The sequence below is a fragment of the Bos grunniens genome, chromosome 18 (assembly GCF_055505025.1).
Source record: "Bos grunniens cultivar Pamir isolate PY7600 chromosome 18, Bosgru_T2T1.0, whole genome shotgun sequence".
NCBI classification, from domain to species: domain Eukaryota; kingdom Metazoa; phylum Chordata; class Mammalia; order Artiodactyla; family Bovidae; genus Bos; species Bos grunniens.
Genome location: NC_141182.1, coordinates 19079390 through 19222445, shown reverse-complemented (window position 1 = coordinate 19222445; position 143056 = coordinate 19079390). Strand labels below are relative to the sequence as shown.

The 143056-nt window shown below is 50.7% G+C and overlaps 2 protein-coding genes across 3 annotated transcripts; one reads left to right on the top strand and one right to left on the bottom strand.

The window, feature by feature from the left end:
• The first annotated feature begins 7267 nt into the window (after positions 1 to 7267).
• Positions 7268 to 16071, top strand: SNX20 (sorting nexin 20). Its single transcript, XM_086349488.1, has 4 exons — positions 7268 to 7444; positions 10882 to 11020; positions 12489 to 12640; positions 14177 to 16071. The coding sequence occupies exons 2-4, from the start codon at positions 10891 to 10893 to the stop codon at positions 14843 to 14845; spliced, it is 951 nt and encodes a 316-aa protein (XP_086205614.1). The 5' UTR covers positions 7268 to 7444; positions 10882 to 10890; the 3' UTR covers positions 14846 to 16071.
• A 30732-nt stretch (positions 16072 to 46803) lies between these two features.
• NKD1 (NKD inhibitor of Wnt signaling pathway 1) lies at positions 46804 to 140885 on the bottom strand. 2 transcript variants are annotated; one of them, XM_086349486.1, is made up of 10 exons: positions 140617 to 140885; positions 140453 to 140485; positions 139663 to 139796; positions 78753 to 78819; positions 63322 to 63428; positions 59141 to 59236; positions 53363 to 53510; positions 52771 to 52855; positions 51338 to 51465; positions 46804 to 50537 (listed from the first exon to the last, which is right to left on the bottom strand). In XM_086349486.1, the coding sequence occupies exons 1-10, from the start codon at positions 140870 to 140872 to the stop codon at positions 49945 to 49947; spliced, it is 1647 nt and encodes a 548-aa protein (XP_086205612.1). In that variant the 5' UTR covers positions 140873 to 140885; the 3' UTR covers positions 46804 to 49944. The 2 variants fall into 2 exon arrangements, with proteins under 2 accessions (XP_086205612.1, XP_086205613.1); XM_086349487.1 differs by lacking the exons at positions 78753 to 78819; positions 139663 to 139796; positions 140453 to 140485; positions 140617 to 140885 and adding an exon at positions 75136 to 75261.
• Between the last annotated feature and the right edge of the window lie 2171 nt (positions 140886 to 143056).

Genomic DNA, 143056 nt, shown 5'->3' with positions numbered 1-143056 from the left:
GACATTAAAACTAGCCTCCTGTTTACGTTTCCTGAGGAAGGAGGCATGTGGGCTCTAGGCTAGATATTTACAACCAGTCTCCTATTTGTACTTCGAGATGGAAATAGCAACAGGAACACGGTAAATGGCTGGACTTTGTCTCCTACAGACACTTTAAGATAACAGTTATGGCAGGGAGAAAGAGGGGCTAAACCCTGTTTGATTAAAAGATCAAGGGGTCACATATTTCCCATCCCTGGGGCAAAGGAGACACTGCACATGTGCACAAAGGCTCTTTGGGAGTCAAACAGGAGAGGGCACCAGGCTGTAATAGGTGACGTTGCTGCTAAGTCACTAAATCCTGTCTCACTCTTTTGCAACCCCATGGATTGTAACTTGCCAGGCTCCTTTGTCCATGGAAAGTATTTCCCAGGCAAGCATACTGGAGTGGTTTTCCATTTCCTTCTCCAGGGGATCTTCCCAACTCAGGGGTCTAACCTGTGCCTCCTGTGTCTCCTGTATAGGCAGGCAGATTCATTACCACTGAGCCACCAGGGAAGCCCTTTTAATTGGTGATGCTGCTGCTGCTGCTAAGTCACTTCAGTCGTGTCCGACTCTGTGCGACCCCACAGACGGCAGCCCACCAGGCTCCCCCGTCCCTGGGATTCTCCAGGCAAGAACACTGGAGTGGGTTGCCATTTCCTTCTCCAATGCATGCATGCATGCTAAGTCATTTCAGTCATGTCCAACTCTGTGTGACCCCCATGGACAGCAGCCCACCAGGCTCCTCCATCCACGGGATTCTTCAGGCAGGAATACTAGAGTGGGTTGCCAGTTCCTTCTCCATTAATAGGTGATACTCCAACCCTAATCCCCGTAGGCCTCTGGGCTGGAATCCATTTTGGAAAAATGTTGCACACACATGTTGGAAAGGGTCCTAGGGCAGGGCAGGTGTGGAAAAAGAAACCAGATAATTGGCCAGAGATAAGCCAGGACCTGGAAGAACTGCCTTATATAAATGGCTTAACAGTCTGTTCGCTGCACTCTTCCTCATTTCGGGGAACGCCCACACCCTTTCTCTCTGGGGGTACGTATTTCTGCCTTGCTTGTATCTTAACAAATTGTTTCTCTGTGTGCTCTGTCACTTGTTGTGCTTGCCGCTAATAATAAACTTTGCACCTGTTTCTACAGTTTTTGCTTCCTTGAAATATTCTTGCTTTCAAATGGAGGCAACAGCCAGGGAAAATTTGCTTCCAGCCTCTAGCACTTGCTGGGCTGGTGGCTAGGATTCCTGGTTCTCATCCAGGCTCAGTTCAGTTCAGTCGCTCAGTTGTGTCCGACTCTTTTCGACCCCATGAACCGCAGCACGCCACGTCTCCCTGTCCATCACCAACTCCCTGAGTCCACCCAAACCCATGTCTATTGAGTCAGTGATGCCATCCAACCATCTCATCCTCTGTCGTCCCCTTCTCCTCCTGCCCTCAATCTTTCCCAGCATCACGGTCTTTTCAAATGAGTCAGCTCTTCGCATCAGGTGGCCAAAGTATTGGAGTGTCAGCTTCAACATAAGTCCTTCCAATGAACACCCAGGACTGATCTCCTTCAGGGTGGACTGGTTGGATCTCCTTGCAGTCCAAGGCACTCTCAAGAGTCTTCTCCAACACCACACTTCAAAACCATCAATTCTTTGGCACTCAGCTTTCTTTATAGTGCAACTCTCACATCCATACATGACCACTGGAAAAACCATAGCCTTGACTAGACGGACCTTTATTGACAAAGTAATGTCTCTGCTTTTTAATATGCTGTCTAGGTTGGTCATAACTTTTCTTCCAAGGAGTAAGTGTCTTTTAATTTCATGGCTGCAGTCACCATCTGCAGTGATTTTGGAGCCCAAAAAATAAAGTCAGCCACTGTTTCCACTGTTTCCCTATCTATTTGCCATGAAGTGAGGGGACCAGATGCCATGATCTTAGTTTTCTGAATGTTGAGCTTTAAGCCAACTTTTTCACTCTCCTCTTTCACTTTCATCAAGAGGCTCTTTAGTTCCTCTTCACTTTCTGCCATAAGGGTGGTGTCATCTGCATATCTGAGGTTATTGATATTTCTCCCGGCAATCTTGATTCCAGCTTGTGCTTCCTCCAGCCCAACGTTTCTCATGATGTACTCTGCATATAAGTTAAATAAGCAGGGTGACAATATACAGCCTTGACGTACTCCTTTTCCTATTTGGAACCAGTCTGTTGTTCCATGTCCAGTTCTAACTGTTGCTTCCTGACCTGCATACAGGTTTCTCAAGAGGCAGGTCGGGTGGTCTGGTATTACCATCTCTTTCAGAATTTTCCACAGTTTATTGTGAGCCACACAGTCAGAGGCTTTGGCATAGTCAATAAAGCAGAAATAGATGTTTTTCTGGAACTCTCTAGCTTTTTTGATGATCCAGCGGGTGTTGGCAATTTGATCTCTGGTTCCTCTGCCTTTTCTAAGACCAGCTTGAACATCTGGAAGTTCACAGTTCACATATTGCTGAAGCCTGGCTTGGAGAATTTTGAGCATTACTGTACTAATGTGTGAGATGAGTGCAATTGTGTTGTAGTTTGAGCATTCTTTGGCATTGCTGACAGAATGTGGTCCACTGGAGAAGGGAATGGCAAACCACTTCAGTATTCTTGCCTTGAGAACCCCATTAACAGTATGAAAAGGCAAAAAGATAGGATGCTGAAACATGAACTCCCCAGGTCGGTAGGTGCCCAATATGCTACTGGAGATCAGTGGAGCAATAACTCCAGAAAGAATGAAGGGTTGGAGCCAAAGCAAAAACAACACCCATTTGTGGATGGGACTGGTGACAGAAGCAAGGTTCAATGCTGTAAAGAGCAATATTGCATAGGAACCTGGAATGTTAAGTCCATGAATCAAGGCAAATTGGAAGTGGTCAAATAGGAGATGGTAAGAGTGAATGTCGACATTCTAGGAATCAGCGAACTAAGATGGACTGGAATGCGTGAATTTAACTCAGATGACCATTATATCTACTACTGTGGGCAGGAATCCCTTAGAAGAAATGGAGTAGCCACCATAGTCCACAAAAGAGTCCGAAATGCAGTACTCGGATGCGATCTCAAAAACGACAGAATGAACTCTGTTCGTTTCCAAGGCAAACCATTCAATATCACGGTAATCCAAGTCTATGCCCCGACCAGTAATGCTGAAGAAGCTGAAGTTGAACAGTTCTATGAATACCTACAAGACCTTCTAGAACTAACATGCAAAAAAGATGTCCTTTTCATTATAGGGGACTGGAATGCAAAAGTAGGAAGTCAAGAAACACCTGGAGTAACAGGCAAATTTGGCCTTGGAGTGCAGAAAGAAGCAGGGCAAAGGCTAATGGAGTTCTGCCAAGAGAGCACACTGGTCATAGCAAACACCCTCTTCCAACAACACAAGAGAAGACTCTACATATGGACATCACCAGATGGTCAACACCGAAATCAGATTGATTCTGTTCTTTGCAGCCAAAGATGGAGAAGCTCTATACAGTTAGCAAAAACAAGACCGAGAGCTGACTGTGGCTCAGATCATGAACTCCTTATTGCCAAATTCAGACTGAAATTGAAGAAAGTAGGGAAAACCACTAGACCATTCAGGTATGACCTAAATCAAATCCCTCATCCAGGCTCCTCGGGTTCAATTCCCGGTCAAGGAACTAAGATTTTGCTCAGGCCACAGCTCATTACTGCCTCTCTGAGATCAGTGTTTCAGTGTTGGAGTTCCAAGCTTGTCACACACCCAGAGCAGCAGTGAGTAGTAAGTTACAGTATTCAATTATTTGCCTAATGTGGAATGCTTTGGTGCTGAGAGACCGTTAATTTAATCTCACGTTGCAGTTACAGCAACTGACATTCAGAGAGGTCGGTGGCCTGCCCAGGTTTCACAATGAGTCAGGAGTCACAGGCCAATCTCTGCCCACTCATTAATTCATTCACACAATTACTGAGCACCCATTAAGCGACAGACGCTGCAGTGGATACTGGGGACAGAATGCTGACACAGACCAAGTCACTGCAATCAAAGCATTCAAGATGGGCACTAAACAAGTAAGCAAAGCAATGATGGGTCCAGACAGAGGAGTCAAGGAGGGCCGCACAAAGGAGAGACAATGGAGCTGCCCCTGGAGATGAAAAAGAGAAGAGCCCATCATGGAAGGGACCGAGAGCAGGGCATTGCTGGCTAAAGGAATTGCAAGGACAGAGGCTGTGCTGCACGCTTGAGGAACAGAAAGCAGGCCGGGTAGCTGTGTGGAAGTGATGCTGGGGGCGGGGTTGTGAATGAGGTCAAGAAGTGAGCAGCCAGCAGATCACAGAGGGTCCTGGTTTAGGGGGTATGTGGTGGGAGCCCAGTGAAAGGTCCAAGCAGTGTGAATTCTGGGAGAGACACCTAGACTCTGAGATACCAGTGCTTCCCTTCCTGAGTCCCCAGGGCCTCTTGGTGTTCCCTCTTCACTATCTGGTTGCAGAACTGCAGTGGGGGGGTGCCCATTCCTGTCACCACTCCCACCCCCATGACAGTGGGATCTTGTCCGTCTTTGTAGACACACAGATGTCCTCTACCTTGTGGAGCCCTGTCCTTCAGAGAAAAGCCAACCCCTGGCAGATGGCCAGGCATGGCCTTTCTTGGTCACTCTGGTCCAGTTAGGTCCTTCCTATGCAAGTCAGACACCCCTGCATGGCTGGTGGTTTCCAAAGAGCATCCCCCACCCCAGAAGAGGAAGCAGTGATGGCTTCTACACACTCATTCCCCACAATTGCTGGTTGCTGTGTGAGAGGCTCACAGTGCTGCAGAGAAGGGCTCAGAATCTACCCTGGCATTTCAAAGATCCCAGGCCTAGGACTGGACTCAGAGAGGAGAAGAGATGGAGTTCCAGCCTCGTTCTGTACAGAGCCTGCGTCACCATGACACACCAGGCATTCTCTGCAGCAGTGCGAGGTGCAGGTGAGGGGGATACGGCCCCGCACCCAAGGGGCTCGCCAGCTAGCAGGCCAGAGGCACACTACTGATGACCCAACTCCTGAGACCCTGCCACATGTGGATACTCTTTGTATAACAGCGATGGCCCTGCAGAGCAGTTTATTTCAATAAACAAGGCCCGTAGGTGAACATGAGGGGGAAAAAAACACAATGGACCTCCTACCTCACACCACACACACAAAATCTACTTGCTCTGAGGGTATTAAACAGCACTAAATGCGAAAGGCGAACTAGAAATGTTTGTAGAATAACAAAAATTGCTCGTGTTTGTATATTACTTGCTAGGTACCAGCAATGTCCTAAGTGCTTTGTGCATCTTAAGTCATCTTAAGCTTCATAGTTGTTGCAGAAATAACCATAAAGAACAATAAAGTAGCAATGTCCATGGTCTGTTCAAGTCCGTTGCTTGAACAATATCCAAGATATGGCATTGAAAGAAAAGATTGATATGGTTGAATGCTTTAAAGTTGACAACTTCTATTTCTCAAGGGACCTCATTATAGAGAGTACAAACGCAAACCATAGGATGGGAAAGGATACCGAGACGCACATGTACCTAATCATCACATAAAAAATATCAGGGACCATGAGGAAAATAATCCAATCAAAAAAATGAGCAACGGACTTGAACAGGCCTTTCACCAAAGACAATAGAAAGATGGCAAATTAGCCAATGAAAAGATGCTCACGCTCACCAGTCATTAAGGGAAATGCAACTTAAAACCATGATGAGATACCACTGCAAACCCACTGGAATGACTGGAAAAAAAAACCCAAAAAACTGACCATACTAAGTGTACGTGAGGATGTGAAACTTCTAGAACATTCCTACACTGCTGGTGTGACTGCAGAATGACACAACCACTCAGGAAAAAGGTTTGGTATAACTGAGTACAGTTGAAGCCATTTATACTCTGAGACCCAGTAACTTCAATTTAGATAAACCTGCACTTGGATGAATGTGCAAGGATATTCCCAGTGGCCCTGATCATGATGGCCCAAACCAGCAACCACCCAAATGTGCATCTATAGAAAAAAAAAAAAAAGGATAAATACTGAGGTATTCAAATAATGTAGCAATATAGCAGGGAAAATGAAAAAAAAAATCTTTAGCTAAACACACACAGACTGATGAATCTTATCCATAGAAATCCTGAATGAAAGAAACAAGGCCTATGAACAGTATAAACCAAAGCCTATAAACAGTATGTGTGGTTCAGTTTTTAACTCAAAAAATTAGTAAAAGTTGTCTGAGCTTCTCTGTTGGCTCGGTGATAAAGAATCCGCTGCCAATGCAGGGGATACAGGTTTGATCCTTAGCCTGGGAAGATCCCACACGCTGCAGAGCAACAAAGCCTGTGCGCCACAAATGTTGAGCCTGTGCTCTAGAGCCTGGAAACCACAGCTACTGAAGCCTGTGCACCCTAGAGCCGGTGCTCTGCAGCAGAGAAACCACGGCAGTGAGAAGCCCGAGCAGCAGTGAAAACCAAGCACAGTTAATAAATAAATAAAGTGAGTAAAATGAAACTTTATTATTTGGGGATCTGTTAGTAGGTGATAAATTACAAAGAAAGCAAGGAACTTACCCCCATCAGAATCAGGACTGGGGAGGGGGAGGAAGAGACACATGGTGGACTTAGAGGGTGCGGGAGGTGCTGGGAAGCCTTTATTTTTTTTGTCTGGCCCCAGCCCCCTGCCCTCTGGCCACAGCACTGTGGCTATAAATCACACCACTGCCCAGAGGTTTGGCCTCCCTGGTACTTTCCATCGGACATGTGGGATGCATCATCTGCCAGAGACAGGCACTCTGAATCTAACCCCCCACGCCCTTCATCTGGCCCTGCTCCGCATCCCACCAGCTCTCTGCTCCAAACCTCAGCTTCCCTATCTGTCCATGAAGCAGGATGGCCCCCACCATGCCTAGCTCACTAGGGTAGGATGTGCTGTGCTAAGTCGCTTCAGTTGTGTCCAACTCTGTGGGGCAACCCCATGGAGTGCAACCCGCCAGGTTCCTCTGTCCATGGGACTGTCCAGGCAAGAATACTGGAGTGGCTTGCCATTTCCTTCTCCACTAGGGTAGGATAATGAACATTAAAGAGCTTTTGTCCAAATGCTAGAGGTTGTTGAGGACCCTGAGGGTCTGCCAAGCTGCTGCAAGCCTGTGGGAACTGAGATGCAGGCCCACCGCTCCCTCCCAGATCCTGCCCACAGGGGCAGCTCAGTCTATCAGCCGAGTTCATTACCTACCGTCTCTTATCAGCCAATCAGCTAGGGCGACCGGGAGCGGGTCACACAGCCTATTTCCTGTTTTCATACGGGGAACTTAGCAGAGCGGCAGCCACTGACCTGCTCAGCCCGAGTTTGGAATGGAGAGCTGAAGGGGGCCGTGTGACACCTCTCCAGGACCCCTGGACACGCACAGGACCAGAAGCCTCAGGTCAGTGTCTGATCCCAAGCTCAGCGGGCCTCTGCCCACTTGTGACCTGAGCCCCTTCCCCCTGTGACCAGCCCTCGGTACCTCTTGGGGGAAGGGTGGGAGGGAGTAGGGCTGGTGACAGATACACAGGGCTCCCCTCAGATATGAGGGACTCCCCTTAGCATACTGGAGCAACTCCTCGACCCTCCATCGCCTCAATTCCTTTTGAAGTGCCAGGCGCCTCTGCACCCCTTCTTGAGCCTGGGGAATATGCCACCACACCTGTGTTTCTCAAAACAGTGGTGCCAGGGGAACTGGCTCTTTGTCTCAGTACAGCCCTCGGATCTGGATCAAAATTCAGAATCCAGGGCGCACCCCAGAACCTATAGATGGGACTCTCTGACGTTGGGAACAGGAAGTCTGCTTTTTTACAAGCGTTTGACACCTCCACCCCCATCCCCACCCCCGAGGAAGTTGTGATTGTGATGGACGCTCACATTCATGAGTGTGCCCGTCCAAGGTCCAGGATCTGCTGCTTCCTGGGTCAGACCACGGTGCTTTGCTCTGCTGGCCTCTCACCCCTGACGGAAGACCTGCAGGCCCTCAGAGAGGTAGCGTGGACTTTGAAGGGGGCCCTGTGTGCCCATCAGCATCAGAAGACCCGGCCTGGAGGGCAGTCCTTGGAGGGAGAAGCAGGCTCAGGGTACATGGGAGGGAAGGAGCAGGGAGACCGCTCCTGGAAGCTGCATGGTAGAGGGGCTGGGACTCTGCTGTCCGCTGGGCCACAGACAGGCCCCCAAGCCAAGAGCACCAACACTTGTCATATTTTATTGTAAAGTCTAGACATCTTTGCTCTGTGGGGTGGGGAGACGGGAGGGAAGGGCCCACAGAACCCCACGTACAGCTGTCCCCCAAAGAGCTTCTGGAGTGACAGGACTGCTTTCCCCACCTTGCAGATGAGGAGACTGAGGGCTAGAGCCTCCGTGGATGCAGCCCTTGCCACTTTCCGGTCTCAGCCCATCCCATAAAAGGAAACATCCAGGAGTTGGCTTTGGCTGCTGAATTTGATTTTTACTCTAAGCCCTGTGTTCATGCTCAGCTTTCCCAGGTCTTTTGTGGAATGCCCCACGAAGGTCATCATTCCTGGGGTCTCACAGGGTCTGTGGGCAAACAGAGCTTCTGACCTGGCACCAGCTGCCTGATCAAGACAACAGAGCTAGATCAGGGACCACTGAGGCCAGTTCTCTTCGCCATCACCCATTTTACAGATGAGCTAACTGAAGCAGGTGCATAGGAGTGCCCACAGGAATCACTGAGCCCCTCAGAGTCCTGGCTACCAAAAGTCCCTTAGACAAGAGAGCATGTGGACCATCTGCTATCTTGCCTGGGCACCTACCAGACTGTAGAGAACCTGTTCCTTGCCATCTATCATCTTGTCAGCAAGACAGGGTTGGTAGTCACAGCTCTCAGATGGGGAAACTGAGACTTGCAGTTAAATAACTTGCCTACGGATCCACAGTTGGTCAAGACTCCTTAAGGGGAAAAAACTATAAGGTACTTGAGCACGTGCAGCCCTGGGTCAACCATGTGCTGCTCTGTGCTCCAGTTTCCTGTCTGTTTAGGGTGAGGCTGGATGGAGGGTTCTAGAGAGCTACCCACTGGACACAAGCACAGACCTCCCTGGAGAACGCCCGAGGGTTAAGGGACATCGAGCACGTTAAGGGATCCAAGCGTGTTAAGAAGGAGATGAAGCCATCTGCACCCTTCTGTTTGGAATTTCTGTGCCTAAGTGGTACCCCAGCTACTCCATCTGAGCCGATGTTTTAACTGTCCCCTTTTCTAATTCGTCTCAAACATTTTAAATTCTATTCCAACTTACACGTTAAATCAGAGTCATTTATTTCTCAAATATTTCCCAGAGCATCTATCACATGTCAGACACTAAGAGAGCCCATTATATGGTGCCTGGGACCTGCACAGCCCTGAGCTAAAGCTTTGCATGGTATGCCCGACTTAGCCCTCACACCAGCCTCATGAAGATTATTATGCCCCTTTCATAGGTGGCTGAGGCCCAGAAAAGTTAAATAGCTTCCAGGCACCAGCTCATCTTGCTCACTTACCTGGGTCCCAGACAAGAGTCATGCATAAACTAAACCCAAGGTCTCCCGCTGCCCACCCTCCCCTGAGTACCAGGGAGAGGATTCTGACGGCAGACCCGCCTGCGTTGGTGTCCTGCCCACCATTTACCAGCTCTTGATCCTGGCAACTCTTAAGTCTCAGTTCCTTAATCATAGCATGGAGATGAGAAACTCCTGCTATGCACAGATTCAGATGAAGTGAGAGAGTGGGTACTGAATGCAGGGTGTGACGCCTGCATGTTACAAGCATGAGGCTTTGCTGGTTGGGCACACTTACTAACTACATGACCTCAGACCAAACCTCAGTTTCCTCATCTGTTACTGAAGTCATGACAAGATTATTTTGTGTTGCGTTAGTTGCTCAGTCGTGTCCGACTCTTTGCGACCCTATAGACTGTAGCCCACCAGGCTCCTCTGTCCATGGGATTCTCCAGGCAAGAATATTGGAGTAGGTAGTCATTCCCTTTGGAGAAGGCAATGGCACTCCACTCCAATACTCTTGCCTGGAAAATCCCATGGATGGAGGAGGCCTGGTAGGCTGCAGTCCATGGGGTCGCTAAGAGTCAGATATGACTGGGTGACTTCACTTTCATTTTCACTTTCATGCATTGGAAAAGGAAATGGCAACCCACTCCAGTGTTCTTGTCTGGAGAATCCCAGGGACGGCGGAGCCTGGTGGGCTGCCATCTATGGGGTCGCACAGAGTCGGACATGACTGAAGCAACTTAGCCGCAGTCGTTCCCTTCTCCAGGGGATCTTCCCAGGGATCGAACCTGGGTCTCCTGCATTACAGGCAGATTCTTTACCGTCAGAGCCACTAGGGAAGCCCTGTGACAGATTAGTGTGGGTATTAAACCACATAGTGGATGTGAAGAGCCTGCGTGTATATGAAGTAGGTATAACAAGTTGTTAGTAAATGTTTGCTTAAAGATAGAGAGAGAGAGAAGGGAAGGATATATGCCAGTCTCCCTGTTTTGGACACAGATTTCATTTGAACATGTAACATAATATGATATTGGCACATTTTTCTGGACAAGCCAGTGTCTTTCTCCTGATTTGTCATCAAAGCCATTACCTTTGCTTGAAATCACGTCATTTAAAATTCAGAGTAACTTGATAGTATAAGGACCCTAAAAATAAGAGAAGGTTCTGCTCAGCCTTGAACTGATCAGTCCAGGAAAGGGCCTGACCTAGGTTTAGCACCTGTCAGGTGGTCAGAGGGCTAGGTGGGCAGTGGAGGGCTCAGAAGTGGCACCCCAATACCCACAAGTATCCACAACAGGAGCAGGCACTCACTGTTCTCTCTTGTTTTCCTGGCAGCCTTGGAGCATGGCAAGTCACAGGCATCCTGGGAGCCCTGGGTGGACAGGACCCATATGCCAGGACATGGCAGGTACCACGCCGAAAGCATCAGCTCCCCGCCCAGACCTCCCACGTCCAGGACCTGAGGACCACTTAGGTGAGCTTGAAGCTTGGGGCTTGGTGGAGGGCATAGACATTTGAAGACATTTGAAATTCAAATGTGGGTACTTCAGTGGAGGCTACAAGAAACAGGGAAGCTCACATAACTTGGGTTATCACAAAGTACACACTGAGACAAGGATTTGGTGCAAGTGGTTTATCCAGGAGGTTGGCAGGGGAGTGGGGAGGTGAGGAAGGGAATAGGAAACCAGTACATGGTGTGGATGAAAAGATGACCACTGTGGGTGACTCCCAACGGGGGTCATCTGGGAGACCATATGGAGCACACCTCAGAGCTGTCCCACCCAGAGGCAAGGAGGCCAGGCTGCTGTCCACTGGCCCCATCCTTCATCCCCAAGGGATGCTCCACAACACACTGCAATGGCCGGAGGAAGCCCTCAGGGGGACGTCCTAAGTGCTTCCAATAGCCCATGCAGTGTTCCTGACTAGTGAGTACCAAGGGGGCGTGGCCGGGCACTGACAGTGTCTGCTATAGCGCCACCTCCTGGAGGAAACGTCTGCCATATTCATGCAACCCTTCAGGACATGCCCAGTGAACGCCCGCTCTATTCCTGGCCTTGTGCAGGCATGGGGAAATAGGATCAGTCAAAAACCTCGCTGGCCTTCAAGTTTAGTAAGGAAACAGATCTGTAGAAAACAATTTAAGATGCCCCGGAAAAGGCTACATGGACAAGGTGGGAGGCTCTTATTCTAACAGCAAAGGGCCACTGAAGACAGCAAAGGGCCACTGAAGCAATATGTGGGCTGGGTCTTGAAAGACAGAGTTTGGAAAAGGGCTCCTGGGACACATGCCCCTTAAAATAAAATGCACAGTGACCTGTGCTTTTAGTGGGGAGGAAGGATCCCGGTCTTTCCCAAGAGTCTCAGGATGGCTGAGATCTAAGTGAGATCTAAGACACACTGTTATTTCCCAGGCAGGGGAAGAGGATGGCATTTGCGGCAGAAGAATTGGCATGTGCAAGAAAAAGCAGGGAGTGTGGGAAATGAGATGAGAGAGGAGGGAGGGGTCAGCTAAGCAGAGCCTGGAGCCAGGCAGCCTCGCAGCTCCCCGCGCCATCTGCTGGGGTGCGTTCAGCAGGCTGGCGGGGACCACGGCGTCAGCCAGGGCTGTGGGGAGGACAGAAACCAACCAGTCACATCCCTGCTGGATTTGGAGCATGGGGTCTCGTGATGGCTAGAAGTGGACGATAGACCACAAACACACTGCATTTCCCAGCAAGAAGCCACCTGGGAGGATGGGCCATTTCAGGTTGTCCGTGGTAGGGTGAATTCAGGCGGATTGGGTGCAGGAGGCTGGCTGATGCCAGACTTGGGATGAGGGAGGGGGATATTCACAGCGCTTCTGGACTCCCTCTGCTCATCCCAGACAGACCCGGTCTCCTCCCCCAGTCCTTGCCCCTAAAGCGCATCAAGCTGTACTAGTCCTTAAGTGCTTGTGCTTCCAGAGGCCCAGGGCAGCCCGAGCTCCAACTCCAGCATGACCACGCGGGAGCTGCAGGAGTACTGGCGGGCCCAGAAATGTTGCTGGAAGCACGTCAAACTGCTCTTCGAGATCGCCTCCGCCCGCATCGAGGAGAGGAAAGTCTCCAAGTTTGTGGTAAGCAGAGATCAGAGAGCCATGGCTCACCTTCACGGCCTCCTTCCTGGCATTGGGCAAGGCTGGTGGGGCCTTAGTCTCCCAGTCCATGAAATGGATCCACACACTTTAACTCACAAAGCTCTTTGGGCAAAAACCAGTCCAACAGTGAGATTTCCCACTCAGCACTGTGAGGATAGGAGGAGTTATAGTCCCTTATTCTAACAAGCAAATGGCCCAGTTTAAATCCTGTGTTACCTGCTATTATTGTCTGTGTCCCTTCTTCATTGTTTTTGAGATCCTTGTATAATTTTTATTATTATGTACCTAATTTTTTTTTCTGTAAAGTGGATCACTTTCTAAAATGAACAGATTTATTTCCAAGGGAGATACCTTACATGGAAAACCAGCATAAGAAAAGGTCAATATTAAAGTAAATAGAAAGAAAGCTCAGGGCTGTCATTAAATTTTAGCTGGTTACCATGGTTAGTGGAAAGCTAGGCTTGAGGCTGATTTCTTTGTTAAAGGGCTTTCCTGGTGGCTCAGATGGTAAAGAATCCACTTGTAAGATGGGACACCTGGGTTTGATCCCTGGGTTGAGAAGATCCCCTGGAGGAGAGCATGGCAACCCACTCCAGTATTCCGGCCTGGAGAGTTCCATGGATAGAGGTGCCCTGTGGACTACACTCATGGGGTCACAAAGAATCAGACACGACTGAGTGACTAAATAACTTTTTACTTTCTCTGTTAAAATGGAATCTCAGCCTATGTCAGACAAGAAGTTAATGACAATGGGAGAGCCACACAAACCTTTCTTTGCCCCACCCTCCCCACTCCTTGCAAGGGGCTGGAGTAATAATAATAGCTGAAGCAGTGCTGACTGCACGCATGGCTTCAGTGCATCAACTCATTTAATCCTCGCCCAGTGAGGCAGGCCAGGTCACTATCCTATTTCATGGATGAGAAAACTGAGGCTCAGAGAGGTTCAAGTGCCCACCTGAAACCACACAGCTAGCCTGTGGTGGGCTGGAATCATTACCCAAACAGTCTGTGCCTTCATTGGCATCCTCTTGAAAGAGAAGAGAAAAGAATAGTTTCCTTACTATATAATATCACTGCCTACGATCACCCATTTCCAGGTTGATCCATATAATATCACTGCCAGTATATTACCTAAAACCATCTCCGAGGAGTTCCACACTTGGAAAACACCGATGGTATTCATCCAAGCTTCCCAGTTCAGTTTTGACCCTGTAACACCAAAGAGCCTCGCTGCGCCGGCAAGTTCTTTTGTGGACTTTCAACCCCGGGATGCCTTCCCCACCTCATCCCCCTCCGTCGCTTTGTTATTCTCCGGTTGACTTCTTGTCATTCATGATTCGCTTTTACTGGCTCAGCCAATTTAAAACAGAATCTCAGATAACGATCACCCATTTCCAGGGCAGGCTTTCAGGGCATCATCATTATTTCATTTCCTGGGCTCTGGGGCTCTCCTCGGCCATTGCAAACCCGCGGTGAGGCTGTTGTCAAAGGCGTGCTCCCTCCCTCTCTCCGCAGATGTACCAGATCGTGGTCATCCAGACCGGGAGCTTTGACAGCAATAAAGCCGTCCTGGAAAGGCGTTATTCCGACTTCGAGACGCTCCAGAAGAAACTCCTAAAGACTTTCCGGGAAGAGATCGAAGACGTGGTCTTCCCCAAGAAGCACCTGATAGGGAACTTCACCGAGGAGATGATCTCGGAACGAAAGCTGGCCCTCAAGGAGTACCTCAGCGTGCTCTACGCCATCCGCTGCGTGCGCCGCTCGCGCGAGTTCATCGATTTCCTCACGCGGCCCGAGCTCAAGGAGGCCTTCGGCTGTCTGCGCGCCGGCCAGTACACCAAGGCCCTGGACATCCTGATGCGCGTGGTGCCGCTGCAGGAGAAGCTCACAGCGCACTGCCCCGCGCTGCTGGTGCCCGCCCTGTGCGCCATGCTGGTGTGCCACCGCGACTTGGACAGGCCCGCCGAGGCCTTCGCGGTCGGGGAGCGGGCCCTGCAGTGCCTGCAGGCCCGCGAGGGCCACCGCTACTACGCCCCGCTGCTGGACGCCATGGCCCGCCTGGCCTACCTGCTGGGCAAGGACTTCGTGTCCCTGCAGAAGAGGCTGGAGGAGAGCCAGCTCCGGAAGCCCGCCCTCCGGGGCTTCACCCTGAAGGAACTGACGGTCCAGGAGTACCTGTCCTGAGCCGCCTGCTGGGGAAGCTGGAGAAGGGGGCTCGCCATTGCTCAGGGGCTCACTGGGGTTGGTTTTGAGCGGGTCGAGCCACTTGGGGCTCTAGCTTGTGGCCGTGACTTTAACAGGCCCCTCTTCTGCTCCTGTGTTGCCCCCCACCCCCAGTCTGCTGTGTTGAACCGAGATGCTCCCGGGTGTCCTTGAAAGCCTCTGCGTGTGTCCGTGTCCTCTTGATGCCAGGTCCATCTGGCCCATCTGGCCCCATCCAGATCCATCTCAAAACCACAAACCCAGCTGCAGAAACACTGGAGAGTCATATCTGCCTTGCTGGGGGGTTTCTGTAGGCCACTGGAGGACAGGTTTAGGCTGCCCATCACAGACAAAGCTTAATCCGTTTCCTCACAGACCTCTCTCCTTAGGTGTCCAGAGTATCTTCTCTTTGCTCCTCCCTCCTTGACCTGGCTTGCAAATATTCCCACTGACTATCCTAAGTGTTCTAGCTCTTCTGTCTTAGGTTTCAGCCCAATTCAGCAAAACAAAAGATCAGCTACTGCTCCTCAAGGCTTTGTCCCCAGGATGGGCTGTATGTCAACAATTGGAAGGCTGGAGGGTCCTGATCTAGAACCAGCAATCACCACCTTGGGGTGGGTTTTTCATTTGTAAGGCAGCTGTCCTTTGAATGGCCTTTCTGGATTATGTAGAAATAGCCCTGCAGGGAGGCAGGACTCTGGGTAGAAGAGATTGAATGCTCAACACCTCCCCATTTGAGGGACAATGGATTGGGGTCCCCAGATGAAGTGGATTCCAGACCAATAACTGGGTTCAGCACAGGTCCAGGAGTTAGTGATACAAGCTGGTTTGGATCTTGTATGTCCATCAGATTAGTAGTCCCTGAAGACCTAAACCATGTAACTGAGTTTATCAGGGTATACTAAAGAGGCTGTAATTTGGGAATCTTAGTGTGGGGCACCACTGGCCTGAGCCAGGATCTGGCTCAGCCAAGAACAACGGACAAGCATTCACTGAACTGCACTGAAGGTATTCAACAGCGACACCATGTGGCGGCAGCTGGAGTGGCCCCACCAGGCTCCTTCCTGGAGGTTAGATACAGACTGACACAGATAAAGCCTTCAAGTATCTCAATTTACTCCAGGAGAAAGATGTTTTAAGTGGAAGAGATTGGATGTCTTGGAAATCTTGACATGTGGAAAATTAAAGTATAAATGGAAAAATAAAAAGAGCTGCAATTCTTTTGTAATGGTAAAAAAGATTATACAGATTTTACAAGTTCTTCATCAAATATAAAAAGCTATCAACTGTTAGACGTAACAAATATTCACTAAGAAAGAAAAAAAATGCCCAATATGGGGAGTTTATTAGGAGTTTCCAACAAAAAGCTGGGAGAGCAAAGAGTTAGCTCTCAATGTAACGGTCCACGTGGAATAAACCTGCTTCCTAGAAAGGAACATTGAGGAAAGGCGTGAGTCAAATATTGCATTGAGAGACAGTGGGGCATCTAGGATTTGAACAGCAAGCTGGTACTCACCCAGTTGTGGAATCTAAATACACACAACGTGGTCCAAAATCCTCAAGCAAGGAAGTCATGGTAAAGAGCTTCTCAGCAGATTTTTCGGGTACCTTGCACCACAGATGTAAAGTCTCTCTGTAGGAAGTCAACTTAGATCCAGGCCAATAGAGAAGAAGACGCCACTGACTTCAGAGGTGCTAAAAAGTAAGGGGAGGGACTGTGCCTCTCAAAATCACATGTACATGGTGTTCATGTGTGTGATATGGAAACAGAGGAAAAAATCTTAGGCGAGGTAGAAGGGACCTAAGAAACGATATGGGAGATCCCATCAGTATCCTGAAAGAAGGGCTGGGTACCCTTCTTTCAGGTAAGGAAAAGACTCACTCTGGCTTCTGAAAATGGCCCACCCACATGTTACAGCTTCAGGGCTCCCACGTTGTCTCCTCCTGGTAAAGCTGGAAGCTTCCCGCCCAGTTCTTCTGATGACTTTGGCCTGTGGGTCCACTGATGTTTCTTCTTGCCACACGCACTGTGTCTTCATCGACTCCAGGTGTCTAATGGCCTGGGGTGACCCAAAATGGCCATCTCCTCCTGACATCTGTCTTAGCTGCAGAAGTCTGAGACCCACTCACTTCTTGAGTGCCTGGATCAAGTCTTTGAATTCCTCAAGCCGCCTCCTCCAGGGGCCTCTCTTTGTGGCCCACTGAGACCCCACCAGGTATGCCACGCTTCTGTTCACCTGGGCCCCCTCCCACCCCATGGTATGGTTTCGTTTTTCTTTCCAGGGGACTCTGGTGGCAGCTGACCCTCTTCTCCTGACTCTTCTCAAAAGTTGAGCCCACAGCACAGTACTGTGGGGGACATCTGCCCCCCAGTACTCAGGTGGGCCCCGGACCAGGTGCATGAGTGCCCCCTGGGCCTTATGAGACAGGCAGAATTTCAGGCTCCAGCCTAGGCCTTCTGAACCAGAATCTGCCTGTTAACAAGACTCCCTCGCCCCTTCCCCTTCCTGCCCCTCGAAGGTGATTCCTTTGGATGCAGGTTAAAGTTTGAGAAGGCCTCTGTTGAACTGACTTGAAGGTGCCTTGATGCGAATCATCCACAGAGCCTGGGCAGTCTGCTGTCCGGGTTCCTGGCTGCCCCATCTCCTCCCAGCCCAAGCCCTCATGGGTACACATGCTCCAGTCCAGGGCCCCAGGAGCTCTTGGTGGAAGTAGCATACCAGTCACTCCCCTATCCAGAACCTGTTCTGAGCATTTGTCCCCAGAGCCTGCAGGGGACCCATTCACAGCAGCCTCTCCCTCCTGCTGCCTGGTGACACAAGGGCCCCGTGGTCTCCCTTTGGACGGGATTCATCATCCTTATGAGACCCCATGCCTGGGGAGGCCGGCAGGTCCTTACCCGCAAGCCGGGATAGGGAAACCATGGCTCCCCAGCATGTTTAGAGCCCTACTGTGTGTCTAGGGCTTCCCTGCTTACTGCCAGTCCAATGATGCCCAGGAGATGTCCTTATCCCATACAACAGATGAGGACACAGATACCAAGAGCTTAAGTGACTTACCCAAGATGACACAGCCAACAACGGGGAAAGCAGGAAATTAAGCCGAGGCCTGTGTGACCTCCAGCCTGCGCTTTCCTCCCTGAGCCCCACATTGGAGGACTGGGAGGAGAGGGTTTGCCGATATGTCCCTGGGGAGAGGTCCCTTAAAGGTCATCATCACACTCTTCTCTGTTTATAGGTAGGGAAACTGAGGCCTGGAGAGGGGACTCACTCAAGGTCATGCAATGAGACAGGGCAGCTCCAGGACTGGGCCGGGGGTGTCCACATCAAAAGGATACGGTCAGACTAATCCGGGGCTGGGATTCCAAGAGGTTTTTGAGGGGTCACCCAGCTGGGCCCGGGGGCACAGGGTCAGTATTGAGGCCTGAGCTGGGGTGGCTATCCTATCAGGCAGAAAGCTCTGTTCAGGGTGGGCTCTGGACCTATTGCCTACATGCCCTTAGCTCGGTGACGGCCTCTTCCAGTTCCACCTGCTGGGGGCAGGAGTCTCCCACCATGTCCCCAGCCAGACTCTCCAGGCGCCTCCGGAGCATCCGGTCCTCCTGCGCTGCCTTTCCAGAACCCTCCTTGGGGGCCCAACAGCGCTGCCATCTGTTCTAGCATCCACTAGCCGTTTTCCTTCTGGCGATCTCCTTTTACTTATGTCCATTGGAAAAGAAACTTCCTCATATGACCCTCCATGGACAATCAGAATCACTTGCTATAATGAGGAGGTGGCTATAAAAATAAATACAATGAAACTGCTTGTGGTTTTTACACCTCCATGGCTTTTGTCTGAGATAGGCCTTGAGTCTGAGGCCGCCGATGTCCTCTGTTAACAAAGAGACAAGAGACAAGCCTTAGAGACCTGTAATCACCACATTGAGACTGCTCTTGGATTTACTCGGAAGAAATGAAAACTACTGCAAAGGGAAATAAGCTGCTGACCACATGACCTGGATCATCCAGTATTCTCTGTGCATTGTAAAGGCCTCAGTCCAGCTGGGGCCTTGCTCCCATGGCCCTGACCCCCATCCCTTTCCCATGCTCCGTATCAGCCCTGCTCTCTGTCCGGTTCCTTGATCGTGGGCCTGGTTTCATCTTTGACATCCTTGGCTTCTTCACCCCAGTTGGGAAGTGGTACCCGGGCTCCAATTTTGGGCTTCACAGACTGACATCAGCTAAGATCCCCTAAATGCAGGGAGAGTTCTGATTCATTCAAAGCCAGAAACTTCCCCTGGGAAGAGCCAATGCCCTTCCCTGCAAGAGGCCCTGCACAAGCCCCGCACAAGCCCCACCCACCCAGTCAGCAGAATAGAGCCCCTCACTAGCCTTACCTGTCTGCCTGCTTCTCATCTCTCAGTAAATAATGATGAATGATGCTCCTACTCTATGCCAGACTCTGGCAAGAGCTAGGGACATAGCAGTGAGCTGGAAGATCGGGTCCCTGCCCTCATGGAGCTGCTCATTATAAGGGAGGCACTCACAGAGCAAACTGAAGCTGGGACAGAATGGTCTCTCCCCAGATGGTCAGGGAGGGCTTCTTGGAGGAGGAGGTGTTTAAAGGAGCCGTAGGGGAGGCTGAGGAGGCAGCCTCGCAGAAGCATAACCCCGTGGCAGGAAACTCCTGTCTGCCCAGGGAGCCTCAGCCCAGGCCTGGGCCCAGGAAAGCAGCAGACAGGCCCAGGACATCCCTTCCCCAAGGTGCCTTCTGGCTGTTGCCCATTGAGAGGAAGGGTTCCAGGTACTGACAGAAAACCGCCTGGCAACGCCATCCGTGCTGTGGCCCTTCTCAGTCACTGGCCCGCTGCAATGTGAATGAGCTGGAAATTTGTGTTTAGGGCACACAGGCCCGTGGGTTTACAAGTGACAGAAAGCCAGGGTAATCTGACAAAGAGAAATGTATTCTCTGAAAAGCCCAGGAGTAGCTTAGCTTCAAGCCAAATTGGAGCCCAAAACTCAAACCCTGACATCCTCGTCTGGTTTCTTTCTCACTTTCGCTTTCTCTCTGTGTCTCTTTCCTCGGCTTTGCCTTCTCGCTCAACAAGCTCTGCTCCTGGTGCCAAGACGGCTGTAGCAGCACCAGGCTCAATGTTCCTTCTCGGCACCCCCCCCCCACAGGGCTCCCACAAAGCTCTAGCTTGAAGGATGTGTAGGAAACACCCAGCCACATGTCCTTTTACTGACCACAATGAACAGGCGGGACAGACTGCAATGGATTCCCCTGGCCTTCACCACAAATTGGTCTCCACATTGTAATCCACTTTCTAAACTTCTAAATAGACATTTTTTTTAAGAGCAGTTTTAGGTTCCGCAGTAAGATTGAGTGGAAAGTACAGATATTTCTCATATCCCCTGCCCACCCACATGCAACCACTCCCCACGATGAACATTCCCCACCAGAGGGGTAAGTGTGTTACAACTGATGAACTTACAGTGACACATCACTGTCACTCGGAGCCCATAGTTTACACTAGGGTTTACCTGGGGTGTTGTACATTCTATGCATTTACACAGAAGTATGCACCATTATGGCTTCCCTCGTGGCCCAGTGGTAAAGAATCCACCTGCCTATGCAGGAGACACAGGAGACTTGAGTTCGATCCTTGGGTCGAGAAGATCCCTTGGAGGAGGAAATGGTAACCCATTCCAGTATTCTTGCCTGGAAAATTCCATGGGCAGAGAAGCTTGGCAGGCTATAGTCCATGGGGTTGCAAAGAGCTGGATACAACTGAGCGAATGAGCATGCACACACGCATCCACCATTATAGTATACTTAATGTGATAAATTAAACGATGATTAGAGTGATTAAATTTTATCTATATATCATGAGCATTTCCCTAGAATATGTAATATTCTTCCATGCTATTTCTAACAACATAGATTTCTAATGTATGTGCCACCACTATTTTAAGTGTCTTGTAAGGTTCCGAATTTTTCTGAATGCAGCCAGCAGGGCAGCCAATGTCTTGATCCAATATCTTTTTTGTATTTGTGCTTTCTTAAGGCAGTTTCTGAGGAGGGCATGGCAACCCACTCCAGTATTCTTGCCTGGAGAATCCCCATGGACAGAGGAGCCTGGCGGGCTACAGTCAATGTGGTCCCAAAGAGCTGGACACGACCAAGCAGCTAAGCACAGCAGCCCAGCACAAGGCAATTTCTAGTAGAGGTATTTCTGAATCATAAACACGGTTACTGATTTTGATAACATTAATCCCCTCTCTGGAGAGGCTAAACTAACCTGCTCCTCTAGCAGCTGAGTGTGAATGAAGTGAAGTGAAATGAAGTGAAAGTCGCTCAGTCGTGTCTGACTCTTTGCTACCCCATGGACTACACAGTCCACGGAATTCTCCAGGCCAGAATACAGGAGTGGGTAGCCTTTCCCTTCTCCAGAGGATCCCCCCGACCCACGGATCGAAGCCAGGTCTCCCGCATTGCAGGCGGATTCTTTACCAGCTGAGCCACAAGGGTAGCCCCTAAGAGATGCCCATTTCCCTGAAACTGCCGTAACACCAGATGTTAGCATTTTAAAACTATTTTTAATGTGATAGTGAGAAATGGTATCCATGATTTAGTGTCTTTTCCTTGTTTCTAGTGAGTATGAACATGTCTCATAGGCTTCCTGATCATTTTTATGGTTGTAAAAATGTTTCTTTTCCCCTTTCCATCTGTGCTTTCTGGAAGAAGGCGGGACCTGGCGAGGATCTATTCCGCCGCAATTTTAAAAATAAGCAGCAGATGGCGCTGCTGCACCGGCGGATCCTAAAGCCTCGCGGGCTGCGCTGGAGAAAAAGCATTTAAGCAAGAAGGAAATTGAGTGTTTCTCTAGAAAGGAAAAAACAAGACTCTGAAAAACCGTCGGAAGGGGGTTAAAATAATGCTGAAAAGAAACAGCTTTTCTGGGAAAGCGCTGAGGCTTCGCTGCCTCTTCACCGCTACTTTCCACCTCCCGTGTTGTTTGAAGGGTACCCACTCGGGGTTCAGGGCCTCACTTCTCGGTTTCTGCTCCTTCGTCCTCTTCCCCTAGCTCACACACCCAACAGGGCAGAAGGAGGCCTGCTCGCTGCCTCCCCTCCACCTCCTCGGACCAATCAGCAGGAGGCAGTGACACCGCAACTCCGAACAAAACGGGCGGGTGAAAATAAGCAGTGGCGCGCAGGAGCCTCGGGCAACAGGACGGGTCCAGGCGCTGCGCTCCGCGGTCCGACAGCAGTTTGGCCGGCTGGTTTCTGTGGGAGGGCGAGGGGCCTTTCTCCAGTATCGGGGGGTGGGGGTGGGAGAGGGAGTGGGCACCCACAAAGCCCTGCCCGGTGGCTTTCCAGGACGGAGGCCTTGGGTGCCACGCCCCTCCCCAGATCCCACCTCGGACCTCTTGAGGACCCAGATGGTACCTGGGGCTTCCCATCCATCTGCAGGCGGAACTGGGGGAGAGAGAAGGGCCATATAACTTGAGTTCTTTTAGTCATTAGCTACCTGGGCTCCACTGGGGGAGAGAGAAGGGCCACATAACTTGACTTCTTTTCATCATTAGCTACCTGGGCTCCCTCTCGAGACTGTTGGTCAACTGTGAGTTGAACCAGTAAGTAAATGGGAGGGAGAAAGAGGGGGAAAGTGAGAGAACAAAGAGAAGAGAAATCTGCTTTGCTTGTTAGAGGGTGCATTTGCACATCCGGCACCATCTACTAAAGCTGAATGTGGACAACTCTGTGAGGACCCACAATCCGCTCTCAAGAATATACCCTATAGATAGACAAACACCACCATCAACAAAAGACATGAATTAGAATTTCAGACCAGGACTACCCCCCCACCCCAGAATATTCCCCATCTAGAAACAACCCACATCTTCATCAGCAGTCAAGCAGATAAGCAAATGGTGGTACCTTCATATGCTGGAATATTATACAGCCATGAAAACATTAGACATGTACACAATAACATGGATGGATCTCATAAATAGGACTGAGTGGCTGAAGTTAGACACAGAGGAATATAGCCTGTGTGATTCCACTGAATGATGCTCAAGAAGAGGAGGAACTAAATGATAGAGGTGAAGGCACCATGCTGAGATGGCAAAACTACCAAAAGGGGGAAAAAGCAGAGAGGGTTGAGATAGTGGCTATTACTTCTGGGGCACAAAGGGGCAGCTGATAGGAGGCGGCAGTGAGCATCTCTGTGGTACGGGTCGTGTTCTGTTCTTAGTCCTGGGTGATGGTTACAGGGTATTTGCGCTGTAATAATTTGTTGAGCTATACGATTGCATTTACGCACTTTCTGTTTATGGTGTATTTCACGGTAAAAACATTTTTATAGAAGAATGAATAAATGCAACAAACATGAGTTCAGTATTTATTGTGCACCAGGTAATGCAGCTCTCAGGCCTGGGATTTGAGCCCAAGGCTTCTGCCCCTAGCCTGTGCTGCCTTCCAGCGCTAAACCATTGGGGATGGGCTGGGGTTCGGGGTGTGATCACATGAACTTCAGCCCTCAGACTAGTGAGTGATGCAGGCCGAGAAACTTCGTACTTACGCAGCTAGTGTGGTGCTTGGACTCCAGTCCACACTTTCCTTAAACCCCAGGAATGAATTATGAAGGTAGACCCTCAGAAATAACACTCTGCTAGTGGGGCAGGGAGATCCTCACAGGTGCTTCATTTAAATCAAGTGGTGAATTGCAGGTATGACCACAGTTCTTTATCCCTCCCGATCACCATGTCATTTGCCCTGTGATCCTACTTCCTCTCTCTACAAAGGCAGGGTCAGTTTCCCTACTCCTTAAGTCCTTGCTTTGGCCAGTATGATGTGGCAGAGGGGACAGTGCACTTGTTCCAAGCTTTCACCTCAAGAGACCTTGTGTGTTTCGCTTGTACTCTTGAGTTTCTGCCGTTGACTTGAGAAGAACATGCCCAAGGTCTCCTATGGGAGGATGAGAGACCCATGGGGCAGGACCAAGGGCAGCTGAGACCCAGTGATAGCCAGCTGACTCCCAGATGCGAGGGCAGACTGAGTCCGGATCAGCCACCTCTCAACCATGTGATTTGTGAACCCGAAGTAATAAATTGTTTTAAGCCCCTGAATTTTGGGGCTGTTTGTTATGCATAAGTAGTTAACTGATACATTGTCTGTAGACAACTGTGGGGTCTGGGAACTTGTTGGAAGAGTTTCCAGAAAGGAGATGCCCAGGCTGGGGGGTGATCAATGCCAGTCTGCCCAACACCCCTGCCTTTGCTGGATTCCCTCTGAGGCCTGGAGGAGCCTCCATGTCAATATTACCAATGAGGCTACTAATGCTATCTACAAAGAATGTAAAGAAAGGAAAGTGAAGTCGCTTAGTCATGTCCGACTCTGCGACCCCATAGACTGTAGCCTACCAGGGTCCTCCATCCATGGGATTTTCCAGGCAAGAGTACTGGAGTGGGTTGCCATTTCCTTCTCCAGGGGATCTTCCCAACCCAGGGATCAAACCCGGGTCTCCCGCATTGCAGACAGACGCTTTACCAAACGTATCTGTTAGCTATTTCTACATAACAAATAGCCCCAAAGCTCAATGGCTTAAAACAAGAACTTATTATTTGAGTTCACAAATACGTGGTTGTGTGTAGAAGGAACTCATGCCAGGCTCTTGGTTCAACACCTTACACACCTTTCTCACTTAACCCTTGCACCAGCCCTATGAGGTAGGCACTATTACCATGCCCATTTGACACATGAGACTGTAGACAAGAGGTTGGAGAAGCAACTCAATCCCATGGCTTGTAAGAGCTAGAACCAGGATCTGACCTCGGAGCCTGTGCCATCCAGCCTGCCCAGCCCAGCCAGTTCCCCCAGGAGCATCTTCCCCAACTTAGGACATCAAGCCTCTGGACTCTCCAACGAAGGTCACCCCTTCCTCTGCTTGCCTTCTTCTCTCCCTCAGCGCCACCAAGTCCCCAGCATGAAGATCATGCTAAGCAGAAATCCTATCCTACAGAAGATGGTTCCTGTGGCTAAACAAGAGGCTGGTTTACAGGAAACAATCAGCAGAAAGGATGCTTTGCAACAGCTTCTAAACAGGATGAAGTGTGTTGGAACAGAGTTTGTCATTCTGATGGGGAATCTTGGAATATTTGGGTTAGAGGACTAATCCAGTCCAAGTCTCAGACATTTTTTAAGCCACGGAGTCTTCTTCAAGTGAAACTTGATATAGAAACTGAGTATGTAAGGAATACCAAAGCCAAGCTTTTCAGGCTGTGAGGTCAGGGAGGTCTACCTTGGGCTCATAGAGGGTACCCTTGGGGCTCCATGGAGCACTATTTGAGAACCACTGTGGTGGCCCCGTTGGGTCATTTAGGTGATGGGAAATAGTCTCAGGGTCACAGAGCACTAGAGTAGAAGAACCAAGACTTGAACTCAGATCTCCTGCCTCCCATCCCTAGGTGTTCTCTTCTGTGCCAAGTATTCAAGAATTAAAACACCCATTCCCAAAGGAAGGCATACACCTGATTTTTTTTTTTTTAGCATCCATTTTTCAAAATGGTGCACTTGGCTTCTCACCGTGGTCATTGGACAGAATCGCTCAGTCAGCAAATTTCAGGAAGCCATTCTTTTTTTTTTTTTTTTCATTGCTTTGTCATATTTAGCTTGGGGTCCACTGGGACCCTGGACCCTTTTTCTCATGATCACTTCTTTTGCTTATTACTCTCCCCTCACCTCACTGCACAGCTCTATGTAGCCAGTTCCCTAAGGAGCAGCTTTTCCCCAGTATCTTCACAACCTCCTCTACCTTCTGGGATGATAGTCAGACTGCAGGTGTCTGCAGACGTGAGAGGATGCTCCAGAGCATTCCTCAGGTCCTGGAGGAGCTAGGGAGGCCAGGGAAGAAGCTGGGCATCACACATTAGGTGTCTCTGGGTTTCGTCTGCCTGGCTCCTTCTGGAAACAGCACGTGGGTGTTCTCCATTGGGAGCCACCCCTCCGTGATTCCCATCCGTGTAGTTTCTGGGAGCACTGGCTGCCCATGGGCCATCTCGTCCCTTCCCTGGGCCTCCATTTCTCTGCTGGTAAGTCGTCGTCACTTCCTAGGGATTCTGTAAGAATGACCACAAGCTGGGTACTCAAAACAACAGAAATTGATTGTCTCACGGTTCTGGAGGCCAGAAACCTGAGATCAAGGCATCAGAGGGCCGTGCTCCCTCTGCAGTTCTGGCGAAGAACCTGCACCGTGCATCTCTCCAGGCTTCTGGCAGCTTCTGGCAATCCTTGCCATTCCTTGGTTTGTAGACACATCACTCTGATCTCCACCTCCATCTTCACATGGTCCCCTCCGTATGTATCTGCATCCAAATTCCCCTCTTCCCATAAGGACCCAGGGCCTTGGATTAGGGATTGTCCCAATCCAGTGTGGCCTCCTCTTACCTGGATCGCACCCACAAAGACCCTGTCTCCAAATGAGATCACATTTGCAGGAACCAGGGGTCGAGAGATCCAACCTCTCCCCTCCTTTACACACCTGGCCAGTTGGACCCCAAGCACCTTTCCTTGTCTCATTCCTGCCCTCCCCGCTCCACCGCATGGGTCCCTTGATCCTCTGAACCACCAGGGCTTTCCTGTACCCGGCCTTTGGTCCTGCTGGTCCATCAGTTTGGAGCGCTCTTTCTGCCACTCCAGACCCTCCCTGGTAACTCGCTGCTGTTCAACCTCCTCTTCCTTATCTCTTTAAGAGCTCACATCCCCAGGAAAAATCATCCTGGGGTCTGCTTGGGTCCTGTCCCTCTCCCTCTCCAAGTGTTAGTTGCTTTGGGGCACAGCTCACCAGGCACCTGCCCTTGGTACCTAGAAGAGTGTCTGGCAGGACGGGCATCATGGCCATGTGACCTCTGCAGCCACTCGGGGCCCTGTCTACAAGGACCATACACTTGATTTAATGTTCTACTGTCACTGACCTGAAAATCTTGATACTTTCTAAAAATGTTTATTTCTGTATTTGGCTGCGTCAGGTCTTCATTGTGGCGTGGAGGATCTTCGTTACATCATGGGGGATCTTTTGCTGCAGGGCACGGACTCTCTAGTTGTGGCACTCAGGCTCTGAGCGCTCAGGGCACTGAGGCTTCAGTAGTTACAGCACATGGGCTTAGTTGCTCTGCGGCATGTGGGATCTGAGTTCCCCAGCTGGGGACCAAACCTACGTCCCCTGCATTGCAAGGCAGATTCTTAACCACTGGACCACCAAGGAAGTCCCATCTTAATACTTTTTGAAAAGAGGACCCATATTTTCATTTTGCACTGGCCTCATAAATTATACAGCTCGTTCTGGTGCCTGGCAAACCGAAGACACTTAATCATTATCAAATGCCGCCACAGTGTCCCTTGGGGGAGGCAGACTCTGTACTCTGCCCCTGCCTGCAAATCTCCTTCTGGGATGCTGGGCCAGGATGCCACCCAAGCCTCAGCAGAGATGCAGAAAGAGGAAGATGACCAGGCCAGTGAGGTAGGAAGTTTAGAAGGAGGTGAATCCTCTACCTCCGTCCCAGGGCCTCTGAAAACACCCAGAAACATCAGCAGGAGGGCCCTGGGGCCAGAATGGACTGCAGAGCCAACTAGAGGGATGGGGAGACAGGCTGCAGGAAACTTCCTGCTGTCCCCCAACTCAGGAACAAGTACGATGAACTCACTCACTCTGTCACACCTGGATGGCCAGGTGTACCCCTGGAGACTAGCATTGGGAGGGGCCTCTGCTCATCCAGCCAGTCTCTCCCAGAGTGGAGGTATAGCCATGCCTTAAACCACCTGAACCCCAGAATCAGACATCAATCTCCTTTCTCTTCCTTCAATTGTGGCCAGGAGCAAGCCTCCCTGACACCTCCCCACTCTTGTCAAACTCTGCTTTTAGCAAAGAGGGGGGCACTCTCCTCTTGCTCTTTCCAGTGGACAAGAGCTCAAATTTAATGACCTTGTTTTCACTGTATTTATTTTTATGGTTATTTTTCTTATTATGGACCAGATGTGCACTGTGTCATCAGCTGTGTCCGACTCTTTGCGACCCCATGGACTGTAGCGCATCAGGCTCCTCTGTCCATGGGATTTTCCAGGCAAGAATATTGGAGTGGGTTGCCATTTCCTCCTCCAGGGGATCTTCCCAACCCAGGGATCTAACCTGCATTTCCTGTGTCTCCTGCATTGCAGGCAGATTCTTTACTGCTTGAGCCATCAGGGAAACCCTTTTATGTAACATGTCAAAACTTAATTCCACCTATTTATTTATATGTTAGAAAATGGGAATCCTATCCAAGTTTTATTACAAACCAAACTGGATTAAACAGAATGACACCCGGCACATAGTAAATGTTAGGTATTTCTCTTCCCTTTACAAAAGATTTTGTCTCCCTATTTTAAATTCTTCCCCCTTCATGTTGGTGACATAAATGTTCCTTATTAAATTAAATGCATTTACATTAGGAAAAGGGAATTTCATGAATTGTGGCCAGGTGATGGTGGATATGGCAAAAATTGCAGGAGTTCCTGAGAAAAAGAAGGGAATCCTGAATGCTGGTCCGGACCCTGATGCAGAATGGACACGGAGGCTCAGACGGGGGACAGGACATGTCTAGAGTCCCATGCAGGGCTGGTGGTAAGGCCAGTTCTCTGGACTCCCTGCCCCAGTGCTCTTCTCCTGCTGACCAGTCAGCCTCAACAGTCTGTGATTCATAATGCCTCAAAACTGGGCTGCCACTGTCTTCCCAGAAATTTCCCTCTGCCAAGTCCCGTGGAGACCCCCACCCCCACAAGCTCAGAGCTCCTGGCCCATTTAACAACCCAAGCTGCGGGTGAATCCTCCTTTACAATCCCCAGACAAGCAAAACTGGAAATCATGTTTTTGCTTTGAAAACTGCCACCGACTGCCTCTCCCACCTTCTGCTCAGCAAATCTTCACAGGCCGTGTTTTAAATACTTTTTTCTCCTCTCGCTGTGATCAAAGGACTTGGTTGTTCCCCTGATAGGTGACAAAAGATGTCAGGGAGACTAATGAGAGAATCTGGTGGCCTCCCTCTTCCTTTCTCCCTGGGGAAGAAGGCTCGCAGGGTGTTGTGGGCTGGGTGGACTTTAGGATTTGGGGATAAGCACAGAGAGAAGGGTAGAGGCTACAGGCAGGGATGGAGGAAGGGACTTCTGGCAGGCTGATAATTTGGTTCTAGTGGTTGACATCAGTTGGGTGGATACTCCCAGCATGCATTTCTCCTGGGCAGAGCATCTCAGTTTTGCTTTAGGATAACCACCCTTCTTCCACCCTCATCCGTTTCAGGACGTGTTGGCTCCAGCCTGAGCTATAGGCTGTGTGTCTGACTAAGACCTTGTATTCTCCAGGCCCTGGTGATTGTGTTGGGCATGTCAGCCCATCAGAACCATGGAGAAGCAACCTTTTGGAGTTCCAATTGGATTGACTATTGACAGAGAAGACAGCTCTTCCAGCTGGTGAGATAAGGATGCAGGCCTATAGCTGCCAGGAAGTTTGCACAAAAGGGACTAATGAAATGGAGCCCCCAAATGGAGAAAGAAATGGACAGACACTGAGTCTTGATCATCTTAAATGCCAATCGAACCACATCTGGATGCAAAAGCAGTAAACTCCCTTTTGCTTAATCTGTTGAGGTTTTATTTCATCATGACAAAGATGAACATTTCATGATCGTCTTTTATTATCTGAACATGTCTTCAGGCACCTCACTCCCTACAGCGACCTCACCCTATGCCCAAGGATATAAATACAATTTCTTCCATTCTCCACATTTTGGGGCACAATTTCAGCCCCTTCTAGTCTCAACACACATCAACACTGGACTACTCTCTGTTAGAGGACACAAGCCCGATTGTGGAAACTGAGGCTCACTCATATAGGGTACGACATGGAGAGTGCCAGGGTCACATCTCTGGGAGGGTCTCTGCCCAGGTATCTTCCCACCCAAGAGACAGCGCAGAAGAATGGGTCAAACATTCTCCCTAGTCCAGGGACTCCCGCAACTCACACTCCTGGAACATGACCATCCCATTTTCCAGGTTCAAGACTGAAGCACCTGGGACCAGTAACCCCTGACACTCCTGCTCTCATCTGTTCATCCTGACATGCACTTAGCACTTAACCCTCCACTTTGCAGCTAGGGGAGAGGGAGAATGAGAGCTGAAAACCTTGCCTGTGCTCCTGGATTCAGCCACGCCTGAAGACCCTAGACCTACCTGTTGGATCATTCAAAGACCCATAAGTCCTTTTTTTAGGCTAAGATAGGTTACGTTGGCATTCTGTCACTTGCAACCAAAAGAGTCTTGATTATATAGCTGCTTTCAAGTCTTCAAGGGTCTATGTGTCATGGGACAAAGAACAGCTCTATCCAGCCAGCCCCAGAGGTCAGGAAGTAGACCTGTCACAGGAAGCTCACATTTCATGGGCCTCCCTAGTTATCTAAGTGGGAAAGAGCCCCTGGAAGCAGTGGGAGGGAATGCTGACAGTGTGGGGACGTGATGACTTGGAGTCACAGGCAACCACAAGTGCCAGGACAAGGTGCCCCTGAGATAGGGGCTTGTCTTCGAAGAACTGGGGCCGTAGATGCCCCAGACCAATGGTTCTCAAAGTGTGGTCTCTGGATCAGCAGCATCAGCATCACTTGGGACCTTGATAGAAGTACACATTCTCAGGCTCCGCCTCAGACCTACTAAATCAGAAACTGGGTTTGACACCAGCAATCTGTGTTTTAATAAGACTTCCAGGGGGTTCTCATGCTGAACAAAGCTTATGCACTACTGATTTAGACATTTAAATAAATTCAATGTGCTTAGTGGAGAAAGCAAATTATTTATTATTGAGAAGAGATAGGGGAGCCCAGAGCCCAGCTATGGAGATTTCCTGTTCACAAGGAACTTGGGGACCCTCAGTAGATGTACAGGCCAGTACAGTAGCCCTATGCCTCTCCCACAAGCTCAAGCCAAGCAAGATGGCCAGGCAAGGGATGCCACTGCCTAAGAGCCCCTCCAAGCCCATTTGCCTCAGCCTCTTCTTGAGGACCCTCCTGTACTGAGGAAACTCCAGGAAGCAACTGCCAGGCCCACATACGGAGAGGAGAGCATAGCACTGAAGGTATAAGCACTGGGTTAGGGTTAACCAGATGACCTATAGCCTGATCAGTAGCAGAAGCAGATACTAGCCAGATTCCTGACTGCAGCCTTCTTCTGTCCCCAGATCCATTTCAGTAATTCCACCTCATAATAGTCAGGACAAGGCTGCATTGTCCTAGCAGTAACACACTATCCTGACCTCTCAGTGGCTTTGTACATCACATAATACTTTCTTGCTCTCAAAAAGTCCAGAGCAAGTGTATGACTCTTAAGGATAGCTTTCTTCCTGCAACATCATCTTAGCAAACCAGACTGCTTTCCTCTTGCAGTTCTGCCCTTTCAATACCAGTCTTTAGAGGCAGGGAGAACAGGGAGGGATGGGCACAAGTTCTTAAATCCTTCCACCTGGGTCACTTCCACTTGCAGTCCACCAGCCAGAACTGGCCTGTGGCCCTAGGTAGCTGCAAGGGGGCTGGGACACATGGGGAAACCTGTCAGACACCCCTGGCTGTGGTCCACTCTGCCACCTTCCTGGGATCACTCGTTCCTTCACCAAACACCTATGAGGGATGACTTGGAGCCTTCCCCATGGGAAGTATGGGATCCACTACCCTGAAGGGGATAGACTTGGTCCCAGCCTTAAGGAGTTTATGGGAGTGGGATGGGAAAATCAAGCAGACCCTTATCAGTTTCTCAGGCCGCCATTTCTGTGTCTTCCTTGGTTACAGCATCACCGTCCTTCCTGACATGCCAACTAAGATTAGTCAGCTTTCATTCCTTGGCTGAGCCTCAGTTTTTTCATCTGTGTAATGGGGATAATGAGAGCAACAGATGTCATCCTATTAAAATGAGATAAGCCAGTCACTTGGGCTCAGATGGTAAAGAATCCACCTACAATGAGGGAGACCTGGGTTCGATCCTGGGTTGGGAAGATCCCCTGGAGGAGGGCATGGCAACCCACTCCAATATTCTTGCCTGGAGAATACCCATGGACAGAGGAGCCTGGTGGGCTACAGTCCGTGGGACTGCAAAGAGTCGGACGTGACTGAGCGACTAAGCACAGCACAGCACAAGTCAGTCACAGACTGAGGAAGCCTCACAGCCCTGGGCAGTGGAGCCGGGATTCATCAGTCTGATTCCTTGGTTCGAGTCTCTTCAGTGGCTCTGGTCTTTTTAGATCTCCCTGGGTGAGTGGCCTCTGCAGAGTTCCCTGCAACCTTTCAAACTCTACAGTGGGAAGATCTGACAGCCTGGCCTCCTGGCTAAAACCAATGTTTGCTGTGCCTGGCCTTGAGCCAACTTGGTCCCTTGAAGACAATTTAGGGACCTGACCTCTAAGGCATCCCTGGACCCCACTGCTGGCTCAGGTCATTCCAGAAGGGTCTCCCACCCCACCCTACCCCCGAGGCCATGGACAGAGTCAGCTCTGAGCCCCGAGCCCCCCACCTCTCTTTCTCCAGACTTGGATGTGGTTGAAAAGCTTACCACGGGCCCAGCAAGGCCACCACCACCATTAGAAACCTGATCCCGAGTTGCTGATTAAAACCAGGAGGGGGTTTTAATCAGCTGGGGCCATATGCTATTTAACTGAAGATGAAAGGACAAATGATAAGCATCATCTCGGAAAGGATGTCGTTAAAGGAAGAGCAGAACAGCAAGTGGCATCTTTTATCATTACAGCAGCCCCTCGCAAAGCTCTCGTTAGGGGCTTTGAGGACCATCTGGGCCAGTCTTCATTATGCAGCACTGACGGTGTCATTGTGTTTGACGCCGGCTCCCGCGCCCATGCCACGCTAAACTTCTAAATATACAATTAATGCCTATTAATTATAGTTTTCAAACCAGCATAATGATCCTTCATTAACTTAATCGCCTCTTCTATTTTATCAGGAAATTGTATCCTCTCTTTTCATAATCCCCACATCTGAAGCCACCCGTTGGTGGTGGCATGTGCTGCTTGGCTGGCTGTTTATGGGACAGCCTTCCTGCCAGGGCTCCTGGCCATCTCGACCCTGCCCACCCCAGCCTCGCCCCCAGCCTATACATGGGGTGCTACCGCAGACTTCCAGAGAATTCCTACAGGTTGTCTGAGCAGGTGTGGGGTCCAGAGGATGGAGGTGAGGCTGGGGCAGCTGCCATCCCGGGAACCTGGTCAACCTGGACCCCGGGTTGGATCAAACTGGATTTAAACCAGCATGGAGGTGCAGGGTGAGGTGGAGGCTCAAGAGGGAAGGGATATATATATATATATATATATATACACATTCTTATGGCTGACTTGAATTGTTGTGTGGCAGAAACCAACACAACATTGTAAAGCAATTATCCTCTAGTTAAAAATTTTAAAAAATATACGAAATGTGAAAAATAAATAAATAAATCATTGTGTAGGGGGCAATATGGAGAGGAAACTGGGGTCATCACCTTCTGACTGTGTATAGTTCTCATCTTTACTGCTGGAGCCCACCCTCCCAGCCACAGTAGCCAGCCACTTACAGTATTATTAACCCTTGCATGGATGGGAAAATTAAGGCTCACAGAAGAGAAACGATTTCCTCGAACTTGCAGAGCAAGTCGGCCACCAGCCCAGAACTCAGACACAGGTTGTCTCATCCTGTTTGTTCATGTAGCACCAGCACTACTGGACTGAACGTTTCCCGTTCCCTCCGCCCACAATGTGGGGGCTGCTCTCCTGCCCCTTTGCCTCTGGGCTTGGCCACGTGACCTGCTTTGACCAATAGGATGGGAGCAGATGTGATGCCCGCCACAGCCCCTGCGTCTTGGATGGTCAGGAGATGCTCAGGGAAAGAAGGGAGGCAGGGGGGTGGGGAGAGGGAGGAAAGGGAGAAATGTTACAGAGCATGAGCTTTGCAGCCAGATTGGGCCAAACGCCTTAGAGAATTGTATAACCTACCAGCTTTACCTTCCCCATCTGTAAAATGGGTGGAATAGGAAATGGACCTCACAAAGTGAAGATTAAATGGGCAGTGCTTTGTCTAAAGGGTTGCTTTGCCGCCAGTGGGATTGGGGCAGCATGGCATCTCAGAGAGCCTAGAGGAAGTGGCTGCGTCCTCACCACCCCCACATGGTTTATGAGCCTGTCCCCATCTCAGTTCAGTTCAGTTCCGTTCAGTCGCTCAGTCGTGTCCAACTCTTTGCGACCCCGTGGACTGCAGCACACCAGGCCTCCCTGTCCATCACCAACTTCTGGAGTTTACACATACTCGTGTCCATTGAGTCAATGATGCCATCCAACCATCTCATCCTCTGTCATCCCCTTGTCCTCCCACCTTCAATCTTTTGTTAAAGCCCTATTACAGTTATCTATAAATTAAAAGGGTTTCTACAATGCCCTCAGCTCCAACTTCATTTTCATAGCCTTAAGATCTATTGTTTTATCTCATCTGTGCCTTAAAGTAGTTTACAGACCAACAGCTGTGATACGAGGAGGGGGAGTGCAGTGTGGAAGGCTCAGGAGGGACACATGTCCCAGCCTAGGGGTTCAGGGGCTTGCTAGAGGAGCCAGGTCTCAAAGGAGGAGTGGGGCAGATTCACACAGACCCAAGGCCACCTGTAACTTCAGCTGCGACCGCCAGGGACAGCCCAGCAAGCAGATTCACACTGCCCTGGCAGGAGTGCATCCGTGCAAAGTCCTGGGACCTTCTGCAGTCGCCCAGGAACCTGCATGCAAGACACAGCTTGCTAGTAAGGAGGCCTCACCCAAGACATGGGCTGGGACCAGAGAACACGTGCCCCAGCCTTTCGTCCTCCCAGAGGTCCACCGCCTCCAGGGGCAACCTTGGGGACACATCCTAAAGTCATCTTGTCATCTTCTATCTCACTCTGCTGCTCCCCTGATCCTCTTCCCGGCATCACTCTACCCAGATGTGATCTGTTCTTATGTCCTTGTCTCAGGCTCTGCCTTGGGAACCCAGGCTAAGACCAATGGCAAGAATAGGCTTTGCAGGGAGGAGCAGCAGCATCTTCTAGGGGAAGCAGAGGTCTCTCTTGTTCAAGGACCACCAGAAGTTCAGTGCAGCAGGATGGAGCAAAGCAGGAAGCAGGCAGGAATAGCTCACAGACGGCCTGGTCTGCTGGCCTTGTCCTGAGGGCAGCAGGTTGGGTTTGCAGTAGGGAAGTGTCACAGTCAGATTGGTGCTTGAAAAAGCGCTTTCTGTCTGCACTGTGAGGGCTGACAGAGGGAGCAAGACTGGAAGAGGAGGTGATCAGGCTGGGGACAGCTGACAGGCTCCTGGTGGGCCCAGTCCCCAGTGCCATGGCAGCTGGGATGGAGGAGTTGGGGAGAATCTCTGGAGGATGCAGAACCAAAAGTTTTAAGTGACTGGACTAGGGGAGAGGGAGAGGAAGTATGGGAGGACACCCAGACTTCTGGCTTGGGTTACCTGGTGGATTATCTTGCCATTTACTGAGCTTAGAACAAGTTTTGAGGTGGGATGACATGCCTCCTTTGGGGGCATGTAGTTGAAACTCCTTATCAACAGCCTTGAGGTGGTCATCAAGGCCATGAAAGTGGGTGAGGTCCCAGAAAGTGAGTCCATGGAGAAGACAGGGAAGCCAAAACTGAGACTGAAGCAATGCCACTATTTTTAAAACTTTTTATTTTGAAATACTTACAGATTCTGTAAAGATAGTACAGAGAGGTCCCATGTACCCAGTTTCAATGCTGCGATTTTTAAAGGAGGATTAGGCAAAGCTGACTGCTTAAAAGCAGCTCAGAGAGGCTGGAGAAAATCCAACAGGGCTTGATGTCAGGAAAGCAATTTCACTTAGGATTTAATTGGGCTACAAGGGAGAGTGGTTTAAACAAGTGAGAAGATGATTTCTTCCTCACCTAATAGTCTAAATGTTGGTGTCCAGTTCTGAAATAGAAGCCCTATTTCTCTAAACCCTCAGGGACACAGGCTTCTGCCAGTCACTGCGCCATCTCTGAGGTGTTGCTCTTGTCCTCATAGTCCAAAATGGTGACTAGAACACCAGCCATCACATCTGCTTTCCAGGTAGCAGAATGGAAGAAGGGATGGAGAATAAAAGGGAGAAGAGGAATAAGTAAGCAACCTCTTAAGGTGGATTTCCAGGAACTGTCACATAGCACATAATACTCACTACAGTTCAGTCACAAAACTTAGTTGCAAAATAGTCTGAGAACTGTAGTCTTTATTTTTGAACTCAAAAACCAGAGATTCTGTTACCAAGAAGAAAAGGTGAATCGATACAGGGGAGTAACTAGCAGCCTATGCACAGAATCCAATGGTGGTCTGAAAGGAAGGATATAGTCACCATCATGAAATATAGCCAAGAAGTCAAGAGATGTAGCTACTGAAATTCCCATTGGATTTTGGGACCAAAAAAGTGGCAACTTAATGGGGATAATGATCATTGTCGATCCCAAAGCCCTTCCTCCTAGTACTTTACTTTTCCAAAGTTGGCATTTGTCAGGTGGATGGGACAGAAGGACAGAAGTGATGGAGCTGAGAATGGTAGAAATCCAGATCACCTACTACAGTAGAAAAAGCAGGAAGTGAAGATGAGAGAGTGAAAGGGACCTAATGCATTGGGGAGAACCACAAGGGACTGTCAGGAGGACAGGAGTGAGGACAGAGGGAGGTAACAGTCCTCGTGGCTTCCAGGGTGGGGCGCTTCTGGGGCCAAAGTAGGATCAGGAGTGGGTGGCTGAAGCCAAGAGGAAAAGGAGGTTGTTTCTGGGAGGTGGTTGGTTTACAAAATTTAGAGATCAGATCCATATGAGTGCTGAAGTCCCCTAAGATGCTGGCTGGATGTCAGGTAAAGGTGGATGCCCAGCTTCCTGGAGAAGACCCGGGCCAACCTCCCCTCCAACTCTTTAAAATTATCATGGTCATCACGACACTGCCCAAACAGTTGTCCTTGAAGAGTTGTTCATGGATTCCTAGGAAAACGTTCAGACCTGTCACCTTTTCCTCTGAGGTTCTTCATGATCACCTGGCATAGATTAAGATGCTGTCAGCAACAGAAACCCCAAGGAACGGACGATGCCAGTGTGTGGCCCTGGCACACACACTTCATCCAGCGCATTCATCCTGGATGAAGCACTTCTGTGCCTGCACTTCCCAACTCCTAGCGCTTGTGACACATTATGGAAAGCTCTGCCTGGCCACTGGAGCTTGTCCTGCCTGTGGTGGGAGCAGCCCTCGACTAGTGACTGAAGGAATGGGTGATAAATGCCCAGGCTTCCTGGCTCTGTGGGTGAGTAACTCTGAGGGGCATTCAACTTGGGTTCCCAGCAGAATCAAGCTCTAGTTATCTCCCCTTCCCTGTCTCCCTCCTCACACCCCTCCAGCACTTTCCAGATTGCCTCAAAATAAACAGCTTGCCCTCAAATCTTCATCTCAAGATCTTCTCCTGAGAAAAGTCAAACAACCAGAGTACAGATGATAAGTAGCCACTGGGTACCCCACAAGTGGTAGTTCAGTGACTTCCTCCTCTAGGGCCCAGGTTCTCCCCCATGTCTGCTCTGTGATCCTCAAGCTGGTGGCAAGATGGCTACCACCCAGACATCTTACAGCCCCTCAACAGATTTCCCTTCAAGTCTTATTGGCCAGAATAGGGTCATGTGACCTATCCTGAACCAATCACTGGCAAAGGGGATAATGGCTTTACCAAGACTGGCTGAGACCAATACAGTTAATAGAGAAGACCTCCTACTTCTGTGAACTTCTTGAAAAGATGGAGGAGGGGGAAGAGGAAGAGGAGGAATGGGGATGGGATAGTAGAGGGAGAAGAAAAGAAGATGAAGCAAGAAAAGAAGAAGAGCCCAAAGGTATAATGCTTAAAGAACAACGTTACAAGCTCAAAAATTTTTTGGTTATGTTGTCCATATTAAAACCAAAGCGTATTTAAAAAAATAATAAAAAAAAAGACTGGCTTAGACTAATCACCAAGAGACAGAAAGGATATTGGGGTCAACTATAAGGACCAAAGCACATCCCCTTCTTCCCTTCCAGTCTGAATCTTCCACCATATATGTGAAATACTGAAACGAGGGAGCTGTTGGCTCTGAATGCCACTCATTCACTGATTGCGTTCACTCAACAAGCATTTATTGTTTTGCCCTTGCCTTCAAAGAGCCCACAGGCTAGCTGCTGGGGGTGGAGGCGAGGGAGACAAGAAAGGCGCCGAGGGCTGAGTGTGGTGGGGGCTGAGCAGCAGAAGCATCATTCAGGGATATCCTGATGCAGCTGTTTTGCCATCTAGAATCTCACTCCGCCTGCCCCCAGAAGGGTTAGGTTTAGGGCCCTACTGAGCCACTCTCTTCCAGGAAGCCTTCCCTGATTTTCAGGCCTCCAGTCTCTACTATGTCCTGAGCCCCCTTGGACTTTGGATGGATCAGGCAGGCCCTGGGCTGACACTGCCTTGGATGGCTCCGAAGTGCCCTTGTGTCTATTTGTCTTATCTTCCCCCTTAAGAATGAGGGCTCCTAGAGGGAGGGGTCGTGTCCCCAAGTCTGACCCAGAGCCTAGGCCAACTGGCCTGATCCCATCTCAGCCCCCGTACCTGCCCCCCGTACCTGCCTTGTGGCCTCCTCCCCCTCTCCCTATCTCTCCCATCAATTTCTTAGTTCATAAAAATCAATTTTTGTCCCGTTTTTGCCATATACATAAAAGACTGTGGCATCAATTAGCCTTCGTTCTCTCTCTCTCTGTCTCTTTTTTTCTCTTCCTCGTCTTTTTTGGAAACCTCTTTGTAGGGAAAATCTCATATTTCAGCAATTTGCATTATCCACACACCCAGCTTTGAAGTTCTAAGTTATGGTAAGAAAAGGACCCACTTATCTGCCCATAAAAAATGTTCAAAGCTTATAAATTCCCTGAAACAGATGTACATTATCATTGGATTTGCCTTTCTTTTTGCTAGAGCATGCCTAATAGAGTTTCGGCCGCCCCCTGGTCCCCTTCCCCCGCCCCTGTTAGCATCTAGTCTCCACAGAAGCCCGCTCCCCACTGGGCCAGACTGACTTCAAAGGTCCCAGGCTGTCTGTTAGCAGCAAAGCACAAAGTGGGAACATAGGGGCCTTTTAAATCCCCCACGTTTAAGTCAATATCATGCCTCCCTTCTTTCCCCTCTCCTGGCAGAGGGACATAAGTCAGCCATTCCTTTTCTGCCTTCATGAGCGCCAATTCAGCAATTACCAGAAAGAGGAAAGTGAGACCTCTGTCTCTCTCTGTCTTTGCCCTCTTGTTCTTTCCAACTTTACTTCTGTTCCTTCTCACATTTAAGATGTTGTTCCGCATCAGGGAAGGTGTTGCTGAGCCCGGGTGTAGACAAAGAAATGGATCCCTAGCACTTTCATGAGTGATAATGTCATAAGCCACGTGCATCCAACAGGCCCTTGTCTCCTCTGACAAGCGCTTCCTCTCTAGGCTACTGTTTCTGGTTCCTTCTCCACCAAGTGGACAGATGGTCACATTCTGCAGTCCCCTCCTGTTTGCTGTCTGTGCTCAGCTTCTCACACAGCTCCAATGGCCTGCCCTCTCCCTCACCTCAGGCCCTTTGCTCGAGCTATTTCATCTAGCTTTCACCCGGCTCATTCCTCCTCCTCCTTGAGGTCCCCACCTAATGTGGCTTCCTGCAGAGGTCTTCCTCTCCAAGCCCCATTCGCAATCAGATCCCCTCTGTTATTCCCTCACCTGCCTCCCCAGAAGTTATCACAGTTAATAACAATGTGATTGTTTGGTGTGACAGCTTTCTCCTTACCAGACTGAAAGCTCTCTGAAGGGAGGCAGGGAGGCCTGATTTATTTCCTGCTGAGCGTGGTTCCTGACATATAGCGGTTGACCAGTGAATATTTGAGAGTATTAAATGGATCAAGGAAACTGGAGATGAACTTGAGACAGGTGTGGTCCAGGGAAAAGCCAGCTGGACCTGAGAAGGACCTCTCTGAGCAGTGAGAACCAGGTTTGGGTCACCCTTTGCTGGGACCAGTTTCGATTTTGGGAGCTCCCTGTCACCAGGGGGTGGTCTGACCCCAGAGACTGACTTGCAGTAACTAAACTGCACAGCGAGACCCAGCGAGGTCCTCAAATGATAGATTCTTTCTCCACCATGAAAGAAGGAGAGAGGGAAGAGGAAGGGGAGAGAGGTCACGTGGACCACATTAGAATATTCTGGTATTCTGGCTAGGAATTTCTGAACAAATCACAATCAGATGCTGCTTTTTGAGAACAGAGCCAGAGGAAATGGAACCGGGTGACCTCTGTTAAGATGGCCAAGCACCTGCCCTATCAGAAGAGGATCTGGCCAGGGGACTGACCCACTCAGAGTCACCCAGGACTCCTGCCCCTGGTCTGTGCTGGGAGCCCATAGGCCAAGCTGCCAGTGGTGCTGCCTCTCTGCTCCCCAGCACCCAGAACATCCCCTGCACATCCCTGGGTTTCAGTCTGTCCAGAGGCTGCTACCCCTTCCTGGAGGCAGAATCAGCATGTCAAGGAGCCTGAGCAGGACCCTGTGAATGGGTGTCCCCCGCCTGGTTGTCTTTATGAATCCAAACTACAGAGATGTGTTGAGTGCCAAGAGCAGGCCTGCGAGGTCTGGCCTGGGGCCGGGTGGGCAGGCCAGGAACGTGCTATGGTTCAGGCGCTCGGCGGATATTTAACAAGCACCTATCTTTGCTGGGCCTTTGGGATTACAAAATAATCTTTGGTGAACAAGATAGTGCTTTAGTGGAAACAGATGTTAACCAAATAATCAGAGGCACAAACAAGCTTCTACAGTCGATCCTGATTATTCACAGATTCTTCCTGAATTCGCCTGCTCACTAAAATTTATTCAGAACCTCAAAATCAATACCCATGGCGCTTTCATGGTCATCCGTGCTCTTGCGCAGAGCAGTGAAAAATCTGAAAAATGAGCCATTAGATGTGCACGTTGTCAGCTGACATCAAACAAGGCAACACGGCCTTTCCGTTTCAGCTCTCATGTTATAAACATGTTCTTTCCATGGCCTGCTCAGCACTGCACTTTCTACATTTTTGTGCTTTGTGTTAGCGATGGCTGAAGGGCTGACTAGTGGTCCAATGAGCAAGAAGGTTGCGATGTGCCTTATGGAGAAAACATGTGTGCTACGGACTTTCCAGGTAGGCCAGTGGTTAAGACTTCACCTTCCAGTACAGGAGGTGCGGGTTCCATCTCTAGTCGGGGAGCTAAGATCTCACATGCCTTGCAGCCAAAAAACCAAAATGTAAACAATAGAAGCAGTGGTGTCACAAATTCAATCGAGGCTTTAAAAAAATCCACATCAAAAAAATCTTGAAAATACATGTGCTAGACAAGCTTCATTCAGGCACAGGTTATGGTGGCTCTGGGCCCTGAGTTCAGTGGTAACAAATCAACATGGTAGAATAAACCTGGTGTCTTTAAACAGAAACACATACAAAACAGAGTTGATGGAAATGTGATCAGAGGCTCGCAGGAACCTAACCCGATATTTCTCCAAGATCAGTGGTTCAGTATTGGCTAAATCAGTGTTTGCAATGACTTTACTGAGAGTAAAATGGCGCAAATAACGAGGCTCAGATGCAATTACAAATGTGATCAGTGCTATGAATGAAGGGATGGAAGGGCACCCGGAGAGCATGGGTACCACCCTGCTGCAGTGGAGAGCTCGGGCTAGGCCAGCAGCCCCACCTCCCAGACCTTCCCTTCACTCACATTTCCCTGGAATTGGCTGGGCTGAGGGCAGAGGAATGGGAGGACTGGTCTTTGCTAATTTTTGTTCATGCCCACAGGCTCCTGGCAAGGGAGGGTTGAATAACAAACAGCTTGTCCCCATGCACAGGTGTCACACTATGTTTAATCCTGCCACACACTACCTGTGACCCTGCCAAGTCACTTGGCTGAAATGTAACTTGGTCTCCTCCTTGGCTTCCACACAAGGCTATTCTAAGGACGTCAGCAAACGCAGGTTGAACATACAATGAGCGCTCCATAATTGACTGATATGGCCATTTAGCCTCCTTGTAATCCTAGGGTGCAGAGCCTGGTCCCAGGAGGCTAGACCAGATCCTGGAGGGATAAGGAGAGACCCAGATGCAGGGCAGCCAAGGACTGTTCTTGGGGCTCCCTCACTCCTCACCAGGGGCAAGAAGTTGCTGGGCATGACTTTCAGGCTGCCAGTCCCAACCACTGCCCCATCTTTTTGGGAGGGCAGAGCTGCTACCCCCAGGCCCAGTTTATCAGAGCCATATGGGCAATCTCATGCACATTTGGGATTGCTGGCCCACAGTGGGCTGGGCTTGCCCAAGTTCATACTGCAGGTTGGATCTGGAGGGAATGGAGTGAATTCACTGAAGGTAGAAGGGAAAATTAACTAGGCAGGTAGGAGGTGGCACGCTGCCACCACTGACCAGGGGCTCTGCAGCTGGGGTGGGAGTGGGGCTGTCAGCAGTCAGGACTGCACCTCCTTCCCCACAAGCCCTATGGGGTCAGATTCCCAGAACAGTAGCTGCCATTTCCCAAGGGCCTGCTCTGTGCCCAACTGTGAGCTGAATGCTTCAGGCCCATCAGATCGTTTAATCTGATACTCACCACAGCCCAGTGAGCTGGGTACTCTGATTAGCCCCGTGTTGCAGAGAACGAAGGGCTTCCCTAGTGGTTCAGTCAGTAAGGAATCTGCCTGCAATGCTGGAGACCTGGGTTCAATCTCCGGGTCAGGAAGATCCCCTGGAGGAGGGAATGGCTATTCACTCCAGTATTCTTTCCTGGAAAATCCCATCAACAGAAGAGCCTGGTGGGCTATACAGCCCATGGGTTTGCAGAGTTGGGCATGACTAAGCGACAAACACTCTCCCTTTCACAGAGAAGGAAACTGAGGCACAGAGAGGCTGCGCCCTTGTCCAAGGTGGCACAGCTGGGAAGTAGCAGGACCAGGACTCAATTCCGGTCTGCCTGACTCCAATATTCATACCCTCCACCCTGGGCTGTCCTGCCCATCTGAGCTGAGACCCCAAGCCTGCGTTCTGTGGTCTGGCTACTAAACCCAGTCACCTCCTCAACTCCACCCAGCAAGCCAAAGTAGGCCTGGTAGAGGTACGATAGGGCACCTGTATGCTTGGGAACCAAGCCCCGGTCTGCAGCATGGCAAAGCAGCACAGTAGATGGTCACATGGAGCCTCTGCCTCCCCAAGGCTGGCTTTGACCACCTGCACAAGTGCCTCTCCAGGGAGCCAGGGCCTCAAAGCACAGCAGGAAGACTGGGAAGGGCCAACAGGCATCTCCCTAAAGAGCCAAGGGAGGAAGGGGAACACGGGATCCCCACACCTGGGGTTACTGTGGATACACCCTAGTCGGAGCACATGCCTTGACTTCCGCCAAATCTGGTTCTTTGGTGCCTGAAGTTTTATGAGGGGGAGGGTGGTAGGTTATTGAAGGCCTGAATGGCAAAGCAGATAGGAAAGGAGCTCAACTCACACCTACGGGAGAGATATTAAATTCTCCATTTGTGTCCTCTGGCATGGTCATGGCCACATGCTCCAACATCATGAGGCTTTCTGGAGGTTCTGGGTGGGGCAGGAGTGTGGGGCGCTCTTTCTGTCTCCCTTACACCTCAGGGCACACACTCCTTAAGGCTGAGCCACCGGAGTTCCACCCTGCTTGTGCCAAGGCCCTGGGCTCCTCACACTAGTCTGCGGGCCCAGCTGCCACGTCTTGTCCTGAGGTGGGTGCTTGTTAAAAGCACCAATCCCTGCACCCAGCCCCAGGCCCACAGAATCACAGTCTCGGGGGGTGGGCCTGAGTCTCTGCATTAACACGCTCCCTGGGAGATTCTTATGGCCCCCGAAGTTAGGTACGGCTCTCAAAGGAGGTCATCTGGATTCTTAGCCTATCTGCCCAAGAACTCAGAACACCTTGGTACCCAGGCCAAGGAATCTACACCATCAGAGGTGGGGCCCAGGCACCAGAATTTCAAAATCTCCCCAGGTGATTCTGAAGGACTCATAGGATGAGAATTTCCTGTTGTGAGCATTCCATCCCTGCCTGTTCCCAGCCCCCTCCCCCACAGGCTGGTCTAGGCCAAAGTCAAGTCTGGAGGGTCTCCGTCGAGGTAGAGACCCTCTTGTCTCCACCAGGCACGTGAACTGGACGCACCACAATGCTCCTACTTTATGGAGAGAAAATGGAAGGGAGAGGAAAGCTCTGGGGCAGTCAGGGGGGAGATGGGGAGTCTAGGCAGGCCTCTACCATTTCCTCCACCTCTGAGGTCTCCTTCTGCTACAAGGAGATGGACCTCACACCCATTCCCTCTTCTCACACTAAAGCAAGGTAGGGGTGCACAAAACCCTTGGCAGGGACATACATTAATCAGAATCATTCAAGGGCATGAGCCCCACAGGACAGGGGTCAGGTTCAAAGGTCTGCTGCTTTGCAAGAAGGTGACAGGGCCAAGAATAAGATCAGAACCCCAAACAAGGGACATGACGGTAAGAAGTGATAAAGCTTCAGTGGTTGGAGAAGGGTGCCCTTATACAGCATTCGAGAGTCAATACGCAGCTTTTGAAATAATATAATGCAATGATGGAATACTTGCTTGTGTGTGTTAGTCGCTCAGTCGTGTCCGACTCTTTGTGACCCCAAGGACTGTAGCCTGCCAGGATCCTCTGTCCATGGAATTCTCCAGGCAAGAATACTGGAGTGGGTTGCCATTCCCTTCTCCAGGAGATCTTCCTGACCCAGAGATCAAACCTGGGTCTCCTGCACTGCAAGCAGATTCTTTACTGTCTGAGCCTACTGGGAAGCTAATACACAGCTCTTAGGAGTCAATAAAGCGTTTGTCTGAACCACCTGTATTGGTTCTGCAAAACACAGCCATGTACACGTGGGGAGAAGGGGTGATACTGGGGCTTGTCCCATGCCTGGGGGAGCAAAGGCAGGAGCTGGGAGGGTGGGTACTGGGGCTGGACTGGACAAAGGCAAGGGGCAAGGCTGCCTTGGGGTCCTTGGGGCCTGCAGTCCCTAGTATGTGCTGGTGAATTCCCGTCTTCCGAGAGGAGGGGAGGGCGGTGGGGGGTGGGGTTCCACAGCCCGCTGGCACGGAGCACAGCTCAGGGGTCCCCTTTCATTCCCAAGAGCGCTGACAGGCCTCACAGAAGCCGGTTATTAGTGCAGGCAGCCTTCCCCCCCTCCTGCGACCTCCAAGGTTGCCTTCCCTCTGGCCCTGTAATGATTTGACATCTGAACGCTGAGGAAAAGGTGGGATGGGAGTGGGGGTGGGGGAGAGTCAAAGCAACTGCTCCTGGCTGTTTCCTTTGCCAGAAACTGTAATTGGCACTGCTGAGTGTGAAGTGCACGGGCCCCTCCACCCCCCGCCCACCCCCTCCCCGACCCCTCGTGCTTCCTGGGTAACTAGAGCCTCAGCTTAGTTGGCTGCCTAAGCCAGACATCCCTGGTGTCAGGGACAGATCAGCAGAACCGGGCATCCTAGCGACCGAGCACCTGGAGTTTTGCGTATATGGGTCTGTAGACCCCAGGGAAGGTCTGGCCCTCAAAGCTCAGGATCTGGGGAGCTAGAGCAGTTCCTGCAGATTTGCCTGCAGGACAAAACTCACCCCCACTAGCCTGCAGGAAAATGCTCACAACCCCACCAAGAAGCATGGTTGACCACGCTTTCATCCTTCCATTCCTTCCTTCTCTTCTCGCCTTCCCTCTCTTTCCTCCCTTTCTCTTCTTCCTTTAGCTGCCAATGACTGGGTACCACTTCTTTTAGAGCTCATTCACAATCGATCAACATCGAATCGCAGGCTCTTGAACTCAGCAGATCAGCATTGGCACTCCAGGTGCCAGGGGTCCAGCTGGTGGGCACCAGACAAGCCGGGCAAGCCTCGGCGGGGATGACAGTGCCTCAGAGCAAGAGACGGCTTGAGCAGCTGTCGGAGAGGAGCGGGCAGAGCTCTGTGATGGACACAGGGAGCTCTCCAAATACATTAGGTCAGAGAGGAAAAGGGCCTAAGTATGAATACTATGCTACTCCTTGGGTAAAAATAAAAGGGTGTGGTGGGAAGAGGATTAAGTGGTAACTGCAGTGTTTTCTTTCTTGAAAATAGATCTGAAATAAATATTGCAAAATGTCAGCATTTGTAAAATCTGGGTAGTGAGCCTCACGGTTACTGTTACACAGTTTTCTGTTTCAAAGTTTGTTAGAAGTATTTTTTAAAATAGTAAGATGGGGGGGTAGGGGAGGGATGAATAAACAGGGCATGGAGCATGTTAAGGGTAGTGAAAATACTCCGTACAATATTATAGTGATGGAAACACATCATTACGTGTGTGTGTGCGTGCCAAGTCACTTCAGTAGTGTCCGACTCTGCGACCCTTTGGACTGTAGCCCATCAGGCTCCTCTGTCCATGGGATTCTCTAGGCAGGAAACTGGAATGGTTGCCACGGACTCTTCCAGGGGATCTTCCCGACCCGGGGATCGAACATGCATCTCTTAGTCTCTGGCATTGGCAGGCAAGTTCTTTACCACTAGCGCCACCTGGGAAGCTCACACATCATTATACATGTGTTCAAACCCAGTGAATGCACAACACCAAGAGTGAGCCCCAACATAAAGTGTGGATTATGATGCGTCAAGATATGTTCATCTGTGGCAAAAAAAAGAAAAAAAAAAAAGTACCATCTGTTGAGTGATGTTGACAATAGGGAAGGCGATACACGAAGCAGAGAAAGTGTATATAGGAAGTCTCAGAACCTGCCTCTCAATTCTGTTGTAAATCTAAAACGGCTCTGAAAAAACAGTCTTAAAAAAATAACAGAATTTAAATGGGGAGATATCTCATTTAAGTGTATTTATTTTTATAAAAACTGTCAGTGACACTCTCATAGTGTTCCTGTGGGCCAGGAGCTGTTTTAAAATCGATGAATTCTCACAACAAATCTGTGGGGTAGGTCTCTTATGATTCCCCTTCATAAATGGGAAGCTGAGGCTTGAGAAACACACATAACTACAGAGGGAGGGAGTCAGGATTTGAACCCAGGCAGCTAGGAACCAACATCTGTGCTCACACCACCACGGCACACTCAAAAGGCACCAGGAAGCTGGGATCAGGGAAGTCAGAGGGCTGTGTGCTTCTTCGTGTGCACTGTTGTGTACTGTTTGAATATTCTACATGTGCACGTTACAGCTCTTTTTTGTTTTTTAAGTTAGGTAAATTCCAGGTACCAAGAAATAATAGAACCCTGACAGGTGTGGGGCTGGGGGAGACGGCATGGACCTCCTCTCAGAGGCTGAGGAAACACTCTAAAGCCACCAGACCACAGAGAGGCTCCCTGCTGGACCCAGTGCCTGGCTCATTCCCATGGCTGCAGCAGTTCTGGGCCTGGGGCGTGATCCACTGTCTGCTCAGTATCCCTCTTCTTCCTTCTTCTGGCACAGACCCCACCCCCTCCACAGGTTAGACATATGACTCCGGGGGGCCACAGTGACTGGTCCAGGGATGGGTACTGGCTCCAAACCCAGCCAATCAGAGTCCTTCCCTGGGCTTGTCCTAGTGGAAAATCCTTTTGCATCGTGGGTGCCAACAGCACCCGCACCATGGCAAAGCATGTCAGTGGAAGTATACCTCCAGAAACGGAGCAAGAAGAACCAGGGAGTCGCAGCTGCATTCATAGCCTGTCATCTCAAAGCCAGCTCCCTCCCTACCTTCCCTGGTTTGGTTACATTCCTATCAGTTTCAGTTGGTTCCTGCCTGAGAGCAGCCCACAGCCCCAAACATGAGAAGCCCAGATCCACTGGTTAAGGGGTCCTGAGAAAGACTAGAATCCCACCTCTGCCACTTGCTGTGTGTTCTCAAGAGAGTTACTCAACCTCTCTGAGCCTGTTGTACTCCCTGAGCTTCTCCTGGCCGCCTCAAAACTCACTGGTTGTCACAAGGATTAACTATACTAGTCCAGTTCCAGGTATGCCAGTAAGTAATAAAATTAATCTGGTGACAACAACTCTGCACACTATCTTCAAAAATTACTCCTTACCAACCCCAGTAAACCAACACCAGAGGCTCTGGAAAAGGGGGTCCCTGCTGGGAGACCAAGTAGCAGAAAGGCAGGCAGCTGGAGCCACTTTTTCTTCCTGTGTGCTCCCAGATTCACCCTCCACTCTCCTCTTTCCTGAAAGAATGCCCGTGTGACCCCCATCAGTAACTCCCTTGCTCTCTGGTTCCTGGTGGCTTCAGCCGAGGAGGCCTCAGCAGGACACAGGAGGACAAGAGAGAAAGGTCCAGAAGTCGTTTCCCTGGAGGGTCCCCACAGGCTGGCTGCATCCTTCCAGAAAAGGCCATGGCTCCTTCGGGTGCCCCCACCCCTCTGTCTGCCGACGATGACCCCCCCACCCCCACACCCTCCACTCCAGGGGTAGGAGTGGCACCCAGAGTGCCAGCGTATGCTCTTTTACTCTTTTAAGAGGCTTGCCCACACTATGTAGATATTCCCTTTGTTAAGCTCACGTACTCATGCTCAGTCGCTTCATTCGTGTCTGACTGTTTGCGACCCTATAGACTATAGCCTGCCAGGCTCCTCTGTCCATGGGATTCTCCAGACAAGAATACTGGAGTGGGTTGCCATGCCCTCCTTCAGATTAAGCTCACTCCATTATCCAATTAGGATGTGTGTGTCACCGGTTTTCACAGGGTCCCTGACTAGTTGACACGGGTCCTTTTCCTGGCCTCCCCAGGTCTCAGTCAAAATTCTTTTCTACAGAGGACACTGCTCCAGGGTCCCAACTCTGGCCACTGTTCCCATTTCCCTCCACACCTCCATAATCCCACAGTCCTCTCCAAAACCTATCAGATCCTCAACCTTGAGAAAGGACCCCCTGATGAGAGGCAAGGGGCATTTAATGAACAGCAGCCCCACAGGGAGGCAGACACAGAGTCACTTCTGGACTTTGGATGTGTCTTGAGAAGCAAAGCACCAATTTCTGCACACCAGAAAAGGTACCTGAGAGTGTATATTTATAGAAAGATACATAGAAATGGACAGATGGCATCTATCTACAGATACAGGAAGCTCTGTTAGAGAATCGCGTAGGTATGTATATATTTGCCAATGGCAGGACATGAGGTTTCCACATTCACAACCGACAACACACAATTGCCTGATCTTGGAAAACCACACTTGTTTATGTGGTTAGTTCCCTCTCCAGAGGTTTCCAAAGTGAGAAGGCTGGTTTCAGGGGCAGTCTTTAAATATGTGTGTGTATCTTTCTAAAGAAGAGAGGAGGAGGAGGAGAGAAAAAGGAGAAATGTATTTTCACGTTGCGCAAGGCAGGAACGATGGGGCTGGTTTGGGGCAGGGGGCATGATCCCACTGGAAAGGTGTGAAAGGTTAACTCCAGAAAGGACAGCTAAGGTTTCTAGGTTGGGACATCAAAACACAACAGCCGGGAAGGTCGCGCAGTCCGCTGAAATCCCTTGTAGCACATTACAATCAGTTAAGGGCAAAATAAAATCCGAATCATACTAAGAGGTAGCAGCTGTTTATCTTCTCGGAGATTTCGAGGGTCTCTGGAAGCCCAGCCAGGTGAGGGTGTTCTTCTGGAGTCGGGCAGGGCTCTGGCCGAGGGCTCCGGGGGTGGGGCTGGGCGTGGGGGGTCGGGGAAGGGAAGGGTGTGGGATGGCCCAGCGTGGACAATGGCAGCTCCCGAGCCCCAGGGAGCCTCTGCCACTGCAGGCCACTTCCAAACCCACAGTCACTTCTTGGGTAAGTTATGCAGTCCCCACAACATATAAATAAAAGTTTAGTTCTGTGTTTCCATATATCTTCTACATGGAGGCTAGCTGAATATTAGTGGAGTAACAATAATTATTAATAAACAATAGTCGTCATAATAACAATAATTAATAGAATAATAATGCCTTGGGGGGCTGGGGGGGGTCCTTCATATGGTGCGGCAGGGCAGGGGACGGGGCTCTACGTCTCTATGTCTGGTAGAAGTGATGGTAATGGTGGTGGTGTTCGTGGTGGTGGTGATGTTCGTGTCTCTGGACCGCCTGGCCGGCCTGGCTCTCGTACACCACCACGGCGGGCAGCTCCCTCAGGTGGTCCCGCCCCACGACGGTGCCACCCACGGCCAGCGGCGCCTGCAGGCCCCGGCACCCTTGCTGGCTCTCCTTGGCGCGGTGCTTGTGCTTCCGGTGCCCGAGGGGCGCCAGGGTGGGGAGGAGGGCAGGGCTGGCGGCCAGGTGGGCCGAGGGGGCCAGCGCAGGGACCGCGGGTCCCCCGGGGGGCTTGCTTCGCGCCCCTCTGGCCACGTGGCCCACACCCACGCTCTTGCCCTGGGCCTTGGGGGACCTCACAAAGTGCTTGCTCCCGTCCTGGGTGCCGCCCCGGAGCCGCTGCTGGACCTCCGAGGCCTTGGCGAAGGGGGCGTCAAGAAAGTGGAAGGAGCCAGGGTCCGCGCCCTGGGGCTTGCGGTGTGGGACGTGGATGGCTTCCGGCTCGTGGGAGCGAGATCGAGTAGGGTTGGAGGCGCGAGGGGGCAGTTCTGACTTCTGGGCCACTGACGGGGAGCCTAGGAGTCAACGCAACAGACGTTTAGTGAGCACCTACTGTGTGCTGGTGTCGCAGGATGCCCCAGAAATCACCCGCACCCCCAGTTCTCCCATAGGGAGAGAGGCAGCTGTTCCTTATCAGAGCTCCCACTCCCCACCCACTGCTGGCTCCTCCCTGTCTTGGAGGAGAGTTTTCTCGAATGGAACTTTGCCATCTGCTAAGTGGGGAAAAAACTGTTTCTTTGTTAGGTCTTTAAAAATAATTAATTCTCCTTCTGAGAGTTTGAAAAGAGAGGAGACAGAGACACTGTTAACTGTCTAAGGCCACCGGGGCACGAAGAAAATCTATGAGCATGTTCCTTTACTTACAGAGGTAACCCAGAGAGGAATTAAACACAGGAGGAGGGGGAGAAGGGCGCCGAGGGGAGTGAAATTAAGTGGGCTGCGTCTTCATTTATCATAGCAAGAGCCAAGATGTCAAGGGCTTATAAAGACAGAGTGGTGTTTTGCTTAACCAAGCCCGGGGTCCTCACTGGAAGAGAGGGGAACTGGGTCGGGGCGGGTTAGAGTGCAGCACTGAACTGCTGTTTTCACTGAATTAGAAACCCTTGGATAATATTTGATTTTGTTCAACTTCGTACATGTATTACTTTAATCTCTCAAAAGTTTTCAAGATCGTCTCCTCAAAGAAGACTCAAATCACTCTAGTAAAAGCTACGCCTCCCCCCAGCCCAGGGAGCCAGTGAACACCTTCACCCGCACCTGCCCGCCCGGCCACGCCCTCCCCTGGCCACCCACTCAAGTGAAGGCGCTCCCTTACCAGGCCCAAACTGGGACGTGTAGTTTTCTATCCCGGCGAGATCTAAGTAGTGGTTTCTCCTCTCAGTGTTCTCATCCACGCAATGGTGGTAGCAGCCGGACTGCTCCAGATGGCTGTCACCCTGGAACCTTTCGGGGAAGGCAAGTGAGAGGGTGGGCCCTGGCCTCACAGTGGGAGAGGTCCCACAAAGCTCCTGGGAAGTCACGAGACAAGCATTTCTGGACCCTCTGTTAATTTTGGTCTGGGTCTTGGGAGCGGGGTAGGGAGAGACCACTTTAGTACTCTGGCCCTCCTTTTCCTCCCCTGCCTAGCCTCCCTGGGCCAAAGCAAAGGAGAGAGTAACTGATCAAAAAGATGGTCCAGAGCCAGGCTTCAAACTGTGTGTCCCCAATGTCCGCCTGGCTCCCCAGGGGTTGGGGAGAACAGAGGCCCCCAAGCCACTGGAGTTGAGGTCAGCAAACTCCATCACCTGCTCCAAATCCAGCATGGGCCTTCCCAGTGTGTGTGTGTGTGTAAGGGGTGTGTGTGTGTGTGTGTGTGTGTGTGTGGTGGGCGTGACGTTTTCCCCACTGCAGGATTCTGGGCTCCCTGCCCTCCCCTTCAAGGGTCTCTGTGATCTGCCCATGCTAGCTTGCCTCCTCCCTGCTCCCCTTAGGACAGCCTCCCACATCTGTAGCCAGCCTGGGCACCCCTGATTCCTAGCCCTCTCCTCACACCATGCTGTGTCCCTGCTTGGACCCCACCTTCTCTCTTCCCCCTGTGCTACTATTTCTCAAATCCCAGTCATTTCCTTTCCACATACACAGTAGATATTGATACATCTTCATGCCTCCCACGTTACTGTTACATTATATTACTGTTTACCTCAACACTTTTCTTTACTCAGTCTCTTTTCATCCCTCCCTCCCTTTACTTCCTTCCTTGCAGTTAAAGAAAAACAACAGGTGAAAGCTAATTGCAGTCTTAGAATCCTTTATCCACATTTCTGAAATCCAAAACGCCCCAAAACAAAGATTTTCCATAACTCGTTTGGCAGCCAAGCTTGCTCTAAACAGATGTGAAGGTAGCTATAGTCTTTATCTCACTTAGCGTGAATATATATACATGTCCCTGCAAAAATATTTCTGTGCTAAATCCTGGGTTGCTGCTCAGACCTCAAACAGAAATACGGTGGGAGCACCTTTCTAAAACTCAACAAACGCCAAATTCCAAAACAAATCTGGCCCACGGCATTTTGGATGAAGCAACGCAGACCTACATTTAGGTATTTTGGAAAACTGAGCTTGATTTGTGAACCTGTCCTCTTAAGTCACACCCCCCCACCCCCACCCCGACTTCCCGCCCCAGGAGGATGCAGACTGCAGCCTCCTGCTTCAAATCCCTTAGAAGCTGGTACACAGCTGGTGCTCAACCCATGCTTGGGACCGCCTTACCTGAGGAGGGCCCGCTGCTTCTTCTCCCAGCTTCGCAGCTCCTCAGCGGGCTTGGTCTCGGCTCTGGGTCTGGCACTCTGCAGGTCTGAGTCCCATCCGAAAAACAGATGGGTGAGCAGCTCGCTCCTGTGCCCACCCACCTCCCGGCCCTTCCCAGGCTGCCTAGCACACAGTCCTTAAAAACTGGCCCACAGGAGCTTCACGACAGCTCTGTGGGGAGGGTTCTCCGAGCCAGGACTAAATAGAGGGGTCTTGCAGCTACGTGCCTGGCTTAACTCCTTCCCCCGACTCACCTCCTCCCAGACCCCGTAGCCACCTTCGAGGCTCGGCGCACTCGACCACCCTCCCCACGCCCAGGCCCACCTCCAGCACTTTGCTAACCCAGGGCCTTCCATCTCTAGAACTCCTTCCGTATCCAAACCCTGGTCCTTCAAGGACCTGCTCAAACTCCACTTGTCCACAGAGCAGCTCACAGGAAAAGCCCTAGGCTCCCCACCCCCCACCCCCCGCACTCCCCCGATGTGGGCTCTGAGCCTCCCTGAGAGCTGGGAGTGGACCAACCCCATGGCTAGCATGGCCTACCAGCCCTCACCGGGGTGATTGAGGACGATGCTCTTCTTGCTCTGGCTCCCATCGGGGGCCACTGTGAGCTTGACCCGCAGCGTCTTGCTCGACGTTGGGGAGTGGTTGACGGAGGAATCGACCACCTCGTAGATGGTATGCAGCAGGCTGGTGATGTCCTGGATGGGGAGGGAAGCAGAAAACCACGTGCATTTAAAACAGAGGATTCAGAGGGGCGGTGGAGCCTGAAAGGCGGAAACCTCCCCAGTTCCCCCAAAGCCCAGCCTCAGGCAAAATCTAGGATGTCAGAGGCTCACCAGGACCAGAAGCAAGAGTGAGGGAGAGGGCGGGTGAATGACCTGAATGCACAGGAAGGACGGTGGGCAGCGGGGCTCAGTGGCACCTGGGCCCACGGAGGCACTGAATGGAAGTTGCTTCAGAAAGCTCATGCCTCGAGGGTGCAGAGTTGCCCCAGGGATTCTACATCCTCTGGACTTCCAGGATGTCCTGCCAGTGCTAAGCCATCTCCCAGGCAACAGAGAAAGCTCTTCTGCTGGGCACTATTTAACAGGTAAACTGAGAGGAGGGGCTCAGATACTGTGGCTGTGAGCATCAGCAGCATCTGCTTCTGATCTGATGAGCACTTTCTCAATGAAAAATAGAAAAGTGGATGCGTCCTTAAAGATAAACTCTTTTGTGAGAACTTGACCAAAACTCCTCTTCTCTCTAGACCTCAGTTACCCCCTCAATCAGAACAGGGCTCTCCAATCCTTAGGGTTGGGGGATGGAGGGGGGACCAGGTGCCCCCAGTAGGTCCCACCCACCACATCTGCCTAAGGTCCTTGGTCTGAGGGGAGGCTTCATGCTTTAAATGATGTTGGAAACCTCTAGAAAAGGTATTTGCCCTCTATAGGGTAGGCTCACAGACTCTTCTGCCCAGAGACTCTTCATGAATACAGATGGACTCAGCCCCCTGTGGCCCCCTCACCCATAAGCCTTTAGGCAGAGGTGACACCAAGCACTGCCATGGCTCTGCAGTAGGTGGACCGATGACCAGAGGTGGTGGGGCCAACTGGGTACATCCCCACCCACGGGAGGTGGCAGCCACCCAACTCAGCTACTTGTGACAATGCTGGCTGACAGTCATCCCAGAGAAGCCAGAAATCCAGAATCTCCTGTTACATTTTCAGAACCTTCGATACCGGCAACTAATTTTTTTTTTCCACCTCGGTTTCCTCTGCCCTTAGCCCCTGGCAGCCCCCATTTTATTTCTGTCTCTATGAATCTGACTACTGTAGATGCCTCATATAAGTGGACTCATGGAGTACTTGTCTTTTTGTGATTGGCTTCTCTCACTTAGCATAATGTCTTTGAGGTTCACCCATGTTGGGTCAGAATTTCCCTCCTTTTTAAGGCTGAATAATATTTTATTGTATGGATATGTCACATTTTGCCTACCCATTCATTATTCATTCATCAATGGACCAGAGAAGGCAATGGCACCCCGCTCCAGTACTCTTGCCTGGAGAATCCCATGGATAGAGGAGCCTGGTAGGCTGCAGTCTATGGGGCCACACAGAGTCGGGCACGACTGAAGCGACTTAGCAGCAGCATCAATGGACAATGGAGTTTGTGCCCACCTTTTGGCTATTGTGAATAATGCTGCCATGAACATGGATATGTACAATTATCTCTTAGAGAATCTGCTTTCATGTCTTTGGGGTATATACCCAAAAGTGGAATTTCTGGGTTATATGGTAATTCTATGTTTAATTCTTTTGAGAAAACTCCATACTATTTTCCATAGTGCTGAGCCAATTTACAATCCCACCAGCAGTGCACAGGGATTCCCTTTTCTCCACATTCTCACCAACACTTGTTATTTTTTGTCCTTTTGATAACAGCCATTCTGACTGTGAGGTAATATCTCATTGTGGTCTTGACTTGTATTTCCCTCATGATTAGTGATGTTGAATATCCTTTCATGCACTTATCAGCTATTTGTATATCTTGTTTGGAGAAATGTCTAGTTAGTCTCTGCCCATTTTTTAATCAAGCTGCTTGTTGTTGCGTTGTAGGAGGTCTTTATATATCCTGGATATTAATTCCTTCTCAGACACTTGATTCGCGGATATTTCCCCTATTCTGTAGGTTGCCTTTCATTCTGCTGATTGTGTCCTTTGATGCACAGAAGCATTTAATTTTGATGTAGTCCAATTCATCTATTTTTGCTTTTGTTACCTGTGCTGGGCTGGAACACCTGGGGGCTACATTGGGGTTGCTGGGGGCTGCCAGTTTGAGACCTGGGCTCCAGCCTCTCACTTGCTGGCTGACTGGGCATCCCAGCAATTCTAGCAAGGCCCACAGAGGACCCCCTCTTTCTTCTTCTCTTTCCCTTAAGCTGCTCTGCACCACCACAATTGCCCACCCTCTCTCATCACCTTAGGAAGCCCATGAAGGTGGCATCATTATCTCTATTTTACAGATGAGGAAAGTGAGGTCCATCAACATAATTGCCTAAAGCATCACACACCAGGCCTGGGGCCCTGGAATGCCATCCCCGAGGGTCCCAGATGATTCAAGGTGCAGGAACAAGGGTGCTTTGGTAGTCCCAGCTGGAAAACCAGCCCTGTTCATTACACAGAGTCCAGCACAGAGGAGTAGATGCCTGTGACTATTTATTGTACAAATGAACACCTGAAGGATGAACAGGTACTTTCTTCTGAGTTGGGAAGCTGGCCCAGATGCCAGCTGTAGACTGGTTGCAGTGAGGTGGGAGTCTGAATGTCCCAGCGCAGGAACGAGCATGCTGACGGCCAGAGAGTGTGGAGGGAAGGGGTATTTATAGCCAGATTTGAGGAGTGGCTTTAGAGCTAAAAATAAGTCGGGGGAAACACCAGGCTGGGTCCTCCCCGGACTGGGAGCCAACCTCCTTGCTGCTTGGCAGGAGACAGACACCAGTGAAGGCTCTCCCTGCAACTGGGCTGGGGCACCCTCCTTGGAAATCTTCACATCCTTGCTATGCCTCATGTGAGCAGGGGGTGAAGAATAGCAGAATGAAGAATGAGAAAGCAGTGTCTGCCTGCAAGGTTTCGTAAGGCCTCCGAGGTGGGGGGCAAACCCTTTTATGGTCAACTCCTGAGACTCCCTCAGTCTCTTCTGAACCAGAAAGGAAGAGGGTGGCTACCAGGGGCCACTGCATGTGTTAGGAGAGGTGAAAGGCCACCACACCCCTGAGAAGCCCAGTCTGGCCTTCCCTTGAATTGCCACCTCCATGCATTTCTGTTACCCAGGCTTCAAGCCTGGGATGCATTCTCCTGTGAAGATAATGAGTCCATTCCCAAACAACCTGGGAGTGGGGTGGTGGGGTAGGGCGCAGAGGGAGGAACAGGAGCTTCTCAATCTGAAAACACAATGACCCCGCACAAACAGCGTGATAGCTGGAGGGGACTTGGTGTGTGTGTGTGTGGGGTAGTCTCACCTAAATCATCTCCCATGTCCCCAGGGTCCCAAACCAGGAAGAGTCTCTGCTGCTTCCAAATACTCAGGTCTCCCTGGGAGCTTTGCCTGCTCAGAATCCATTCCCTTCCCCAAATAACAGACCCTTGATTTTATTTTGTGATCCAAATCCATTCCATTTTTCATTCCATGTGACTCGTGTGTCAACTTTCCCTTGACTCCAGAATGAGCACATGTACTCAGAATCAGCCATTAAACGCATCACAAGCTTATGGCCAAAATGATTCTGCACCAGTCATGTCACTCAATCAAAGCCGGTCACATTCAGCTGTGGAGCTCCACGTGACATTCTGAATTTGGGAGAGCTGCAGACAGGCTGGGGTATAGATTGAAACTATCAGTCATTATCTTGCCAACGGGAGAGACTGTTGATAATGAAGGAACACAGAGGAAAGAACCATGAAGAACAGCTAGTCCTGAAGACACTGAGCCTCTGGATCCAGCCATGCCTGAAGTCAGTGCCCGTGGACTGAATTTTCAGTTACATGAGCCAAAATGGTCCTCTCTCTCTCCCTTTTTTTTTTTTTTTAAACTTACAGTAGTTTGTACTGGGATTCTGTCACTGACACCCAAAGAATCCTGAATGATTGAAATTCACTCACAGCTTTTCCTCCAATCTGTTCTAACATCCCCTAAACCATAGCCTGAGGAAGAGGTGGCCTTTTTTCACCCGGGTCTCTCCTCTGGCAGCTTCTCCTGCACTATTTACAGAGAAGAAAATACTGAGCCCTGAACCGGGACAGGGAGATAAGATAGCAAAGTTTCAATTCTCCCTGGGAGCACCCTGAGGCCCTCTGGTGCTGGGCGAGAGACGGGCGTGGAGCCAGCCATGCTCCTCTCGGGTCTCTGCAGATCTGTTACAGGCCACACACCTGGGCCTCCTGGGGAGGGAGCGGATGTCAGAGAGAAACTGGGCTGAAAAGGCAACAAGGAGGCAGAAAGGAGGATCTCAAGGCCCAGGCAAACAGAGGCAACAATCATCAGTAGTAACTCAGACGAGATCATGCGCCAGCCTAAATAAGCCCTCCCCTGGCTTCCCTTAACACCTGAATAGAAGTCAGGTTGCCAGCTGCGGCCTCTGAGGCCCCACACGACATGTCGTGCTGGCTCCTGGCTGCAGCCCTGTCTTTCCAGATAAGCAGCCATTGCACCAGTCTCCTCTGGGTCCTTAAACACCCTGGTGCTCTCATTCTCCCCAGCCTGGGGCTCTCCCCAAGTTTGGCACCTGCAGGGCTCAGTGCCCATGTCACCTCCTCCAGGAGGCTTCTCTGGTCACTCCAGCCCATCTCATTCACGTGCATGTGCTAAGTCACTTCAGTTTTATCCAACTCTTTGCAACCCTATGCACTGTAGCCCGCCAGGCTCCTCTTTCCATGGGATTCTCCAGGCAAGAATACTGGAGTGGGTTGCCATGCCCTCCTCCAGGGGATCTTCCCGACTCAGGGATCGAACCCATGTCTCTTAGTCTCCTGCATTGGCAGGTGGGTTCTTTACCACTAGCGCCACCTGGGAAGCCCTTCTTAGTCACACCACTCCGTTTATTTCTGTCACTGAACAAATCACAGCTTACGATGACCCTACGACGGTTCAGGCTCCGCTTCTCTCAGCGGACTGTGAGAGCTATATGGCTAGGAATTGCATCTATGCCGTTTCCGCAAAGCACACCCAGTGCACAGGAGGTGCCCGCCGTAGATGCGCCGTACATAGACCCAGGTATAGAGGAAGGTGAGAGGAGCCCAGGGAGGAAAGACATGTGGGAGAGGTTTGAGGGCAGAGAGAGACACAGGCCTGCAGTGAGGTGGGGGGTGGCGTGGGGGTGGACAAGCTTGTAACAGAGCCGCTGGCAGCACCCTGGGGGCTGGGCTGCTCATTTTTTAATTAGTAGAGAGAAGCACTGGGGTCCTCTGGGTGCCCAGCCCACCCCAGCTCCTGGGCAGATTGGCCGGGGTGGGAAGTAGCCTGGGGCGATCTTGGAGCTCCAGGACCAGAGAGAAGAGGAGGCCGGACAGACTCTGCTGGGGACCGGGTGCCCCTCTAGGGAGGTCTGGGGCCCTGCGCCTGACTCTTGCCCCTCCCCAGCCTGAATGGTGCTCGCCCCAGAGCAGCCTGGCAGTCCTTCCTCTCTGTCGCCTCCTCCTTCTCACCGGTTTCCATGAAACTCCCAGGGGCCTCACTCCTGCCCTCCCCACCTGACCTGAGGAGAAGGGGAAGGGGCAACAGGGGTGTGTGCCCGACGAAGGGTCCTGCGCCAGGGGTGTGGCCTGGCGGGAGGCCCAGCGGGTTCACTCACCTCTCGAGTGACCTTGCCATTGTTGTCAAAGTCGTACAGGGTGAAGGTCCACTCCTGCCGGCTGTCTTCCTCCACAGACACGTCACACTGCAACTCCTGGATGTAAACAGACAACAGACATACGTGGCCGGTCACTTGGCGGCTGGGACACCCGGAGGCTGGGTCACGGGGCCGCCAGCCTCCCCGCTGCCCTCCCCAGACCCTGTATGAAGGAGAATGTGATGACCAAGACACGCCAGGCCTGGGAGAGAGGCCAAGCCGGGCCAAGGAGCTTGGGCCTGGGGAGAGGGGCCTGCCGGGTACCAGACACTCTAGGGTCTTCAAAGGCCGAGGAAACACAAGGGAGGGCTCTGGGAGGAGGCATGCAGCCTCAGGAAGAATGAACTTGGAGCCAGGGCTAGAAGCTACCAGAAAACACACAGGGTAACTTAGCCATGGGCGGCCACCCAACCTGGAAGGCAGGATGGGAGGAGTGTTAAGAGCTGAAGGGTCAGCCCCAGGTGCCAGCCTGGGCTTGGCCCTCTGCAGTGACATGAACTTGGACATGGCCTTTCTCTTCTCGGTACCTCAGTTTCCCCTCATACAGACTACGGAAGATGATGGTCCAGACCTCAGAAAGTTGTTGGGAGCATTAACTGCCCCACGCCACGTCCCCTGAGCCCCCTCCACATTCCCCTGTAGTTGTGGTCGGCTACTCCCCACCTCCCACTTCAAGCGTCCAGCATCCCTGTCTGAGGAGTCAGGGATTGAAGATCCCCAGGAACCAGAACAAGGAAGGGGCCAAGCCAGGGGACACATCTGAGACTTTTAGCATGGCTCTCTGGGGAGCCCTGGCGGACAGAGCCCTGCTGCCCGAGACCTGCTCATCAACCAACCCCCACCACCCTCAGTGACGGGCACCCCTCCTTCCCTGCTCCCTGGGATCACCTCCCAAGTCCTGTCTCAGGGTCTGCTTGGAGAGAACGGGAAACAGATATGTAAGCCACTTGGCTCAGAGAAAAGCCCAATTAATGGAGGTAGCTGCTATTGTCTTTGCTGGAGTGACTAATACAGCAATGACGTCATCACCGTGGCTCCCACAGCCCGAGGTGTCCAACCGCAAGGACTGGGAACAGGGAATCGGGGAGCTCCGTCACCGGCCACCCGCATGCAGGGGCTGGCTGAACCCCAGACAGACAGGTCCAGAAAGGACGGCCGTTTGAGGAAAGAGAATCCACAAACAGCCTTTTAGATCCACAAGTCCTATGAAAACAAGCGAAGACACCCCCATACCATCCAGTTCCATGTCTTGCCTTGGCCCACTTTTTCTTCTGCAGGAGGACAGACTCAGTGCCTCCAGAGAGGGGCGGTGCCTGGCCTCCCAAGGCTGGCGGGAGTGAGCCCCAGCACAGCAGCCCTGCCCCAGGCTTCTGCAGCTCACAGCCAGCTCCCTCTAGCAATTCTCGGGCGGCCCACGCTGAGTTCAAAGTCGGCCTTCCCTCAGTTGTGACACGCCTGTCTGATACCTGCCAAGTGCTCGCTCTGCTCTCCAGCACTGCGTCCTGCAGCACTTGCCCTGCACACATGCATGTACACGAGTGTGTGCCTGTGGGCACGTGCACACACACGTACATATGAACACACACAGACATACACACACTCACGTACATATGTCTACACACTGATACACACATCTGCATATACATTCATATACACATGCACACCTGATTCCCTTTCCCAGCCCCTCCACTTGGCTTCAAAGAAAGCTCGGGTTAGAAGTTCAGAAATATGGGTCAAGTAACTACCCCCACCTCCCATGATCTCTGTCACATGCGTCTTCTTGTCCCCCCATCCCCGGCCTCTCGGGTGAGTCCTCCTCAGGGACCACGGGTAAGTCCAGGCATCAGCCGGCCCCCATTTGGAAGCAGACCCACATGGGCTTCCAGGAAAGACGTCCGAGTCTGGGTCTTTCTTCTGCCCTGGCCTCGGTGTTGGCTTTGCTAAGCACCCAGAGAAAACCTGCAGAGACCCGGGGTGGAGGGCTCAGGAAGAAGTTAGCAACCCCAGCTCCTCAATGAGACGCCGCCTGCCCCCTCAGCTCCTCAGTTAGGAGGACGCAGGGCCCTTGATGACCTATCTCACCCCCTCTTCTGCGTCATCTCCCCTTTGCTATTCCCACACAGCCAGCCAGCACTGGCAAGCCTCCAGGCCTTCTGCTTTTCCCTCGGCCGGGAGTGTCCTCCTGATCCCAAAGGCTCCCCCATGCATCACCTCTGCCCAGCTCCTGCCTCTATGCCCAGAGGCTCAGTGCAGACACTTGCCCTCCCCAACCTCTGCTGCAGCCCTGGCTCCCCCCTCAGGGCACTGTGCAGAGTTTGGGATTGCCAAAATGCCCATCACTCTGCACCCTCTAGGCTGACTTAGGAAACCTCCCTGTCCCCTCTCCACACTCCCAGATCCCCATCACAACGCTGACCGTGCAGTTACTGGGCCTGGGTCACTCATCTGTCCCCCTGACCACACTGTGCTCCGTGAGCCAGGAACCATGCCCAGTACACCGCCAGGTTCCCTGGAACTAGCGGGTATCAATCCCCATTGCTTGGAAGGAAGAAGGAAAGTACTTATTCTGCACTGGACACCCTTTTAAGCACCTGCTGCTGCTGCTGCTGCTAAGTCACTTCAGTCGTGTCCAACTCTGTGCGACCCCATAGATGGCAGCCCACCAGGCTCCCCCGTCCCTGGGATTCTCCAGGCAAGAACACTGGAGTGGGTTGCCATTTCTTTCTCCAATGCATCAAAGTGAAAAGTGAAAGTGAAGTTGCTCAGTTGTGTCCAAATCTTAGTGACCCATGGACTGCAGCCCACCAGGCTCCTCCATCCATGGGATTTTCCAGGCAAGAGTACCGGAGTAGGGTGCCATCACCTTCTCTGAAGCGCCTGAGATGCCTTAATTCATCATGTTTCCGACATCCCAGTAGATAGATATTGTCAGCAGTCCTCAACCTTTTTGGCACCAGGGACCAGTTGCAAGGAAAAAAATTTTCCACGGACCAGGGGGTAGGGAATGGTTTCAGGATGATTCAAATGCATTACATTTATTATGTACTTTATTTCTATTCTTATTACATCAGCCCCACCTCAGATCATCTGGCATTAGATCCCAGAGGATGGGAACCCCTGGATAAAATGACTATCACCATTTTACAGGGCAGGCAAGTGAGGCAGTGGCAGAGGTGGGAACTGAACCCCCATCTGTGGGCTCCAGGGCTCTGCCCTAGTGATCTTGTAGGGGAGACAGAGCAGGAAGGAGGGAGGGTGAAAGGAGGGTGGGGAGAGGCTGGTAAGCTCCCTGCAGGCAGCCTGGGTCTCCCACTTAGCACCTGGACCTGTGCTTGGTACACACGAGGAGCTTAACATACCATCTAGGGAGGTAGGACAGACAGACCGTGGGCTCTGGGCGGGCATGTCTCTTTTGCTGTTGACCATCTGAGTCCCACCTGGGCTTCCCACGTGGTGCTAGTGGTAAAGAACCCGCCTGCCAATGGCAGGGGATGTAGGAAATGCAGGTTCAATCCCTGAGTCGGGAAGATCCCCTGCAAGAGGGTTTAGCAGCCCACTCCAGTATTCTTGCCTGGAGAATCCCATGGACAGAGGAGCCTGGCGGGCTACAGTCCACAGGGTCGCAAAGAGTCGGACACGACTGAAGGGACTGAGCACACCTGCACCTGAATCCCAGAGTGAGGGACCTGCCCAAGGCCTCCTGGTCACCTACCCTACCTGTGAGCCCCATTTTGGCCCCCTGGACAGCCTTGGGAGGGAGCTGGTAGCAAAGGTTTCCTTCACCCACGAGGAAACGGAGGACCAGAGAGGAAGTGCAGGCAATCACGGCAGCACCGGGGCCAGAGTGCCATCTCCCCTGTCCACTCTCCTGTCCTTCCCCCAGCCCAGCGGCCACCGCCTCTGGCCACTACCCCATGGTGAGAGGCCAGGGGCCTGAGCTGAGAGGGGAGGGCCGCGGGGAGTCGCTAGGGCCTGTGCCGAGCTGGGGTAGCCCCAGATGTGGCAGGAGGATAGGTTGTTCATGGGGGAGGAGAGGGGCTGTCACATCTGGAGGGGCCTCAGCATCCCCCCCCCATCAAAAACCAGCACCAGGCAGAGAAAACCCTTCCGCCCAGGGCTCAGCACCAGGAAAGGAAACTTACCTCGAATTTCAGCTGTTTCTTGGAGCCCGAGCAGGGTTCGCCTGACTTCTCCATCCTCTTCTCATCTCCGCTGGCCAGTCCGTCTGACTTCTCGGGAGGCAGGGCCACTGCGGGGGGAAGGAATAAGGGAGAAGGCATGAGTTGGAAGGCGCTGAGCCACCCCAGGCTCAGACCCTGTGGCTCTGTCCGGAGGCCGTCCCCACCATAGCACGGCGGGCCCGCTCTGCCCGGCCACTTTGCTAGAGTCAAATCCCTCTGTCCTCCGGCCCCGTTAATGCCCAGGGCTGTCCCAGGGGAGGCCCCCTCCCAGGGTGCCTCTTCGCCAGCCGCTCAGGTTACCCAGTGGGCCTCGCAGGCCTCTGTTTTCTGTGGCCCAGAGAAGCAGCCTGAGGCCACTCAGGGCATCTTTGGGCCAAAGACCAGGTGAATGAGGACAGAGTGGAGCTTCTGGAGACCCCAGAGGGAGCTCTGGACCACGGCTGCTTTCTGCAGTCTCCCTGCCTTCCCTGAGAACACTGCGGTGACCTCAAAGATACCACCCACCTGGGCTCAGCAGGTCGCACACTGGTGGGTGGTCAGGAAGGAGAACAGAAATGGGGAGTGACGGAAATGGAGTTCACTGAGGTAGGGGAAGCCCACACACGCGCGTGCACACCTTGGTATCTTCAGGAACCAGCTCACCCTGGGACTTCCATTCTGCCTCTGCTCACCTAGAAGGGCCTCCCTCTGCCAAAAGTGTTGAGTATAGGGCTCTCGAGTCCTTCCATGCCCTCCCAGTAGCAGTGGGAAGATGGGCATGAAAAGCTGGTGGTCTGTGGACATCACTTTCCTGTGAACACCCCCAAGGGGTGCCAGGGGACAGAGCTGGGAGCAGCCATCATCCCTGAGCCCATGGTTCCATCAGATCTTGAATGTCCCATGAGACCCCTCCAGCCTCTTCTGTCTTTGCCTGATAAAGGGGACTCAGGTTTGCTCAAGAACGTGCTTTCTAGAACCTCACAGCTCTTCTCTTTAGATTCCCTCAGCTTCCCTGGGGCGGTGATTCTGTTGCCCTGTTTTACAGGGGAGCAAACAGAGCCTGGCTCTCACTTGAGGAACTTTCCCCCTATGTCCAACTAGGGGTGGCCCAGGAGGGCCTGTGAGCAGCTGAGATCCCTGAGCAGTGGCCCCAACCAGGGCTGGACTTTCTTGGGAAGTCAGGAGCCTGGAGATACATGTCTACCAGGCCAGGAAACCAGGTGGAGGGCCTTGCCTCTCCCCTGACCCTGTCCCCCACCACACTCCCACACCCCAGCTTTGCAGACTGGGACCCAGGAGTGGCTACTGGGGAGTGCCCCAGCTCTCCCACTTGACCCCTGCCCTGTGGGCTCAGCAGTTATTCAAAGCCCTTCCCAGGGAGCCCTCAGAGCTTCGTGGCTGACTACACTGCTCATTGACTCACTCGGTCCTCACAGCAACCCCAGGAGGCAGGTACCAGGATCAGCTCCACTTTCCAGATGGGAAAACTGAGGTACAGAGAGGGGAAGTGCTTTGCTAGTAAATGGCAGGGCTGGGATTTGAACCCAAGTAGCCTTGCTCGTGCTGCTGACCACTCCATGCTGGTTTTGGCTCGGTTCAGCAGACTTGGTGCCAGCCCTGGAAGAGGGTACTCTCTGCTTGGGCTCTGATCCTCCCAACACTGTGTGTGGCTCTAGGCAGGTCACATAACTTCTCTGGATGTCTCAGTTTCCCCAACTGTACAGTGGGGATGATAAGAGTCCCTTCCCCAGAGAACCCTTGTGTGGATTCAAGGAGCTGCAACTGAAAGGGCTGAGAGCCCCGGGTCAGCACACGGGGTCCAGCCATCAGTAGTGACAGTCTGGCGAATGATGGCCCTGGGTCTCCCCAGGTGGCTCAGTGGTAAAGATTGCGCCTGCAATGCAGAAGCTGTAGGAGCTTTAGGGTCAATGCCTCCATGGTCGGGAAGATCCCCTGGAGGCTGGCATGGCAACCCATTCCGGTTTTCTTGCCTAAAGAATCCCCCGGGACAGAGGAGCCTGGTGGGCTACAGTCCATGGGGTCACACAGAATCGGACACAACTGAAGCAATAGCACACACACAGGATATCCCTACACATTGTATCTTTTAGGAATCAGGAAATGAGTAGCCAAGTTTTCTAAAAGCTGAGGCTTTTGGATGCAAACAGACACAAAAGTGTCATATCAGCCTGGGTAGGAACCAGGACAGGGAGGGAAGACATAAAGATAAAGATGCTCCAGTCACCAGGCTAGACAGGTGGGGACAGGAAGGCCTCCACGGCCAGTGATGTCCTGGCTCCATCACAGCTCCCTTCTTGACTGAGCCTGGGAACTGGGCTCAGTGGGATGCAGGGAGCCCCCAGATCCCCGTGCCCCCACAGCAAGGCAACAACTCCCTAAAGCTGTCAAGGGCTCCAGCTAGAGACCCCGTCTCAGTCACAGACCCCGGCTCCTCCCTGGTGGTTTCATAGAATGAGGCCACTGAGAATAAACCTAAAGATCCAGGTGGGGGCACCTGGCATCCTCATGACTGGGGTGGTTGACACGAGGAAGGTCAGGATGCTGCCCGCTCCTGGGGTAGGGGATGAAACCAAGTCCAGCACTCTCTGCTCCTCCAAAGCAAACAGCTCAATGGCCAAGAGGTCTGGTTGTGACACCAGAGAAGTTGGGTGGGAGACTGGCCAGTGACCCAAGGACAGCCAAGCGCACAGCCTGTACCACCCTGACCCCTCCATCTCAAATCTACCGGCACACCGCTGGGCCAGAGCTGCTGCCATCGTGGGAAGAAGAAAAAGAAAGAGAAGAAAGAGAAACAAAGGGCAGCTCCATCTTCAAAGCTGCTGCCTCCCTCTGCCAAGGTCCTGGCTGGAGATGCAAGCCGGTGAGGCTTATCGAAACCAAACTTCAAGTTCAAAGGGAAGTTATCAGAAAACCACCTTCAGGTTCAATGTTGCCTTTCAAGTTCCACTTGATAAAACCCAAAGAAAAGAAACCTCTGTCCCTGCTCTCTCCTTCTCTGGGGCACCCCTCCCCCTGACACCCAGACAGCCCATCCTCCCTTAGGCCCTCCCCTGCCTGCCCTCCTCTCTCCTCTCCTGGGGAGGAGGGGAACCTCCCCCTCGATCCCTTATCCCCTTCATATGTCTTCTCCAAAGACCAGGGTTTGTCCTTTCTTCATCAGTGTGTCCCACCCCTCAGCCCATCCTAGCTCAGAAGACCACCTGGACACCCCCCAGGGGCCCCTTCCCAGCATGAGGGGCAGGCACAGGTGGGTAGTATTACTGGGAGCCATGTGCCCTGGGGCCTGGGACCAGGAACAAGGACAGTCAGCACCCTGTTGCCCCCACCAAAGAAAGCCTCTCTCCCGTTCACTGTCCCCTGCCCAGGGGCCAGAAGAGGTGGCAGATGATCAATCAGACAGCCGTGAAGACCCCGGTGCCAGACGCCTGGGCTGGGACTCAGGGGCCCTGCTTCTATATACACATGTGAGTGAGCCCCCTGAAACTAAATGACATCAAATCATTGCCCACCCCAGCTACCCCTGTGCAGAACGCACCCCCTTCTCTCCACCCGTCCAACCTCAGGCTCATGGGTAGATGGGAGAAGGGTGACTGGGGCTCACTGCAGGCTTCCCAGGCCCCACCAACCGGAGAACAGTACTTTTGTCAGGATGGGTTTTAGCACCAGAGCCTGAGCCCATTCATTCCTCATCTCCTACCCTATGCCTGTTCAGCCCACTGATTTTTTTTCTCCCCAGAGGTGATCTTTCAGGGGGCACAGTTTCAGGGGGACCCTGGGCACTCTTCAGTTGCAACAGTAACAACACTGCTAGTTGGAAAGCAGTGGAAGGAGGAGGAGAAAAAGGAAGGGAAGGGACAGAGTGAGGAGGAAGGAGACTTTCACTTAGCCTGACACACCCTTGGGTGACCTAGAGCAGGGGCTGGCAGCCCGTGAGCCAAAGCCAGCCCACCACCTATTTTTGTAAATAACGTTTTACTGGGACACAGAGACACTCACATCCATTGTCTATGGCGAAAGAGAGTTGAGTAGCTGCAACAGCCATTCTAATGCCTACAAAGCCTAAAATAGGTACTCTTCCTGGCCCTTTGAGTAAACGTGGTGGACTGTGCAGTTTTGCACACCCAGGAGAATACAGCCTTGATAGGCAGGGTGCAGGCTGAATTTCACCTGCTGTTCACCTGCTTGACTGGAAATCCTTGTGCAGTCCACAGCCTGCCCAACCATACACAGCAGCCATAGAAGAAAGAAAATTTCAACTCTGCTTTCTTAAAACCAAGTCTCAGCTCCAAAGAGTCTGGGGCAGCGTGCAGAGCTCCTTCTCTGTGGAAGCGGTCCCCTGTCCCTCCTCTCACCACGGCCATGGCCATGAGGAGCCAGCCGGCCGGCTGTGTTTACCAGATGATGGCTCTGTCCCACATTAGCTCCCAACCTGGCATCTCTCCACCCCCAGCAACTGCCAGATTAAATGCATTACTTGACCATCTTCACCCGGCTCCCTTTGATGTTCCCTTCTCAAGCTTCAAAATACCTTTTGGAGGGAGATCAGACAGCATTAAACAGAATTACTAATTAATTAAGCAAAGTTAAATTTTAAACACTGTTTGTTGTGTTAGCCAAAAGCCTGAACAGAACAGACTTTTTTCCTCCGCTGAGATCAAAGACAGTCTCTTCCCTCTCCCCTCCCCCAGTTTAAAAAGGGGGTGGGGGTGGGGAGGAAGAGAGGGAGAAAGAAGAGAGTGTTGAGTACCTCTGGGGAGAGTAGGAAATAACCTAAATGAGGCAACTCTGATCATGGGCCCCCCATGAACCACCTAATGGGAGGCATCCAAGGCTCCCTTGGAACCTCACGCTATGAGAGCCACGGTCACTTTCTTGGGACTGTTTAGCAGTGATCCAGGGAACAGGATGGCATAGCCAACCCAGCCAGAGCTGTTGACAGCTGGCGCCGCCCAAGCAGTATGAGAAGAAGAAGGGCTGTGAAATGAAACAGATCCACCCACCCGAGACCCCACCCTCCTGAGTAGGATAAGTGCACCAGGGCTCCTCCCTTGGGTTTGGGGTCAGGGTCACTTGGGGTCATTGGGACACTGGCTCTGAGAAGCTGACAACTGTGCATGGTACACCTCGGGGGCGCCATTCACATGCCGGACATCTTCGATTGTATATTGTTCATGACAGTTTTTGGACAGATGGCAGAAAGGTATCTTGAGGAGGGGCGCCCTTTTTCCACTTTGCACAAACACATTTCTTGCTAGCAGAGGGCTGTCTAAACTCATTCAGTCTGCAGTCCTCTCTGGGATTTTCTGATAATGATGGGAGCCTACCACGTCCACGTGGCCAGAATGCAAGTTTCTCAAGAGCTGGCCCTGCTGGCTACTGCCCCGCAGCTGCCCACAGTGTACCATACGTGCACAGAGCAAATATTCCATCCCAGAATGACCCACTGCACCAAACCCCCCAGGTGGATAGAACACAGGCTACGTAACAAACACTATGAATTCTGCTGTGGTTGGGAACTGGAGTGGGAAAGAGGGCAGTTTAAAAGGGGTAGGTCCATTCTGAATCCCAGACATCGGCTAAAATCCAAACCCTGGATGATATCAGCAAATGCCAGCTTATTTTAACACAATCCAGAAGGGCCTGGTAGATATTAAACTTTGGAAGAAGAGACGAATTTGAAACACGGTATGATTAAGTCAGCCCCACCAAAGACCAGAAATGACTAATACCGGAAGGCCTGGCAGACACCTCTCTTAGCCTGGTTACCTGGCAGGTTCTTCTCAGTTGATAGAAAGTAAGATTTAACACAAGCCAGAGCTTCCTGGCTGGAGTTTGGACACTGGCCTTAACATACTCACAGGCCTTTCTCAACTGTCCACATCCAGATTATCTGCCACAAATATTTTAGGCTCAGGGTGGCTTGCCAGGATGTCTCTGACTCCCCAACCCTTCAAGAGCAGCTGTTAGAGGGAATGCAGATGAATTTTAATATTAGCCTATGCCAAATATAATTAGGAGGGTAAATCTGCTGCCAGTAAAAAGAGAAAGATATCGTATGTGCATTCCAGACCAAATGGTTTCTTGCATTATCTGCATGAAGCTCTCCTCGGGGCACGAGCGTCCTAGAGACACACAAATGCGTGTGTCCTTGCACACAGCAGTGGCCTGTCTGGGGGTGCTGGTGAAGTTAGTGGGTGCACACGTTATTCCATTATGTCCTCTTAATATCACCATGCAGGGTGTGGTACCGCCTGCATTCTACAGGGTGCAAGAAGCCAACTTGATGGAACCATCTCCCAGCCCCGTCTCTCCACAGAGCCGGTTTTCCCTGCCAAGAACACTCTTTCTGTCTCTCAACACCTGCTCCTCCTTCAGGTCTCCAGGTTAAATGTCCCTATCTTCTGAGAAGCCTGCCCTCCTGTACTCTGGGGTTGGGTTAGGTTTCCCTACCCTGATTACACTGCTATCATCAGGACTGCTGCAGCCCCAGCCTGTCACCCTACATAGGAGTGTATCATCATCATCATCAAAACGCAACAACCGGCAGCAGCAGCATCAGGATGTGAGCACAGAAGACGTAGAAACAGAACGAAAATCCCTGTTTCCTGCCTCCCCAGCCACTGGTCTGTCCACTCTGTCACAGGACAATGGTTAACACCTGTTCCTGCCTGTCCCGCAACCATGCTCCTCTTTCTCATAATAGCATCTGGGTTTTCTCCAGTGGGCCGCCCCTCCCCCAGCTCAATCCATGTGGTTTATGGGGGCGCTGATCCCACTCCAAGCTTCCTGGAAGCACCCAGACCCGACCAGCTTATTTTATCCTGGTGGCCCTGTGTCCTCGCTCTAATGCCCAAGGACAGTTGTTCATGAAGCTGACGAGGTTAAAGTTGCTGGGCCTCTGACTTGCACGGGCTCCTTCCAAGTTGGAATGTGTGGACGTGGTTGGTTGTTTTTGTGATGCTTTCAAAATTAGGTATTTTATCCTCGCTTGGTTAAGAATGCTGTCTCTTCCCATTCTGACTTCCCGCCCGTCCCCTTGTGTCATGTGGTATTGGAGTGAACACAAGCATTTCTGGAATCGAGCTAAGGGGAACTTGAATTGGGGATATATTTATTTAGGTTTAGTGAAAAATAAATGCATAGTAAATAGAAATATGTAAATACATATATTTGTATATAAATGGTCCACAGTTATGAAAGAGAATCGTGTATTCTTTCCCTTAAAAAAGACAACCCCCAAACTGGATAAACTTGGGTCCCACAAAAATCTAGACCTGCCCTGGCCAGTAAAGTAAGAATCAAACGTTTGCAAGAAATAATGGACTTGGGTGCTATCTTTCACCTGTGATGGCTCAGCTCATAGGATATGAGGACGCAGAGCTGGGTAGTCATCTTGGCTACCTTACTGGGAGACACTAACAGAGGGAAGACGGAGAGATGACGGAGACAGAGAGAGAAAATGAATAACTGTGTGTGTGTGTGTGTTAATGACATGGTTTGAGCTCCTGGATCAACCAGCCCTTCTTTGGCAAGATCTATCTCAGGATTTTTCAAATCTATGAGCCAGATTTTTTAAAAAAACATTTATTTATTTATTTGGCGGCACTGGGTCTTAAGCTGTGGCATGTGGGATCTAGTTTCCTGACCAGCAATCGAACCTGGGACCCCCTGCACTGGGAGCCTGGAATCCCAGCCACTGGACCACCAGGGGAGTTCCTATGGACCAGATCTTAAGCAAGTTCAGGTTGAGTATCCAACAGACCCCAAAGAATCCTGACTTAACTCTCCATCACTTGGAGCCCTTGCTTTTCAGGAAAAACAAAACCACCACCAACACATAATTGACCCAATGCAGTACTCTCGAAGCTGGCTTCCAGCAGTTTCTGCCAGTGGGTGTCTACCCCTTCCAGGGTCTTTTTCTCCTCACTCCTGCTTCCCCAGGTTACATTTTTCTGTAAGTAGATTTTATTTAAGGGCCAGTTGTGACTGAGGGGAAAGAAGAAAGGGGGGAAAAAAAAAAACCCTTCCCAACAAATAGCATTCTGGCCTTTTTTTCTCATCAGAGCATAAGGTTGATGGCCATTCTGCTTTGAGGTTTGAATAGGATTGAGACGAAACATCTGTTGGGGGAGGGAGGGGAAAACGCCAGGAGAGGGAGAGGGAAAGGGAAAAAAGCCTTCTTTGGGCTAAAAATATCATGTCCCTGCCACTCTCCCCCCATCCCCGCCCAAGTTAAAACATGTGATGAAATTCAACTTTTAAAATCTAACCCCGAGCTACTTGAAGCTATGAAAGCCTCCTCGGTATCTGACACAAGTCAGAATTTCCACTGTTCAAGCTGAGCTTTTATGAAGAACAGACTTGAGAGAAACTGCTGTCACGGCTGCAGCCTGGGCTTCTGGGGGGACTGCAGTGGACTGGAGTCGGGGCGACTGACACTCGCCGGCAGGACAGGCTCTGAACTGAGGGAGAGGAGCCAGCGGGGTGTGGCCCGCCTGCCCCCTCCATCTGGGGGTCCCTGCTGCTCGGCAGTGAACTCCCCTTCCTCCCAGACTGACGGGAACCACTGGCTGCCCCATCGATTGAGAGCCTCGCCTGGGACTCCAGGGCTCTGGTGCAGCGGTCCATGGCCTCTTCCTGAGAAGTCCCCTCCCTCTCTCTGTCTTTCTCTCTCTTCCCCAGCTGCTCCCTAAACTCCAGACTTGGTGTCCATCTGTCTGCTCCACAGCCCTACCTGCATGTCACACAGGCATCTTGAGGCCAACACATCCAAAAACAAAAGACATCGTCACCTCAGAAGGGAACGCGTAGTTCCCGAAGCCCAGTCTCTAAGGTGTCCCTGGGACCCCTTTCTTTCCCTCACCCCCCTCCCCGTCTCTCTCCCAGCCCTACCACGCCACCCCCAGGCCCCTCCACGTCGCTCCAGCCCCTCAGCCCCACTAGGCCAAGACCATCACCTCTCCCCTGCACCATCGCAATCGCCTCCTGTTCTCATTGCTCCCCCCCACCTCAGAATGACCTGGCCTTCACAGAAGCCACAATTCTCTGGTGCAAAGGGAAGTCAGAATCTGGCACTCACCTACCTCAAACTTGCCAGCAGTCTCTCTTCAAAAGCAGCGTGAAATCCCAGCCCGGGGCCCCACCCTTGCCGGCTGCCCCATCCCCATCCCCCTGGTCTCTGGCTGCCATTTGGGCTTCCCTTCTGTGTTCCCCCAAACCCCACAACCCTCCCACCCTGGGGCTCCCCTCACTCCTCTGACTGCTCACCCCTCACATCCGCCCAAGGCGGCTCCTTCCTGGCACCTGCATCTCAGCTGAAACGTCATCTCCTCAGAGAGGCCTGTCACCCTCCACCTTCCCTGGGTTTTACCTCTTCACAGAACCACCCCTCCCAGAACCTTGTGTGAACCAGGGTATCAATTCACTGCCTGCCTCCCTCGTGCCAACACCCTCACAGAAAGGCCCACCTACCTTGTCCGTGGCTGGAACCCAAGGGCCTAACAGGGCCCCACACCTGCAGTAGGCACTCAGCAAATATTAAAACGTGTTGAGTGAAGAATAGACTGTCCTCAGGTCTGCTGTGTGACCTGAGACAGGTCATGCCTCTCTCTGGGCCTCAGATTTCTTACTACAAATGAAGGGGACGAAAGGCCTCCCAAGGGCTCCTTTGCTCTGTGAAGGGTTGACATTTCCCACCTGGGAGCCTTGATGGGCTAGAGCGGGGCACATGGGGCTTTCCCGGGAGCTGGACTCCAATCACTTCATGGTGTTGGCCTCATTCTTCTAGAGAGCATGGTTGGGCCCTGACTAACAATTTTTTTGACTTGACAACGGTACAAAAGTGATACACAACTGTATGTGGAATCTCAAATCTGGATCTTTTCCCAGGCTGGCGATATGTGGTACAACTCCTCTTGTGATGCTGGACAGAGGGTCCCAGCCCCCAGTCAGCTACGTAATCACGAGGGTCAAGAACCCATACACTTACAACCATCCTGAACTCAGACAGCCAAACTTTTTTTTACTTCCAGTACAGTATTCAACAGATGACATGAGCTATTCAACACTTTATTACAAATAGGCTTTGTGTTAGATGATTTCACCCAAGTGTAGGCTAATGTAAGGTGGGCAAGGCTAAGCTATGATGTTCAGGAGGTTAGATGTGTGAACGCACTTTCAACTAATGATATTTTCAACTTACAATGGGTTTATTGGGACATGACCCCATCCTAGGGCTTCCCAGATACTGCTAGTGGTAAAGAATCCACCTGCCAATGCAGGAGACATAAGAGACACGGGTTTGATCCCTGGGTTGGGAAGATCCCCTGGAGGAGGGCATGGCAACCCACTCCAGTATTATTGTCTGGAGAATCCCATGGACAGAGGAGCCTGGCAGGCTACAGTCCATACGGTCACAGAGAGTTGGACATGACTGAAGCGACTTAGCACGCACGCACGACCCCATCCTAAGTCAAGGAAGATCTGTTTTTATTGAGCTGTATGGCATGCCAGACTATGTCACGCACTGGGAGTGGAAGGAGACATTCAGAGATTCTAATAGGATTAAAGAAGCTTTGAAAATAGGCTGGCTTTGATCTGGACTAGTAAATAATTACAAACACCAGTTGGCTCCTCTTCAAGAAAGAGGAACCCACGAAACAAGAGTCAGGACAGCTCCCAGACACTGGCATACTCTGAACCAGCGCTGCGCTCTGGGCTTATATAAATAAGCTCGCTGTTACAGGCCCTCAGAGGAAGACATGCTATGTCTGCCCCCAACAAGAAACTGAAACACAGAGAAGTTAAGTGACTCTCCTAAGACCAAACAGTGAGCTGCAGCACAGCCAGGCTGGATCTGGGGTCTGACTCCAGAATAAAGGGAGAAGGGTGCCTCTCGTGTACTCCCATGGGGTGGCAGGAAGACCAAGTTTGGGCCATGCCAACAGGGACAGGCCTTGAGCTCACAGTGGGGCTGCTTTGCCCTTGGGTGTCAGTCCCAACGCCACTGCTCTGCTCCACAGGACTCCAGGCACCTCCACTCTGGGGCCAGAGAAGCCGAGACCCCTGCAGACTCTGCCAGATGACACCTGGGCTGGGCCAAAACAAGGCCTGTCTATCAGCAGCCCTGGGGCCTAGACGGGGGGCCCAGGCCCCAGAGGGAGGGGCTGCCCGACTCACTTTTGGTCCTTAATAAATGCACGACCAGCAGGCAGAGTTCTGTGGACTCAAACTTTCTATGGAAGATGCCGAGCTAACCCACTCTGCCCACTTTCACCTCCAAGCAACGAGGTAGAAAGACAAGAAACAGTCATGATGTTGAGGGTTAGTGGTCAGAGGCCAAGGGTGAGAGGTGGGAGTGAGCCAAGATGTTGGGCAGGGATGTGGCCAGCACCAGGTGGGGAGAGAGGGGATGCGGGGAGAGAAGGGGCCTGTGACCATCTTCAGGTCCTTCTCCCCTGACGGGCGCAGAGTCAGAGTTCAGTCGACGCTGGGTCGAGAGGACACCCCCAGACACAGTGCTTCCTGGAGCCCCTGACACCAAGCTCCACCTCAGGCCACAAGCCCAGGCTGCCACCACCTGTCGTCCTGCCCAACTGGCGAGGTGGGGACCTCAGGTGGGCACTGGAGTGAAGGGTGGGGTGAACCCCCCAGTCCTTAGCGCCCTGCTGGGTCAGCAGAAAGTGGGGGGGGGGTCCCTTTCCCCTCCCCCTACAAGCCGCAGGTCCCGCCCGCAACGCCAGGACAGCTCTGGAGCGCGGGACTTTTCATGCTTACTTTGTTCTCTCCACAGTTCAAAAGAGCTCGCAGTCCCAGCCCTCGCTCCGGGCCCAGCCTTAATCTCCCATCCCTCGAGCTCCCAGCTGGCCAGTTAAGGCAGTTAAGACGCTGGATTAGGGCCGGCTTTACATAACAACGCTGGAGCTAAAGCCATGCTCTCCTGGGATGGCTAAAAGACTTCTTTTTATCTTCACGCCTCAGATGGCCTTTTTTCTCCCTTAGCCCTCCAGCCAGCCAAGAGGCAATGAACTTGGCCAACAGGAAGACAAAGAGGAGATTCAGGATTCAGCTTGCTCTCCCTTGGCCCGAGGCTCGGAGGGATGCCCGCAGCCCCAGCTCCAGGCCAGGTGGCTGCTTCGTTGTGGCCAGCACCCACCAGGCCTAGCCATCCACAGCCACGTCCATCATCCTGGGAGTGCTGCCTCGGACCCGGCACCAGCGGTGGCCCAAGAACCACAGGCGGCCGCTGGGGCCAGCATCCCTTCCAAGAAGCCTCAGGGGCCACACAGGCAGGCCCAGAGCAGCCCAGCCCTACTGCCTTATTTACTTACTGTTTTCACTTTTTAATTCTGTTATTAGTCTTCAAAGGAATACATGATCACATTCTTCTTGTAAAAGTTGAAACATTAATTACAGTTAATACTACAATCCTCTGACCAAGATTTCCAATTTTAATCTCCTCCTCCCCTGTTCAGAAGGAACTACTCTTTCTGTCTGTCTAAGCTTCTAGCTACACAATTGTATACATACATATGTGGTCCACATTCATACACACGAGGAAATCCAGAGTGCTGTCTGGTACCTTTTGTTACATAAAAGGTAATTAACATACTATCTATAACACACTGCATCTTTCAGCAACCTGGTCTGTCTTACATTCTGTGCTCTGTATAAGCTTTTGTTTGGAGAAAAGGGGCTGGAAACTCGACCACCAACAACCTAGTCTAATCCCTAGTTGGAAACTGAGTCAGGCTTGTGGCTCCCAACTCCTCCTCCCCGCCCCAAAGGTGGTACTGATATACTCGGACACCGTCAATGACTGGCAAGGTGCCCAGTCGAGGCACCTTCGAAGCTGTCCTCGAAGCCTGACCTGCAGTGGTCCTACTGGACCACGGGATGGACCAAGTGCCACCAACACCCCCACCCTTTCTCTGACAGGAGCTGGGACTCTTGGGCACCTCCTGTTTATCTCCCCTCCATCAACCAATGTTTATAAGTGCCACCCAGCAGCAGTTTATCCTCTCTACAGGGTGCCCACATTCTCTGCGCATCCGCGGAGCCCACACCCCCGCTGCATTGTGTTAGAGAGGGAGGGGCCTGGCCAAAAGCCATAGCGAGTCTCTGTGGGAGCAGGAGGGGAGGGGGACTTGGAGACAAGTCTCTGGGTTCCTCGGCCAAGGGCTCCTGCTACTGCATCCAACAGGGCTCATACTCTGATCAGAGGTTGAACAAAGCACCCCTCTTCCGAAGAGGATTCCATGGGCATGTCATGTCTGCAGGGAAAGATGCCTCATGTGAAACCAATTACATGATTTCAGGCTGAGCCTCAGTGGCCAGGGAAGTGCCTTATTTGGGGCAGTCACCAGGGACTCAACACATGATGAAAATATAGACAGATGGTGAGATGAGTGAATAACAACTGGAAGATGGTTAAATGGGTTAAGGAATGAGTGATAGATGAGGGAGAGATGGGCGAAGGATGGATTCTGGATGACTGGGTGGTAGATAAGGACTGGCCGGATGGGTGATAAAAGAGTAGGTAGATGAAGGAACAGGCAGTGATGGAAGGATGGGTGGGTGAAGGATGGAGCAAAAGATGAGTGGATGAGCGTTGGATGGGTGGGTCATGGATCACTGGGTGGATGATGAGTGAGTGATGGGTGGATGAATGGATAGATAAGTGGATAGGTGGGTACTTGTATGGCGAGAGATGGATGGAATAGATGGAAGGATGAATGAATAAGAGGATGAGCTTGCTAAGTTACCAGGTGATTGAGCAAATGAATAGAAAATGGAATGAGTGCTGAAGCCCATGCAATCCTTGTCTGGGGTCACCTTAGCCCCCAGATCCTACATCCTGCAGGCCTTCACCTGACTCCCCTGATCACCTCTAGGCACCAGGTGCTGGCATCTCTCCATGGAGCCAAGGATGACAGCTGAGGCTTGGGGAAGCCCAGGGAACAATGAGAATCAAAGCCACTGAGCCTGAGTATAGCCATCAGATCCAAAAATGCTCAAGAGAAACACCCTAGAGTCCTGACAGAGATGTCTGTCCATGTGCCTCCTCCTCCTTCTATTTGGGACCTGCTTGAATTTGAGCAAAGTCTGAGAGATACTCGGGTCCCAGGCACCCTCCAAATCCTGGGCCACAGAGTGAATCTCTCAAAATAGTGCTTCTCAAAGTACAGCATGCACACAAGTCATCTGAGGAGCCTATTACAGAGCAGGCCAGATTCAGCAGCCTGGGTGGAGCTGAGGAGTCTACATTTATCACAGCTCTCAGGCCCGATGTGGCCACAGTCCTTGGGTCTTGCCAAGGCTCCCCTCCAGAACTTCCTGGCATGGTCTACTCTCCTCTCAGGACCCTACAGCCCTTCCAAGACCTATATTTTCCCTCAGAGACCCCTGCCAGCCCCCTGTTCCAGTCCCAGAGAGGGCTTTACTGTACAAAGTGTTATTCACTCAGTCATGTCTGACTCTTTGTGACCCCATGGACTGTAACCCACCAGGCTCCTCTGTCCATGGAATTCTCCAGGCAAGAATACTGGAGTCGGTTGCCATTCTCTTCTCCAGGAGATCTTCCCCACCCAGGGATCAAACCCAGGTCTCTTGCATTGCAGGTGGATTCTCTATTGTCTGAGCCTCCAGGAAAGCACATTTATTGCCCAAAGGCTGCATCAGTTCAGCAATTCTCTCCTCTGATTCTGAGTGGAAAAGGGAAACGCTATCCCTTTCAGCAAATGCTTTCATATGCTGTCCAGTCATTGTACCAGCTTAGGGAATTGAGTAGGAAGAGGCCCTCATTCCCATTCTACAAGTGTAGAAACAGACTCAAAAAGGGGACGTGGCTTCCTAAAGTCAAATCAGTACACCAGTGGCCCCCAACTCTCTACTTGAGTGTCCTAATTCTTTCTACAACGCACTGCTTCCTTGAAGAAAGCAAGGAGTGAGAACTACAGAGGAAAGCGGTGAGGGGCTGGGGCTCTGTTCGTGTGTGTGCACACCTGTGCTCCAGGTGTGTGATGTGAATGGAGAAACATGAGGGTTGCTTCATACAGTGCATGCTACATGCCTAGCCCTGCTTAAGAAGCCTATGAGTGGCCACTCCCCCGCAGTGGGGAAGGTGAGGTCAAACAACTTGTCCAAGACCCCATGGCTAACACAGAGCAGGATGTGAGCCTGGGTGGCCTGAATCCACTCCCAGTGAGGACCAATGAGGCACTCCACTTCCCTCTTGCTCCTCACCCCATCCACCCCCAGTGCACCCCCACAGAGAGTCCTGTCCTTCTCCTCCTGGTCTGCAGATTTTCTGGAGGGTATGAAAGGCATAAGGTAGACCAGATGGTCCTTCCCCACCTCACTGCCCTTGGGAAGAAAGTAATAGGTTCTAGTACCTTCTAGCCGAAAGTCTTCCTCTTCCTCCTCGCTGAGCGTTTCTCTGAAAACTTCACCCACAAGCTCCTAGAGGAAGACAAAGCAGGAATATTAAAGAAGTACTGGAGTCAGGTAGGAACCTGGCATCCTTACAGTCAAGGTGGCATTGTGAAGGTGTGTGTGGCTGGTCACAAAGAAGCAGGAACCCTGTTCTCAATCTTCTGATTGAAATTTAGGTCAAGTAGGGAGAGCCTATGACACTTGTAAAGTTCATTACTGCGCTGCTTTTTAGAAAGTAAGTTTTTCTCAGCCTATAGCCTGCCATGAAATATTACACAGGCTCATACTTCCCACTTGGAAAGGGAGATCCACCCAGGAAAATGACAAAGACAAGCTCAGAAAATGTCCCTCCTCTACCCTTCTGGGCCAACCCAATAGACTTAGGACCAGAGCCACCCCTGTGGGTCCCTAGAGGAGACCTTAGTTTGGATCCTTCCTCTATGAGAGGGTCCCAGGCAGCTGTCTTGATGAGTTTTATAAAGAGGGCCTGGTTTGCTGAAGGGAGCACTCCCTCAGCATAAACCCAGCTGTTAACATATACCCAAACTTGACATAATCCCTTAACATAAACCCAACACAACATCTTCAGCGCAACATCTAGGAACCTGTAGGCTCTGCCTTTAGCTGACCTTCAGTCATGCCTCCCACATCTCCCCCTTCCAGCAGCTGGCCTGATCCTTGCATATGCCTTGCCTTGGTCTGCAGGCATGAGTTTAAAATGTCCAGTAACTCATGCCATGTAGCAGAGCTGCTCCCAATCAGCCTGGCCAGGCTGCCACCCACGTGTTGTGAGGCTGGCAAGGGAAGTTAGTTAGGTCCACAGGCTGGGAAATTTCTGGGATATCAATAAAGGTCCCATCTATCTGATCCCACTCCAGTAGGATGACTCTAGAAACAGAGGAGCCCAGACTAGTGCTTGTCAAACAGCTTCTGTATTTATTGGTATTCTGCCAAGAGGAGTAATGAGATCAAAAGGGATTGTTTTAAACAAGGCCCTTTGGGCTTCCCAGGTGGTTCCCGTGGTAAAGAACCCACCTGCTAATGCAATGTAAGAAACACAGGTTCAATCCCTGGGGGAGGGCGTGGCAACCCACGCCAGTACTCTTGCCTGGAGAATCCCATGGACAGAGGAGACTGGTGGGCCACAGTCCATGGGGTTGCAGAGTCGGACACAACTGAAGCAACTTAGCATGCATGCATGCAAACAAGACCCTTTACTGCAAGACTTACTATGGTAACAGACTGCAGATACCTAAGTAGTAGCTTATGCTGCACCCCTCAAACCTATTTAGACCAGGAAGCTTTTTTCAAAAGCATCACATGGGATTTATGTTCCAAGGAACCCATGTTGGTAAATGTGCCTATTTTAGGGGAGAGATGAGGCTTGGGTGTGGGGGGAAGGGTCACACTGCTTTCTCTCTCTTAATGCCCACAGTGATGCCATGGCAGTGCTTCATGAACCACAAAAAGAGGAGCAACAAAAAGCCTCAACTTGGCAGCTCTCGCCAACTTCTCCTTTTGAAAAAAAAAAAGTATAAAGAAAAAGAAAAAACACACTCTTCAAAAATTAGAAGAAAAAAAAAAAAATCCTGCACTGGAGATGCTTAAGAGAAAAACCAAGAGCTCGCCTCGATTAACAAAAGAAAAACAATGCTTTGTATAGCTGATCTTATCAATTGGACACAGCTGGAGATAAGTCTCGTGTGTGTGTTTTTTTAAAGATGAACAGCTAACGTTTTATGGATTAGAAGTGGGGTTCTCTGTTCTCTTTCTTCTTTCAAATCATTCTAGGACATTACACACCCTTTCTTAGACGTTGTTCAAATGTGGTCATTCAGACTGCTGGTGTCCCATGGACTTCAAAACCAGGCTGCATTATTCTTCAAGTCAGGATGTCTTCTCTCTCTCCTCCTCCGCCAATTATTATAATCACTGAACACTTCCTGGGCTTGTAAACTGGCTGTTTGTGTTAACAGAGCTGGAGCTGACAGGGTAACTGGGAGATGGTGACAGGAAAGGGCTGCACTCGGCTGGCATCATTAGATGGCTGGGACGCCCCGGCAGCCAATTAAAGCCAATCTTTCATGCCGGAGAGAGACGGATGCTGCTTCTCCAGAAAGGCTGGCAGGCAGCGTTTCCTCAAAGGAGTGGGTGACCGTCTTCAAGGGAAGCGACAGACCCTCGTGTGCAGAGGCCCAGTAGAGGCTGGGAGCCGGCGCTGACCTCTGAGCAACCCTGACCGCTCCTGGCAAGGCCGACAGGACCTGTGAGATGGAAACTTCTGGGCACTGGCATCTTTTTACTGGCACACTCAGAGGAGTTTAACGACTCCAAACGTCACCAGCAACAAAGCAGCCTTCTGGAAGAAGCCCCATAACGATGCCTCGCACCCACAGTCATCACTCGGATGACGGCTTCAACACTCCCTGAGAAGAACTGTCTGCTGAGTGGGCCTGGCTCTCTTGACATATTAAAGATACATCTCTGCATATGAAAGCACAGTTCTGGCAAGTTCTGGGGTCGGTCTCTTCCCACTAAACCTCACTCTGCTCTGTGTAAACATCGACAGCTCCTCAGCTCTGTGGTCTACTGACACCCCGGGCCATGCAGCTGCTCAACTATGGCAAACATTCATTTCCTCCACTGACCCAGACAGCCCAGGGCCTGGGGAGTGTGGTGTCTGTGGTCCTCAAGCTTTGAATCACCAGGCCAGAGGCCACATAAAATGTTGAGTCAGACACAGGATCACATCCTGCCTCCGTGGCCTCCCTCGCCCTGGATGTGGGGCCAGTCGCTGCCTTTGGGAAATCTCAAACTACTTATCTGTAAAATGGGAACAGTGATAAACCATTAAAAAGTCAGCTGACACCTACTGTGCATTTCCTATGTGCTAGGCACTTTATATGTCTCCCTTTATCATCATAACAGCCCTGCTCTTTCCATCTCTTGAGAAACAAATGCTCATAAAAATAATGTGCAAATTTTAAAGTGAAAGGTATAATTGTTACTGTTTTCCTACAAAGTGCCTCAACCCTCAAGGAATGAGATAGGAAAACAATCCCAATGACAGACACTCACATCCCTAAGCCCTCATGATATATATGAGGTACTGATCAATTGGGATATTCACCAGAACCTCCAGAGAATGGGGTTCCCAACAGTCCTGTGGGTTTAAATGAGGAGGAGCCTCCAAGAGGCGAGGAGACCCTGTGGTGGATCATCAGCAGGGCCAAGACTTGAGCCAGCTCCTTCAGGTGCTGGCCCGACCTTGTACAGTGGAATTGGGGCTCCCATGGGCATGGGGATGGAGGTGGCCAAGAGTCCTGGCACTTGCTGGGGACCAAGAATCATGCTTAAAGAAGTGCAGAAAATCAGCCCAGCCAGCCACTCCAGTGTGTCAGAGACCAAACACTCCCCTCTGTCCTGCAGGACTCAAAGGCCCCACGGCTCCTCCTCACTAGGTTTGGGACAGGGCCAAGTCTCGGCCATGAGCCTTCCTGCAGACTGGTCCTAAGGGCCTGGCCCCAAACCCTGCATGCAGGGCTCCTGGCCATGAGTCCCAAGGGAGCCCCAGCACAGAGGATGCAGGGCATGGAACTGGTGCTGCTCAGACCTCGGTTCAAATCCCTGCTCTACGTGGGTGAAGGAGGTTTATCTCCAGTGTTCCTCAGTCTTCCCGTCTCTGCATAGGGATGAGAGCAATCGCTCTGTCTCAGGGCAGGTGTGAAAGTACTTGCATTGCACGGAAAGTACTTAGCATTACATCTGATACCATGACTGGGGCTTGACAGATGGTGGTTACCCTTTATTACTTGCACTCTTACTGTCAAATGGCTACCAGAACATTGCTGGGCAAAGCTGGATGGCTCACCAGACCCGAGGTGCCCCCACAGACACAAAGAAACAAGACACAGAGAAACACACTCTTCTTCTGTGTGGTGCATATTTCTGGTGCTTTGTTTAACCCCTGTGGCAGTCCTTTGAGGTAATACGATTATCATCCCCACTTTACAGTTGAGAAAACTGAGACACAGAGAGGTTTACTGACTTGCCCAAGGTCACACAGCTAGTAACTGTCAGAGCCAGGATTAAAGGCAGGTGGCATGGCTCCAGAGCCCATACTCTTCACCACACTGCCCTGGAAGAAGCCCGAGTGTGGGGTATGGTGTGCAGTGACCTCCCTCACTGCTCTCTTCATCAGCTCAGCCATCACGGCCCCCTCTCTTCTGGTCTCTAGGACAGTCAGACTCAGCCTCTGCTCCAAGTTCTGATCAAAGACCTTCCTGGATCCACACACCTCTGGCCCCACCCAACCTGGTGCCAGGCTGCCTCCTGCCCAGTGGCCAGGCTGAGTGGCCTACAGGGCCCACACCTGCCTCCCGCCCAAGTCCCAGCGCTGCCCCTCCTCTGCCCCACACTGGGCCCCAGGACGAGAGGCCAGCTCCTCCGGGCGCTGAATGTGCAGCCAGCACCAGCCCAGAGCCCAGAATTGCAGGCACAGTGCCTTATAAGGCCTCCAGGGATGGGAACCCACATCAAAGCAGGGCCTTGGGGAGCGGGCTGGAGTTCAGTTAGGGTTTTTTCCTCTTTGTCTTTGAGACTTCATACTCCTGAGCTTAATATCTTTCCCCACCGCCTGCCCCAGCAGTTCTTTGTCAATCTTTCTGTTCTCTAAGAGCTAACAGATGTTGGTGCCACAGGGTTTCAAAGGCAACTCCTTGTGCCCACAGAACACGGCACAACTTACAGATTCCAAGAATGCACGGGGCTGGGACAAGCCAGGGGAAGAGAAGGGTGGGAGGCAGGACCCAGCCACCCTGTAACCCTGAGATCCAAGCAGCCTGCCCTGGAGCTGATCCAGGAAATTCCTGGCGAGCTCCCTCTACCCAGCACACTCCACAGAGGCGGCGTTCCTGCATTCGGGGCGTTCCTGGGGAGCCAGCGCCACTGCAGGCAGGCCCCTTGGAGAGTAAGCTCTGGCCATGCAGGCAGGGATGCTTCACTCCCAGAACCCAGCTGGACATGGAAGTCAGGCGCCTGCAGGCCCCTTGGGAGTTGAGTGATAGCAGATGCCTTACTTAACCCCTCTGGGCCCCTTTTTGCTCCTCTATAAAATGGGGATTTCGTTGTCAAAGAGGAGTCAGTAAGAAAATGCAGACCAGATACCTAGGACAGTATCTGATGCAAACGGGGGAAGGGAACACAAGCATGAACTTCTCCTTCAGCAGCACCCTATTCCTGCCATGTGCTTGGAACATTCTCACATTTTATCTTCGCAAAACCCTAACACCCAGTGATTCAATGCCTCAATGTCCACCCTGGTGCACAATACTCGTGTGTGTGCACCACGGAGACATGTTCAAGTTCAGTCAGGTGGAAGGCAAGGCTGTTTCTATTAGCCCACAGTCAGAAACACTCTGTACGCCCAGCAAAGGAAAGTGAACTAGATCTATGTGTGGAAAACCATACAGAGGCTCAAAAGAGCCAGGTAGACCTGCACACACTGACACACAGAACCCACGCCACACGCAAGACACACAGGGTACGATTCTACTTGGATACTCAAGAAAACGCCACACACACGTATGTACCATGAGGTCGCCGACAGGAACACAATATCCACGGTTACTCCCAAGGAGGGGAGGGAGACGAGATGGAGGGAAACAGGAGTCACAAACTTCAGCAGAATGGTTCCAGTTTTTAAGGCAAGCATCCTCCTTTGCCACTTGGGTCATTAAAACGCTGTTTTAGCAAAATCACACACAAGAACCCGCTTGACAAGAGAAGGGCCTGAGGCTCAGCCAGGAGACTAAGTGGCTGGTTCAAGGTCACTTAAGAAGAGAAAGTGACAGGCAGGGGCTAGGGCTCCATGGCCCTGGGCTCCTTGTCTGGAAAATGGGGCAGAAGGCCACCATGATGCTCATGGGGCCTCTAGCACAGGCTTTCTGGGGCTCCAGCCCCCCACCCAGCAGCAGAGGGACCCCTTCTCTTGGGCTTCACTCAAGAATCAAGAGTGAGAGGGTCATCCACTTTCTGAGGTTCAATGTCCCCGATTCCAACCTGTGCCTCTAACCTTTGTTATTTCTGCCCTCTGAGAGCGTTCCCTGGCCCCCCAAGTGTGCTCTATGCACACGGGCCAGGGAATAGGCAGAGGGCGCCAGCAGCAGCACTAGAGGGGGCTTCTGGGGGCCCGGACTCCAGCATCAGGGGCTGGGGATCCCCTCCTCCCCAGAGATGAGAGGGAAACAGACACACTCTTTCCAGACCAGATTCCAGCAGAACCCAGCAGACCTCAAGGGGCAGCTTCCCAAAAGAAATGGCACCTCCCCTCAAAGGAGCAAACGGGGGCAGAGCCCTCGGCCTCCCCTAAGGACACTGCAGCCTCGAGGGGCCACAGGTCCACCTGCCCAGCATGTGTCCTCTGGCTGCAGTGAAGCCAAGTGGAGCTGTCCCCTGGGATCTTTCTCACGAGAGCTGGTGGAAAAGATGTCTTCTCTGTTGTTGAGGCTGCGCCTCCTCTCCTCTCCAGCTGCTGGTGAAGGTCCACCCAGGAGAGAACACCCCCCGCCACCACAGGGACAGAGAGAGACCCATGCGGGAGAGGGTGCTCGTCCATGGCCTCAGGTCCAGCCGTCTCTAACAAGGAGGCCCCCGAGGGCAGGGATCTGAGTCCATTTTGCTCTAGGACAGAGCTCGCTGCACAGCAGACACTCAAATACCTGTTGAATGAATTCTGAGTCAGACCCACTCTCATTGGCCTTTCCTGGGGACCAAACAGCTAAATTGTCACAGAAGCCACTAAACTGCCCTCCTGTTCACACAATTCTTACAACTGAAAACTCTGACCTCTGAAGACCCAGCATCAAGCCAAGCTTGGAGGCCAAAGAGAGGAAGCTACCACCGCTGGCTTCACTGCAACACCTCCACGAGTGTCCCCAAGCCCTACCCCACTGCAGGAGCCCAGCGAGCGAGGTTGGGGACAGGAAGGTGGGCCCCGAGGGCTGCAGCCTGCAGCGCCAGCCTGCGTGTTTGGTCTACGAGGACCAGCACTCCAGGGATGTGTGGCAGTCATTAAAATTCCTCAGATTTCTCCCTGACTGTTTTTAATCTGCTCGAGATGTAATCTCTGGGCCCATGTCGCGGGGATTCCAGCCTGAGCTTGCTTCCTAGACTTGAAGAACTGCTTCTCAGGAAGGTGGACAGTAGGCAAGGGATGGGAGGGGAGGACTTCTGACCCTTGGGGCCTGACTCTTGGGCCACCACATCCCCCTCCTCTGACCTCCAGGTCCTAGACCCTACAGGGTACAAATCACCCCCAAAGACAGGTTTGTCCCATCCTGGAGACACAGCTGGCCACAGACAGCAAGAAGCAAAGCCCACATCCTGGGCTGTCAACCCAGCAAGCCGTGGGCACCCTTAAGCCATCGTCCCAACCTCCCCCGGAACTGGGTCCCACCTGAGCCACCGTGAGTACTTAATATTTTTCTTTAAATTGGCTCTCTCTGTCCTCTTGAAAAAAAAAAAAAAAGAACACCTAGAGAAGGAAATGGCAACCCACTGCAGTATTCTTGCCTGGCAAATCCCATGGACAAAGGAACCTGACAGGCTACAGTTCATGGGGTCGCGAGAGCCTCGGACATGACTTAGCAACTAAACAACTGTATAGCACAGGGACGTCTACTCAGTGTTTTGTGGTGACCTAAATGGGAAGGAAATCCAAAAAAACAGGGGATATATGTATGTGCATAGCTGATTCACTTGGCTGTATGGTAGAAACTAAGATAATACCCGAAAGCAACTCTATTCCAATAAAGATTTATTTTAAAAATCCTGGAAGTCTTGCCACAAGGAAGATCAATACAATCATGGGTGTGATGTCCTAGTTGAAGCTGAGGTTTAAAAAAAATACGATGCGTGTGAAACCAAGATGAAACTGTTAAAATACAAGATGTCCACCACCGCCCTCAAATCCCGTCCCCCCAGTAGAATGTGGAACGTGCCCTGGAAAGGACAAGGTTTAAGGAGCCCAAAGTTGAAGTCTCTGCCCATCGCCTCCACCCTGAGCCATCAGGCTGGTTCTGACGGGAGGGAAGGAGTTGGGGGAGGAAGCAGGGAGGCAGGGAGCCAGGCAAGTACCTGGTGAGGTCAGATGGAAAAAGGTTCTCCTTTGTCAAAGATAAGGTGTCCATATGTGCGTGGATTTATCTCTTGGCTTTCTATTTTGTTCCATTGATCTATATTTCTGTCTTTGTGCCAGTACCATACTGTCTTGATGACTGTGGCTTTGTAGTAGAGCCTGAAGTCAGGCAGGTTGATTCCTCCAGTTCCATTCTTCTTTCTCAAGATTGCTTTGGCTATTCAAGGTTTTTTGTATTTCCATACAAATTGTGAAATTATTTGTTCTAGCTCTGTGAAAAATACTGTTGGTAGCTTGATAGGGATTGCATTGAATCTATAGATTGCTTTGGGTAGTATATTCATTTTCACTATATTGATTCTTCCAATCCATCAACATGGCATATTTCTCCATCTATTAGTGTCCTCTTTGATTTCTTTCACCAGTGTTTTATAGTTTTCTATATATAGGTCTTTAGTTTCTTTAGGTAGATATATTCCTAAGTATTTTATTCTTTTCATTGCAATGGTGAATGGAATTGTTTCCTTAATTTCTCTTTCTCTCTTCTCATTATTAGTGTATAGGAATGCAAGGGATTTCTGTGTGTTGATTTTATATCCTGCAACTTTACTATATTCACTGATTAGCTCTAGTAATTTTCTGGTGGAGTCTTTAGGGTTTTCTATGTAGAGGATCATGTCATCTGCAAACAGTGAAAGTTTTACTTCTTCTTTTCCAATTTAGATTCCTTTTATTTCTTTTTCTGCTCTGATTGCTGTGGCCAAAACTTCCAAAACTATGTTCCTTATCTTTGACAAAGGAGGTAAGAATATACAATGGAGAAAAGACAATCTCTTTAACAAGTGGTGCTGGGAAAACTGGTCAAAACCACTTGTAAAAAGAATGAATCTAGAACACTTTCTAACACCATACACAAAAATAAACTCAAAATGGATTAAAGATCTAAATGTAAGACCAGAAACTATAAAACTCTTAGAGGAGAACATAGGCAAAACACTCTCCAACATAAATCACAGCAGGATCCTCTATGACCCACCTCCCAGAATATTGGAAATAAAAGCAAAAATAAACAAGTGGGACCTAATTAAACTTAAAAGCTTCTGCAAAACAAAGGAAACTATAAGCAAGGTGAAAAGACAGCCTTCAGAATGAGAGAAAATAATAGCAAATGAAGCAACTGACAAAGAACTAATCTCAAAAATATACAAGCAACTCCTGCAGCTCAATTCCAGAAAAATAAACAACACAATAAAAAAATGGGAACTAAACACACATTTCTCCAAAGACATAGAGATGGCTAACAAACACATGAAAAGATGCTCAACACCACTCATTATCAGAGAAATGCAAATCAAAACCACAATGAGGTACCATTTCACACCAGTCAGAATGGCTGCGATCCAAAAGTCTACAAGCAATAAATGCTGGAGAGGGTGTGGAGAAAAGGGAACCCTCTTACACTGCTGGTGGGAATGCAAACTAGTACAGCCATTATCAAGAACAGTGTGGAGATTCCTTAAAAAACTGGAAATAGAACTGCCTTATGATCCAGCAATCCCACTGCTGGGCATACACACCAAGGAAACCAGAAGGGAAAGAGACACGTGTACCACAATGTTCATCGCAGCACTGTTTATAATAGCCAGGACATGGAAGCAACCTAGATGTCCATCAGCAGATGAATGGATAAGAAAGCTGTGGTACATATACACAATGGAGTATTACTCAGCCATTAAAAAGAATGCATTTGAATCAGTTCTAATGAGGTGGATGAAACTGGAGCCTATTATACAGAGTGAAGTAAGCCAAAAAGAAAAACACCAATACAGTATACTAACGCATATATATGGAATTTAGAAAGATGGTAACGATAACCTTGTATGTGAGACAGCAAAAGAGACACAGATATATAGAACAGTCTTTTGGACTCTGTGGGAGAGGGAGAGGGTAGGATGATTTGGGAGAATGGCATTGAAACATGTATAATATCATATAAGAAACAAATCAGTCCAGGTTCGATGCAGGATACAGGATGCTTGGGGCTGGTGCACTGGGATGACCCAGAGGGATGGTATGGGGAGGGAGGTAGGAGGGGGGTTCAGGATGGGGAACACGTGTATACCCATGGCAGATTCATGTTGATGTATGGCAAAACCAATACAATGTTGAAAAGCAATTAGCCTCCAATTAAAATAAATAAATTTAAATTAAAAAAAAAAAAAAGGAAGGTTCTCACAGCCTACGGATCCTCCTTTTCCTGTAACCACAGGCCCTCCCTCTAGGGCTCACACTTTTGGAATGTGACTCTGGACATGGAGAACATGGCTGATGCCAACAGAAAATGGCAAAACTTAGCATGACCCAGAATGCGCCCTAACCTCCAACCTCTGGGATTTCAGGCTCTTTTGAGGAGATGACCCAACACAAGGCAGATGGTCCAGGGCCGGGTGGGGTGCGGCGCTCGCTGCTGTGTGACTGGAATTTTCCTACAAGTCAGTGTTCAAAGGAGTGTCTACAGTGGAAACCAGGATCTGATGGGCTTGTTGGGCGTGGGAGTAACTGAGGTCATGCGTATAAAGGATTCAGCGATCATCGTAACCGGCGTCTCTTTGGTAAGGGCTGGCCTATGCCAGAGCTCTGCTCAGCACATTCGACGCACGGCTAAATGCTCCAAACAGCCCCGTGGGTTGGGCACTGTTGCCACCCCATTTCAGCGGCCAGGAAACAGGCTCAGAGAGGGGAAGTAACCATCTGACTCTGGCTCCTCTGCTTTTGGGGCTTCCCAGGTGGCGCTAGTGGTAAAGAACTTGCCTGCCAATGTAGGAGACATAAGAGACGTGAGTTCGATCCCTGGGTTGGGAAGATCCCCTGGAGAAGGGCATGGCAACCCACTCTAGTATTCTTGCCTAGAAAATCCCACAGACAGAGGAGCCTTGCCGGCTACAGTCCATAGGGTCACACAGAGTCAGATACGACTGAAGTGACTTCACCTGTCTGTGCCTCAGTTTCCTCATCGGAACATGGACATGACAGCCCCCACCGGGTGGGGCGGCTGCAGAGAGGCACTAGGAGGGCAGGTGGAAGCGTGCAGCACACGCCAGGCAGTCGGCACACCATCAACACAGCTGTGCCTGCTCTCTCCCTCTGGGCCCCCTCTTTCACTCTCTGCCCTCCCAGCCTCTCTTCCAGCCCCGCTGTCTTTGGGACATTGTACAGCTGATCAAAGCCGGACCTAGCGAGGCCTCAGCCCACCCCATGAGGCCTTTAGCGGCAGGCCCGGCAGGCTGCCTGCACTCAGCACTTCTTAGCGTCTCTGCCTCTTGCCTGGCCACTGGCCAGTCATGCCACCGCCAGCTGACCCTGCCACACGACCGGTGTGCCACACCCCTGGCCTGCCACGCTGCAGACCAGCCATGCCACCAACATGCCACGATGTTGGCCTGCCACACCCTTCAGCCGGGTGCTGATAACAGGACAGGCCAAAGGGGCCGGGGTGCACCTCTGATCACCGAACAGCTGGGGCTGCCGCTGCCAGCAGCTCCTGGCCTTGGGACAGGCCCCAGGTCGGCTGCCAGGGTCCAGCGCGTGTGCCTGGCTGAGCAGGGTGGCGGTGATCCAGGTTGCTTATGACAGACGCATGGGCGTCCGTGGACCAGAGAACAGGGCCCCCACAGACCACAGGCCACTTCTTTGTGTGGAAAGGATGTGCACCCCTGCCCAGGGCCAGGTCCAGCCCAGTCAGGGCCCCGAGCGGCCAGGGGACCCTGGGAAGTGTGGTGTTTCTCTCGGCCTTGAGAGTAAGAGATTTAGGCTTCTGGCTAATGTAAATAAACAGATGGAGTACATTCCTCTTGTTTTGAATATCCAAAGACTCCTCATCAGTTTCATGAGAGAACCAAAGAACAATGGTTTGGGCTAGACTCTAAGACCCTTCTGCTATACACACTCAGCCCACCGCATCTGGCCTTGAAGCTCTTGCAGGAGTCATCTTCCTGCCCCTCTGATGCTAGCTGACATTAGGCCTACCTTCCTCTCTCCTGATCCCCCTCCCCACCGCCCCTAACCCCATAACCCAGCTTTGACACCCTTTCCCCAGCTGGACTGCCTTCCTTGGGGTCTCCAAATCCCACCTGTGCTCTTTTCTCCACTGGGAGAGCCCTCTCCCCTCGATAGCTGGATGAAGTCTTACCCCTGCTCCACTCTAGTGTGACTGCCGACTTCCAACACCCACCCCCTCCACCACCACCAAACTGGAACAGAATCAAGGGTCGCCCCTCTGGGCTCCCAGAGGACGCAATTCATTCAGGATCTTAGCTAATGCTGTGTCGCCCGATCTGTACCTCAGTGTCCACATCTGTAAAATGGGCCTGTGACTCAGGAGTGCCCCGAGAGTCACACATGAGGTGGCCGTGAAAGAACAGAAGAGTTAATGATACTGTCTGGGAGTGAGTGCCGTTAGGTGGGCGGGCAGGTGCGGGACAGCCGATCCCGTTTTGTTTATAGAGTCACATTCTCCGGAATACTTCTGGAAGGACACGCAATAGCTATTCTTGGGGAGTTGAGGTGCTGTCCTTCCCACTGTCCAGGTCTGTAGACTGCCTGGGTTCTCTGTTGTCTCTCTTCTTTCTCTTTTTTAAATCAAGAGCATGTAGTGTTTTTCCACTAAAAAAGAAATTAAACTTTGTTCCATGAAGAAGAATGACACAGCTCCCTGCTTACCCAAAGGTTCCATCAAGCCCCTGGGCTGGCGTCTCAGACCACACTGTCCCAGCCCTGCTCCCGATTTCTTTCCTGTGTCCAACTGGGGCAGCTCCCTCCTTCTTGTTGTTCAGGCCAGAAACCCAGGAGTCATCCTGCCACGTGTCTTCAAACCTTCTGCTCAATCCACAGTGCATCCTGATGCCTCTGGCTTCAAAAGGTACCCTGAGACCGCGTCTTCCCTCCCCTGCACGCACCGAGCCCTCCAGGCCAATGCAGCAGGACAATGACCACCCTTTCTATTCTCCGCACCCACCTCCCACCCCATTCTCCAAGGTCCTCCTCACGCCCCACAAAGCCCCACCCAATCTGTTACAACACCTCCCTGCCTTCATCTGTTATTTCTCTGTCACTCTGCCCCAGCTACCCCAGGCCCCTTGCTATTGCTCAAACACGCTTGGCACCACCTCAGGGCCTTTGTCCTATCTGTTTCCTCTGCCTGGGAATTTTTCTTCAAATATCCTCTCCTCCCACTCCTCCAGGTTTTGGTCACCTCATCACCTGGGTGAGATCTTCCAACCCCCCTATTGAAACTTGCAGCACTGCCTGTACCCCCTCACCCTCTTCCCTGCCTAGCTTTTCTCTGGGACATTTCCCACCCTCTGCACACATAGCAGTGCCTGACAAAGGAGGCAGGCCGTGAATACGTGTTGATGACTAAACACGGCTCTACAGTTTTACTGACTCAGAAAGACATACCCCGTGTATTTGTCAAAGAGAAAAGCAGTTGCCAAAGAGCAGAGGGAATCCGATTGCATCTGCTAAAGTCGTCTGCGTGTGTTTCCATGCCATGTAGTCCGAGAGGCCCACGTGGAGGGACCAGCACCACACCAGAACGTTCCCAGAGGTTTGTCCTGGGCACTGGATTCAAGGTCTGCAGTTGTTTGCCATGAATGTGCAGGAGGATTTCTACAATCCGAAGTAGTAGCCAGGCATTTGGGAGAAAACAAAAACGGGCACCTGAGCTGGTTCTAGAAGGAATGGCTCATGGGAGACTGCCCACGGGGTCCTGGATCCAATGGGTGGTGAGGTTTACAACTCTCCAGTGACATGAGGTGGAGAAGGCAATGGCACCCACTCCAGTACTCTTGCCTGGAAAACCCCATGGACGGAGGAGCCTGGAAGGCTGCAGTCCATGGGGTCGCAAGAGTTGGACACGACTGAGCGACTTCACTTTCACTTTTCACTTTCATGCATTGGAGAAGGAAATGGCAACCCACTCCAATGTTCTTGCCTGGAGAATCCCAGGGATGGGGGAGCCTGGTGGGCTGCCGTCTATGGGGTCGCACAGAGTCGGACACAACTGAAGAGACGCAGCAGCAGCAGCAGCAGCAGCAGTAGCAGCAGTGACATGGGGGCTTTTCCAATCCTCACTGGGAAAGAAGGTGGAAGCCTGGGGCTTCTCGGCACCTCAGACCCCGCTGCTCCCTCCCACAGCCATGCTGAGCTCGCAGACTGTGAAAAGACCACTGCTGGAAACCCATTGCTTCTCACTGCGTTTGGCTGTGTACACATAGGAAGTCAGGGGCTGGCGAGACCCCTCTTTGTGGTTCATGTAATGCAGACAAGGTTTTGATTCCAGAAATGGCACAAGGCCAGCTGAGCATGTCAAACTGGGCTGTCACTGGGAGTGGGGGAGGGTGGCAGCTGCCCCCTGTTCCCCGAACCCGCTGCACACCAAATTCTGCTGTTTCCATTAACAGGCAAGGAAGGAAGGGAATAAAGAAGGGAGGGAGAGACAAAAAATAGGTTTTGGGGATCAGGAAGGCAGCCCCTATCTGGTCTGGTCAACCACCTACATCTCTGTCATCCCAGAGTGGTCCTCTGGGAAGCCTGTGGCGGTCTGGGAGATGCTGCGTGGTCAGCATCCAAGGTCTGAGGATGTTCTGGAGCCTGGGAGCAAGTCAGCATCCCCGACAGTGACTCCACCCATCACACCTATACTTTGTTCTATCACAGTCCTTGGGTCTTCCGACTCACCCAACAACCATGGGAGGTCACCAAGGTCAGCTATCATCCCCTTTTACAGATGAAAAGCCCGAGGCTCTGAAAGTGGAGGCAAGAACGTGGCGCAGTGGGAGGGCCAGGGCCTCGTGGGATCAGCTTCTCGGCAGGACAGGACACGTGGTATGTATCCACGTGGCAGTGGAAGGCAGGCGCGTGTTGCACGCACACCCAGCCTCCCAGACCACAGGCGTGGGGCTAGACCGGCACCCTGGTTCAGAACGGCACAAACCCCTCCAAGAGTGTCCCCCCAGAAAAATGCCATACAGATAAAACCACACGGTAAGCCTTTTCGCGAACTTGAGGTTAAGGACTCTCGGAGTACAGATGGAGAACCCAAGTCCTCAAAAAGCAACAGGATCGGCTCAGAGTCACACAGCTGAAGAGCAGCAGGGCCATGATCAGAACCCAGAGCATCCACAGCAGACAACAAACGATGAGGCCTCACAGGGGTTGAAATAAAAACCAGAGTCTCTCAACTCTACCAGAGGCCACTGTGGGAGCACTCTGACCAGATTCTCCAGGTGCCAGGACCAGTGGTCCATGCAGTCTGGGGAAGATCCAGGGTTCTGCTGCGGGGCTTCTCAAGCCTTTATAGACTGTTCTCATTAGGAACCCCTGAGGTGTCCACAACATGAGGGATTTCCCCATCTTCTCTAGATTCTTAGATGTAGACTCACCCCTCTGTCTCATTTACCATTTCCGCATCCCCCCAGCCCCCATTCAGCGTGCAGTCCCTGCCATCAGCCCAAACCAGTGAGGTTTCTTCAGAAGACAATCCCCAGTGCTTTGATGGGAGAGTCAGAGAACCCCAAATCCCGGCCCCCGACCCTCCACCAGGTGGCCCCAGGCCAGTGACTGCCTGGAGCAGGAGAATGAAAGCCCAGCTTCCATGCCTTCTGTGGGGACTGACTGAGCCACACTTACAGTCCAGAGCTACCCACAGGTCAGACTAAAACCAAGGCTCTGCCTGAAATTGCACCTTGCCTGCTCCTTCTCCTTCTCTCCTCCGAATCCCCTCCCCACTCCCGCCCCATTGCTGGTCTGTTCTGGGAGAGCATCCTCCAGAAATCACTGACACACAATCCTTGTCTCAGCCTCTGCTTCTGTTTCTGTGAACCTAAGCTATCTCTCCACTGAACAGCCTCCAACAGGTAGTTGGAGGAATCCTGACACATTTGGCGAATTCACAGGGAACAGACAGGCTGATTAGTCTCAGACAAAGGCATCACCCCATGGCCAGGCCAGCGAGGTCAAGGACCAAGAGTCTTCATGCCAGGGCTTGGATCTGAGTGGCAGGCAGGTGGACACTGACATTTTTTTGTAAGATTTTTTTTTTTTCAATGTGGGCCATTTTTAAAGTCTCTATTGAGCTTGCTACAATATTGTTTCTGTTTTATAGTTTTTGGTTTTTCAGCTGCCAGGCATGTGGGAGATTAGCTCCCTCACCGGGGATTGAGCCCACACCCCATGCATTGGAAGGCAAAGTCTTAGCCACTAGACTACAAGAGAAGTCTTGAGGATGGACATTTCCTCCCACCTACCACCCACCCTATCCCAACTTTGAGAAAGCCTTCTCTTCTTTGAGGCCTAATTCAAGTACATGAAGGCCTCCCTGAGCACCTCAAACGGCGCCCCCCCACCCCTCCACCAGACTTCCCTCACTACTATCCACAGCTCTCAGACCGCCTTCACAGACTGTGTCTTCGGGGGGTGTCCAAGGCTGGAGCAAAGCCCTTGGCCCCTTTCATCACCTCTGCAGTGGGCACCTGGGACTTGGACAACGTCCCCTCTTCCCTTAGCATCCACTCTTCCGTCTTCTGGCAACCATGTAATTTTCCTTAGAAAGCCAGCCCTTCACAGGCTTGCCAGATTTTACAAATAAAAACCACAGGACACTGAGTGAAGTCTGAACCTCAAATTCAATCATTGTTTAGTATAAGCTATGCCATGCAGTACTTGGGATATACTCATATTTTTAAAGAGGGATTCCCAGATGGCCTTACTGGTAAAGAACTTGTCTACCAATGCAGACATAAGAGATGCAGGTTTGATCCCTGGGTTTGGAAGATCCCCTGGAGGAAAGCATTGCAACCCACTCCAGTATTCTTGCCTGGAGAATCCCATGGACAGAGAAGCCTAGCAGGCTACAGTCCGTAGCATTGCATAGATTTTAAAATATATTCTTTATTTGAAATTCAAATTGAACTAGGCACCCTGTATTTTATCTAGAAATCTTCCCCTCCACCATTTTCATCCAAGAGGTGTGGACAGGACTGATTTCTCCCCCTAACTGGACAAGGAAGGACACATGTCCCCAGGTCTGACCAGTGAGAACTCTGTACATTCCTGGTCACAGGGATTGGCCAAGTATGGGCACATGAGCCAAGGTCAAAGAGATGCAATCCCAAGGACATCTGCTCTCTTTCTGGTGACATTAATGAGATGTGAGGGTAGGGATCTGACACTGAGGAAGACATTCTACCTCCTTACAGGGAGAGTCTGTCAAAGGAAAAAAGCCATCACGGAGGGAAAGAGAACCAGGAGGTAAAACAAAAGAAAATATGCCGTGACAACACTGTGCATCTGGACCAAACTGTGCCTGAAGCTAGAGCTTCTCCTAGACTTTTCAGTTATATGAACTGCTAAATCTCCCCTTCTAGCTTAAGCCAGTTTGAGCTTGTTCTCTGTCATGAACAAGTTCGGCTCAATTCAGCCTCCTCTCACCCCACCCACCCCTGGGACAACAGTGGGCACAGAACCCACACTCAGAGAGTACTTCAGCTGCATGTGTCCATAACTTTACACCTCGCTGTGTAAGGCCGTGTGGGATTATGGGAAAGCCTGGGCTTTCGAGTCAGGCAGGCTGTTCCCATCCCAGCTCCGTCCCGTCCTTCTTCCAGGACCTTGCACGAATAACTCAACTCTCGCGAGCCTCAGTTTCCTCATCAGTAAAACAAAGATCCTCGTATCTAGACCTGGCCTGCCCATATAATTTTACTGCCCAAAACCAGGACCCTTCTGAGAGTGAAAGGGGGCAATTTTAAGAACCAGGCCAAGACAATAGGAGCAGCTGGAACTGTCTTGGGTAAACAGGCCAGGGGTAGCATGGACCTACAACTGACCTTGCCTACCTCCTCCTGAGCCATGGTCAGTGTATACCATCCTGTCCACCCTCCCCTCTGCCCAGAACACTCACCCCCACTCTCTCCTTCTAGCTACTTCCATCTCGGCTTTAATGTCCCCTCTTGGAGGCACTATCCTGTGGCACTCAGACTCAGTGTGGTCCCCACTCTGTGCCCTGGCCACCTGTGACACCCTTGTTATCCTCAGGGGTCTTTATAACTACTCCTTGTGGATGGCCAGTCTCCCGCATGGCTAACTCACCAAGGACAGGGACTGTACATTTCTTCTTCATTCCTGAAGGCCCTATAGACCTGGCCCAGTGCCTGGAATACAGAAAAGGGCAGCCAAAAAAGTAAACAGCTAACCCTCCTTTTCCTCCTCTCTACAAATCCCGTATTTTCTTCGTGTTGATAAACCCAGCTTGGGTGAGCTGTCAAGCAGGGCCAAATGGGACTAGGATCACAGAGTGGGGAGGGTGTGGGGCAGGGTACGGCCTGCCCCCAGCCGGCCAGGACACGCTAATAATGGTCTCAGAGCCAGTGACTCTGGGGATGGCAGCCCCAGGAGGCCCCGCCCAGCTCAGCAGTCCCTAGGCGGCGGCGGCGGTGCTCTGGCCCCACGACAGTTTTCATTGATCTAGGGCCAGCGGAGACTGGACCCAGGCCGGCTGCCTATTCCAGAATCCAGCCCTGGCTCCTGCTCAACACACAGGCCCGGCGTCTCCCCGCGGCCCCAGCCAGCTTTGTCCTCGGCAGCCACAGCCAAGTCACTGCCCAGAATGCAAATTGGGCAGGTGCAAAGGGGCCTCTCCAACCTGAGACCAAGGCCGTGACATCCCACACACAGCCCCAACTGTTCCACCCACGAGCAGACGGCGTCCCCTTGGGATGCTCAGCCCCTTCCCACACAGCAATCCTGGTTTACCCCGGGGAGGGCTCACTGTTTGAGTTCTTGGTCCAGACAGGCTCCCAGCCTGAGGTCAGCTACCTGGAGAACTTTGTCAGACCAGCTCCTTGACTCGCACCTCCAACCAGATGGCACAGCACTACTTTATTTCCACAGGCTTCCTCCTCCGCTCTATAGGCCTCAATGGCTCCCTCTTCCTGACCAACTCAAATCCCTCTGTAGCCTTGACCTTCCTTCCCAGGCCTGCTCATTGGGAGACAAGTGGTTATAGGGGTGGAGGAATATTAGCCTGGGAGCCATACACCCTGCCTCATTTTCACTATTTGTACAAAGTGAGGAGACAGGGCTCCAACAGTCCATGATTCCATGGCTCACAGTAAAGCCAATCCAGCCAAGTTCTGACCTCTTCGTCCTTCTTCTGCTCTTCAGGCTACCCTGAAGGGCTCTTGCCCACTTACAAAGCCACTTACAAAGTCATCCCTCAAGACTGCTGCTCTCAGGAGCAAATGTGCCTTGAGGAGAACGAAGGAGATATATAGGATCTGAATGCTTCCCTCAATCAGATTCTGGATCAGCCTAGCACATAGCTCCCATGGCCCCAAACTTCCTGCCCCAGGAGTGAGACAGACTGAGAAATGGCAAACACCTAAAGCACTGAAACACTGCAGGCAGGACCCCAGCAGCTCAGCTTACGTGTATCTCAAAAAATAATACCTATCAAGGTTAATTTCATGAAAGGCTGAGTCCTAATGGCTATGAGCTCAGATGATGCTGCAGGGGCCAAGAGAATCACAAAGTGAGGTGGGGCCCAGATTCAGCCCCGGGTTTGGGTCTTGGCTCTGTCACCGACCGTCTGTGAAATGCTGGGCAAGGTGTTAACTTCTCCATGCCTCAGTTTCCTCCTTTGTATCATGGGGAAATAATAATACCTACCTCGTGGAGTCATTGTGATGCTTAAATTAGATAATGAAGTGCTTAGAACAGTGTCTAGCTCTATATAAATAAGAAGCTCTTTATATATATAGAAGCTTCTTTATATATAAAGAAGCTCTATATAAATATTGATTCAACAAATAAAACTAAAGGTTAATATAAACTACATAAAGAGGTACTCATAGAAAAGAAGAATGATTCCCCTCCCCACCAAAAAGGATGACTGAATACCTTTAGCATTCATTGGCTTTTACATATAGGAAGATATAAATTTTGCTTTTTCCACTGGAGGTATGCCAGTCTTATATGAGGTTACTGATATGTTCTTGTATTATCCTACAAGCACAGAAGGATCAATATGGGGAGATGACGTTGGGCCAAACAGTCCTGGAAAAGGCTGGGTCTCTTCCAGAAAAAAAGGCTGGACTGGCAAGAGAGGTTACTTACAACGCCAATCTCAAAAGAGGGATTCCACATCGTTTGCCTGCCCATTTCCTTTAGAGGGGAGCAGGAATGGCCCAGACTGGAACCACCACGCCCCAGGAGATGAATCCTCAAGGTGGCCCCACTAATTAAGGACACTACGAGCAAGGCACAGCCCTGCCTTCATAGTGCCCCTGTTGCAGCTGATACTTCACAAGGCCAGGGGAGAGGGCTGTGAGTGCTGTCCTCTTGCTGGCTGTTCGGCACACTGGACTACAGAAATGCAAAACCAAGCAAGACCCCACGAGTTCCTCGTAGACAATAGTCGTTGCTTTTTCCTTTATTTTTAATTGTCTAAATCTATTCAGCCACTCTGTGTCTTTGGACTGGAGACTTGAATCCATTTACACTTAAAGAAACTACGGAAAGGGAAGGATTCACTCTTGCCATTTTGCTCACGCCTTCTGTTAGTCTTAATTCTTTTGCCCTCTTGCTGTCCTCTTTCCTGTTTTATTGGATTTTTACCTGGTATGCTTTGACTCTTCTCTTTTTTTCTTTTGTGTAGCTTCTCTGCGTATTTTCTTTGTGGTTACCATGGGGCTTACATAGTTATTAGAGTCTATTTTAAGTTGCTGAAAACTTAGGTTCAAAAATTCAAACATAGAAAAAGTCAACACTTACTTCTCCCCCTACCACATTTTACATTGTTGTTGTCACAATTTACATCTATTTATATTGTGCATTTATTAACACATTTTCCAGTTATAGGTATTTTTAATACTTTGTTTTCTAACTTTCGTACTGTAATTAAAAGTGACTTGTGTGCATGCGTGCTAAGTCGCATCAGTTGTGTACGACTCTTTGCGACTCCAGGGACAATAGCCCACCATGCTCCTCTGTCCGTGGGCTTCTTCAGGGAAAAATACTGGAATGGGTTGACATGCCCTCCTCCAGGGGATCTTTCCGACCCAGGGATTGAAACTGTATGTCCTGCAGCTCCTGCATTGCAGGCAGATCCTTTACCACTGAGCCACCAGCGAAGCCCCTAAAAGTGACTTTCAGTTCAGTTCAGTCACTCAGTCGTGTCTAATTCTTTGTGACCCCATGAATCGCAGCATTCCAGGCCTCCCTGTCCATCACCAACTCCCAGAGTTCACTCAAACTCATGTCCATCGAGTCGGTGATGCCATCCAGCCATCTCATCCTCTGTTGTCCCCTTCTCCTCCTGCCTTCAATCTTTCCCAGCATCAGGGTCTTTTCCAATGAGTCAACTCTTCACATGAGGTGGCCAAAGTATTGGAGCTTCAGCTTTAGCATCATTCCTTCCAAAGAACACCCAGGGCTGATCTCCTTCAGAATGGACTGGTTGGATCTCCTTGCAGTCCAAGGGACTCTCAAGAGTCTTCTCCAATACCACTGTTCAAAAGCATCAATTCTTTGGCACTCAGCTTTCTTCACAGTCCAACTCTCACATCCATACATGACCACAGGAAAAACCATAGCCTTGACTAGACGGACCTTTGTTGGCAAAGTAATGTCTCTGCTTTTCAATATGCTATCTAGGTTGATCATAACTTTCCTTCCAAGGAGTAAGCGTCTTTTAATTTCGTGGCTGCAGTCACCATCTGCGGTGATTTTGGAGCCCAGAAAAATAAAGTCTGACACTGTTTCCACTGTTCCCCCAACTATTTCCCATGAAGTGATGGGACCAGATGCCATGATCTTAGTTTTCTGAATGTTGAGCTTTAAGCCCACTTTTTCACTCTCCTCTTTCACTTTCATCAAGAGGCTCTTTAGTTCCTCTTCACTTTCTGCCATAAGGGTGGTGTTATCTGCGTATCTGAGGTTATTGATATTTCTCCCGGCAATCTTGATTCCAGCTTGTGCTTTTTCTAGCCCAGCATTTCTCATGATGTACTCTGCATATAAGTTAAATAAGCAGGGTGACAATATACAGCCTTGACATACTCCTTTTCCTATTTGGAACCAGTCTGTTGTTTCATGTCCAGTTCTAACTGTTGCTTCCTGACTTGCATATAGCTTTCTCAAGAGGCAGGTCAGGTGGTCTGGTATTCCCATCTCTTTCAGGATTCTCCACAGTTTATTGTGATCCACACAGTCAAAGGCTTTGGCATAGTCAATAAAGCAGAAATAGATGTTTTTCTGGAACTCTCTTGCTTTCTCCATGATCCAGCGGGTGTTGGCAATTTGATCTCTGGTTCCTCTGCCTTTTCTAAAACCAGCTTGAACAACTGGAAGTTCACGGTTCATGTATCGCTGAAGTCTGGCTTGGAGAATTTCAAGCATTACTTTACTAAGCGTGTGAGATGAGTGCAATTATGTGGTAGTTTGAGCATTCTTTGGCATTGCCTTTCTTTGGGATTGGAATGAAAACTGACTTTTCCAGTCCTGTGGTCACTGCTGAGTTTTCCAAATTTGCTGGCATATTGAGTGCAGCACTTTCACAGCATCATCTTCCAGGATTTGAAATAGCTCAACTGGAATTGCATCACCTCCACTAGCTTTGTTGGTAGTGATGCTTCCTAAGGCCCACTTGACTCCACATTCCAGGATGTCTCCCCACTGTTATCACAGCATGCTGTATTTGTCTGTGCATTTACCTTTACCAATGAGTTTTATACTTTCTTACATATCGTGTCGCTGTTGGACTCTTTAGTGTTTCTAGTAAGGCAGGTCTACTGGCCTCCCTCAGCTATTATTTGCCTGGGAATAATTTTATTTCTCTATCATTTCTGAAGGTGTTTTGCCAGGTATAGTATTCTTGGTTGGCAGGTTTTTATTTTTCTTTCTGTACTTTTAAAATATCAAGACTTCAAAAATATATTAGCATTCCCACGTTTGCTACAGGATTATTCACAATAGCCAGGATGAAGAAACAATGTCTCCTTCAGTAGATGACTAGATAAAGAAAATGCAGTATATATATATATATATATATATATAATTGAATATCACTCAGCCTTTAAAAAGAAGGAAATTCTATAATCTGCAAAAACATAGACCAGCTGCATAGATGAATGTTATGCCAAGTGAAATAAATCAGTCACAGTAGGACAAATAATGCATGCTTCCACTTATATGAGGAACTTAAAAGCAGATTCATAGACTCAAAGAGTGGAATGGTGTTGCCAGGGGCTGGGGAAGGGTAGAAATGGAGAGTTGCTAGTCAACGGGCATGAAGTTTCAGTAAAGCAAGATGAATAAGCTCTAGAGAACAGCTGTACAACACAGTACCAATCGTCAAATAAAACATATTCTTGGACTCTTAACAATTTGCTAAGTTAATTTAGTATGTTAAGTTATTCTCATGTTAAATGTTCTTACCACAATAAAATACAAATAAAATTTTTAAGCATAAATAAGTAGGGACTTCCCTGGTGGTCCACTGGTAAAACTCTGTGCTCGCAGTTCAGGGGGCCTGGATTCAATCCCTGGTTGGGGAACTAGATCTCACCTGCTGCAACTAAGAGTTCACATGCAGCAGTTAAAGACTGCGCATGCATCGATGAAATTAAAGGTCCTGTGTGTTGCAACTAAGACCTGGTGCAATCAAATAAATAAATAAAAATAAATATAGTTTTAAAAAGCATAAGTAAGTGAATGAAGAAGAAAACCCATAAGGACAATACAGGCTTTAAAAGCTGTGTTAAGTCACAAGTAAACTTTACCATTTAAATAAACTTGATTGGTTGGTGGAGCTGAGTTCATGGGGACTCATTTCTATATTCTACTTTTGTGTATGACTGAAATTTGCTATCATGACTACTTTTCAAGGGGTTAGGAGGAAGGGCAGCTTAGCCTGAAAACTAAGAGCAGGACTTTGAATCCTTCTCGGAGAAGCAGTCAGATCCAAGGCTCACCAGGCATCAGCTAGTCAACAACCAAGAAACTGTGATGCTGGGTTCTGAGAAGGTGCTAGATTTCTTTTAGGCCCAGCAAGATCACAGCAACACAGGAGGGGCTAGCTGCTGCACGGCACTGACTGTGAGCTAGCCACCATCCCAAGAGCTTTACGATTATTGACTCATTAAACCATCACAACAACCATGAGGTTCTCATTGCTATTTCCCCATTCTACAGGTGAGAAAACTGAGGCCTGAAGCAGTTAAGAAACTTGACCAAGCGGCTAAGAAGTGTCAGCCGTGGGATTCAAAACCAGGCCATGCTCTAGGCTGTGCTCTAACCACCATATTGAACTGCCATTCCATGTCAGCCCAGAGCAGGTCATGGTCCAGCGGGATCAGATATAAAAACAACAAAACAATGGGTTAAAGCTGTAGCATCACCATAGCTTTGGAATAGATTTCATTACAAGTGCAGTAAAAAGTTGGTAACTACGGTATCCACCACTAGGTTATTTGATTTGTCATTCTAAATGCATACTCACAGTCCCACGTATTTACGGGAATTCAACTTGAAATCAGCATTTAAATCTTTAAGAAAAATTGGCTCCTCAGATAGACATATAAGTTGAATGAACTGAGCAGTAAAAGTACAAATAGGCGCAGGTGCCCCTCTCCATGCTGAAGTCACCTGGACGTCAGGGAATCCCAACAGCACCACGGCGCTGACCCATCACCCGCACTGGGCCTGTTTCACTCAGCACCAGCCTGAGTTAGCCACCTTTGCCCTGAGCAATTCTGCTGTACAGGACCCTCTGGGACTCCCTCTACTGATTCAGCTTTGGGCTTAGTCACATGACACATCCCAGGGGCAGACAGATGTCCAGAAGCAAGTCAGGTCTCAGAGATCCTCAGGTTCTTTCAGGTCCATCAAGCTATATGCCAAGTGCAGGACAATTTTCCCATAAATCACTAGTTCAGACCAGTGACTTCAGAGGATTGAAGCTATCTTGATATTCAAGATAATACTTTTCCCTCCTATATAATACAAACGTAGGTTGGATTAACAGAAGAATTGCATCTATATCACTGTAGATGATTCTACTATCACCAGAATAGGACAGACCCCACCTGGAAAATGAGCTTTGTATGTAAACAAGTGGGTACACTCGCCTTGCTGTTGAAAATGTGGCCTGAGGGGCAGCAGTCTCTATATGCAGAGTCTCAGGCCCCACCTCATCTACAAAATCAGTATTTGCATTTTTATATGATTCTTACGTAATTCATATGCACATTCAAGTTCAGGAAGCCCTAGTCTACTGATAACCAGAAAGATGACTGCAGAGTTCAGTTCAGTTCAGTCACTCAGTAGTGTCTCACTCTTTGTGACCCCATGGACTGCAGCACACCAGGCCTCCCAGTCCAACACCAACTCCTGGAGTTTACCCAAACTCATGTCCATTGAGTCGGTAATGCCATCCAACCATCTCATCTTCTGTCGTCCCCTTCTCCTCCTGCCCTCAATCTTTCCCAGCATCAGGGTCTTTCCAAATGAGTCAGCTCTTCGTATCAGGTGGCCAAAGTATTGGAGTTTCAGCTTCAACATCAGTCCTTTCAATGAACACTCAGGACTGATCTCCTTTAGGATGGACTAGTTGGATCTCCTTGCAGTTCAAGAGACTCTCAAGAGTCTTCTCCAACACCACAGTTCAAAAGCATCAATTCTTCGGTGCTCAACTTTCTTTACAGTCCAACTCCCACATCCATACATGACTACTAAAAAAACCATAGCCTTGACTAGATGGACCTTTGTTAACAAAGTAATGTCTCTGACTGCATAGTTAAAGCTGGTATTTATTCACTTAGCAGGTACCGAGCCCTGTTTTAAATACTTTAATTACTCACATAAGCCTTGCAAGATTAAGGTGGGGACTATCACAATCCCCACTTTACAGATAAAGAAACTAAGATTTAGAAAGACTAAGTAAGCTACTGCAGAGCACACAGCTTCAGAGAGGTAGAGCTGACAACAGAACGGTGAAGAGGTGGAAACTCAAGCTGAAGACCTCAGATGATCTGCAGGAGAGGGTGGGAGGCTTTTTCCTTTCTGCAAAGTGAGAAGGTCAATTCTGGGTGCCCCTTGAAGGCAGAGCAGAACTCATAGCAGAAAGGGCTCAAAAACCCTATCCTTGTAGGAGCTGGAGCCATTCAACAACAACAAAAAAGAGGCCACTCAAGGTGGTGAGCTCCCCATCACAGGGAGGTATTCAAGCAAAAGCTGGGTGGCCTTCTATACAAAATGTACTGGAGAGGATACCTACTTCATGAAGGAGTCAAGCTTGATAGCTTGGACTTTCCTCTTTAATCCCAAGGCCAGGAAGATGTTTCCTACATCTGCTGGAAGACTGGAAGGTAAGAATGCCCTCCTTCCCCATCAAGGGCTTCCTGTGGATAATGATGGCCCATGGGAGCCTAGGAACTCTCTGTGGCCTTATGAGTCCAAACAGATGATGGACACTTTTGTTACCCCTCTGGCCCAAGCACCTTCCTCATCCTGAATCCCAGACATGTGGCCCTGGTGGTCCTCAGACAGGAGGTAGAGCTAACTGACCCTTAACTGGCGACAGGAGGGGACTCCCCTCACCTGCTCTGAAGCAAGGCAATACCTCTGTGGCTCAGAGAGTTGCACTTTCACACAGGGAAAGAAGCCCCCATTCGCTTCACCCATGGGCTGTGGCTTTCACTTAGCAGATCCCACACACTGGCATCTTCAAGTACCCGCAATTTGGGCTTAGCTCACAGAACACAGTTAAAACATCAAACCCTGATGGGAACTTGTCTTCTAAAATGTCAGCCCATGGAGCTCTTTCAGAGGGACACAGTCCTGGCCTGGCGACAGCTCAACCGAGGCTCAGAACCTGATCGCTGGAGCTGGAATCACAGCTCCCCGTGTGAATGGACTGCTCTGTGCCTCAGAATCTTGTCTGGAACATGAGGACAGTAACAGCATCTATCTCACGAAGCACACTTAGAACAGTCCCAGGCACAGAGTAAGCACTGCATTGAAACATAGACAAAAAAAGTGGACCAAAACACCCTCATAAAACAAAGCTGCTGAGTATGTTCACAAACTAGCACACTCAATGAAATAATGAACAAAGCACCTGGTGTGTCGGGCACACAGAAGTCTCTGGATAAGTGGTGGCTGTAGGCACTGGGGATTCTGCTGCTATCATTTTTATTACAATGATCAGATTCTAAGGAGAGAAGAGAAGAAAACTGACAGACCACAGGGTCCAGCCCAAGGGGCCAGGATACAGAGGGAAAGGGATGGCAGACCCTGATGGCCGAGGCGGGCAGCACAGGGAGGAGGGGAAGGCCCTGCCTGGGTAAGAGCTGGGCGGCTGGATCTTGGAGGCGGCGAGGCCTCCACAGAGCCAGCTCCTTAGGCCTCAGAAGTCAGGCCAGCTTTCAGTTCCCGGCATTCCGGCCCCAAGTCCCCACTCGGGCCAGCTGCCCAGGGCACTCAGATTCTTCCAGGGCCCAGGACGTGCTTCCAAGGCAGCCTCATCGCAGACTTAGGCCCAGAATTCCTTGGCCGGCAAGGACCTCCTCTCCGAGCGGCTGACACGGCCCAGCTGCTGGGGCGCCTTCTCCTGCACTCCCACCAAGGTCCTGCCAGCTCCAAAGTGGATGAACGGGAATTGCCAGTGTCCCCAGATCCCGCTTCAGCCATGTGTTTGGTACAAATGCCAGTGAAGTGAAGGGCCTTGGCCGCCTCTCCTCGTCCTTCGGTGTCTCTCTATAGTGGCCGATACTGCGGGGTCAAAATCGGAATCTAAAGACAGATTTTCCCCACCCTGGAACAAAAAATCCCATGAAAGGCTAAGTTTGAAGGAAAAAGAAACGAAAAAGAACCCTCTCTGTTCTCCAGAGTAGCGCATCCCGAATCTAGCACTGTCCGTGATTCTTCAAGGGAGCCAGGGAAACTGCCATCATCTGGCCTCATCACAGGTCCCTTCATCAGGAGGCTTGTGTGCACCCCACCCCATGTCTGGGACCTCAGTCTGGGTGTCTGGGCCTTGTTTCCATCTACAGATGACAGCCTAGAGCCCTCAGGGGCACAGCCGCTGAAGGATGTGGGCTACGGTGTCATGAGGCCTCTGCCATCCACAGTCAGGTACAGACAAGCTCAGCAGGGGCCACCCTAGATGGAAGAGACCCCGTGCTCACTCACGGAGGCCAAAGATGAGAAGCCAACCAGCTCCAGTCACTATCAGTTAGCATGTACCTATAACCTAGGGTCACTTCTAATTACAATAATCACTGACGTGCACTCTGTGCACCAGATATTATGCCGTATACTTTATACTTTTCTTCTTTCTAAACCCTTGCAACATCCCTTCTGTTATTATCCATTTTATGAATGAGAAAACTGAAACAGGCTGAATAATGACAAAGGTTACACATACATTTAGCAAGTGGCAACTCCAGGGCCTGTGGGCAGGAAAAAACACCCTCAGCCCAGCTGTGGCAAGCTGAGTGCATTAACGGCCTCGATTGGTTCACAACCCCCTGCACGTACCCGCTCCGGCAGTGTTCATCCGCACTGACTATGAGCTTAGCCACGTGACTTGCTCTGGCCAATGGGACTGCAGCAAATGTGATGCAACCAGATACTTGATAAGGCACTTGGGGTTTCCACTTCCTCTCTGGAATGCCAACCACTGTAATGAGAAAGGTTGGGGCTTGCCTGCTGGAGGAAAGTGACACGCACTTGAATGACAGGCAGTGTATGTCAGATAGCTCTTTTCTAGAGCAGGCAGCTGCCAATCTACTGTGCCAACTGTCCTCAGAAGCACAAGTAAGCCCAACCCAGATCAGCCTAGCCCAGCCCAGATCAATAAAACTCCTCCAACCAATCCAAAGAAGCGATAACTAATGGTTGATTTAAGTCACTAAGTCTTAGGGTGATTCGTTACAGAGCAATAGTTCAGTATGTATATACACACACACACACACACAAATACAGATTTTTCTCTTACTGTCTATTCTCTTTTGACATAGGGAACAAACCTCTTGAGATTAACAAAGTGAAGCGATGCTACTATGAATGAAAACTCCATTTAAATCGAGGGGTTCATGCTAAATGAGGGATCACCAATGAGTTTATTTAGATGAGTCTCTGAAACCTAGAACCCTTGGAAACACCCATGAAGAGATCAGACCACATCTGCAGCTGTGACCCTCATCACTCCGACACACCTGTGCAATGGAACCATTTATCACCCCCGACCCCACACTCATCAGACAAAGCTCTACCACGTGCCAGGGGATGCCTCAGTTTCCTCCCACGCTAGCTGACATTAAGTTATGACTCTATTTTGGATATCTGTGGTATAAAAAACTGCCCCAAACTTTGTGGCTTAAAGCGGCCACTTCCTTATCTCTCACAATGCTGTGGGCTGACAGGGCTCAGCTGGGTGACTGTGCTGGTCGTATCTGAGTCTCTCACGTGACTGCCGGCAGATGGAAGTTGCGCTGCCGTCAGCAGGAGCTCACTTGGGCTGGAGCACACAAAACGGTTCACTCCATGTCTGGCCCCTTGGCAGGCGAGGCTGGGGCGCCAGGCTCAGTGTCTCCCAGCTGAGACACGGACGGCTAGGCTTCTCTCTCGCTTCGTTCTGTCTCTGAGCCTCACTCTCTCCATGTGACCTCTCCATGTGGTTTCTCCACCCAGATCGCGGGACTTCTCCCAGGGCAGCCTGGGGCTCTCAAAAGCACGAGAGCAGAAGCTGCCAGGCCTTCTTGGTGCTTCTTCCACTGCTTTCTGAGGACAGCAGTTGTAGGGCCTGTACAGGTTCAAGGTAGGGGAATAAATCCCACTTCTTAATGGTGTTGGGGGTGTGGTGACAGAAGGCTGCAGCCACTTGAATTCATCACAACCTCCTACCTCCTACACGTGGCCCACTTGGCTGAACAACCCAGGTCAGAACAGCCCACATCCTGAAGTGGAGGGGTCACCCACCATAGACCTTAATCCACACCAAGCAGCAGGCCTGGGATGGATCTACAGCATATACATTGAATAAGCAAATGGGCTTTCCTGCCAGAACCACAGACAGGTCTGGAAAGAATACCAAGGGGAAGGCAGTGGGCTATGGACCCCAGAATCCCTGTCGGGTCACTGGAGACTCCTGAGGTCCCGTTGAGAATGAACATATGAGATGATCCATGAATGGCACCGTTCCCATCCCTGGACACACACAGGGACGTCTGGAAGGTGTGAGGTCACCACGTTCTTTGCAAAGACCTCAGTCTAGAAATGGGCACCGGCACGATCTGGTCTCCCTCGGGCCCTAGGACAGAAAAGAATCTTCTCTTGGCAAGAGCCCTAAGCAGAGGCCTGAGGGACTGCTAGATGGAGGGCAGCCCCGGGAGAGTCCTTAATCGTTTAACTAAAATCACATTTGAGGCATAATTAGCAGACAGCTCCAAATTCATGATCTGAGGCCCATCGGCTCAAATGGACTAATTAATTGAGACATACTTGGGCGGGCAACGCGCTCTGGCCTTCTCTGAAACATCCCAGGGAACTCAGCAGATCAAGGCTGGCATCTGGTCCACGAGTCACCTTCCTATGGCTAGGCAAAGAGACAAACGTGTTCCTGGGCAAGAAATATACCTCGCAGCACGCCACAGCTCAGGGAGGTCAACCAGGCAATCTCCCGACCCTCATGATTCACCCTCCCCAGAACCACTCCTCCAGCCCAGCAGGCTCATAGCAACCAAGAGCTGTTTCAAAATTGCCCAACATCATCCTGGATCAGAAAAACAAAGTCACCCACTCTGTGGAAGCCCACAAAGTACCCAGAGCCAGAGACCCACCATAGAGAGCAGGCGCTGGATATTCAGCCAACTTGCTCAATCCAAGTTGCTTCTGAGCAAGCGGCTGGCACCCCACACAGCAAGGGTACTCAAAATTTCAGCGGGGAGCTTGGGAAACTGGTCCCCAAATTGAAGGAACACTGAGTTATACTAAAACCCCCATATTGAGATTTACAAGGCACCTGAGCAAAACAAAGCTCTGAAAAGTCCTGCAGGAAAGAAACTGGGTTATTCAGTTGTTGTATCAATTTTTCCCAAACTTCTTTTAGCACAGGATCTTTTATTCCCTAGAAACACTATTAGGATACTATATTTGGGAAATCCTGTCCTACGGGAAGCATAGGACATCAGCAAAGGGAAGACATCATAACCACAATCCTATAGGAACTCAATTATCCAAATAAGTGTAGTGGGCCAGGTTGCATATTTGTATAGTAAACACACAGAAACTTTCATCTCCACGCAGAAATACACTCAATTTTCTTAAAACAAAGAACCATCTTGGCTCACCTTTTCCCCTTTCTCTGAGAGAAAATTTTTTTTTTTTTTTTGAGAAATTGAAACATTTATTGAAAAGAAACATAGGAGAAATACATGCAATGGCAGTGATGAAGGCCAGGAGAGAGAGAAACAGGATTGGTGGGTGCTGAGGGGCTCTGGCGTGTGCCCCCCAGAGCCCTGGCCACACTTAGCTCCAGTTGAACTGATGCCAGTGTTGTATACCACATCACAATATTTTATGCCTGTAACTCATGTAATACTGAGTTATAATCAACTATACTTCAATCTTTAAAAGGGGAGAAAAATAACAAGAAGTCAGAAATCTGGACTTCTAAGTGAAATTTCCCATATTTTAAGTGTTGGTTCTATTTTTTTTTTAAGATTTTTTTTGATGTGGATTTTTTAAAAGTCTTTATTGAATTTGTTACAATATTGCTTCTGTTTTATGTTTTGGGGATTTTTTTTTAATGCAAGGCATACGGGATCTTAGTTTCCCAACTAGGAATCAAACCCACACACCCCTGCATTGGACAGTGAAATTTTAACCACTGGGACACCAGGGAAGTCCTTTTTTTCTTTTTTTTTAGTTAAGTCAAATACAACATTTCTTTGGGCCAGATATGGCCCATCAACTTGTAATCTCTGCCAAAAGGATGAGAGTAGGGTGGTCATTGACCTGGCGCTATCTCCTGTTTTCCAAGCTTCTCTGGCCAGCGCACCCTTGGGAAGCAGAGCTGTAGGGTTGAGTACGCTTGCCCTTTGAGGCGCTGTCCCTTGCATTCACCCAGCACATACACGGCATTCCCTATGTGTACCCGCTCTTATGCCAGATGCAGTGACGGCTTCCTAAAGATGTGGGCTTTGCCATTGCAAAGGCTCCTGGATCCTCTCCTCACCTTGGCACATGTGACAAGCGGTGAGCTATGAGCCCTGCACACAATGGGGGCTCAAAGTGGCCGGGCCATCAAGGGGAACCTTCATGGCATCATAATGCTAAGGTTACTTCCAGAAATGGGATCTGTTCTCAAATGAAAAATAAAAACAAAACGGCCACCTGGAAAGGCTTACCAAGGAAGGGGACAGACAGAAAACCTGGGTGCAGCAGGCCAGGCCACAGGAGTATGTGCACAACCACAGGCTCGCTGGGTCCTTGGAATGGCCCCTGTGATAACACAGCCAGGGCTTCCTTTGAATGTTTATTTGTTTTCACAGATGAGGCCCATGGATGTAAACCGACTTTCCTCTAAGGACATAGCAAGTCTTGCATTCCTGACAGGAGGAGATGTCATGAAAGCAGTGATGAGACACAGCCTGTGCTGCAGCCAGTCTGGCTCCCAAGTTGCCCAGGAGGACTCAGGCCTCCAGGGCATTTTCTGAACCATGAGGGAAGGTATATCCATCTCCTTGCATGCATCTCAGTCGCTTCAGTCATGTCCAACTCTTTGAGACCCTATTGACTGTAGTCTGCTAGGCTTCTCTGTCCATGGAATTATCCAGGCGAGAATACTGGTGTGGGTTGCCATGCCCTTCTTCAGGGGATCTTTCCAACCCAAGGACTGAACCCATGTCTCCTTCATGGCAGGCAGATTCTTTACCAGAGTCACTGGGGACGCCCATATTAGTCTCATATATTCCTCAAAAATCAGATGGACAACCACAGAGTTGGCAGAGTGGGCATCCAATTGGAACCTGAGTGTGAACTGCTCAGCAAAGTGCTAGCAGCCCCAAGATGCAACACCATGCACATGGAAAAGAGGCAGACACTTCTGGACCAGGAGCTAGACAGCCAGGTGAGGAAGTCAGCAGAAAAAGAAGCCCAGGCACCAACAGCCCCTGCAAAGGGCACAAGACTCAAGCTGTGGTGGTGACAGAAATGGACACCTGTGCTCACAGGTTCATGCTCCCCCTTCCACAGTTTGGGACTGTCACTGGGAGGTGGCTGCCCCAGACAGGACTACATTTCCCAGCACCCCTTGCATCATGGGACCACATGATGATGTGCCCTCTCACAGCCAGGGATCTTCCACTTCTCTTTCCATCACTAGCTGGAAGAAAGGACTCAGAGAAGCAGATGAATGAGCCACAAGATGGAAGGAGCCTGGGCCACAAAATCACCACCACAGGGGCGACAGTCAACTTCCAACCAAAGACACCTGGTTTTGACTGGTACATGAGTAATAATGAAAATTCTTATGTGTTAGGTCACATACATCTTTGCTACAACAACTAGGGTGACCCCATCTAAACCAGGAGAAGAAAGAAAGGAAAATGCCACGGATTGAGAGAGGAGATCCTCACCAAGGTGAGCAGCTCAAGGCCTCCATGATACAAGAAAAACTCACCTTGCTAAGTCAGATCAGCCACTGCCTCCTACATGCAGCCCTCCTGAGAGCCCCTAAACAAGATCAACTTTAAGACCCCTGGGTGATTAATTATGCCTACCACCTTGATCAAGAATACCTTATGAAAAGTTATTTTGAGAAAAAAAAAAAGCTATTTTCCAAGTGTAGTCTGCCCACCCACCCAATAACCTGCTGAAGGGTATTCCTACTGTCTCCATTGACAAGTGAGGACCACGGGGTCCAGAGATGCAGGGACTGTTCCAGGGTCAAGCAGCTGGGAGAGGCAGAGCCAGATTTTGACCTAAACTCCTGTCCCTTCCATCAACCCCTCCTGCACTGGGGTATTTCACACCTTTTCCCACAAATCACTTTCTGCACCATTCACCACACTGGGTACCTCCTAAAGAGGCTGCTGAGGCCAGGGTTGGGGGCCAGACTCAACAGTCAGTGCAGAGGGTCTTGTGCCAACCCACAGCTTCTCTCAGGCCAAATTCTGCTGTTTCCTGAGCCTGCCTGGGAGCTGCTGCTACTGCTGCTGTTTAGGCACTAAGTCATGTCCAACTCTTCATAACACTGTGGACTATAGCCTGCCACGTTCCTCTGTCCATGGGATTTCCCTGGTAGGTAGCCTACCTGGGAGGCTCCCATCCAAAACTAGCTCTCTAACCCAGCTCTCCTACAGTCTTACTAGTCACTAGTTATCGATATTTACACCAGGCATTACTATCACTGGGAGTCTGCATTGTCTTTGTAGCCTGGAAGAGGCAAAAGGGGTGAGTGGCCAGATGCCATTATGTGATCTGATGTTGGAGGGTGGAGAAAGCTGCTCCTCCTAGTGGTTCTGGGGCATGCTTAGCAGTACACACATCTGCCAGCCACCAAGCATCCATTTATCTAAGGCCTGGGCAGGGCTCTGAGGGGAGTGAGGGCAAATTACCACACGCTTCCAGCTTTAAACAAAAGGCAAGAATAAGCCAAGAAGCTAGTAACCAATCTCAGGAGCTGAGAATCATCTAGAAGCCAGAGGTGGGTTTGGTGGGAGCAAAACATGGCCCCCTACAGCAAGATGGAGCTATGGAGGCCAGCTCATTCTTTGTGGTGCCGTCCTATGCCTTGTAGAAGGTTTAGCAGCATCCCTGGCCTCCAATACTCTGGCCACCTGATGCAAAGAGCCGACTTTTTGGAAAAGACCCTGATGCTGGGAAAGCCTGAGGGCAGAAGGAGAAGGGGGTGACAGAGGATGAAGATAGGGGGTGACAGAGGATGAAGATAGTTGGATGGCATCATCGACTCAATGGATATGAGTTTGAGCAAACTCCAGGAGATAATGAAGGGCAGGGAAGCCTAGTGTGCTGCAGTCCATGGGGTTGCAAAGAGATGGACACAACTGAGTGACTGAACAACAATAAAAAAAAAAACTAGCCTCTACAGATCAGATGCCAGTAGCAACACCCACCCAATTGGTGACAACCAAGAATGTCTCCACACATTGCCAAATGTCCCCTGATCCCGCTGAGAAACCCTGCTCTAAATTAGGGTGCGACCAGTGGCTGGCCATGCCAAAATTTAGGCCCGGTGCTCTCAGATCTTCCATCTTCTCATATCTGGATTTTTTTGTGTGAAATGCCCCAATTTTTAAATTTTGCCAACCAATTAATTAAAAATAATCTGCTTAGGCAATGTGAACCAAAACATTTGTATGCCAGTTACCAGCTGAGCCTCTGCTATATCCTGAAGGAAGAAGAGAAAGGACATAACCCACCTATCAATGCTGAAGGCCCTGAGCTCCCTACAGACCAAGCTCAGACCCCCAACAGCCTGGAAGAGCCCTCTGCAAGGCTCACACAACAAAGGTGGAGACAGACAAGGAATCTGAGTTATTTCTGGGGGAATATTGTCACCACCTCACAGGCTTTGCAAACACTCTCTCCCAGGAACACAGGCAGACAAACCCATCCCCAGAACAGATTCCTCAGCAGGAAAATTGAATTTCCTCATTCACATCCCTGCCCCTACTTAACCTCCTCTCCCCCAAATACATTTACTCTCCTGCCGATGTTTCTGGAGCCCAGACCCTGTGCGGTTCTGGTCCACCAAGCAGATACTGATGAACCACCCCCTACAACAACACCAGCCTCTGGGCACTGGTGAATCTTTCAGTGCCAACACTGCCCTAGAGGACTGGGCTCTGTATCTTCCAGCCCTTAGTTAGAGAACTTGTTCTAAGCAAGTTTCCTTTACTTCGAGTGAAAATCTGGGTTACTAGGGGGAGGGCAGGAGAGAATCTAATAAATCTTAGAATATACTTTTTGGCTAAAAGAGAGAAGAAAAAAAAAAACCTACTTACTGGTGTCATGAAACAACTTTCCAGCTCTCTCTGAAGAGAGCGGGTTCAGAAGTTACTATTGTATTCAAGCTGTATTAAATCAAGCTGTGAGCAGCACCGGGGTTATGCTTTTAAAGAATGCCCTGAGCCAATTCTGATGTTTAAAGGGAAAAGGAAAAGTTTCCAAGGCTTCCATAAATTCCGATGAGAGGAAGTTTCAAACTTGGGTGTTCACAGTCCGTGGCCCCCACATGGAAACAGCTTGGTTTCATGTATTTGGTTTTCCTGTTCAAACTTGAGGGTCTTTTAACTTTTTATTTTTACAGGGCTCCAAAGAAAAGGGAGAGGGAGCCATTAGTTCCCTGAGTGCCAAAGAAAACCCCGGAGCCTCCCTCGGAGGGCCTCTCTGCCTGAGGCAGCCGTGAGGCAGGGGTGTGGGCAGGGGACCCCTGGGTCCTGGCACACCCCGGCCGGCTCCTCCTGCCCGCTGGAGGCCAGGCCTGTGGGGCCAGCCACTAATTAACTCCGACAAGATCAATGCAGGCCGGAGCGTGTGAGTGGAGACCGCGCAGGACAGTCATTTGGCTGTGGCTGAGCTTCAGTGGCCGCCGGCAGCAGGAGGAACAAAATGGAGCCTTTCCAAAAACAAGAGGAGGCCCAGCCAAGAGCCGAGGAATCCTAATTTTAGTCCCTGGGGGGAGACGGCTGTGTCTGCTCAGCCAGAGCACCAGTGAGGACCGCATCCCTCAGAAATGTCAACCAAAGCAAACAGGCCCTCCCAGGACACAGCCCCCAGCTCTGACTTCAAGCAGCTCACCCTCGGTCGGGAGGGCTGACTCACACACATCAGGTTCCAATCCGCAAGCCCCACTCTCCAAGCGCTGCCCGCCTGGGAGGTGGTCAAGGTTGGTGTAGGATACCCATTTGATAGGCAGGAACACTGAGTCCCGAGAGGGGCAACGGTGAGGCAGAATGAACACGGGCAGTCCTGAATCTGGATCCAACAGGGTCACACAACACCTGTGTGACCTGGAAGAAGACACCTTGTTACTCAGAGCCTCAGTTTCACCATCTGCAAAATGGGAGTGAGGATGCTTCCCTCAAAAAGTTGTAATAAGGCACAAATAAAAGCTGGAAAGGTATCTGTATATATTGTATGTATTGTATCTGTATATATTGGGTTGGTATCTGTATACACTGGTTTGAGTTTTGAAAGAACTTTTTGGCCAACCCAATATACACACACGTATGTAGATATACATTTAAAGGTGACTCTTGAGCTGCGCTGCAGACACAGAGGGTTGACAGCAGTCATCCTGTGACCATACACCCCTCCCCCATCTGGGGTAACAGCACCCTGACCCGCCCTGGGCTGCTGCCTGCCCTCAGCCCCTGTGGCTGTGAGCCTGACCAATTTCCAGACACCTACTGAATCAGAATCACCAGGGGCTGAACCCAGAAGTAACTCTTTGTTTAATTTCCCCAGGTGCACAAGAGACGATCTTAGGAACAGCTGCCAGAAAAATTCGAGAGGGCCCAGAGGCTGTGCTCACAGAGGGTGTTAATCCCCCCAGGAAGCGCACATCTGCAGAGGGTCTCAGATTCCAAAGGGCTGTCCAGATGGGACCCTATCCCAGACCTGAAACAAGATGAGAGACCCCGAGGGGCATTCCTGGGGGGCAGGAACCAGGTGGAGTTCTGACCTGACCCTGGAAAGTACTCTCTGGCTTTTTCCGCCATGACCCTCCTTGCCCCCCGCAGAGCAGATCAAGGAGAGAACAGACGCCCAGAGTCTCCACACTGAGCCTGCCCCTGGTTCCTGTAACATTTGACCACAGTCCCAGAGGCCTGAGGGGGAAACCAGGGACATCCACTTGCCACAGGGCAACTGCAGCATCAGGAGGTCTCCATAGCAACACTGCATCTGGAGAAATGGACGAGTTACCTGGTGACCAGATAGGGTACAGGGGGTGCAGTGGCAGGCAGGGGTAGGGTGGTACTCAAGGATGGGGCTGGGGCTTTTCCAGAAAGGAGGGAAATAACAAACATCTGTCCAGAGGGGGAAAAAAGTCTTCCAGCAAGATTTTTCCTTCTTCTATCTCCTCTTCCTCATAAGAAGACATCTTGCAGGGAATAGTTAGTAGTTATAATAGGAGCAGCTTTACCAAGCACCATCTACGCCAGACCACGGGGTTCACGACCTTACTGAATTCATACACCAATCCCAGAAAGGAGGGTCAACCAGTAGTCCCATTTTACAGGTAGGAAGACTAAAGCCCCAGGGAGATGAGGGAGATTGCTTAAGGTAACACAACCAGTAGAGGGTGTGTGTGTGTGTGTGTGTGTGTGTGTGTGTGTGTGTGTGTGTGTTCAGTAGCTCAGTCATGTCTGACTCTTTGTGACCCTATGGACGGTAGCCCACCAGGCTCCTCACTCCAGATCCAAATTCATCCGGTTCCAGAGTCCACTCTCCTGCTCTCTTCTGACAGGCATGGCAGCAGCCCTTCCATCCTCCACATTCTCTGGGCTCAGCAGAGACTGGCTTTGGATCCAGCTCCACCTGACCCAGAGGCACACTCAAGCCCTGACACCACGCTGCCGCTAAGCTGTTTAAGAGAAACTGAGCACTCACTTTTAGGGATGGGCTCCTTGTCCAGAGAATTTGTTTCCCATGGTCCCCCAGCAGATGCTCTGAGCCCCTGCCCAGCTAGCGCACTAAGAAGGGGGTGGGGCACATGACCTTGGAACACCCAACCTCCAGCCTTTCCCAAATAACATGTGGGGTGGAAGAAAAAGCACTGGTTAATTCCAAAAAAAAGTTGAAGATTGAAGCAACTTAGTAGTAACTGAGTGTAACCTCCCCAACCCTATTTATGGACAGGATAGTTGAAGCCCGGAGAACGGAAGGAACTTGGGCAAGGCATGCTGCTAAGTCACTTCAGTCGTGTCCGACTCTGTGCAACCCCATAGACGGCAGCCCACCAGGCTCCCCCATCCCTGGGATTCTCCAGGCAAGAACACTGGAGTGGGTTGTCATTTCCTTCTCTAATGCATGAAAGTGAAGTCGCTCAGTCGTGTCTGACTCTCAGCGAACCCCTGGACTGCAGCCCACCAGGCTCCTCTGTCCATGGGATTTTCCAGGCAAGAGTACTGGAGTGGGGTGCCATCGCCTTCTCCGTGGCAAGGCATAAGCAAAGCAATTTCTTTCTGCAGGTATTGATGGATGGATCCCTTCTATGTGCCAGGCACCATGCTAGGCATGGAGCTCTGGGGGTTAATAATAAAGACTGTCCCCTGACAGCAGAGTTGATGTTCCTATAGGAGGTGAGCAATAACTCACCCCAAGGAAGTGGAAGGAGTAGGGTGCTACAAGGCAGCAGAGCCCAACATTTTTTGGCACCAGCGACCAGTTTTGTGGAAGATAATTTTTGCACAGAAGGCAGGGGGTGGGTTGTGGGGGAGATGGTTTAGGTGGTAATGCAAGCAATAGGGAGTGATGGGGAGTGGCAGATGCAACTTGGCTCATTTGCCAGGCCACCACTCACTTCCTGCTGTGCTGCCCAGGAGGTGCCAAGGACCAGTACTAGTCCTCAGCCTAGGGGTTGGGGACCCCCCCCCCATAAGGAACAGCAGTGACAAAGGAGCTGGTCCTAAGCGGGGCCTCAGGGAAGGCTGCTCTGAGGCCGTGATGTGGAAGTGGTGTCTTGAAAGGTGGGTAGGGGAAAACCAGGCTAAGAGTGTGGAGAAGAGGAGCCCTAGCAGTGGGACCAGCCTGTGCACAGGCCCTGAGGTAGAAGCATGATGGATGAGTTCCAAAAAGGACCAGAGTAGCGGGGACAGAGGGAGCTCAGGGGAAGGCAGTAGGAGATGAGAGGTGGGAAGGGGGCAAATCATGGGGAGTGTTATAGACTACAGGAAGGATTTTAACATTCACAAGTCCCCTGCCTGGGAAGTCACAGCAGGGGATCTATACCGGAGGGTGATTCTGTAAAACCCCATTGTGTTCTGTAAGATCAGCCTGGCTGAAACACAGAGGATAAAATCAGAGGCTGGTGGAATCCTCCTGAAGTGATGCGATGATGGCTTAAACCAAGATGGGGACAGTGAGAAGAGTTGACAAAAGGTGTCCATCTCTTGGCTGTTCAGTTTAGGAAGGGGAGGAAGAGTTGGGAACGACCTCTAGGTTCTGACCTGAACAACAACAGGTGAGCAGAAGGCCCGTCACTGAGCCAGGGCGGCCTGGAGCCCTCGCAGTTCCCTAGGAAGATGAAGAGGGTAGTTTTCAGACAGTTGATGATTGGATGCTTGAGCAACGTGGAGAGACAGTGCCAAGCAGTGGTACTCAGGTCTCCAGTCACCCTGAAACTCCCAAGGCCTCCACACAACCCCCCAGGATGCCATGGACATACACCCTGGGTCTACCCAGCTGTGCGGCCAGCTGGTCATCCTCATCCTAGCTGCTCTGCTGATGGGCCTTTCTCCATCACCTCCTCCCACAGAAGGCAGAGCCTCAGCATCTGTGTCTCTCACATCATGATCTCAGAAGAGGGAATTTGCTTTAGTTATTGGAAGGCTGCCGTCTGCAAGTCCCCAAGCCAGGCCCATGTCACTGACAATTTCCAAGGCCTTGAAAGGGACCTTTAATCCAATTGTCTGTGGCAGGCAGTTAATGGGCAGCCCCTCCTTCCCCCTCCACCTTCCTCCTGGCTTTCCTTTTGAAGGCAGCCCCAGGGAAGAGCTGCCCAGCACAGCCCTGGTCCAGCCCTGACAGCTGCACGTCCACACAGCCAGGAGGGTCTGCCAGGCAGCTGGAGAAGACCACCGGTGCCCGGCCCTTGGTGTCAAACCCCTCTGTGCCTGGCACAGCACTGGCACAGTTGCAGGTGGGGGGCGTATCCCTAGCCATGTTCCTTGCTCAGCATGAAGTTCTGCACAGATATTACAGTGCCCCCAGCAACACATTTTCCAGATGGAAAAACCAAGGCTAACAGACATTATGGTCACCCTGTAAATTCTGGAAGTGGATGTCTGACTGCATTCTGCGTCCAGAATGTCACTTATTACATGTCAATATGAGCAATGGTGCTAACTGCCACGTGAACTGCTCTGTGTGTGTCAGGTCCTGAGCTGTGTTTCAAGTCCTCAACCTGCACAACAGCTCTGTGGTGTACGTACCATTTCTCCTCCCATTTTACCGGTGAGGAAACAGAGGCACGGAGAGGTTAAGGAACTTGCTCCAGACCACACAGCTAATAAGTGGCAAAGTCAGCATCTGCATCAGGTCTGGCTGTCTCTGGAGCACTTCTTATTCTTTATTATCTGTCCCTAACCCATCAAACCAGTCAATCCAAAGGGAAATCAACCCTGAATATTCATTGGAAGGACTGATGCTGAAGCTGAAGCTCCAATACTTTGGCCACCTGGTGGGAAGAGCCGACTCATTGGAAAAGACCCTGATGCTGGGAAAGATTGAAGGCAGGAGGAGAAGGGGACGACAGAGGATGAGATGGTTGGATGGCATCACTGACTCAATGGACATGAGTTTGAGTAAACTCCAGGAGCTGGTGATGGACAGGGAGGCCTGGCGTGCTGCAGTCCATGGTGTCACAAAGAGATGGACATGACTTAGCAACTGAACAACAACAACCCCATACTTAGCCCAGTTGCACTTTTTTTCCTAATCACTTCAACATGAACTATAGGTATACGACAGGTATACTTTTTGTCTATCTGAATGTATGTATACATATGTATGTATGTAAATGGGGGCAATGTCATCACCATTAAGAATGGTGTTGAATCTAGACCAGGGCTACCCAGTAGGAACAGAATGGAAGCCATACATGTAATTTTAAATCTTCTATGCATGTGTATCAATGGCACCCCACTCCAGTACTCTTGCCTGGAAAATCCCATGGACGGAGGAGCCTGGAAGGCTGCAGTCCATGGGGTCGCTGAGGGTCGGACACAACTGAGCGACTTCACTTTCACTTTTCACTTTCATGCATTGGAGAAGGAAATGGCAACCCACTCCAGTGTTCTTGCCTGGAGAATCCCAGGGACCGGGGAGCCTGGTAGGCTGCTATCTATGGGGTCGCACAGAATTGGACACGACTGAAGCGACTTAGCAGCAGCAGCAGCAACGTAATATTGTTTACCTTCCCAAAAGCCTTGAAAATAATGTTCTGAGAGACTTTTTTTCAATCAAAGAACCCTTTGGAGAGTCACCACCATTCCTAACCAGCAGGTCCCACTTGCGCATTCTGAGGCCTCCTATGGACAAGACACCATGCTAATATGTTCTCAAAGAGATATGAAGACTAAGAACTGTCAAGCAACTAAGGGGGGTGGTTATGAAACAGTTACCAAACCCTACTGCCCTCCAGGCCCTGAGACTCCCCACCTATTATCTTTTCACCCTCCCACTCAGCCTAGAAGGAGGAGGGGTTCGACAGTATCATCCCATTTCACTGATGAGGAAACTGAGACTGAGAAAACATGGATCTTGTCCAGGGCCCACCTATCTGACCTGGCCAACCCAGAGCAGAACTCAGTAGGCATTAGCAAAGCAATGCAAAGGCTTTTAGGAACAAGGAGGGCGGACTGGAGGGAAGGTTTTGGGGGGTTTATAAACGTGTGATGGAGGCTGCATGAGAAGGAAGAAGGAAGCCAGGCTTCTGAGGATGAAGAAGGGGCATTTGCAAGGAATGAACAAGCAATGCATGGCTTTCTGGCAGAAGGCACAGTCAAGGGGACTCTGAAGAGGCAGACAGTGTATCTAGGCACTAGGTGCCTTAAAAGTAGCCCATGTGCAGAGCACCGTATGAGGAGAGTCCAAGCTCCATTATCAAGTAAAGCACCCGTTGCTCAACCCACGGGCCATAATGCCAGAGGAATCCACCTTCCCAAAATATTTACCAGAAGGCTCTGGGCACCAGACTCCATTCTGTAAACTTGGGTACCATTCCAAAGCTGAAACGATAGATCTCCTGGAGAGCAAGATAAACTCTCCCTCACATTCTAAATAACGACAGGGAGGTGAGGAAGAGAACGAAATAAATCAACCTTCTCCAACTGCCCAACTTAAAAGGGCTTATGCTCAGAAGCAAGAAGAAGGCAAGGATGCCGTCTCCTTATCAGGCACACGGCTGCTCCAGACACAAACAGAACTCTTGGCAGGCATCCTTCTTCTCCATCGTGGGGGGAGGGGGGAACGAAGTCTTAATCCGCAAAGGTCAAACTCATCCTCCTTAAGTACAATCAAGCCAATGCTGTTTTTCCCTAATTTCCAGGAAACAACAGTCCCTTCCGTGAGCTGAGGTACAGACTGGGGTTCAAGAAATGAAGCTCGTAAATCTCCAATTTGCTGGCGTGACCCAGATTTCCAATCCTCCACCATGGATTCCAACCAGGAGTCTCATTTGGGACTCGAGAAACATGCCCACTGCACTCCAAGGCAAAGGAAGCTGCAGGATAAGTTGGTCTTGCAATATGTGTAAGGAAGGCCCATCTCCCTGCCTCTGACAATCACCATTGGACATCACGGATTGAGCAAACAAGTACTTAACAGAGATGATCTCGTTTAATACTCAACATGCCCATGAGGTGGATAACTCTGTTATCCCCAACTCTGCTATCCTCAACTTACAAATGGAAATGGAGGCTCAGAGGGGCGAAGACCAGAGCCTGTAAATGGGAGAGCCAGCTGACCCCAGGCTTGCTCTCCAGCTGGGGGCCTTTCCACACTGGTGTGCAAACCTGTTTCTTCCTTTCTCTGCCACCCCACTTCCCTCCTTTATAGCTTAGCCTCCCTTCTGCCCACCTAACAAGCCCCAAATCCCCAGGGAGGGTTAAGAGAAGGTGGGTGCACGCCCAGGAGCCCCCCACCCCCTAGGCTCCTGCGTCATCTCATGTCACCTACTCCCAGCTCCAGAAATGCAGCCCAGCCTCTCAAACGGCCCATCCAAGAAGCGGGCTTCCTAGCATAATATTTTCCTCCCACAGAACGTGAGAATAAAGGGCTCTTTGCTTGTCTCCTGAAATAACTGGCTCTCACCATAAAGCAATCTTCTGCCCAGTAAAAATATTTCTGTAAAACTTGGTAACTCTATCTGCAGTTCCTTTTCTGAAAGTCAAAAATCTTGGACAGTGAAACATGGCAGGGACAGACTTTATGACAAGCTCATGAAGTCATGTCTCCCCAGAAATTTCCTCCTTAACCCTGTGATTAATTTGCTGTTAACCACAGGGGTTTTGTGTCTTAATACTCTCAAAGCAAAGCACTAGTCTGCATTTCTGCAGAACAATACCCACCACCTGAGACCTAGTGTCCAGCCAGGTGGGCAGCGGAACCACTGGCTGAGGCTCAGGGGCCAGAAAGGACTCTGCTGAGACTGGGGACCTCCACCAAGCAGACATCATGCACGGGGGAGCTGTCACCTGTCCATGGCCTGTCCACGGCCACGCAGGAGGCACAGTTTATAAAATAAGTGAGAGGTGTCCGAAGATCAGAATGGAAAACCGCTCACAACTAACTCAAACTCACCCCAAGATGGCTGGATAAGTCACTGAAATCTCATTGGCCTCAGTCTGCCCATCTGGAAACAGAAAAGAATCACTCCAGGGAACTCTTGAGTGAACAAAGATGTTCTCTCTGAACCTCTTCATCCATCAAATAGCAACCAAGCCCCTTCCAAATGCTGCCTTGGGTCCCAGAGAGATGGCATGGGTTCACTGGGAATCAGCAGCTCCAGAGAGGTCTTATCAGACTATTGAGTATGTTTACTGAGTGCTTATTGCATGCTAAGCCTTAAATCACAACATGCATTATTTCATTTAATCCTTGAAATGACTCCAAGAGATGAATACTTTTTCCCTTCATTTTACAGGTAAGGAAATTAAAGCCCAAAGTGAATACAGTTCAGTACAAACCCAGATCGGAAGTCCAGGTCCAAAGCTGTGTGCCCCCCTGGAGTAGAGAAGATCCATATAAGAAAAAAAAAAGTTAAAAGATGAGGTTTTTAAAATATTCATACAAACTGAGGCAGCAGTTCTTTACCTGGGGGCTACAGGTGCCCTGAAATTAGGGGTCAAGGTGTAATAGCACTTATTTAAGGGGAAAGACACGATCTGATATAGCAGATTCCCAGAAGGGTCTTATTACCTATCCCCTGAGGATTAAGGATCACCTAACTATGCTCATCACAGAGAGGCTAGGAGCTTGAAAGGAAAGCTATGACTCATGGGGGCTGCATGGAGGAGCCCCGATTCTAGATTTGCATGGCAAATCACTTATGTTCTTCCAAGATCCAATGGCAAGCAATGGTCCTCCCCAGATAGGTAGCTAATTGTCAGGCTGCCTCATCCCCACCCACGCCTGCCAGCTGCCGCCTGGAGCTGCGGTCAGTGCGTTTTACATGCAGCACAGATGATGGTTCCATCCATCCAGTGTGCATTCTTCAATCTTCTTCTCACAGGTGGTTTTCCTTTAGGGAACCACCTACCCCCACCATCCCAGCCCTTGAGGTTTGGAGGGGTGGCTCTCATCCCAGCCCCCACTCCAGGGTGGCCATGTGACCCAGAACTGGCAGAAGCAGAGGGTTTGGTTTCGGGCTGGCCATGGGATCAAGTCACTACTACAGGATCCCAGCCTAACTTTGGTCGAAACTATCTTCTAGTTGGAGATGGAAGCCCAGACTGCTAGGAGCCAAATTTCCACGACCTGAGGGAGAGTCAGCCCAAGAAAGAAGCTGACCCAAAAGAAACCAGAGCTGAGAGCAGAAGCTGCCACCCTGGGACAGAGCTGGATGGAGCTCTAGGACCCAGCTTTCCTGAATTCGGGTTTCCCTAGTGGCTCAGATGGTAAAGAATCTGCCTGCAATGTGGGAGACCTGGGTTTGATCCCTGGATCAGGAAGATCCCCTGGAGGAGGGCATGGCAACCCACTCCACTACTCTTGCCTGGAGAATCCCATGGACAGAGGACTTGGATGGGCTACAGTCCATGGGGTCACAAAGAGCTGGACACAACTGAGTGAATTCAATTCACCCTCCTGACCTCCCCGTTACACAGGTCAATAAGATGCCTCTGTAGGAAACAGCTGAGATGGGCTTAAAATTCAAAGGGTCCTGACTCATCCACATAGAGAAAGGTCACACCTACTTAGCCACAAACCCCCCTGAAGCTACTGCCCTTGCGAATTTTGAAGACCCTGGCTTTGCCGGGGGTGGGGTGGGGGGGACTCTGGCTTTGCCAGAAAAGAAATAGAGGGCTTGGTGGGGAAGGGACCCCTAAGGGCACTACCCTGAGTCCATCCCAACCCCACATCCCCTTCCAGCTATTGGCATCTCTCTTCATTTCTTCCAGAAAAGCTGTCTACATGTGCTATTTTCTCATTTCTCCTAAATGTATTGGCTCTTTGAAAAATACAAAGTGGTGCTTCCTCACTGGAGAAAAAAGTCAAACAATGTAAAAACGTACAATGTGAAAATTGAATTCCTTCTCTCCTCACCATCTCCCACCACTGCATGCCTCGGGGAAACAGAGTTTGACAGTGTATTATTCCAGATCTTTCCATGTGCTTCAGCAAATATATAGAGACACAGGCCTGAACAGACTTTTGTATACTGCAAAAAACAGGACCACCTTATACTGATGTTTTGTTCTTGCTTTGCTCATTCAACAGCATCTCAGGGCCTCCTTCCTATCAGCGTGTAGCTCTCACTCAACCTGGTTTTACCTAATGGAAAGGCTACACCACTGTTTACTGGCCTATCTTCTGGTGATGAATATTTGAGTTAGTACAATTTTTCTTTCTTTCAAACAACGTAGCCATGGATGTTCACACATGTACGTGCTTCTGCTCCCGTGCAAGTGTTCCTCAGTCCCTTCAGGATCCATGCCAGTCTCACCTGAGCTATCATTCCACCAAGACAGCTCCTGCCAAACCAGACTGGGCCCACCAGGACCCAAAGTCCAATGGACACCTTTTGTTAGGCTGTCAGCAGTTTCTCTCCAGGAGACCATATCTTCCCTCCTGGTAAAATACTTTGATGGCCCCCCAATCTATCACAGCTGGAGCTTCCCTGGTGGCTCAGATGTTAAGAATCTTCCTGCAATGCTAGAGACCCAGGTATGAACCTTGGGTCAGGGAGATTCCCCTGTAGAAGGAAATAGTGACCCACTGCAGTATTCTTGCCTGGAGAATCCCATGGACAGAGGAGCCCAGCGGGCTACAGTCCATGGGGTCGCAAAGAGTCGGACACGACTGAGTGACTACGCTTTCACTTGTACTTTCCCTTCATCCTATCACATCTCCCAGTATTTGTGTCCCTTCCCCTGAACCTGGGCTGAACCTGTGACTAGTTTTAACAAAGAGAATGTGACGCTGCCAATTCTAGGTCTAAATCCTTAAAAGGTCTGGCAGTTTCCACTTTTGCACTTGTAGGAAGTCGGCCATCATATAAGAAGTCTGATTACTCCGAGACTGCCATACTATGAGGAAGCCCAAGCTAACCCTGCGGTGAGGCCACCTGAAAGAGAACTGAAGCCCCAGACGATGAGCCAAGTGGACCTGTGGCAGCTGGCCCCTCGCTGTTGGAGCCAACCCAACTAGGCCACATGGAGCTGGAGATAAGGTGTCCCTGCCAAGCCCTGCTCAAACTCCATAATCTTAAGCAGATCACAAAATGATTAAGTCACTAAGTTTTGGACTAATTTGTTACACAACAAAACATAACCTACACATCCATCTTTTCTTCACTACATTCTGAGAGGAGGAAGCAAAGGCCAGGAGAGGTCACAGCAGACACCTAATGGCTAAGCTTGGCTCAGGATTCCCCAAACAGTGTTCTGTCCAGAAGGACTGAGTTTGCAGGATGCAGCTGCTGCTTGTCATGCTGAGGCTGGTTTCTAAGGTGAGAGGACATGGGACCCCCAAGGGCCCTCTTCATGCCCTAGGCAAAGGGAGTAGGTGGACAAGACAGCAATCCTGGGGAATTTGTTCTGACCAAACTGTCAACAACCCAAAAAGCCCTGACGTCAAGAAAGAAAACTTAGGCTCAGAGAGGGAACTTGCTCAAGGTCACACAGCCAGTGAGAAGCAGGGCTAGGTCCTGAAACCAGGCATTCAAACTCAGAGTCTAGACCAGTGACCAAACACCAGTGTTTTCTAACACTTATAGTGACCCACAATAAGAATTATGCTTTATAATGGGCCTCAGTATACATGGGTTTGGGTACAGATATGCATTTAGATATAGACATATCTGGCTTCCCTGGTGGCTCAGATGGTAAAGCGTTTGCCTGCAATGCAGGAGACCCGGGTTCAATCCCTGGGTTGGGAAGATCCCCTGGAGAAGGAAATAGCAACCCATTCCACCACTCTTGCCTGGAAAATTCCATGGACAGAGGAGCCTGGTAGGCTACAGTCCATGGGGTCGCAAAGAGTCGGACACGACTGAATGACTTCACTTTCTTTCTTTTTATAGACATATCTAGATCTATTTATCTATTTATTGGTATGGACATCCATGTCTATATATCCATATATATCTATCACCTATAGACATGCCTGTCCATGACTATCAACTAAACAGAAAGTAACACAAAGCAACATTTACTATTACTACACAGGATGTTCTCTCTTATTTTTGTTTTTGTCTATTTCATTTTTTTTAATACTGGTCACTACATAGATTTCAAGAGCCATGAATGGGCTTATAAGACACAGTTTAAGAAAAAAAAAACAACTCACCTATAATGAGTTAGGACAGCTCTAAAATCAGACTGCTCTGAATTTGAATCTTGCTAGAGCAAGATTCCACTTCCAAGTGAAATGACTTTAGGCAAGAAGGCAGATTTCCTTAAAATCTCAGTTTCCCCAGCAGTAAAATGGGATAATGACAGTACCTGCCTCATAGTGGGGCTGGGAGAACTCAGTAGTAGGGACAGCTCTTGGCCCAGGGCCTGGCATACAGCAGATGCTCAATGCTGTACCCAGGGTTCAGCACAGGGCTCAGCATACAGCAGGCACTTAACAACCACACTGAAGCTGCAGCCACAGAACCCCAAGTAAGGAGGCAAGTACCCAAGACCGACTGGGGCAGTGGGTTCCTTGAGATCTCCAGGACAGGGGAGCAAGGAAAGCGCTCCCAGCACCCACTTAGAAGGCAACTTCCTTCCTGGTTTGTATTAGTTCTCTGACATCATCATTTTGCTTTTGAAGTCTATCTAGATCCCTGGGGGAAAGAAGGCTAAAACAAGGTCAGGGTCAAAAGCTGCCCTGTAACAAGGTACCCCAAAGTAGCACCCTCAAACCTACTCAGGTGGAGCTGCCATGAGTCAAAGCCTGCGTGAGAGCCCTCCCACCCCCAGCCTGTGCAGACGGCTGGAGTAAGAGACACATTTGGGAGGCTCGGGTCTTCCCCAGCCTCAGTTGTGGCCTGAGGGTGGCCAGGCCCATCCTGCTGACAGGCACCTTTTAGGCTCTGCCCCACCCTCTCCAGGGCCCCAGCTCTGTCTTCAAGCTTGAGGCTGCGGGCTTGGGCAGCACATGGCAAACCAGCCAATCAGCTCCAGGCTTTCATGGGACCTGAGATTCTCCCCCATCTCCCACTCAGCCAGAAGGAAGAGAATCTGGAGGGATCAGACATCATTAAAAAAATAAATAAAACTGTGGAAGATTTGCAGCAGATGGACAAGGGCTCAAAACAAGCTGCAACATATAGCATCCTGCCCCACAACCCCCAAGCGCTACCCACCCCTGAGCTGGACCCTGCATTTCTACTTGAACATCTCAGGGACTGGATTGTCCTAAGCCGGACACCAGAAGTGGGTTAAAGACTCCCCACTCGGCAATCACGCCTTGTGGCCTTTGCATTTCCCAAACCCTTTGTCTGAGCTGTTTTTACCAAATCTTTCATCACCGGGCTATTTATCCTTTTGGGACTCAACAACTTAGTTCCCTAAACCAAAGGAGAACCCCTCCTCATTCTCTCTTACCACGCCCTGTTCTTTCCCTTCATCACATGCAGTGCACATTTGGGTGAGCAGCCACTAACCACACCAGACAGCTGCAAGAGGAGGGGCGACGTCTGCTTTGTTCTCCTTGATTTGCCAGTGAACGCATTTCACTCTGAATGACTCCACAAGGTAGGAAATTATGACCGCCCATTCCACAGATGTGAAAGCTGAGGATCTGCAGTAAGCTATCAGGTAACCCAGGGCCACCCGGCTGGGAGAGTTGGGAAGTCTGATTCTGAAAGCTCTAAACACACTCCTGACACCTACTATGGGCACACTCTGGACGCTGGTATAAAAGGGGCCACAAACCACATCTATACTGTACTTACCCTACCTGCCCTCCCATCCTTCTCTCTACCAACTGAAACATACTATCCATAACTCCCCAGCGCCCAGCCTTGGCTTGGGCTGTACCCTCCACCTTGGAGGCAGCCTGAATCCACCCTCCCTGGCTGGGCTCAGGAGTTTAACTTGCTGAGCCTGTCTTCTCAGCTGTACATGGGGGAATAATACATGTAAAGAATGCATGTACAATATTAGGCACTTTAATATTCACTTGTATGTGCTATTATCCCTCACACAGTCATACCCCACCAAAATCTTGTAGGTTTAAATCAACAGTCACAAGCCAGCCCATATCCAGCTGTCTGGGTCCACCCAAAAGAGTGTTTTTGAAAATTTTTATGTAGTTGATGATAATTTTTTAAATTAGAAAAATTTCACATAAAAATCCAGACGGCTGGATTCTCTTAACGATCAAAAGATGTGGCAACACCAGGCCACATTCCCACATGACAACAGCTGGCTGGGGCTGAGGGGCGCTGCTCCCTGGACACAGCACATGTGCTCCCCAGGGCATCCGAGTCCTCCCCACCCCCTGGGTGTCTCCCAGCCAGCCTGATGCATTGGTGAATATGACTTCTCTGGTCCCTGCAGGTCCTTTAGATTCTGACCCTTGGTCTCAGTCTTACCATCCTTAGAGCTGTATTGACATGCCATGTCTTTCAAAAACACCTCCTCCAATCTCTATAACCCTGTGTCTCTTCCTGGTTTTGTAACTGTAAGAGCGAACTTACACAGTTACGATCCGTCCCATACTACAACCATTTTACAGTTTGAGTCCTCACAGCTGCCCTGTGAAGTAGACACTCTTATCATCCTCACTCTACAGATGAGGAAACACAAGCACAGAGTTGATTAGTCTATTTCATCCCCACCCTCATCAATTACCTGCTCTCCCCTCCCCCCCACCCCCAGTCCTGTGTTGCTCTGTGCCCTCAGGAAGATAACCTTGTGGACCCATTCACCAGGGCTTCCCAGTCTCTGGCTTCTGAATTCAGCTGCCAATGGGAGGCCCCCGTAAGAAACTGGAGGATGCCAGGAGATGGGGGTGGTGTGTTTCTTCTGCACCTCCTCACTACTTCTGTACTGTATCTCTGACTGCAGTTAATCCTCCATCTTTATAGCTTCGGCCTGGTCTCCACCTGTCCTCAGCTGTGATTCCTACATGGATCCAATCCAAAATATCCAACACACCCTCTCTGGCCCTTTGTTGCCCTTGGGGGGTGGTAACAGCTTCCTCCTATTGCCAGGGACCCACCAGATACTGGGTACCTCAAGACCCCATGAAGGCTCCCTAAATGCTGCCCATAGCTCCGGAAGCTAATTTCACTTAGACTCTCCGGAGTGGCTCTGTTTCCCACTAGATCCCTGGCTGACAGAGGTTCGACACTGTGTCCAAGCTCCCACAGGCAGAAAACGGCGCAGCAGGATCTGAACCCAGGACACTGGGCCGCAGAGTCCTCGCTCTGTAACCACCCCCTGACACTGCCTGGTGTTCTATTCTACTTCTCCCGGTCCTTCACCTGCCTGTGGCCCCCTCAAGAGTCCCCCGGGTGGCCCTTGAGAACTAAGCGCTGTGCCTGGATCAAGGCAGACCTTCCAGAATCTCTCCCTCAGCCCATAGAATCAGTCACTTGATTCCTCTTTATCCTCTGAAGTATTTTTACAAGGGAGAGCCCATCCTTCCCCACATTCCTTCTTCCCCTAGATCAAAGGGCTTACCTCTGTCCTGCTGGCCCCTCACACAGGGCCCCTCACACACTTGTCTCTGCTCTGCACAAAGACCAAGCTCCATGGCATGGCTGAGAAGGCCCCCAGGCCCAGGCCGTGACCCCTCTTCAGCCAACTGAACTTCGATCAGTATCTCAAACAAACTGCCCTCTTCACCACAGGGCTTTCTCACATGTGGTGGGTCAGTCCAGCAGACACTCATGTGGCTGTTAGGTGTTCTCTCCCCTTGCCTCGCTCACCACTACTCCTCTCCCTATGCAACTCTGGGCTTAAATCACAGCTCCTCTGAGACCACCTGTGACCCTGGACCAGTTCACACTCTCTGCTCCAGACTTTCAGAGTGTCTAGAGAAAGTCTTTCAGACTTCCAGAGAATGCCCAGAACATTCTCTAACATTCCCTAAATATTGTCATTATTCAGGAGATAACTTTTCAAACATGGGCCAATCAAACATGAATATCAATGCAAAGTAAAGTATTAGCAAATCAAATATGTGCTAAGTTGCTTCAGTTGTGTCTGACTCCTTGTGATCCTCTGGACTGCCAGGCTCCTCTGTCCATGGGATTCTCCAGGCAAGAATACTGGAGTGGGTTGCCATGCCCTCCTCCAGGGGATCTTCCTGACCCAGGGATCGAACCCACATCTGTTATGTCTCCTGCATTGGCAGGTGGGTTCTTTACCAATAGCGCCACCTGGAAAGCCTAGCAAATCAAATATAGTAATATTTTAAAGCATCAGTCTAGCACAGCAAAGAAAGATTTAGTTTAGGAATGCAAAGAAACTTAAACTCTAGGAAATCTGGCAATGTAAATCATTCATATAAATCACACATTATATTAGCAAAGAATCATCAGCTCCATCAATACTCCAATAGCATTTGATAAAATTCAATAATTATTTCTGGTTTAAAAAATCTTAGCAAGTCAGGAGATGCACAAAGCTTTCTTAATTAGTTAAACAATGAACATCATACTTAATAGTTATGAATCAGTCAAGGATATTCTAACCAATGCAATAAGATAAGAAAAATAGATGAGAGGCAAAGGTGAAAGTTCAGCTTCACGAAACTCTAAGTTCTATAAGGCAGGAAGTATGTTCTATTCCTCATAACTTCCACAACATCCTAACCACACTCAAAAATCTGTGGAATGAACAGCCACCCAGATTAGGTCTGATTCCCATTAAGTGTTCTCAAAGTACCCAGAACCTCTCCTTTGAGGCATAAATCACGACTTAGATTGTGTAATTTGTTTTTACAAACCCTTATCTTCTCCGACTAGAATGTAAGGTCCATGAAAACAAGGACCATGCTCTACTGACAGAGCAGATGTATACCTGGCATAAAGTCAGTCCTGAATTTCTATTGCACGGGTGCATAAATGATTTGAATAGAATGCATTCAATACATAGTTTCTAAATTCCAACAAATGTAATAAGTTTTATCCTACTTCTCAGCTAGAAGATTTGAGGCCCAGGGAAGGGAAGGATCCTTCAGCTAATGCCTCACACCACTGTGAAGCCCACCCATTACCCTGGGTTCCTCTGAAAGGTGTCAGCCACACATAGGCCACAGCCCACATGGCTCAATAAGTGAGGAAAGTGAAGCCCAGAGCAATTCTCAGAGCCCTTGAAACAAACACACATCCAGGACACACCCCGGTGGCCAGAGTCACCTGGTAAGACCTGCCTTTCTGGACGTGCTGCCTTTCTGGGGCGAAGGATGACTTCAGCGGAGGGACCTGAGGCTTCCCTCTCAAAGCCCTGTGACAGGTACCGCGTGGATAAACAGCCCCCTCTGCTTTCCTGGGCAGTTATCAAAGAATTAGTTATGTCTCTGCAAATGCTTGTTTGGAAAAGGTTCTCCACCCCACCTGGGCTTGGCAGGAACAGCAGCATCACCAAGCCTGCCCTTTGGGGAGTGATCAGCCTTTTCCTCCAGCTCCTGAAGGAACTCGGCCATTCTTCATGTGCAGAGTCTGAAGTGAGCCATAAAGAAGCAGGCAGCTTCCCAGGATAAACGGAGCACGGTGACATCAAAGACTGCCTTCCAGATTAAACAACTGAGGCCTTCAGCTCTCTCTGGCGTTTCTTCCAGGATATTCTGGGCTCCTGCCTCAGTTCTCCCTTGGATGGAATGGCAGATATTTTGTTTGTGAGAGTCTGAATTTTTTCCTTCCTCGGGGAGTGGGGGAGGGAGGAGGCAAGGGGAAAGGAGGGGGAAAGAGAGTGAGAGGAAGAGAAATGTCTGTGAGAGACAAGAGCCACAAAAAGAACATGTGTGAGTAGAAAAGAGAGCGGGAAGTCAGGGAGGCAGCCTGAAGTGCCTGCTTTGGAATCCAACAAGTGACCTAAAAATTCTAAAGTTGTGAACCTTCAGTTACAGTGAGTGAGGTTGCAAGAACCCTCGAGCAAAGAGGATTGTGTATGTGTGTGTGCTAAGTCGCTTCAGTCGTGTCTGACTCTTTGTGACCCCATGGACTGTAGCCCGCCAGGCTCCTCTGTCCATGGGATTGATTCTCCAGGCAAGAATACTGGAGTGGGTTGTCATGCCCTCCTCCAGGGGATCTTCCCGACCCAGGGATCAAACCTGTGTCTTTTATATCTCCTGCATTGGCAGGCGGGTGTTCTTTACCACCAGTGCCACCTAGGAAGCCCATAAGGAGGATTGAGGGGTTCCTGACTTCCTGGGGCCCACAGATCTCCTTGTGGGCCCCTGACCCTTGCCCAGAGGGTCACAATGCACTCCTCTTCCTCAGACACATCTGGTAAACTGAGGCAGGAGACCCTCCAGCACAGGCCCACAGCAATTCTGGGGTAGGACAGGCTCTCCCTGGGATTGGCGTGTCACTACACCCCCTGGCCCTTGGGGTGCCTCCCTCTGCCAATCCCATGGCTCAGGCGCCACATCCTACCCACAGCTGGGCTTCTGACTTTCCTCCCACACAGGGCAGCAGGGGCCACCCCTCACTCAAACAGCTGGGGCAATGCCCCCCAGTCCCTGGGCATGACACTGCATGCTAATCCACTCTACAGAGCATGCTGGTATCTGGACCAACAGACTGGCTGCCAGGCCAGCTCCACCCCACCCACCTGTCCAGAGGGACAGGGAGCTCACATGTGCCAAGAACCACTAAACTGTGGGGGGGATTTGTAAAATCTAAAATTTGTAGCAAGAATGAGCACCAGAGAGTTCCAGACCCCACAGGACGCACAGCCACTTGGAGCCCACAGTCCCTTCTCGAGGGCTCAACCCAACCATGGACACTAATGTGCCGGGGCCTCCCCCAGCTCCTGCTGCACAAACCCATCCCCTCTTTCCACACTTCCTTGCTCACTGGCCCAGCCTCTCACGAATGCCACTGTCTGCCAATGCACCTGTGCACATGCTTATTCTTCATCTCCTTTATTAGACTGGGAGCCACAGGAGGACAGGCACCACCGCTCTGTGATCTGCCACTGTAGCCTCAATGCCTGTCTTGGCTAGGGAGTTCATAATTAATAACAATTCATTATTGATCATAGTGAATGAACAGCTGAGAGTCTGGAAGAAAAGGCCAAATTACAGTCTGTCATTTATTCCTGCTTTCAGCTTTACCTGGACGGAGTAGGAAGAGGCAGTGATGGTGACCTAAACCATCTTCATTCATTCTTCATTCATTCACTGAGCAAATTTATCATGAGAGCCCACCGCATGCTCTGGGACTGCCACAAGGAAGACGGATTCCTCAGGAGGTGATTCTTCCTTTGCTGACTGTTCAGCCTTGTTGCTTTAAGGCCTCAGAGGAACAGTCTGGCCCCTGAGCCCAGTGCCCAAGCTTCCTGGTATGAGGAGGAATACGCTCTCTCCAGTCATCACCCGCATTATCGCCTCACTCTGACACCCCCACGGGGCGAGGGGATTAAACATTCCCCAAGTCTAGAAGTTTGTGGGACATACTGTGGTTGTCTCCTGGTTTAGCTTCCCACTGCGTTTACGACAGACTGCACAAGGTGTGAATGTAGAGTGTCTATTCCTGAGCTTGAGGGAAAGCACACACATAACAGCCTGACTCGGGGAACCAGAGTCCTTCTCAAAAACAAAAAGGTTTGTAGGGAGGATAAGACACTCCTCGAAGCCTCTACAAGAGACCCCGTCACAGAGATGCATTAATGTATCCAGAATGACACCCTTGCCCACTTTCCACCATTCTGAGGGACCCAGACCTACCGGAAACCAGAAGCTCCCCCCAGCACTCTGCCTAGCTCCAGCTTGCCCCTGCTCTCCTCCCCACCCCCCACGGGTCCAGAAAGCTGCCAGGTGGGGCTATGAAGCTGGCCTGGGTGCCACAGGCAGAGGGCACTCTCCATGGAGAACTCAAAGAAGTCAGTGAGTGGAAGCCCAAACGCCTCCTCTAGCCTCAAAGCAAATCATCTTTTAATTGTGAAACACCAAATATTTAATTTATGCTCTACCTCAAATGTCAAGTCCACCTCCCGGCACATAGCTTTGAAACCACGTAAGGAGGCCTAACACTTTCCATATGGTGAAGACATGGGGCCTTTTAATTGTGCCAACTGGTATCATTCAAGGGTAATTCCCCTGGAATCCAGCACTCAGGCAGCAGCTGGGCCGGCCTCCAATCTCATCACCCAGCCCCATACGTCCCTGCAGGCTCCCACCATGCCTGCGCCCTCCCAATCTCCCCCAAATATCAAAATGCACGAGGTGCCCCTAATCAAATTACCAAAGCGCCTGGCAGCCACCTTTGATCCAGAGGCAGGCTTGCCTGCACCAAAGTGCTCAGCCTGTTTTCTTCAGGCGACTTTGCCATAAAAGAACAAAAGGACCAAACTGCGGGTTGGGGGAGGGGATGGTCTTAAATCCAGAGGTCAGCGTGCATATATGCACACGCATGTGCACGCTACAGGAGGGTTCACAGACACGCAGATTCTGCTTCTCCAAGTGTTCTCCTATCAATGTCTCCTATCAATATCTGTGTCCATTTACTCCATCTACTAAGCTTGTTAATTTTACCCATTATATCTTCCAGATCTAACATTTCCAATTGCTTTTCTTTTGTTAATGCCTGTTGCTGCTTCATGCTTCTAATATCATCCTTTATCTCTGAGATTATTATGCTTACTTTAATGTCTAATTATCTAGCACACAGTTGCCTGGCATACAAATTGTTCATGTGTCATTCATCTTCTACAGAACTCATACAGCTTGCATGTCTCCTTATTTTTCTCCTCAGAGCTCATATTCCCTTGAAGCTCATCATGTACCACTAAAAGGGCAGATGTCTTAACCTGTGTCCCTCCTCTGGTTTCATAATCTGGGCCCCCATCTCCACCTTCCCAGGGCCTCAGGAACCTGCCAGGCTTTCCCCAGGTTCTACACTTTATGAAAAGTTACCTGCCAAAACTCTGCCAGAGATGAGCAGGTTATTACACCCGTTTTGCAGATGAGCTCATTAAGGTACACAAAGGTAAAATGGTTTATACAAGGTGACAAGCTATTGTGGCTGAGACTGACCTCATTTATTCATTTATTTTTTGGAAGGGTAGGCATGGGTTAATTGCCGATGAGGTCACCCTCTCACATCCCAAGATCTTGCATGAAACTAAGACCCACCTTAAACGTTTACTAAGCTACTCAGACCCCCTCAGGGAGGAAGAGGGCAAGCAGGGGCCCCTCACGCTTCTGCCTGCCTCACCCCAAAGTGCTCGGCAGCTGGCCAGCATGCCACCTCTTAGGAATGAGTAAGTGCGACCCCCTTCAGGCGGATGCTCTGGTGCGGGAAAGTACTAGTAAGTACTCCAGAAAGGGAGAAAACCAGAGTCCACACCAGCTGGCTGGCAATTTTACAGGGTTATGAGGAGGATTAAGACAATGTAAGCAAAATGCTTGACACACATGGGTGCTTAATAAATAGTAGTTATCTTTGCAATAATAATACTGCTGGTTGGATGAGCCAGGAATGTGTCCCCAGCTGCCTTGGTGAAAGGCTGGGTGATGGAGTAGAGACAGAAGCCATTCCCAGGACAGGGACAGGTCTGGGGCGGGGGGTGGGGGTGAAGCTCTGCCAGCGCTTGGAACGAAGCACACTTCAGAGCCCACACCCTCCTACATCCCGATGAGATAACGGAAGAACCCAGAGCCACCCTTTCCGTGCCCCTAGAACTCACGGAAACTAAACAGACCGGGGGTTGCCTACTGCCATCCCGTTTAATATCTCAAAGTTAAACTGGGGGTATTCTTTCTCATTCACAATTTTGACCAGTTGTACTTAACATTTTTCTCAGAATCGACTTCAGACTATCTGTTTCAATTTAGCTTCATCCTAAGCAATAATATCCATGAAATCAAGGGTTTGATGTCCCAGCTATTTTATTTTTTTCTGGTAAAAAGAAAAAAAATGTAACTGTTAAGATAAAAACTATTCCTCTAAGTACTACTTGAAATCACCTCGCAGGCACCCACAGGACAGCCCCACACCTTGGGCTCACCCTGGCTTCTCCCGAGGCCAACTCCACCGCTGCAGGCTCAGGAATGAGGCCAGCAGTGGGGGGAAGCCGGGAGTCCGGGTCCCAGTCACCAAGCACGACTCCCAAGGAGGCAGAGTTTCTCTCTTCTGAATATCCTGGATGGCAGGGCCCACCCTCCACCACCCAACATATGTCACACTGATGGCTCTCGGGCTCACATCTTCAAAAGTGCTTTGAACAAACACTAATGACCCCTCAGCATTTCTCTGCGAGAGGGGGCTGGGAAAGGAGGGGGCAGGCCCCATCCCATACTGTCCTCAGCTGGGGGAAGAAACCAGGCAACAAAATTCCCGTGACTTCACCAAAGCCACAGACTTAAGCTGGGGCCCCCTCTCCCCCCTCCCCCATTTTCCCCAATGGCAACTTTTACTGGCTCACATCCCTCTTGCTGGGAACACTACTATTTAATTAAAAACGACAGACTTTTGTTTTCCTCTCCTTCCTTCCTCCTCCCTCCCATCCTCCAGGATTGGATGCCAAGGAGACCCACCAAAAACATGCGGGTAACATTTGTTATGGCTTTGAAGATAAAAGTCAATTGAAGTAAGCCCTCGCTGTATTTCAAGTTTCCCCTAAAGCATGGAGCAAGCTGCCTGGCAGTTTAGGAAAGAAAAAAAAAAAGGACTGCAAATAAATGTCATTCTGCAGGAATACTTTGTAAAAATAAACAGGCTGAAAAAACCCAAAACTTGATTAATGGAAATCCACTCAGTTGGCCTCTGTCTTGAGCTGCAAAATGCATTTGTTCATATGGCTAAATCGGATCATTTTCATTGGGCTTTAAATAAATAAGGAGATCAAAAACTAGAAATGGTGGGGGGAAGAAAGGGAAGTTTGTACTTCTGTTTTTAAAGGGCCCTAACTGCAGTGCCCCCTCCCCCCACCCAGCGCTGGCCTTTCCTAGGGGACAGTAGCTTCAATTCTAACCTAACCAACAGATGAAAAGAAATGCGGAGGAGAAGTCCCCCTGCTCAGCAGTGACAGTGTAGGAGGGGATGGGGGAGCTTCCTCTAGATGCAGGGGTTATTTCATACATGCACAAGTCAACTATCCACAGGCTCACCTCCTGCAACTGACTACACTCAGTCCAGGTTCCACGACCCTAACACACAGACATACACACACACACACACACACTCACACACATCTGAAAACTCCACTGGCCCCTCCCCAGCCTATGAACAAGACCAAAGGACTAACCAGACCTGAAACTCAGTCTGTTCCCCTCTAAGTTTAAGAAAAAAAATTAAATGTCACATCAAAAAGTTGATTCATCCTTTGATACTTGGCTTGCTCGAGTTCCACGCAGACCATCTGAAAGACCTGTGCAGAGTTCCAGAGCCCATAGGACATCTGTGAACACCAGTCCCAGGCCAGGAGCTGCGGCTGGACTCACTCACTCCCCTGTCACATCTATTGCTCCCCTAGGAACAAATCCAGCCACAGGGACTCACTGGGTTAAGGCTGGGGTGGGCCAGACTAGAGCACAATGAGGCCCTCTCTCTCCTTGTGCACCAAGCCAAGGGGTCTCCCAGATCTCAGTACCCCCCAAGTTCTGCCCCCACCCAGATCACTGCCTGCTCTACTGGGACTCCAAGGCAGTTGGCACTGATGAATGCCACAGACACTTGGAACACATTCGGAGGGCAGCACAGTCCTGCCTTTCACCCAGACACCCCCAACCGCCTTCCCTCTTCCCTAGCCCAACTCCAAATCCACCTTTGAATGCTGGCCACAGAAACAAGGAAGAAATCAGAGCAAGTCCCCGAATCCCTCCAGCACAGACAAGTTCCCCATCAACTGGCCCACCTCACCTAGGACCTTTCCCCCCAGGCAGCCCTCTGCTCCCCAACTGGCCCTTCCATATGTGTCACCAGGAAGGTTCCCCGAGGCAGGGGGTGTGTAGGGTGATGTTGGTGGGGCAGGGGCACCTAAGGGATTTCTCGGCTTATAAGTTGTGCCAAGAGATGCTAAAAGTTGGCTGGGGGGTGTATGGAGACCCATCTCTGAGGTTGAAAGGGAGATAAGTGGGGATCGTACCCGAGCTCCTCTGCCAACAGTGCCCGCTGCCCGCAGCTGTCGGGGTCCCGAGCTGCCACCCGGGCAGCGCTGCCTCCCGATCCACTCCTCGATGCCTTTCCGAGCCCAGGCGGCGCTCACAGCGAAGCTGTCACCTGGAGCGGGGACGACATGAAGCCCCTGAGTCTGGCCCCTAGGCTCAAAGTTACCCGAGAGAAGAGAGAAAGAGTGGGCGAGGCAGAGGCAGCAAGGGACCAGGATGGTGCTGAGAGCTGCGCACGATCCTGAGAGAGGGACGCAGGTAATCAGGAGAAGGGGGTTCTCCAAGCGAAGCCCCGAGAGCAGGGACCTCGAGGCGAGCCAAGAGGGACACGTCTGGGGATCAGGAGAGCGAGCGCCAGAGGCCAGGACTGCGGAGAGGAGGGACAGACACGGGGTGAGGAGAAGAGGGGAACTGAGGGTCAGGAGAAGGGACGCAGGAGCCAAGATCTCGGAGGGGGGCTGACGACCAAAAAGAGAGGAGGCAGGCTCTTGGTGAAGGGGCGGCAGTGAGCGCGGAATCGGGGTACCGTAGGGGAGGGGTTGAAGGTCAGAAGAGAAAGTACTGGATAGCGGGGAGCGGGTAGGTGGGGCAGAGAGGGGGACACAAAGTGTGCTCCAAGGAGAGGGTTTGTGGGACTGGTGGCTGGAGTAACGGGTGCGGGTGGCCCTGGTAATCAGATCCGCGGATTAGGCCATTCCGCTGCCGTCCGCGGTGCTTCCCCGTCTAGCCCCCACCCTCCTCCCCGGTCCGTGCCCCGCACGCCCCTACCTTCCGGGCTCTCCCTGCGCTTGCACACGGCGGCTGCAGGCACAACGCGCGCGGCGGCGGCGGCGGCGGCGGGAGCCGGAAAGAAAGGAGAGGCAGAGAGTTAGCAATCGCGGGGACGAGGGCGGCGGGGGCCAGGGGGCCGGCGCGCGGGCGGGGACACTGACCCGGCTTGGAGTGAAGTTTCCCCATGCTGGGGGAGCGGCTGGAGGGGGCGTCCCTAAGCCATGCGCCCGGCCGGCGGGCCCTGAAGGCTCGCCGCGCCTTGTCTCGCTCCCCTCCTCCTGAAGCAGCCCCGGAGCTGAGCGGAGCCCGAGGAAGCGCCGGGACTTGCTCCTGCCGCTGTTGCCGCGGCCGGACTGACGCCCGGGCGAGCCGAGCCCCCAGCCCGCCGCCGCGGCCCGCGCCTCCCCGCGCGCCCATTGGCCGGGCGCGGCGCATCAAAGGCGAGGCGGACCGCCGAGGGGGCGGGCTGGGGGCGGGGCCGGAGCACTGGGGGCGGGGCGTGGAGAAGGGCTTAGGGCTGGACACAGCGCCCCGCTCCAGGCTTCGGTCTTTGACCCGGGCCGGCGGCTGGGGACCCGGGACTGGGGACTAGAGGTGGGGTTGGGTGGTGGAGGGAGGCGGAGGAGCTCTGGTCAGTAGGAATATTGGGACAGACACCCTCTTGGGTTCTGCCCGCTGTAGAACAACTGCTCCTCTCACAACGCTGCTCACGGCGCTGTGTGTTCCCTGCGCTCGATTTTTCCTGGAAGCGGACTGAATTCTGCGGCTCCACTTTACAGGTGATGAAACTGAGATCGGAGACGAGATGCTGCTCGGAGCGCCCGCGAGCGCTTTGCCCTTTCCCAAGTCTTGCACGGTCGGACTTCGGCAGAAAATGTTCGCTATTCCCCGCCCAAAGCCCGCCCCGCTTCTCCTCCGAACCTCTCTCTAGGCTTCGATTTGGTTGTGCAGGAGAAGCCCCCATTGCGCCTCCGGCCAACTGTGGACCCAGCCAGCTCGCGGCGGCTACAAGTGTCCGAAAGCCGCAGGTTGCCAGCCAATCGCTCTGTCCTCTCCTCCCGGGCCCGTGGGTGCCCGCCGGGGGGTCGGGGCGCGCTGCCAGCTGTGCGGCCCGGAAGGGGGTAACCGCTGGGTCTTTGATCTTCCTGGGTTTCCGCTCCCCGCTGCAGTTCGCCAGACCCAAGGGCTTGTTTGTTTTGTCTGGGGAGGTCTCTGCGGAGGGGAGGGCGACATCAAGGGGTTCCACTCCACCTTTGTGGTTCTCAGAGAGCACGCCTGCTCTGCTGGGGACACTTGGGGCCTGTTAAGTTCGGCCTGGTGCTGGGCAGTCTGGGCGTGGGAAAAGAAAACCCTGTGCAAGGAGAGAAGAAAAGCGCTGCCCCTTGGACTGAGTTCTCTGTGTGAGCCTCCGTTTTACAGACTGTAAAACGGAGGCTCAATTCTGTCCTTTTTGCCAACTCCTTAGAGGGACACTGCCCAACAGAAAGATAATGTGAGCAACATAGGTAACTTAAAATTTTCTAGTAGCCACATTTTTTTTTAAGTAAAAAGCAACATTAACTAATTTTAATGTATTTTATTTAACCCAATAGATCAAAAATATTTCAATTTCAACGTATAATGAGATGTACATTCTCTGTTTTGCATTGTTTAAAATCTGGTATATTTTACACTCAGAGCATAACTCAACCCAGATGAGCCATACTGCAAGGGATCGATGGCCACAGGTGTTTGGGCATCACAACTCTGCAGCATCTACATGTCTCCGAAGGATATTGGGGACTGCGTGGCCCTCTAGAGTCATAAATCCCTTCATCCAACAGTATCTTACTTCCATCCTTCAAATTTGCTTTTTACATCCCCTTTTGCAGAGAAATGAAGGCTACTCTTATAAGCAGGTACACAGCAAGCTGTGTTCCATTTGAGGAGTGCTGGGACCACCACCCCCCCCAAAAAAATAGTTATTATTGTTCATTTTATATTGCATTTCTCTATACAGTACCTGGCACTTCCCAGGTGGCACCAGTGGTAAAGAACCCACTTGCCAATGAAGGAGTCATAAGAGACACGGGTTCAATCCCTGGGTCAGGAAGATCTCCTGGAGGAGGGCACAGCAATCCACTCCAGTACTCTTGCCTGGAGAATCCCATGGACAGAGGAGCCTGGCGGGCTACAGTCCATGGTGTCAGAAAGACTCGGAAATGACTGAAATGACTAAGCATGCATGAATACAGTATCTACTGTATGTCAGCCATTGTCTTAAGTCATGTATAACTCTTACAACCACTGTCTGATGCAGGTTCATACTTGTTTTATAAAAGAGGAAACCTACTAGGCTCAGAGTGGTGAAGTCACTTGCCCAAGGTCACACAGCTAGTCAGTGACCTGGTTAGGAACTGAGCCCAATCCTGTTGATTCCATTGCCCATGTTGTTTTTACATTGCCCATGTTGTCCCAACACTGTCCAAACTTAACATTCCAGCTGTGTGACAAGCACTGTTTCAGGCACTTAAGATACATTAGTGAAAAAAACAAAAAATCCCCACTCTCACGGAACTTGCACTCTACTGGAAGGAAGACTGAGAATAAACATAAAGAACA

Coding starts and splice junctions, on each gene's coding strand:
- SNX20 (XM_086349488.1), top strand. CDS start 10,891: ATGGCAAGTCACAGGCATCCTGGGAGCCCTGGGTGGACAGGACCCATA. Junction 11,021..12,488: donor AGGACCTGAGGACCACTTAG/GTGAGCTTGAAG, acceptor TTGTGCTTCCAG/AGGCCCAGGGCAGCCCGAGC. Junction 12,641..14,176: donor GGAAAGTCTCCAAGTTTGTG/GTAAGCAGAGAT, acceptor CTCTCTCCGCAG/ATGTACCAGATCGTGGTCAT.
- NKD1 (XM_086349486.1), bottom strand. CDS start 140,872: ATGGGCGCGCGGGGAGGCGCGGGCCGCGGCGGCGGGCTGGGGGCTCGG. Junction 59,237..63,321: donor AGAAACAGCTGAAATTCGAG/GTAAGTTTCCTT, acceptor GTTTACATCCAG/GAGTTGCAGTGTGACGTGTC. Junction 51,466..52,770: donor AAGCAGCGGGCCCTCCTCAG/GTAAGGCGGTCC, acceptor CTTCCCCGAAAG/GTTCCAGGGTGACAGCCATC.